The sequence below is a fragment of the Dipodomys spectabilis genome, unplaced genomic scaffold, assembly GCF_019054845.1.
Source record: "Dipodomys spectabilis isolate Male_0828 unplaced genomic scaffold, ASM1905484v1 ptg000006l, whole genome shotgun sequence".
Taxonomy (NCBI): Eukaryota; Metazoa; Chordata; class Mammalia; order Rodentia; family Heteromyidae; genus Dipodomys; species Dipodomys spectabilis.
Genome location: NW_024870683.1, coordinates 11,197,219 through 11,315,086, shown reverse-complemented (window position 1 = coordinate 11,315,086; position 117,868 = coordinate 11,197,219). Strand labels below are relative to the sequence as shown.

The window sequence follows — 117,868 nt, the reverse complement described above, 5'->3', positions numbered from 1 at the left end:
TTGACCCCTCTGTGTTAAGGCTGAGGGCTGGCAGTTTTGACCATTTTCTCTCTGGTCCTGAGAAATAGTCCCAGAGATGTGGCTCTGCTTCTCACACTGTGCTCAGCACCGTCATGCCCTCAGGCCTCTGGAGGTCCAACTGTCCCAGCCTTCCGCTCTGGACACAGCCTTCATAGAGAGATGATCAGACTTCTGCCTTTTGCTCATCACACCTTGGGTGCTGCTTCAATCCTGATGTTGCCAAATTCTCCCAATTTGGCCCAGACTCTTCTCCCTCTATCATTCCCTCTTCCAAAACAAGAATGTTAGGCCCAAGCCCAGTCCAAGTGGGAAAATGTTTTTTGGCACAGACACCCCCATCCCCCACCCCCTGCACCTTCCAAATATACCTGTTTCTGTAGCACTCTGCATGTGGACACTTGCCTGGAAACTTATTGCTTTCTATGGTTCTTCTCCATCCAGCTGCCTTCTCTCAGGCAGAAGGTGACTTCTCTTCTTGTCAATCAGGAAGAGTCATTTGTGGTCAAAACAAATTGAGGGTTTTCAATCAGATACCACTACCCCTTCCTCTGTCTCAAATTTCCCCATAATCACATGTTCTGAAAAAGCACAAAGACACAGATGTGGCATGCATGCCTATGTGGCCTCTTCGTTGGAGGCATGAATAAATTTAATTATGCACATACACACAAATTCACATTCATATTCAAAACAAACATCTAAATTACACCATCTCCATTTGTTGGTAGAATTCAACAGAAGCACAGGAGAACTTCAAGGAAATAAAACAACTCAACTTGAACAGCTAAAAAATAAGCAAGGATAGATAACTAGTAGGATGAAGTGTGACACTCTCACATACAAACTCACTGACCCCAAAGCAGAGTCTCCACTGGTATTTCTGAGACCCTTACAAAACTGATAATCAATTATGAAAGTTCAAGAAATTCCTCCAAAGCAGAGACAGTAAGGGATAAACTCTTTATCCCTAGAGTGTTTCAAGTTAGATATTCACAATAAATGTTTGAGTGAAACAATACTTACAAAATATTCAAAAATACTTTTTAAAATGTCCTGAAGTAGCACAAACATTTGGAGAAATCAGAGAAGGTGAAAGAGTCTGGAAACATCTCACATTTAGTGAAGTAAAGACAAGTCAGAAGTAGAGTGTTTTTGTACTCTTTGCTAAATAGCTTTTGTTAAAAAACGTTCTATGCTTATATACTGGTAAGATTGTATTCTGCTAGAATAGAACCTAACAACAAATTATATTTGTATAAGGGAGGTTGAGGATGGAATGGGCAAATGGGTAAAGTGGTGGATAGTAAACATTACAAGGGCACAGATACAACCAACAGTTCCTTATCTAGGAATGTCAAAGGACAGCCAGTTCTCCTCCTCGCTCATCTAAGTCAGGCAAGCCCCAGCTTTGAATAAACAAACCTTTTCCCTTTAACCCAGGAAGGACAAAGGACCCCCATCTCCATCTAAGTTGTACTCTGATCACAAGAGCCTCTAAAAATGGGCTTTTAAAGGATCCTAACTGCTTCCTGATAGTCTTCTGAGGAGGACAAGTGTCTTATCTTTACCTGGAATACACAAGAAGATGATAGATGAGCCTCAAGCATGCTCAAAATTCTCTGCCCTTTTCTGCGTCTCCTCTACCTCCAGCCACTCTTTAAGCCAAAGCTAGAGGCCCCAGCCTCTATTCTCTTGAGTGCTGGGGGAGGGAGGGCCAGAATGTTAAAGGGTATCTAGTAAGGACACAGTGATAGGAGATTAAATGTGATTTTACTAAGCAAGAACAGGCTGTTTATGCTGAGATTCTGACTTCATCTCTGGCTTCTATCACTAATTTGCTGTCACCCTTCTTTGGACTAGTTTCTCTATTTTGAGAAAGTATGAAAGGAGATGTGGGAAGTATATAGAGACTGAGTGAAAGCTACTTTCTAAAATCTGGTTTGCTCCCCTCATCATTGCTTTCTGGAACATTGCTTTCTGAGACATCAGAGTAGTTAAGATTTCTTTTGAGGGGGCACGGGAGGTGGTTCAAGAGAAAAATTTGAATCTATAGAGTTGAATGAATGAATGAATGGCTGTCATAGCAGACAAGGGCAAGAGACAAATGCCATCATTGACACTGTCACATCATCTTCAGCTCTCAGCCTCTTTTTCTTGTCAGCCTTGAACTCAGAGCCTAGATGCTGTCCCTGAGCTCTTTTTGTTCAAGGCTAGCACTCTACCACTTTGAGCCACAACTTTACTTCTGGTTTTCTACTAGTTTATCGGAGATCAGAGTCTCAGGGATTTTCCTGCCCAGACTGATGTGAAGGGTGATCCTCTGATCTCAGCCTCCTAAGTAGCTAGTATGTAGTATTACAGGCGTGAGCCACCAGCACCCACCAGAAAGGGGATTTCTTTTGCCAGATACTCAAGCAAAAATCCCAAGGCACAGATTTTAGTTGGCCCAGCCAGAACCAGTTTCCTGTCCTTTGGTTCAGGGCTTTTCACAGAGAAGCTAGTACCTAAGTAGTACAATTCTTTGTTATAGGACACCATGTTGGGTGCTGTTGATATTAAGCACTCCTAGCCACTAAATGCCCAAAGTACTCATTATGACAACGAGATTGTTAGGTTTTTAAAAAGAGGTAGCTGAGTAAGAACTGCAGCAGCACGCACGTGGTATTCAGGTAAGGGGTAGGTTTATTCAGTAGACCTGCTGGGACCAGGCAAGGTTGGCACTCCACGTGGCTGGGAAAGAGAGAGGAAAGAGCTAGAGCAGAGAGAGAGCAGAGAGAGCTAGAAAAGAAGAGCCAGAGCAAGAGAGCTAGAAAAGAAGAGCCAGAGAGAGAGAGAGAGAGAGAGAGAGAAAAGAACAGCAAGAGGGATAGAGAGTTAGAAATGAACAGAGAGAGAGAGAGAGAGAGAGTCTGGGCCTGGGCTAGCCCTTATCTAGGGTATGGGCGGGGAAAGGTGTGGCCACATCAAATTCAGATGTGACCTCAGCGGATGCAGATGTGACCTCTTCCAGGTGTCTCAGTTGCCTAGGTAACGCAGGTACTGGGTGGAGACTTTGCTGCGAGGAGGGTGGAGTCTGCTAGCCATCCAGGAGCGGACCTTACAAAGATCATTATGACAATAAGAACCACAAAAATGAATATTATCACTCCTCCTTTCCCCCCTCCCCCCCCCCCCCACCATTTCTAATGAGAGGAGAGCAGGGTTGCAGTGCTGTCTTATGTTGAGAACCAGAGTCTTATAACAACTGCTGAAGCCAGGCCCTGGGTACTGGGACTCTACGATTGGCTAAATTTCAAGTGTCTGTTTTCTCTTAGGTAAAGTCAGGCTGTTTGACAACCCACTAGACCAATAAGACACCAGAGGCTGAGGAGGAGTCAACAAAAGTTGTCTCTAAAGGAACTACCACAAGGTTCCTCTTACCAGAAGGGAAGTCCCTCAGAGGAAGTTCACAGCTTCTGGGAAAACTGAGTGCTCCAAGAGGAAAGGAGTCTCACACACATACCACCAATCACCTTCTATGCCCCCAAACTGCATCCTAATCCCAGGATACAATTCAAAACTAACCCTTCCTGTGTCACTAAAAGGTCCTTGATCCCACCTTTTATTTTATTTTATTTTAGTGCATGTGTATGTGTGTGTGAGTGCCAGTAATGGGGTTTGAAATCAGGGCCTGAGCGCTATTCCTTAGCTTTTTCATTCAAGGCTGGCGCTCTACCACTTGAGCTACAGATCTACTTCTGGCTTTTTGGTGATTCATTAGAGGTAAGAGTCTCCTGCCTAGGCTGGCTTTGAACCAGGGATCCTTAGATCTCAGTCTCCTGAATAGCTAGGATTACAGGTATGAGACACTGGTGCTCTGTCCTGCTTCCTTTATAATTCTTTTACATGCTCCCTGGTCTACAATCTGCAGCAGAATCAAAGGCCTCTGTTTCTGCATTGCTCAGTCCTGGATCTCAGCTCAAAACCAAGAGAGCCAGAAGGTAAGATACAAGGACTCCAAATATGCAAGACAAATAAGCCCATCAGAACTAGGCCATGTGGCATTTCCAGGAAAGAGGTGAGAGGCCCAGAGCCTTGATCATCTTTGGTTTCTGAGACAAAACGAAAAAGAAAAAGATTGTTTTTGAAGAACTACAGCATCTGTATGGTTCCAGAGTCAAGATAAGCCATGTAGACAGACTCTGAGAAATATCTCACCATACTCAAAAGCAAAGGTGAGGATGCATTTTAAGGAAGGATTTCAGAGAGTCTGAGCAGTGGATGGATCCTCTTCAGGCTGGGCAGCCCATGCTAGCATCCCCAACTCTGGCCCCAGCTCTCACTCTTCCCCAAAGCACAGCTCTTGTCTTTTCCCTCAGGCCTCAGAATATAACCTCAGCCCCTCCCTCATTTGTAGTGAAGATTGTTGAGGTAGTTAGGTACTTTCCAAAGGAATTTGACTGTGAAGCTAAGGGTGGTAGAAGAAAACATTGCCAAAAGTCCACCAACTTCATTGCATGGGTAGGCGAGCTTCTGGAAAGTTCTCCTCTGCACCCACGGTTAGGGTTCCATTTACAGAAGACTTTGTCATTGATTGATTGATTGATCGATTGATTGATTACTGGTACTGGGGCTTGTACCCAGACCTGGGTGCTATTCCTTAGCTTTTTTTTGCTCAAGGCTAGTGCTCTACTAACTTGAATCACAGCTCCACTTCCAGCTTTTTGATGGTTAATTGGTGACAAGAGTCTCACAGACTTGCCTGGCTTGTCTTTGAACTAAGATCCTCCCATCTCAGCCTCCTAAGTAGCAAGAATTACAGGTGTGAGCTACTGACACTCAGCTTTCATGTTATTTTTAAAGTGAGTCTTTGTCTCCCAATTCCAACAACAACAAAAAAGCTAGTGTGGAACTAAACTTCCTGGACGCACTGCTTTTTCTCTCTTGGTCCTTAAGAGCAGAGAGGGTTGGGAAAACACAAATGTCCCCTGGAAGGACAAGACTGAATAAAGCATAAGATAAGCTTTCTCTCAACATTTCCTTCCTCTAATATTTGTAGATTTCTTCCTCCCAATCTTTCTATGTCTCTCTGTCTCTGTCTCTCTCTGTCTCTCTGTCTCTGTCTCTTGTCTCCCTCTCCCCTTCCCGCCCTCCCCCCCCCACTCATAGGGAGCTCACATTTAGTGAAGGAGATGACTACATGCAATGATTACTTTTTAAGAAGCAGAGTTTTGTAATAACGGCTGAAGCCAGGCCCAAGGTCTTGGGACACAGTGATTGGCTAAATTTATCCCCTAGCCTTCTTGTTATAATGTTTCATCACAGAAAATCATTCTCACCCTCATATACCAAGTCATTAAAGTTTTTTTGTTTAAAAGAGCACATTTAATTGTGTCAGGGAGTTTAAATTTAAATATTCTCTCCAAAGGTAGTCTAGGACACTCCTTCCTTTTTCTTGGCGTCTTCTTTCCTTCTGTCCATTCCAAATAAAGCATATCTAATTGGTTTGACTTTCCAATTTGCCCACTACCCACAACTCCAATACAAAAGCCCTGGGAGTCTGGCAGGTGAATGGAGACCAGGGTCTTGGCAGGCTACCATAGAGCAACAGAATGGAAGACTGTCTTTGTGGTAGCTACTTGTCGTAGGACAAGTGCAGTCAGTCATCTAGGTCCTTGGGCTACTCTTTCCTCTGCCCATCCTCAAGAACTACATGGTATGTTCTTTGGCTTACACCTCTCCCTTTAACAATCAAAGGCTCACCTGCCCTTTCTCAGCATGGAAATGCTGATGACTCACAAATCTGTTTCCCTAGGAAACAGCCTCCTAAATGCCCAAGATATCCTAATATGTAAACCGCTCCTGCATGGAGGAGGGGGTGGAAGACTGAATTTGAGAAGAATCTGTGGTCACCAATAAAGCTCTCTTGAGGGTGGCAAAACCATAGCTTTCATAAATGAGTTATTGATGATGTCACTTAGAAATTGCTGTGTTTTGTTTGTTTGCCTTTGGTCTCCTCTTCTTCCCCAGCAATTTTAGGTCTGCGGTGTGTGTTGGGTAGACAGGGACTAGCCATTTTGTGTCACAGGTCAGATTGAGTATGTATTTGTAAGAGTCTCAGGCCCATGAAAAGAAATTGGTTGGATTCCAACCAATTCTCCTCCTCTCTTGCCTTGCCAGACACACACACACACACACACACACACACACACACACACATACACACACACACACTCACACACACACACTGTAGTCAGGGAATTACATGTACTAGTTGGTCTAGGTCTAGGGTTACTGCCCACCCTTGAGTTAATCATGGTAGCAAGTGAGTTGGGATTATGATCATTGGTTTAGGCTATCCATGGGCCATAATCATAGACTATTTCTACTTTGGGGAAGAGGGAATAGAAGGTAGATAACTGAACAACCAACAACCCTGCAAGGGATGAGTTCATATGATAAAGACAGAATCCAGAGTAGTGTTAGGTTTGAGAGAGAGAAAGAAAGAAATTTAGGGCTGAGGGAAGAGCCTTCCACAGTAATGGCAACCTTTTATTTCCGAATTTAATTGCTTGTAAGATCAGATGTATTTGCTAATGCAAGTGGAAAGATACAGGACTGGCTAGTTATTTTAGTGTGCTCAGCCACTAAGGATGCAAGGTACACACATAGACATAGTGATTGTTGTGTATAACACAACATAGAATAAGCCATGGATTCTTACTCAATACACTCACAGACATCATCACAATTAAGGTATTACACAATTTGAGATCATAAGAAATACTCTGAGGCAACTCTTTCTGGCTAATGACCTGATCTGAGTCATTTTATTTCTTGAAGGCATTTATTCTTCAGCTACATTATAATGATATATTTGTGCACATGAGTACATGTATATGCATATATGTATGTACATATACATTTGCATGTACATATGCATGTATATACACATGTGTCTAATATATACACATATGCATATACAATAGATCTGTTATGAGAATCAACTAGTATGCATAATGTATGAGAAAATGCCTGACAAACTGTGAAAGACTGCAAAAAATGTGAAATAATATTATCACTTTGGATATCTTTGCAATTAAACATCTATTTCTTCTGTAAAACTGCTATCCCACACAGTTTTGTGCTCAAGTGGCAGTCTGAAGACAGCAGGTTGTAAGCGACTGTAAATTATTCCCCATCTAACATATTTTGTGTCTAGCACAGTGAGGGATAGGAATTAAGACATGGGCAATTGCTGAATCACTTGTATGCCTCAGAACAAACATTTGCTGCTTAAGAGATCAAGGGGTGGATCAACTAGTGGGACGAGGACCTTGAACTAATGGCAGGGCAGGAGAGGACAATGTTTTGCCTTCCCTCAGGACTCTTAGTCCAGTTAGCCAACCCTTAGTGCCATGATCACTGAGGCCTGGTGGGTGCTGCTCTCCTTAGGAGCTTCTCTTCCTCAGGAGTGCTTGGCAGGTTGGCTCTTTATCCCCTAGCCCTACCCCCAGCCTCTTTGGGTCTTGTTGTTTTTCCAATAGTTTCACATTTTCCTCTAGGCTAGCCTGAACTTTGATCCTCCTATTTATGTTTCACTCATAGCTGGAATAACAAATGTGTGACATCACAAGCAATTTTTATTGGTTCAGATAGAGTCTTGTAAACTTCATTTTTTTCCCAGCTAAGGGTAGGTCTCAGCACAGATACAAGTCCCTTCCCTGCTACCTATCAACCAAAGTAGAAGACACATATAGAACCTTCTCTCTGATGCCAAAGAGGTTAAAGTTCTTTCAAGATCAATAGTCCCTGTCCTTGCTCCTTTGTTGAATGATAACTGATGCCAGTGCAGAAATCCAGCCTGGTTTCCTAGTTTCCAGCCATCTCCATGTGAGGAGAATGCTACCTCCTCAAGTCTGAAGGCTTGTTCTTAAGAATAAGGCAAGAATTGGTCATTAAGATTGAAGAGCCCAGCTAGACACAGGTTCAGGCCTGTAATCCCAGCTCGTTGAGATGCTGAGTATCAATGTACAAGACCAACTCAGACAAAAAAGGTATCAAGACCTCATGTAGATACTAATGAAAAAGCTGGGCATGGTGCCACATACTTCTCCCAGCTATGCTGGGCATGCAAGTAGCAAGGCCATTTAAGCAAAAAAAAAAAAAAAAGTGCATGAGGCACTACCTGAAAAATAATTAAAGAGAAAAAGGGAGTGGGGTGTAGTGAGAGTACAAGGTTACAAGGCCCTGGGTTCAAAATCCATACCTCCCCACATAAGAACAAACAAAAATAACCTGAGGATTCTGGGCTCACGGACCCCAAAGACACACCAACTCCTGAAAGTAGGCTCTGCAGTCTTCCTTGGGGACAGAATAAGTCCCAGAGATTGGGGAGGCTAATACTCAGGTTGAAATCAGGTAGCTTCTCAGTCCCAAGTCCCACATGAATAGATGGCACACTCAAATAAAGCAGTTTGATATGAGCTTCATAAAAGGATTGTTGATTATGGGATGGCGGGGCATGAAGGAACCCCAAGGGAGAATGTCGATCCCCAAAGGGCTCATCAAAGTACTAGCATAGGCAGATGCTGCTCCTATCCTCTGACTGAATGGGTAAGAGGAGGGAGGGCTCCTGGGATCTGCAGGGAGCAAACCTCTTGGCAGGAATGTGATTTTCTTTCTTTTTGTTCCTATTCTTGTTATCTTTATATCTGGAATTTGAACTCAGGGCCTGGTAGCTGGCTTTTACTTTTCTTCACTCAAAGGCCCTACCACTTCAGCCAGAGCTCTACTTCTGTACTTCTGGCTTTGTGGGGGATGGTTAATTGAAAATAAGGGTCTTGTGAACTTTTTTTTTTGCCTTGTCTGGCTTTGAATCAGGATCCTTAGAGCTCAGCTTCCTGAGTTGGGATTACAATATATCTGAGCTGGGATTACAATGGTATGCCATCAGTGCCTGGCAGAGCTGTGGTTTTTAATGGAGGAATACAGCCACCCTTTGGATCCCCACAGAGAAGAAATTAGGCAATATATGCTCAGAGTTCACTCCACTCCCACCTATCTCCAGGCTTTGGCTGAACTTACCTGAAAGCTGAAGAGCAAAGGAACATTCTGTGATATTCCACATGCATCAGGTGGAGGGCATGGAACTAGGAGGATGTAAAGAAGCAGATGCTCCCAGTCTCATGGCGATCAGGGAGAATGGCAGGAGCTAGATGTGAGCAGCACAGCACAACAGGCAAGATAGGAAACCCAGAAAGTACCAGAGATGGTTAAAAAGTCCACTGGTCACTAGGTGGAAAATGAACTAGAAAACTTGTGGGTAGGGATGGGAGGGAAAAACTGGGAGTGAGCAAGGTGAGCTCGTCCAAAAACGAATATACCCTTTACCTGACTTATGTAACTGTAACCACTCTGTACATCACCTTTATAATAAGAAAACATCGGGCTTCAGAAATTCAGAAAGCAAGAAAGCTGGTGGAAGCAAGAGCCCTCTGAACAACAACCTGACTTCATGGCTGAATTCCAATGTCCTGTGTCTAAAGCAGGGCAAAGTCACAACCTTATAGAAATACTTTTGGCAAATAAGAATAAACTTCATAGCTGGGTGTGGTGGCACATGCCCAGTAGCACTCAAGAGGCTGGGGCAGTAGGATCACCAGTTCAAGGCCAGCCTAGACTATATAGCAAGTTGAAGGGAAGCCTGGACTATAGAATGAGACCCTATGTAAAATAAAACAGCCTGTTCCCGTAAGGCCAGGCACCATGGTTCATCTCTGTCACCCTAGATATTCAGGATGTTGAGACTAAGAGGATCACAGTTCCAGGCCATGCTTGTCCCCCTTCTTCCCAGAAATAAAACTCACGAGACCCCCATCTGAACCCATAAAACCTGGGTGTTGTGATATACACTTGTTAGCTCTATGGAAAGTATAAATAGGAATATTGCAGTCCAGACTGGCTCAGGAAAAAAATGAAACTGTATTGGAAAAATGACAAAAGCAAAAGGGTTGGGGACATGGTTTAAGCAATAGAGTACCTGCAAGAACAAGGCCCTGAGTCAAACCCTATACCACCAACAAACAAAACAAAACAAAAAACAATAATCTCCCCCTCCCTGCACCAAAAACAAACAAAAAAAACAAAAAAACCCACATTGATTTAGTACCAGTTTCACTTACAGTACTAGGCTGAAATTTCCCATCAACTGGTTGCTAGGACATTCAGAAGTAGATTTCCATTCTCGATTTTATTAAGCATCATTGGGTGACTTGATGGGCAAGATCTTGTGCAGGGAATTGAAAGACCTCCGTCTTCACTCTGCCTCTTGCTCATCAGGTTCTTGAAGTTACTCTGTGCCCCTGTACAGGCTTTAACTTCTTTCTGTGGAGTGTAAGAGGCTTGCCATGGGCTTAAGGTCCTTTATGATCTTGCTATGCTGAGACTCTAATAAACATGATGATCAAAACAAGTCATGACATTTTAGCTCAGCTGATTTGGCAGTCCGTACAGGTCCATTGGGTACAGAACTATAGTGTTTCTTTGAAACCTCTTTTTAACATCACTCTATTTCTTCGATGCAGCCAAAGAATCAAGAGAAAGTCATTGTTTTCCAGTGCTCATGCCCATGCAAACAAATTCAAGTGTACTTCTACAAAAAAAGATTGTCTACCACACTTCCTATTTATCTGGCTTTGGAGAGTTGGACGGAGGAGAGCTAACGAGGGTGTGACTCTGAAATGAGTCACCACCTGGAAAAGCTTCCTTCAGAGCCCAGCAAGCCACCACGGGGCCTACACTGCTCACTTTGCACCTGCTTAGTACCTTTCTCTGCAAAGGTAGCCATTGGTGCTTCATTTCTCAGTGCAACTACTGTCTACCAGTTTTTTTTCTTGTTTAAGTTGGGACAGACAATAAAGCCAAGCCTTTGAATGTTTTCTTATTCCTGGGTGCTGGCCCTTAAATCTGACTTGCTGGGAGAGGGATGTTTACCTGGCCAGTTTCTTTCTCTCTTCTTAAAGAGTCCCCTCCCCCCAGACCCCTTCCTCTTTGGTAGAGATCTGGTCCTCTGATCCTGCCTAGAAGACATGCAGTTGACAGCCAAGATTCCTGATGCCAGCCACAGAGAGGCTGACAGGACCCCTGTCTGTCTACCTCCTGTCTGTAGATATGGTGAACAGTAAAGCTAGAGCTCAGAGAACACAGAGCATGTGTGCCATACTACAAGTGTGGGGCTTTCTCCCCAGCAGGAAACAAGCAGTTAATCCAGCAGCTGGAACCAGTTGGGTGTCCTCTAATTCAATTAAGTTCTGATGTGGTTGATGTGCAGATAGCATCAGACTGCCACAGGATGATGGTTCACCTCAGAGGCCAGTCCTAAGTCCTAAGTTGCGATCTACGTGCTCTGTTTGGTGGACTATAAAGCAAAGTTCCCACAACGGCCTCTTTAGAGTCGATTAATTTGCTACAGTAGCTCACAGAGCTCAGGGTCTCTGGTTATGATAAAGGATGTTACAACAAAGGATGCAGATGGAGAGATGCCTACTGAGGTGAGGTGTGGGGGAGCGGGGCACAGAGCGCCATGTTCTCTCTGGGGATGCCCCAAATAATAAAATAAAATGTTTAATTATGTAAGCAACCTTCAGAGGCTTCTTCGAGCAACCAGACATGAAATCTAACGTTAGCCTCCAAGAATCTAGGGGCCTACCCTGCAGCTGTGTGTGACCTCTCCTCCTGGGCTTTCCTTCATTTACTCTTGCTGAAGCCTCAGCAAAGTGCCTTCCCTTTAATCACACTGAGCTACCTTGACTCTTAAAGCCCTTACATTTGTGTTTCTTCTTCCTGTCACATTCTTCCCCAGGTTTCTGTCAGCCTGACTTACTTCTAGCCATTGTTAAGATGTAGCAAGTTGTTCCACAGAGCCAGGTGCTAGTAGTTCACATCTGTAATCCTAGCTATTCATGAGGCTGAGGTCTGAGAATCAAGGTTCAAAGCCAGCCAGGGCAGATGAATCTAGGAGACCCTTATCTCCAATTAACTAGAGCTTGAGGCCCATATTTCAAGGCCCAGTATTAGTATGTGAATGTGTGTATACACAGACACACACACATACACACAGACACACACACAGACACACACACACACACACACACTTTTTCTGCTATCCAGGAATCCCAATTAAAGCCCATTGGTGAAACAAAGGAGCTATAAGATACCATTTTCTCCAGAGAGCTGCCCGTCATGATACCCCACCCCTTCCCAAGGCTTATTAAAGAATGTCAGACCCACCTTTTCTATCTATGGGATGACTTACAACCGGAGAATCATCTGCTTGTGGGGACTGCAGCGTTTGTGGTAAGAAGTGACTCTCCCCTAAGCCCAGTATGGGGAAAATTCCAATGGGGACTGGTATGCTGTTCCCAAGTTGAATACTTGTTCACTTACAGTGGGTGAAATACTCAGATTGTCTTATTTTTGTATCAGCTTTGGTAATTACATTTTGATAGTATAGTTCTTTTTATAGTATAGCTTTCATAGTATCCATTATACCTATTTCTTAAAATTCAAACTCATTGATTGTATATAGAATCTTTTATATTTTAAAGTGTCTTTTAAAAATTTTGTTATAATTTTGTATAAGTGTTTTTTTTCCTATTTCTTCCCCACAGGTGTTTGCTTGGCGGACTTGACAGAGATCTCCTTCAGCTTCGGAGTCCTGGGGTTTGAACTTAAGGCCTCTTAGTGCTGTGCTAGAACAGTACCACTGAGCAAGCCATGCCTCTACCCTATTCTTACTGGTTATTTTTGAGATAGGGTCTCGTTCCCAGGGCTGCACATTAGCCACAAACCACTAACGTTTGCCTTCTCATCACTGCTAGAATAACACACACAACACTGTTTCTGGCTCGTCGCTGTAAGATGAAGTTTCACAGTCTTTTCTGTCTGGGCTAGGCTGGGCTGGTACTATGATCCTTCTAATTTCAGCCTCCCATGTAGCTTAGGATGACAGGCTCAAGCCACTTACGTGTTGAGAAAGGACTTTCTCTAACTTTTCTGCCTAGACTGGCTTCAAACTCTGATCTTTAAGTTCTCAGCCTCCCAAGTAGCTCCGGTTACAGGCATGAGTCACCAGCATGTGACTCTGGAACTTTCCACTTAATATTTTTGGATCAGGGATGATCATGAAAATGGTGGAAAGGAAAATCAAAAAAGGAGGAATTACTGCCTCCTGGGGCCTTGATGATAAGAGGAGGAGAGTAAGGCTGAACTGCTGAGGAGATCATAGCAGATGCCTCCTGGGTTGACCTCAGCTCCCTGAGCCATGTTTGTGCTGATCACTTCTCACTTCCTGCTGCAAAGGGCTGAACCTCAAGACCCAATGACACTCATTAGGTTTTTTTCACATCAGGAAATAGAAGAACAGAGGAGAAAATACTGCCCTAGGCAGCTTTCAAACACTCCAGCCTCTGTCCCATCAGGGGACAGCCACTGGTTCTTGATTGATCTGACAATTTGAAATTTTGAGACTGCTGGACCTCCTCAGCTGACTTACTGGGGCCTGTTGCTAGTTATTGATGTTCATGAACATGAAAGTCTACACAGTCAGGATCAGTAACTCTTCTGAGAGCGATCAGCAATGTGGGGTTGCTTATGAGTGTTCTCAGCTTCTTCCCCAGTTTATTTTGGCCTCTAGTCCTTCCTGCACACCATGCATCATAACACATTGCTGCGGTTGTGGGGTGCCAGTCTCACTAGGTTCAAACGTCCCAGAATCCCTCAAGGTTTAGTTCCCCCCCTTTAATGTTCTTGGATGATAATGGTAATGTATTTGTACAAAGGGATTTCAATTCTAGAAATCGGTTATGAGTACAATGCATCTTGTCAATGTCACATCTTAACAAAACAGTTTTTCTTCTTCCTCTTCTTACTGGTTGTTTTCTTCTTCCTCTGTGCCTCTCAGTAACATTTGAGGAAGCTGTCATCTGTAATTGTTATCTTGAAATCAAACCTCTGTGGCTTCCTCTTAGACTGAGCCAGACAAACAGGGTCTGAGTTGATTAGTTGATAGACCTCTAGTTTCTGATTCCCAGCATTCACATCTCTTTACCTGAGATCTTTTCTAGCTATCTGAGCCCACTCTACTTGTGCATGGCAGGCTGAAATCTGAGATAGTGCCCCATCCTCTTCTGCTTTCCAGTGACTGAGAGGAGTTTCTGAAACATGGCAAGAACAAGTCTGAGCGTGAAGCCAGCCCTAAGGTGTCATGAGATTGAAGACAGAGGGACAGATACACCTACGATAGCACAGAATGCCATTTATTTGGAACTGTGGTCCTGGACAGCAGCATGGCCATTTGTGTTTCTGAAATGGATATTTATGGGCTAGGACAAAATGACTGTAGAATGGCTGGATTGTACTTGGTTTATCTTAAGATCATATGGAAGGGTCAGGAACACCCTGGAGCCACGATACAGTTGTAAAGCTCCACATCTAACTCTAGTGGTATTGTACATTGTAGTGTGCTGGGAAGCTCAGAGATGCCAGGCTCTGTTGGTCCCAAAGTTCTTAAGAAAAAAGTGTGTTGTACCTTCTCTGTCTGACTTCCTGAGAGTTCCTGGGGTCGTCTCTCATTTTGACTGCTTGTAGAAGAATTCCCATCTAAAGGGAAACCCAAAACTCAGAGTGTAGAGAGCTTTTTGGAAAGGACTTTTTCTTGGTGTAGAAAATGAACAGGAAGAGAGAAGCTGGAGCCCAAGAGATCAACAGGAAGGTACACGCAATTGTGCTATGGGGCTGGGGCAGGGGGTGGGAGGGTGGGGGGCAGTTGAGGGAGGTTGGGGTTAGGGTTGTATTTGGGGTTGGGTTAGGGTTAGGGTTGGGATTGAGTTTGTGAGTTAGGGTTGGGGTTGGGGATTAGAGTTAAGGTCGGGGTTTGGGGTGGGGTAAAAATTAGGATTAGGATTAGAGTTGAGATTGAGAAGTACCAGCATGCCATTTCCTTCAATGCAAATGAATACAGTAAAGCAAGTGATCACTGAAGTATTTTTTTAAAAAATATTTGACATTTAAAAGCCAAAGTGGTCATCATAAAAATATCTCAAGTTTGCTGAACATTTTCTTATGGCTTCTTATTAATGCCACTCAGTTTTTTGCTTAATAAAACAGCCTGGCAGAGAGGATTTTGAATATAGCCAGAATAAAAGAATGACAAATTTTTGAGGTGATAAATATGCCAATCACCTTACTCTGATCACTATACATTGTATCCTTCTATTGGAATAGCATTCCAATCCCACAAACATATAGAATTACTACGTGCCAATTAAAAATATATCAGTAGGTGTAGGAGTCTAAAGCAAGAGAATCATGAGTTTCAGGGCAGTCTGGGCTACATAGTGAGATCCTCTCTCAAAAAGCATATATCAAATATGTTTAATGAATAAGTAGATAAATGATTCTTGAGTCCCTGCCTGGATGGGTGCCATCTACTGATAGAAGGAGCAAGTCTAAGAGAGTAAGGTAGGCAATTTCCTCCTACCAGCATATCAGATATGCAGGCACTCTGGCACCTTCTTAGAATTCAGGGCACTGGAATGGCTTACGCAGGGGAATAATGCATCTATTCAGAAGTCACTGTGGCATATGCTCCTGTCAATTAGAAAGAATCTAGTCCTAATGTAGGGCCTGAGTCTTGGAACCCCTACTGAGCCAATGATAATAACATTTTAGTTGTTGGATTATGCAGAATGATCATGCAGAGGAGCCGAATAGCCAGGGTATTTGGGATTTGGGACAGAGAATATTCACTTATAACAACAAGAGCTATGCCAATGAGTAAACATTGAGTCATAGCCTGGGCTTGGAAATGGGCAGAGAAAGAAGGCAGACTAGAAGACATCATCTGCCAAGGCTGGAGGAGGAACTCTCTGGTTCCTCATGGGAGACATACAGGAAAGCCAAGGATAGTGAACACTGGTAAGACACTCACTTAGGGCCAGAGCCTCACTACAATACTACCAATGAGTTCACTCAGTGGAGGGTCATTTCTATTGATGAGGCCATTGAGACACAGAGAAGGATTGGGGTGTAAGGATTATTTTTAGTAACTTGGATATTTGCAGTAATTTCCTATAATTATACAGCTAAAAAGTAGCAGAGCCAAAATTGAAACCTACAAATTGAAATTCTAGACTTGAATTCCTTCTATACTGCCACTTGAATTATTGAAGCACAAGGTTGAAGGCCAAAAGAGGAAATTTTTATTAGAGAGTTTCAAAGAGACTCAGTAGCACCCTGGTGACCCTGGAAGTAATTAAGAAAGCCTGTTTCCTGTGAGGTTAGGTGACATGGCCACACATCATATAGTTGTCCCTGCCAGAGTTTCTAAGGGTTGGGAAAGAACAAGAAATGTATATGAGATTTGCCATGGTCTGTGGTATTGAATGGACGTGGTAGATTTGAAATTGAAACATGACCCTGGTTAAAAAATAAATTATTCAACAAACATTTCAGTAGGACAAATGGAAAAAAGAAAGATCTGCTTGGCTGTTTTCAAACATGAATCTCTTATCTTCTTTAAATCTTCTCAAGGTACCCTATCACTTGTAAGGTAAAGTCTAACTACCTTAAACCAGAATTCAAGGCCAGTGTGATCTCACCCCTGCCTTTAATTCTATCTCTCACATTCAACCTGTTCCAGTAGCTGGATGTGGTAGAATCTGTTATTGTTGTTGTTATTATTGGCAGTAGTAATAGTAGTAGTAGCAGTAGTAGTAGTAGTAGTAGAAGGAGTCTTCTCAACCTTCTTTGCTCCTGATTTCTGGTTATTTCAAATCTCTGTGTATGGTGGGTGGAGCAATTACTTCCACTGCACTGGAGGAGCAGCCAATCAACATGCAACTTGTCCTGGGCATACAACACAAGTGGGACTAATTGGAGTCCTTTCCAGGAACTGATGTAATCTCAGAGTGAGGAGCAAGTCTCCTCTTTCCTCTGCAGCCACTCTCAGGGTGATGAGGTAATACAGGGTGATATAATCCTGGTGCTCTCTGCAGTTACCCCTGTCACATGAAGCATGAAGAAATCTTGTCCTCAGAGGGAAGGAGTATCTTTTGGATCAAAGCAGAAGCAAGCAAGCAAGGCAGACTCTGTCTTTCTCTCTGTCTCTCTTCCTCTCTCTCACACATACACTGACCACATTGCCACATTCAGTCTCTGTAACCTTTGTGCTTCTGATTGTATCAGCTGGTGTTTGTTTTGTTTGGTTGTTTTTTTTTGGCTTTGAGTTGTGTTTCTCTTATTGACTAATACAAAGAATCATAACTAATGCTCAGTTGTTGTAGGCTGCTGATAGTTTGTAGAATTCTACCTATAGCCCCTGACAAGTTGAAGTGACTGCACAAGCCACAGAGACCAGAGGATACAAAAAAAACCTGAGGGTGGGGAATTGCTGTGGTCAATTTTCCTCATTTTCTTGGTTCTACTTCAGGACATACTATGTGACACATCAAGGTTGGGAGGAGGATTCTACAGAATTTCTCCTTCATGCTCTGCCACCATAGTTTCTTAGATCCTTTGCCTCTCTCAACCCTAGTCTTGCTCCTGCATGGGTCTGGCCCCTAACATGTGTTGGTAAGTCATTCCTGTCCTCTGGTTCCATACATAGCTGGACTCAGAGCAAGTAGCCAAAAGACCTTTGGCACTATGAAGATTAGCCACTTGTGGTAGAAATTTCCCCTCCTGTATTATTCCTGAGAGCACGAGTTAGCTTCCTGGTCTTAAGGCATATTCAATGTTTACAGACAAGGGGGTAAACTGAAGGGTTGAATCTCCTTCTGCCATCATATTTCAGTTGGGTAGCAAGATTCAGAATATGAAAAGAGATAGGCAGGTCCAGGGGAGTGGGGGATGTCACACATGCATCAGCCATTACGAAGGACCAGCACAGACCTAGAGATCAAGGCTTTCCTTCAGTGGGGCAGTGGACTTTGCCATGTGACAAGAGGTTAGATGGAGGCCAATGTTCAGGGAAGGGTCTTGATTGCGATACTTCTTCCAGTGCAGGAAGACTGAGAGGCAAGGGAAGGATCTTCAATTCCCTTTCCTAGGGTTAACAAAAGATATTCTTCTCCTGTCTGCCCTCTTCCCAAAGTCCAAACCTATTCTGTTCCATAGGCCCAGGAATAGGTGGCATTTGTACTTCCTAACATTGGGAGCCTCCTGTCTTCATCCTCCAGTGATTCCTCTCCATGCCAGGCACCCCCACTCTGTAACTTGTGGCTGAGCTGGTCCCCAACCATCCATCTCTGGGACTTTCCAGCTATAGCTGTCTTTATTCCATGACTCATAAAGAAGATCCTTGCTGTTCTTCCATTCGTGAAGCTCCTAAATATGGATTCTAGGCTGCTTTTTTCCCCCCATTTCCTACTTCAAGGACTGTGAGGAAAAATTTACCTTTCCAAGTGTCTTGGGCCCACCCAGTTGAATGGGAGAAATGCATCTCAGCATGTATCTGGCTAGTGACCACGTTTCTCCTGAGTCAAACCAGAACCAAAGTCAAACACTTGGCACTGGGCAGGAATGAAAAGGCAGCCTTGCACAGTGGTTCCTGGGAAAGATCTTAGGATCTGGGGTGAGATGGAGCCTGAGTCTGAAACCATCCCTGTTACTCACCAGCTTTGAGAGCTGATCCAAGTAAGTACCTAAACCTCCATTTGAGGGCTTCCTTTGAACAGTGGAGATTTTCCACTTTGCTGAGTTATTATAAAAAGCAAACAAGTGGTTCAAAGCCAGCCCAGGCAGGAAAGTCCATAAAACTCATATATACAATCAACTATCAGAAAAGCCAGACGTGAAGCTGTGGCTCACATGGGACAGTGCTAGTCGTAAGCAAAACAAATGTTCGGGGACATGGTTCAAGCTCAGGAGTGGCACATAAAAAAAATAGGAAATGAGGCCTCTAATTAGTCTGATTTTAGTAAGTGAAGCTGACACTGTGCTTTCTCCTGACTCCTTGAGAGGCAGGCAGACATGCCCAATGTCATGCATTGAGCCAGTGGCAGATGCACAATGAATCCTGCCTTTTTCTCTGGGGCTCTTCTGTCCCTCCCCTGTCTCACCACACCAAGTAGGAGATGACAAGAGCAGAGAGCACAATGGGAAAAGCTTCAGTGCTCAGATCATTGCCTGAGGATAAGCACTAGAGGCAGGGGATGGAATTAGCAGATGCACCCCAGGTCACTTCCACATCAGTGACAAAGAAGAAAGGAACCAGCGAGAAAAAGGCAACCAGAAGAAAGCGCCTGGAAAAGATGTTTTTATGTTCACTTACACGGACAAAAGATCAAAGTACACAGCAGGATGATGACACTTCTTTTTTTCTCAGAAAACTCATTCCTACCAACCTACTTGTTTCAGTTGCAGTTGTAATTCAAGACGTGTCAAATGGCAATCAAAAAATTGGGTGGAGGATGGGGAGCTGGGCTACCAAGGGAAAGAGTAGTCATTATGTTGCTCTGTCTCTTCTAGTTTCAGATAATTTAGAGTTTCAACTTTTCCAGCAAGTCAGAGTTATATAAACATATGCCACACTAAAATATGATTGGGTAAAAATAATCAAACTCTTACAGCATGCTGGCAATAATATTTAAGAGGGAGGTAAGAAACATATTAAAGTCTGATGCTATAAGAAAATACACATAAGGAGCATTTAAGCATTCTGTTTCTTGGTAGGAACAGCAGTTGCAAATGATAAATGTGTGGAAATAAAGTGTTTGATTTGCACATAACTTAGAAAAGGGATAATGGCCAGGCCTTTATTCCTAGCTATTCAGTTGGCTGAGATCTGGTAATTCAAAGCCAGTTCAGACAGGAAAGGTAGTCCACAAGACTCTTATCTCCAATTAACCACCAAAAAAGCTGCAAGTTGCAGCTGTGGCTCAAGTGCTATAGTGCTATCCTTGAGCAAAAAAAAACAACCAAACAAACAAACAAATAAAAAACAACTGCTCAGACCCTGAGTTTAAGCCCCAGGACCAGAAAAAAAGAAAGAAAAGAAAAGAGATAATGTCTCTAAACATTCACTGTAAGAAAACATGAAGGACATCTTACACTCAACAGCCATGGTTAGAAGGGGGAATCACTTTTTGAAGTGATGCAATAAGAAAGGTGATATTTTCTGTTTTGACCATAGCTTTCACCTGTGTTGGGATGTGTTCAGCCAGCACCAGCTTCCTGGAGAATCTAGCACCAATATGTAGATCAGATATGCCTTTGATCTGAGTCCTTTATGTCTTTCATTTTGAGTGTACTGAGGTATGTTTTCTTTGGTTGCTTTTATGATGAATGAGTAATTCTTTTTAAAAAATACTGTAATATTTACAACATTTAAACAACATTTTAGATTTCAGTGTCAACTCTTCACATAAGAAAAAAATGGAAAACTTTTTTTTAAAGACATGGGAAGGTTGTTACTTCCTAGCGTCAGTCATCAAACTGTTTTCAATACACAGAACGATTAGCTTATTAGCACAGCTGTATGCCCTCTGGTCCAGAATCTTCCCCGAGCTTAGTGATGAGGCCAGTCCTGTGACTGCCATGTCTGCAGTTCGCCATGCTTCACAGTATTTATCCTCAAGACGGACACCGTGTGTGTTGGAGCCATGCCAAACCACCTTCTGGGGCCTAGAAAGTAATTTTGCCATGTTATATTTTAAATGACACTTCCTTGTGGTATATCTTGGTAATCGACTGGCATTAAGCAAATCGCATTAAGCTCCACCTCCCTCCAAAGACTCACGCCAGATCCCCTGTTTGTCCTCACAGCTCTTTTCAGCCTTGTATGAATAGACTGTATTCCAGCCATACGCAGTTGGCAGGCATTTCCCAATCACACCTCTGCTTTCATGGCTCTGACGCTTTGCTGCTGAGATCCCTTCATCTAGAGTGGTCTCTAGTTTACTTTCAGACCAGTGGCTCATTGTCTTTCAAATCCCATTAGATGCCTCCTTTTACACAAAGCCACCTCTGATTCGTATTTAAGTAAAAATGAAGGTATAATTTGTGTACCTGTTATCTTCCTTGGTTTTTTTCTTTTCCATTTTTCAATAATCATATACTGTCTAGAATCATAGTCTGTGTCTATCTGTCCCTGTAGATTGGGAATGCATTAAGGGTAGGCCACCCATTTATTACTGTGCCCACCCAGTCTGGCACTGGACCGATGATAAAGAGGACCCTGGGGAATAGGTGTGCTAAGTTATTCTATTCTAAAAAGCACATGTCATTTTCAAAGATTTCAAGTGCAACTCTCAGGGTAGAGTTATGGGATCAACAAGTTGTACCATTTACCACTTATTAAATGCTCACTACAAATGCTATACACTTCTACAAATATTCATTTTATCTGCATGGCGATCCTATGGTGCAGATATGTTGTCTTGGTCATTTGATAGACAAGGTAATTGAAGCTCAGAGAATGGAGGTACCTTGCCCAATATTGTTTTCTGGCTCTAAGTCCAGGGCTTTCCCTGGGCCCTCATTTGTCTCACTGTGGCTCTCTGATGGTTATATCCTCAAGGGGAGACTGATAAGACACCTCACCATTAGGCTTCCTAAAACCATCATGCTATAGAAGTGGATCACCACGCTCACTTACCAAGAAGGATCTGTCATCACATCTCGGCCATCAAAGGAGTATATTGGAATGTGTGTATTGAACTGACCTCCATTGCCAGAAAAAATGGAGTCCCAATTGTTAAAAAGTACTTGGCCCTGTAAAGACAAATGCTACATTAGACTACAAATGGACTAGCTTATCCCTCAGTCTTCATACTGCCACTTCTTACTGAAGTCCCCAGCCCCAAGTCCAGAGTCATGATGAAATGGAACTTGAGAAATGTAAATCTATATATTCATTACCATACATACATAGATTGATTTTTGTAGTCAGTCCTTCTGATTTTACTCTCTTCTTTCTTAAGGCGGTATCTTTTATTCTATGTAGGTAGAAGACTCCTCCCATGAAGAGTCTACTTAAATTCTTTTTTTATTATTATTATTAAAATATTATTCACATATACTAAGCTTTAAATTTGTACCATTGTGCATGGTACAGCGGTGAAAGTTCTTTTCCAGAACAGAAGAGCCTGGTCTCTTGTAGAGACCAGAAAGAATACCAGCTCACCAAGCTAGCAGGTGAGGGTGCTAGAACCATGCCTGGGAGAGCAGGCGGAGGGTGCTGGCGATGGAGTCAGGATGGGACTTACCAGTCTTCATGCTCAACACTGTATCGTTAGGTTTACAGGGACCGAAGGGGCCTGATACACTATTGCAATCTAGTTGGTTGCCAGGACACAGGACATGTATGACTACCAACCAAGCTGTCCCTCCGTGGCCTCAATCAGAGGCCATGGATTGTGTAGGATCCTTGGGTTATGCCACGGAATTGGCCATTTCCATGTTATAACCTACTCTAGTACCAGCAAAAGAGGCAGAGAAAGGTCTGGCAGGCAGGGATAGCTTAGCTCTTAGAAAGCACCAAGCCAGGATTAAAGTGAAGACCCTCTGCTCTGGGACCATTACTGTCTGTTTTGTTGAGGGCTACTGAGCTAAAGCCATCTGGAAAATACCCTTGGCAAAACCAAGAGCCCTAGACACAGGAGTCAAAGAAATAAGTGCAAGTTTGTAGTGACTTCTAACAAACGGCTCTTCCTCTGAGTCTCAGTTTTCTCATCTGACAAACTGAGAAAAGAATAGTTCTCATTTTTATCAGAAATAACTCCTCAGCTAATAGATATAGTGCTTGATAATAAACAAAGAGCTTGATAAATGAAAGCAGTGGTTATTATCCCCTGCCTGCTCCAAGAGCCATCGAAGCGGAAAGGTCTCTATAAATAGGAGGAAACTGCGGACCAGAGAGGGAAAGTTACCTGCCCAAAGTCACATAGCCAATGAGGAAAAGAGCTGGGCTTGCACCATGGTCAAGGTCATGGAATGGCAAATACTGTAGTTCTTGTGGGACGGTCACATGAAGAAGGCAGTGGGAGGAGGACATGTCTTTACCTTGAGGTTCACTATTGGAAGGCTGTATCTCTCTGCCTTCCTTACCACTGTGGACAGATCTTGCAAGTGGGAAGATAAGAATGCTCGGAAGGTGGACATCAGTCCTGCAGCCCTGGCCTGCTTGAAGCACAGAAAATCCGCTCGGATATCCCCAGAATATGGCATGTTCAGAGCAACCAGGTGCAGCTGAAAAGAGAGAGAGGAAAGACAGCACAGTCAACATTAAAGGTGCTCTCCAACACCGTGACCATGTCATATCCCCAAGGAGACCCCAGCCTTTGGAATGGAAGGCATGGTGTAGGCAGGCTCAGTTCACCTTCACCTGACCCTGCAGCTGACCATCCTTCATAGGGATGGTCACCTGCCCATCTCAGCTCTCTGAACAGCCCATGGGGTGTGAGTATCTTCCTTGGGTGACAAAATAAAGCACTTTAGAATACTGAATCTGACCTATAGATGCAGGAGCTCTGGGTTCACCCCTGGTTCAGTCTCCAACACGAATTTTGGCTGCTTTTATCCCTGGATCCCAGAGCTTCCCCAAGCTATTGCTGACTCTCCTTTCTTCCCTCTCCCAGCCCCACATAAGAGGCCAGGGGGAAAAGGGAATTAAAATGGAGAAAGATATGGCACTTAGTACTAAGATTGCTTGGGTAGAACCTTCTCGCTCCACATTCCTACCCCCTTGTTGAACAACCACACTGCAAAGCCTGTTCCCTCACACACAAGATCTCTCCAAACCCAGTGCTCTTCTATGGCTCTGTCTCCTAGTCCTTTCTTCCGTGTCTCTGGAATATAGTTCCTAACCAAGGAACGCTCATGCCTTTGTCCCTGGGTTTCAATCTCAGCACCAGGGAGGGAAGCCATGCAGGTATGGATCAGGGCCCAAGTCAGCAGAGAAGAAAAACGCTTTTTCATTTTTGTTTGTTTTCTTGTTCGGTTTTGAAGTGCTGAGTTTGACCTGTCAGGGTCTCTCCATGCTAGACAAGCTCTCTACCACCGAGCTATACCTCCAGCCTAAGAAAGCATTTTTAAATATCTTCAGCCAAAGGACCTGCAATAAGTCCCGCATGGGGGACAGGAGGTGGTTGGTGTTTCTCTCCCTGCTTCTGTGCTATCTCTCAGATCAGAACAGAGACTGCATGTCCCACTTTGTTGGTCTGCTTCCTCTTTTCAGGCTTCAGCCAGTTGGCCACAGCTGGCCATGAGGTGCCATGTCTACTATACACACTGCCCTTTCACTTGCACATTTGGTCCACTCACCCCCTTTTTCCCTTCCACTTTGCATAGGACAGCTTCTAAGGCCTGCTTCCACTCAGTTTACTCTGCCCTGGTTCTGTCTTTAGCACCATACTAGATGGGGGTCCTGGTCAAGAAGCTCCCAGCCACCTACTCTACCTCCAATGGTGATGAAGTTTCTAATAGGTCTTCTAGTGCCAGCATGGGACATTGTATGTCCCCAGTCACCAGGATGGGAAGGGATCTGTGTGCTACCCACTTTCAGCACAACCACTTGTAGGCCATTAACTTCAATCTCCCTCCACATATACCTTGGCTCTCAGATGTCTTCAAATCTGACTACATTGCCCCAATTGCCTTTTACCTTCTCAAGCATCTGAATCACTGCTCCCCTTAGATAAGGGCCTACAGTCTGATCAGTTCTGGCCAGTAGGATTCTGGGGCCTCATCTGAGGCCACTTACACAGGCTTGACAGCATGAGGTTCCCCAAGAATATCTGAGAATGGTTCAGGGTCAGTGAAGTCACCCCCTTATCACACTCCAATTATACTCTCCATCGCTCTTTCTCCAAGGAGACACATAGAGAAATATCTGGGATAATTGCTATTTCTGAACAGTAAAATTAGGGGCTGGTGTTTCCTGTGTCTCTACTAACTGGCCCATTTTGGTAATGAATAGATATTATTTTAATGAAGACAATCATGTTATAATAATCAACATGTTAAAGTGGCCATTGTGTGGGTAGTTGGAGTTTTGGTAGAGTTACACCTTTTTCCCCCCTTCATTCTTTATAGGCACTGTCAAAATTTACTAGTATGTATTACTATGTATTTATTTTCTTTAAGTAGTTTTACAAAGGATTTCAATTCAACACACACATATAACTCAGAATTTGTAAAATACTACCCTATGAATCCATTAACTACTTGCCATAAATTTGTATGTGTGTATATGTGTATGTGTTTGTGTGTTTTTCTGTCTGTCTGTCCTGTTGGTGTGTGTGTGTGTGTGTGTGTGTGTGTGTGTGTGTGTGTATCTCTGTGCCAGTTCTGGGCTTGAACTCATTGCCTGGATGTTGTCCCCGAGCTTTTGTGCCCGAAGCCAGCATCTTAACACTTGAGCTACAGCTCCCCTTCCAGATTTTTGTTGGTTAATTGAAGATAAGAGTCTCACACACTTCTCTGCCTGGGATGACTTCAAACTGCAATCCTCAGAGCTCAGCCTCCTGAGTAGCTAGGGTTAGGCCTGAGCCACCGGTATCCAGAACTTTCATTTTGAAAGGCACCTATACCAACCTCTCATTTACTCTTCAATTGACTCTGATGTTGTTGGCTACTGAAATGCTTTGCTCTAGCTTCTAAATTTGAAAGGCACATTTTAGTTCTTTTTCTGGGCCTCCTGGCAGCCTTCACACTCTTGTCTAGTAACTTGCTTAGCATGCTTTTTTCCTCTCAAGCCTCTGAATTTCCTTCTCTTTCTTCCATTAAACAAAACCATTAAGGTTTTGCTCCCCATAGTCTAATTCTTTTTCACTGTATATATTCTTTTTTCAGAGACCCTACCTACCATCCTCATCAATTGCTATTGTTCTGCTGAGGACTCCTGAGTTAATGTCTCTAGACCAGGTTCCACAGCAGGTTTAGCCCTTCATAGCCTACTCCCTCACAGTTGTCTCTACTTGGGTGGCTGAGAGGCACTTCAGATTCACCATACCCCAAGGAAGGTCCTCCTTGGAGACAGCAGCCTTCTAGGTTTTATGTTTCTGGCATCTGTCAAGCCCAGGTCTGTTCTTTGAAAAGTGCCGCTGTTAAAAGAGTAGTCTTAGGCTTTCAACCTCAGCTTCTAGCTGCTCTGGATTGGACTGCATTGACAATGTATGATTGCCTCAAGATATACCACAGAGACTGTCTTTGCTAAGAATCTGAATTGAGTCAGGTGGTTTGGGCTCTAAAGTCATAAGGCCACAGAGAGTTGGAGTCAGAATGAATGCCTGGGCAACACAAGCGGATGGGGTCTTTGTCTGTCTGTTGGGGTGTGCTGGAGGGGGGACAGAAAGTGAGACTTGGAGAGTCTGAGGTGCCGGGAACGTAGACTAAAAGTCAGGAAAGAGACCCCAGGTCTGTGTTTCTGCTTCTGTGGTTGAGTTCCACAGAGTTTCCATAGTGATTTGGACACGATCTTTATTTAGGCTAGCAGAGGGATAGTGTGAGAGTTGTTAGGCTCAACAATGCTAAGTGGTTCTTAGGAAGGAACCCAGGAGCCCTTGGTCACCCAAGTAGAAATCTGGACATTACTCCTCATCTCTCATCCTCATAGCCACATCTGGGTCTCTCTTGCCTCCTCCTTATCTCTCCAGTTACCTCCACATAGTCACTGCTGTGACCCTAGTTCAGACAACTCAGGAGCCACCTAACTGGTGTTTGGGCTCCTGTTTCTGGCTTCTTTAACTCACTTTCAGTGACCATTGTCATCTGAAGTGATTTCCCCCTTTCAGCCCCTCAGCAGCATCTCAGTGCTTACAGGAATAGGTCAAAGATCTTATGTTGGTTTACAGATCTTTGATGACTAGACCTTGCCTCTGCCAATCTCTGCATCCAAAGCTTTCTCCTTCTCTACCTTAAATTGGACTCCCCTGGCCAGGCTGTAATTCTTGGAATGGCAGGAATGTACAGTGCTTCCCCTTGCCTCCCTCTGGTCCATCTTTTCTGTGCCTAGAATTCCTATTCTTTCTTCACTTGGCTCACTCCTGAACCCAGCTGTCCTTTAGCTTTTAGTTTAGGGATCATCTCTCCAGGCAGACTTCCTTGACTTCTTCATAACCCCAGCATCTTGGGTTTGCCTTACCCTAATGCTTTTGGCCCTGTCTTACAATGGTTCATGTTTTATTTGACTCTCTCACTAGCATGTGAACACCTTGACAGTAGGACTAGGCACTAAGCACAGGGTCTAGCACATGGAGGCACACATTTAGTGTTTGCAGAAGAATTACATGAATTGTACTTACAGCAGGTCTCTCATAATTGCCACTTATAGGGCTCACAGGAGGCGGGAGGTGATATGGCTGTGAGACAAAAGAGAAGGAGAAACCTTGTGACTAGGCATCAGTCTGGAATTCATTTGGTCTTGTCTTTAACTGTGACTCTCCAACTGTCAGGGTTCCATGGCCATTCTCAGGAAAGGAGGGGATGTTCTTAAAAACCTTTGAAAAAGTCTTGAGCTGAAGAGCGGAAGATCATGCTTCACTGCTGACATGTTCACTTAATAGAGCAGGTAACCTCTGGGATGCCTCGCTTCTGCCATTTGCAAAAGGAAGGGGACAGTAGGACAGTAGCAGTAGGCCCAAAGACGGACCATGTCAGTTGCCTGAGTTTATTTGCTTGTTTATGCTAGTACAGTACTGGGCCTTGAACTCAAGGCTCTAGCTCTCGCTCAGTCTTTTCACTCATGGCTGGCATTCTAGCACTGAGTTTACTCTTCTACTTCTGGCATTTTGCTAGGCTAAGATTCCCAGATTTGTCTGCTCTGGCTAGCTTTGAACCATAATCCTTAGATCTCAATATCCAGCAAGTTGCTGTGTTTTTACAAGGTAGGGGATGTAAAAAAAGAAAGGGTTCTCCCAGAATGCTTGCGCTGATTGATGATTTCACAAGTAGGAAAACTGAGGCTGGGTGTCAGAGGAATTGGGAAGCACTGACAAGAGGAAGGTACCAGAGCCATGGCAGGGAAACTACTCACATTGCTGGAAAGCGCAGGTGGTGGGAGGCTATTGACAGGAACGCGGATCAGCTCTCCTAGCTGTGAAAAAGGAATAAATTGAAGATACGGCAGCAAAATGGCAGGTCCCCGAGCAGGTGATGATTTTTTCCCAAGGTGATTTGGGTATTCATTCAAAAAGTTTGAAAATCACCTGTAACTTTTTCCAACCATCTCGGACACGAACAAAAACCTCAGAGCTGTCCCTCAGGTAGATGAATGTTCCTTCTATGACCAGATGTGCTGTCTGTAGCATATCATCCATGTTGGCAAATGCTGAGATCTGTAAGAGCATTTTAAATCTGCATTTATCAGCGGAACTTTGAACAACCAGCCCCCTTTCATAAAGCCAAGTAGGAGCCAGACTCTCAGATGCTTACTGAGACCTATAACTTCACTAATAACAGAAGAGCGTTGCTTTGAAACATCACAAATGGATTAAAACGCAAAAGAGAAGGGTCTGCGAGTACAAAGAAAACAACAGAGCTACCTTCGTTGGGTTTTTGGTTTTAGCAAAATCACTCGTGACGTTTGCCTCCTCCCTATTTATTTATGTTGCTGGATGGCATTAACATTGGAAAAATGGTGTCATGTTGCTCCTTAACAAGTTTTAAACTTAACAAGTTTTTCTTTAGGGGTAAGAAATGCAAGCATAGCTGGGTATGGTGAAACATGCCTATAATCCCAGCACTCAGGAGGAGGTAGAGGCAGAAAGTTGACCAGTTTGAGGCTAGCATAGGCTACACAGTGAGACTCTGTCTAAAAAAAGAAAAAGAAAGAAAAGAAAAAGAGGCCTAGAAAGCAAAACAAACAAAAGAAATGCCAACAAGTAGACAATTATACTTACATCTCCATTTTTGCAATATAGGTACAATGTAAAATATAATTAGATACATGATAGAAAAAAGTAGGGCCTACTTTCTCTGTCTCCAAAATTGCAAAAGATTATAAAATCCAGAAAAAAAATCACAGAGTATGCCTAGGAATCCTGACATACTTGTGAGGTGCTTGTTCATTTCTGTGCATTATAATAAACTCACACTACACTCTGCTTCAATGAGCTATGGAACGGCAGGTACTCAAGAGATGTCCCTTGGCACAATAGAGAAAGAAGAATGATCCAAAGTAAATCTGACTGGCCAGTCCAAACACCCACCCTGGTACTCTACATCCTTGTGCTTATTGTTTTCATAAAATATTACTGGTTCTTGCTAGAACATAGTTAATGATAGATTCAAACTTTATATCAATTATTTCATTTTCTTTTTACTTAGAGTCAAACTTTAATATCAATTATTTTGTTTTCTTTTTATTTAGCCATGTGAATGGATGACAAATTACCTTCTACTGTTGATGGGAGTTGTAGACTCCTACTTCCAAAACAAAGAGATGCTAGCCCTTAAACATTCTAGCCTCTGTTTTCTGTAAATCCATCCAAAATGGAATGATACATTAACTACATTGATAAAATACTGACCAAGTTTCTGGGTCCAGGAAGCCCTGGTTCTCCTGGAGGGCCGGGTGGGCCTGGAAGGGCCACAGCTAAAAAAAAAAGCAGAAAAGAGAAGTTATACAGCATGCTCCTTTAAAACAAATGAAACAAAACAAAACCTAACCTCTTCAGTGTCTGCTGACCTCTGAGAGGAGAGGAACGCTCACATCGTAGCCAGCCCACCCCAGGGATGCAGGCCATCCCAACCCTGCCCCTGCATCCTTGGGACTCTGAACCAAGTCTGGGAGATGCAGGGCATCCTATTCCTGGACCACGCATGAGATTAAAGGCCACTTTGATTGGCTCTCTCAAGTCTTTTTCAGCTTTAAAGTAAATACATCCCTTTCATTATTATTTGTAAAAGCCAGTTTAAGTTGCATTTTCTGTCACTTGCATCTAAAAATATCCTGACGCACACAACTTACTTCACCCAGGAGACAGCATGTGACCACTGAACAGAGGAAGAGAGGAAGAGGGCTCAGAAAGAGGAAGAAATGGGACAGACGGTGGGGGTGGAGTGAGTTGTACAATGACAGAGGCCCTGGCTTTGGAGTCAGGAGATAGAACCACCAAAGTGCCTGATTTGTCAATCCTCAGCTGTTCAATCTTGAGGAGACAGAAAAATTTCAAGTTCTATCAATCTGTGTTAGACATAAATAGGTATTTCCTTCTTCAGGACTTTTTCATGAGCCTTCCTGCTCTGGCTGGCTTCAAACTGTCATCCACAGGTCTCAGCTTCCTGAGTAGTTAGGATTATCAGTGCAAGCCGCCACTAGAACCTGGCTGCTCTCAGCTTTTTAAGAATCACTGTGTCCAGTATTGGGTTGGAATGGTAGAGTACAAGACAAACAAACAAGGCAATCAAGGATGCAAGACCCTGAGCTCTAAGCCCAGTGTTTAAAAACAAATAGGACCCAAAACCAAAAAGTAGAAGCAACTCAAAGGTCCATAAACAGATTATCCATACAATAACATAATATTTGGTCATAAAAAGGAGTACAGAATACACTACAACATGAATAAATCTTAGAGTCACTATGAAAAGAAAAAGAAGCCAGACACAAAAGGTCATGTGTTGTCTGGTTCCATTTTTATTCCAATTTTATGTTCAAAATAGGCAAGATCTTAGGGGAGAGGTGGGGAGAAGTAACTGCTAATTGACACAAAATTTCTTTTTGGTGTGATAAAATGGTCTAGAATTAGACAGTGGTGATGTCTGCCTGACCCTGTGAATATTACTGAGTTGTGTGCTTTAAATAGGTGAATTTTATGATGTGTGAATTATATCTCAATTTAATAAAAAAAAAAGAAAAAGAAAAGAAAGATGGCCCCATCCAGAAAATAGCCCTCTGTTACACCATATGGTTTTTATATGCTACTCAGGACTGAGCCCAAGCATTGAGGTGACATGAATGATGGCACCCTTCCTAGTACCAACCTGAGCCCAGGATAGCTGGAGGTCCTGGTGGCCCAGGAGGTCCAGGTGGCCCAGGGGCACCAGGTCTTCCAAAGCCAGGTGGTCCGGGAAGGCCAGGAGTCCCTGGGGGTCCTTGGGGCCCAACAACAGCCTCTCCTTTCTGACCCTGTGAAGGCAAGCAGGCAATAACAAAAGAATCATTAATGGCTAGAAGTCTTGCCTGGTCCTGTATGAGGACATACATAAGAAGTGAGTGAGTTCTAGCTGCTGTTGTCATTGTTCACAGTTTTGAGCACAATCTCAGGTTTTGTAGGCCCTCCAATGCATTAGCTAAGCCATTACGTAGTTAGACGAGAGTCATAAGAGCCATGGACTCCAAAAGGCTCTAGGAGATCAAGAGTCTATTCTTGGTACATCACAGATGAAGGGTGCTTCCACAGGGGAAAGGTTGTGTCCCCAAATCATAACACAAGTTAGGGGCACAATGAGAAGTAGGAGCCTAGTTGTACCCTTATAGGGAGCTCTGAGATCAACTTAGCTCTGGTCCATGAGATCAATAATGTCTTGGTTATGGTCTTGTTGGAGACCTTTTCTCTCATGGCCTGGAAAACCTCCCTCCTCCTTAGAAAATTATGTCTGTCAAAGAGCTTCCTCTTCAGTTAAAAATTCAGAAGAGAAGCTGGGTGTGGGTGGCTCATGCATGTAATCCTCGCTACTAAGAGATCTGAAGATCATGGTTCAAAGCCAGCCTAGGCAGGAAAGTGAGTGAGACTCTTATCTCCAATAAAACTACTTAGAAAAAGCTGGAAATGGCGCTGTGGCTAAAGTGGTAGAGAGCTATCCTTGAACACAAAGAGGCCTAGGGACAGCATGTAGGCCATGAGTTCAAGCTCCAGGACTGGCAAAAGAAAAAAAAAAAGGAAAATTCAGCAGAGCTCAGTGCCAGTGACCAAAGCCTATAATCCTAGCTACACAGGAGGCTAACATCTCACAAATGAGGTCCAAAGCCAGTCCTGGCAGGAAAGTCTATGAAACTCATATCTCTAATTAACCAGCAAAAGAAAAAACAAAAGCCAGAAGTGGAGCTGTGGTAGAGTGTTAGCCTTGAGCAAAAAATGTTCAGGGATAGCACCCAGGCTTGAGTTCAAGCCCCATGACCAACACCAAAAAAAATCAGAAGATCCAGCTGGCTTTTCTAGAAATATCACCTACATCTTCCATTCTGTCTTAATTGTAGCATTTTGCATTGAAGCAAATTTCCCACAATGCACAGAAATAAGGCAATGTGATTAGTACTTAAAGTTAACTACTTACAGCCTGGGCAAACTCCTTTCCATCCATGGGACTCAGCCAACTTTCCCAAATATCAACAAGAAGTAGAGAGAGTGGGCCCAGCCCTATTCCTGCCACCAGCCTGTACTATACCTTGACCCTAGGCTCTCTGCATGTCTAGTCGGACTGAGGACCTTAGGGAATGTCATGATGAGTCCTTGGGGAAAATGACCTAGAGAGGTCATTACTTACAATCAAACCTGGGTTTCCTGGCAGGCCTGGAGGCCCAGATACAAAGAAGTTGCCATTAGGATCACCTCTGATCCCCCTGTCTCCATTCTCCTCCTGGAAGAGAGAAAACATAAAAGTATTTCAGGAGGACTGTGGATGAAGTCTCTCCAACATAAGCCCAAGAAATTGGATGCACAGGCTCCTCTAGTTTGAATGTGTATCTCAAATTCCCTATGTAGGAAACTTAATTCCCCAAATCATATATGAAAGGCATTTGGAGGTGAGATCTTTGGGAGGTAGTTAGGTAGTGAGAGCTCTGGATTAATGGCTCTGGAATTATTCATGGATTAATGATGGGATTACTAGGGAATGGTTTTGCTCTAAGAGGAGCTGTTTCTGGCCTCCTTCTGCCTCATTGTGTGACATCTCACATTACTAAGAACTCTGCCGAGTCACCGTCAACAAGAAGGCCATCACCAGATGTGGTCCCTGATATCTCAGCTCCAGAACTGTGAGCTGAATAAACTTCTATGCTTCGTGAATTACTTCACGTACAGTATAGCAATGGGAAATGGACTGAGATAATTGATCAAACGTTCAGGAGAGAATACTTACCCTCATGCTGTTCAGAAAATGTCTCAAGTAAGTTGGATCCACTGGAGGACCTGAAGAAGAAATGTTTCATAAAATTCACAATCGTAATTTCAGGAGTCACAAAACAAAAATCGAAAAGCTGGTAGCCAGGGTTAATTCCTAGTAGAAGTGGCCCTGTGTTGGCTTAGTTGGGCTTGACACTAGATTTGGTGGTACCCATAGTCCTAGTCCAGGCCCAGCAACCCATACCTTAGACAAAGTCCTTGGTCCTCTTTGGACCTCATTTTGCATATAAAACATGAACAATTCATTGGAAGTTCTGGTCTCCCTTGATACTGTTCCAAGTCCATGATTAGGTCTTGCTGGCATTTAGAGTAGCTTGTGGTCAGAATCGTGGAGTTAGTCTCATCATGACTAATCAGTCAAATCACAACTCTGCAGCCTTTTCAGGACTAAAAATCAAAGGCAAAACTTAGATAAAGAGCTAGAATACCTGGAGGTCCTTGGGCTCCTTGGTCCCCTTTCTCTCCCTTTGAGCCAGGAATGCCCCAGGATCCTTTTTCTCCTTTAACACCTGCCACCAAACACATGTACACGTAAGAAAAAAAATTATTGGAAAGCATCTCATTTTATATAAAACTTTTCTGAGACAACTGAACCCCTTTAGCAAAGTTGACTCAAATAAAACTCTCAGCGGGTCTAAAATCCTTTACTAAAAGATGGGGAGGCCAGAGGTTGAAGCATCAGACCCATCTCCTGACCTTGAACATCTGGATGCATCTGGAGAGACAGACACAGCTCACAGAAACACAGGGAGCTGTGGTAGAGAGCCCAGTAGGGTGCCATGCAGCCCAGCAGGGGTTGCTGTGAACTCTCCCTGAGACACTTCTATTAATATAGACTGAGGCTCAACACCAGCTCTCAAATCTGTCTCTTCCAGTCTCAGGTTACCTAGGCCTGTGCAATCTGGTGGGGTGAGGAGCAGAGGACTCTCCCAGGAGCTGGCTACACAGGTCCCTGAGGGTGCTGAGCCATCTACCCCAATTATAAAGCTGGTAGATGGAACATCAACTACAGCCACACCTTGCCCTCCCTCAGAAACAGCAACAAGCACCACTCAGGTGGAACTGTTTCCTGCCCCACCCTCTCCACTACTCTGAATGGGGAAGTAGTACAAGGGCGCCTCTGGAGAGTGGCATTTGAGAAGGGATGGGATGAACTTCTTCCCCTCCAATGTGTGGCATAGGCAGGAGATCTCTGAATTCTTGATCTCCAAGATCAAGATCAATCAACCTCCCAAATGTAGAGATTTGGGTTTAGGTTTCCCTAGCATTGGGGAAGGATGTGAATGAGACTCAGAAGTATGATGGCTTCTGCTAGGGGAGCAGGGAGCTGTAAACACATCTTTTCAGACTCCATTCCTGCTGGGGGATCTGTCTGAGACTCAAGGCCTGGCCAGCTGAGCTATGGACTTGACTTCTATGGCATGCATAGACCCTCCTGAGACCATAGATATGGTCTCAGATCTTGCTATGTAACTAACGCTGGTTACCTCCTGCTTCAGCCTCCTGAGTTCTAAGATTATAGGTACACCATTACATCCAGTCTATCCTGCCCCATTCTCCCTTCAGGTCTGGGGATGGAGCCCAAGGCCTCACCCATGCTAGGTAAGCACTGGACTTCTGAGCTCCATTCCCTGCCCGGGTAAGCACTGGACCTCTGAGCTCCATTCCCTGCCCGGGGGTTGTGCATTTCTAACAAGCTCCCAGAAGCACTGATGCTGCTGGCTAACTCAACACTCAGGCCTGGAGCTCATGTGTTCTTACAGCTCTTCCTTGTCTTCCCTATTAGTATACTGTACTCTGATTGATTTCCATAGTTACTTTCATGTAACAGAGTTTAAGAGCCAAGGAGGCAGGAACAGCCTGGCATCATGTGTCTGGCATCAGTGAAGGCCTTGTAAACAGGTTAACAACAGAGTGAACACACAAAGTGTTTGCTGATGTCATGAGATGGGTATGGCCAAGATGTTCAGAACTGACAGATGTGTGACCAACTCATGGCCAAGACATAGCCTGGGCTCAGTTGCACTGCTCCTAGCAGAACCCTCAGTCCTTCCTTCCCCCTCCCCACGGGCCCAGCACTAGACACATAAACACTATCTTCTTCACAGACATGAAGTCAGGAAGGTTTCACAGAATGACTCAGCAAAGAAAGGAGCATGTACCATGGAAGGTGACGAGCTCTGGGTCCCCAGGATGAGTGGCATCCACCTGGAAAGAGAAAGGCCAGGTCAGTCCTGCCCTGACATTTGAGCACAGAGGTGGTCGCATTCTCTTAGCCCTCAACGAACAGACTTCCCAGGCCTCCAGTAGGAATGCCCATCCAATAGCTATCCCTGGGGTAGACAGAATACAGACCTACTGACCCAAGAAAAGGGCAAGTCCGGGGCTTTTAGCCCATAAAATTGTGGCAGTGCTGGTTTGGTTAGTGCTAAGCATTTTGGAGCTCCTTACTTATCAGTTGGGATTGATTGACACATGGGTGAGGCCTACCAGTCCTGAAGCTGGGCTAGCTGTCAGCATTGCTATTGTGTATAATAAAAGGATAGGTGCTAATAGTACTGATGACTGGCAGTCATCAGATGGGAGGGGCTATTCTGCACTCCTCATTAATTTCAGTGGGTCTCTTGAGTCCCTGCTATTTTTTTTTTATAATATTCCTTACCAGGTCTTTCCCTTACCTGATGACACAAGTGCCACCTGCTACTTGGCATTTAATAGTCTACCATCACCTTTTTTCCCCAGGTGACACAAAGTGAACTTAGTCAGTACTCTCTGTATATGAGTGGGGGCTGCAGCTGCACGGGGGTCCCCAAGAGAAGATGGCAGGTAGGCTCAAGGGAATTTTCCAAGGCGGGTGGGTAGGGAGAGAAAAACAACCCACATTTATTTCTAAGTTGAGTAAACAGGTTGCAGTGATTCTAAGTTCCTGCACTGCAGAGGTAAGCTGTTGTAGTGTCAGATGGGCTGAAATTAGAAGGTGCTTGTGAAATGCTGGATGTGTTTGAAATGCCCACTTGGAGAGCTGGTCCCAGTTTCCATGGCATCCAGCCAGGCAACATGAAATTAAAACACTCACCAAAAGTCCTCTGAGCCTATCTTTGGCCATGACCCCCCAAAAGCTATGGCTAACTGCAAAGGGCCAAGCATAGGTCACGCAATTGTAGATTGCAGTCACATTTTCTGAAACTCTACAGTGCTAGGTGCTGTCTCAGGCTTGATCCATCTGAAACCTGGAATCATGTAAGTTTGGAATGGGCTTCTGGCACTCAGACAGTGGGTCCCAGGGCCAGCCCACTGCCTAGCAGGCTGTATTCTCTCCTTCCACCTAAGGAGGCCCTGCAAAGACTTCTCAGGAGGGTCTCCCGGTTACCCACACTGCAGACTTCTCTTTGGGCCATTGGTATAAACACACAGGCCCACAGGCCCTTTCTTATACTGGTGGATCCTTTGCCTTTCAGACAAGAGCTTCTGCCTCAAAGGTCAGACAGAGACAGATGGCAAGGTAAAGCGTTCAGCCAAATGGTATCATTTCTGAACCCCCTGAGCCCAGCCTCATCATGTCATCCAATGAGGATCCTACTACGAAGTGCATTTCTGAATTGTCATTTGCAAACTCCAGAGAGCAGAGACCACACCTTCTAGTTTACTGTGTTGCCAGGGCCTAGCCGAGTACTTGGCATTGGGTTAAGTGCTCAACAAATATTTGTTAAATAAATGAATGAGTGTGCATGCTTCCATGACTCAGGTCGGTGCATGGGGGTAGGCAGTGGCTACAGGTTGACATTGTTTCTTTTTCCATCTGTGTTCTTTCGGTCTCTATTTGGTCTGAGTTTATGCTCCTCTAGCAGGAGTCTAAGATGGTCACACTCACAAAACCCACTGCTGTATTGATCATATTAAAAGAACCCAGCAGGAACACCTGAGCTGACCCAGCGTTCTCCAGCACCATGGTCTGCTCTCTGGGAGCTTGTAGTCACCTCAAGGAGACTGCATGTGGGTGATGGCAGCGGCTCAAGAGGACATCCAGGGATAGGAAGGGCCCAAGGCAGAGTCTGGTCTTTTCCTGAGTTGCTATCTATTCAAAGCTTGCTTTTTAAGGCACAGATTTGGGACTGTGTGTTACTTACAGGCGTTTTGCAGTGCGGCCGGGCAGGTACTGGGAAAACAGCCTGTGGGGAGCAGAATGTAAGAGGTGAAGCTGCCAGGAACCCCCAGCTCCAGCTCAGGTCAGCCCAATGACCCCCTCCCAAGATCTACACCCTTCCCCATCCCAACTTACACCTTTGATGTTAACCACTGCTCCAGGAGGTCCAGGGGGCCCTGGAGGGCCAGGGGGACCCGGTGGGCCCTGAAGGGAGATAAGAAAAACCATAGCTGGGTTTGGGGGAGGGGGTTAGGGTGGGAAGACAGAGACAGCTACTGGGAACTTCCTCCAAGCTCTGGGCACATAGCAACGAAAGGAAGGCTCTCTGAAGCTTTAACCCGGGAGGGGAGGGGAAGGGGCCGGAGGGAGGCCAATCTTGATCCCAGTGCACATCTACATCTCTGGCCTCAGAAATGAAAAACTTAAAAGTTTTAGAAATGTAAAACTTAGATAGAAGTCATTTTCAAAGCCAAGTCAGCCTGGCCTTAACCTCACAGAACTTTTTTTTTTGGGGGGGGGTGCCAATCCTGGGGCTTAAACTTAGGGTCTAGGTCTTAGCTTTTTTTCCCCCTAAAGTTTGGTGTTGTACGCCTTGAGCCACAGTTCTATTTCTGATTAATTAGAGTAAAAGTCTCACAGACTTTCCTGCCTGGGCTGGCTTTGAATTGCAATCCTCAGATCTCAGCCTCCTGTGTAGCTAGGATCACAGGCATGAGCCACTGGCTCCAGCACCATGCAGTTTTCCCCCTCTCTTACAGCAGGAGAGCCAAGGCTGGTATGCACAAGCTCTTTATGAAGGTATCCACTGACCATCCAGTGGCTAGATACACGTGAGCCAGGCCTAATGCTTTAGGACAACAGTATTTCTGAATTTCTGGATGTGCAAAGTGAAGACAGTGCATTGCATACAGAAGCAGTAGTGGTTTAAATAATTTTTAAAAATGCTTAAGAGCTAGAAGGCCTTCAGTGGTGACTTTCACTCCTATAGGCCCTGGGTTGGGCAGTGTCAAACAAGAAGGACCCCACAGAGTATCTCCTGGACAGCTAGTCATCACCAGAAGTACTTGAGTCCTGGACAAGCAAGTAGCACAATGTCTGGTCCACAGTAGTTGCTCAATTAACACCAGATTCCTTTTTCTTGGATCCTAGACCCTGCAGATGGCCCTGGCATTTGCTGTCTTGTCAGGTCTTCCTGAGTAGCTGACTGACCACCTTCAAGGTTCACTCACAGGCACTGATGGATCCCTAGTGACCAGCCATTCCTGAGACTGTGCAGTAGGGAAGGATAAGATACTCCTCTTGAGCCCTGGATTTGGAACTGCATCTCCAGGGCACACCCAGACCCCTTCTCCAGCCCTGTATCTGAGGTTTGCAGTATGAGGCTGACACTTGCTATGTTGCTGTAGGTACTCAGGACGCTCGTGGGGGCCAGCAGGGTGCCAGGCTCAATACCAGGATGGTGGTGGCAGAAGAAAACAAGCCCTGCACTTGCAGTCTGCAAACCCTACTCACTGAGCCTATCCCTCCCTGGTCTGGACTCCCCACCCTGGGCTCTGCCCCTCCAGTGACACAGGACAGGGCAGTGGTTGTTGTACTCACAGGGCTGATGACTCCTCTATCTCCTTTAGCACCTTTAAGGCCATTCAGTCCTGGGCGGCCCTGAAACCCACAGGAGACACTTTAGTAAGACCCTGCCCGCAGGCCCACCTGGCCTGGTGTCCCCTTATATCCAGTCTGCAGAGCACTGATACTCACGGGTCTTCCTGGGAGGCCAAATTCTCCTTTGTGTCCTGGTGGTCCTTTGGGACCCTAGAGGCAAAACAGACACCAGACTAGAAAACAACCCAAACTCAAGGTCCAGGGGAACAGGATGTTTGGCCTGCTTTTGTGGGCCACCCGTCTGTCTTCTTATCTCCTGACTCTTTTTCAGCTAGAAGCACTCCTCAGAGCACCCTACTTTTCTGTAGGCTCCCTCTATTCCAGACTCTGGATCCAACTCCTTATATGACAAACTAAGGGGCAAGTGGTCAACAGTTCAGGGGCTCAGCTCCCAGGTATCCATGTACCTGGGCTGGCTCAACACACGGGGCAAAGCCCCATGTCATATATCACAGTGTTCTCCACATCCTCCGTTCTGAATAATGCAGCCAGCTGTATGATAACCAAGATAGGGTTCCTATCCTTAAGTGTCCGGAGGATCAGTCCTGTCCTGGCACCCTCATGCTCTAGCAAGGCCCCAGGCCCCTGGGTCCTAGTCAGTTTTCAATTACTCAATCTCTACCTTCTTGAGCCACTGCCCTGTTCCACGCTCCTGTCTTTGGTGTCTGGATATAGATGACTTAGCCTACAAAGCCAATGAGTTACAATGATGTACCTCTTTCCAGAATACCCACTATCTCTATGGTTGGATCTGCCCCATCTCCTAAAGAAATGCCAGGTGTAAGCCTGAGGCTCTCCAAGTCCCTTCTTCTTATAACAGAATTACCCATGGCAAAGAAGGGCCGCACTGGAACAGGATCTGTACATAAAATTCCCAGACAAACTCCAGGAAAGGGAAACAAGAAGGTTTTTCTTTGTCACTCTTTTTGTTTTATATTCTTTTTGTCTTGTTTGTTTATCTGACTTTGGAATGATATGGGGGGGGCAAAGCAGAAATGGAGAGATGAAGGGTAAACAAATGCAGCAGTGGTACTCACTGGACACTGTGGAAAATAAACTATACAACTTGTGGGTGGGGATGAGAGGGAAAAATGGGGAGAGAACAGGGAAGGGGAGACATTGTCCAAAAGGAAATGTACTCATTACCTGACTTATGTAACTGTAACCCCTCTGTACATCACCTTTATAATAACAATAAACAATTGCTTAAAATTCACAGACATTATTCTTAGGGAAGGAAAATCCAAGATAAAAGGAGTAACAGGGTACACGCTACTTGGTTGGTAAGCTCTAGCTCAACATTAGACAGTTCCAAATGTTCACCTGCAAAGGGAGCATGTAGACATCCAGATTGTCTGGGTTGGGGCTCAAGGATATGCATTTCTTTCTTTCCTTCTTTTCTTATTTCTTTCTTTTGAATTTACTTTATGGTTATTATAAAGGTGCTATACAGTGGGGTTAAATTTACATGTATCAAGTAATGTGTACATTTCGTTTCATACAGTTCTCGCCCATTGCCTCCCTCCCATATCCACCCATGAGTTACATAGTTTACTTTCAGTCACTTTTCACCCTTTTTCCTTGAGTTATGTGCCTCCCCCAGACCCTCCCACAGAAATGCACGTAAATATACTGTACATAAGGTAAAGAATACAGAATCATCAGAACAAGAAAAACAAAATTAAAAAAAAATCTTTTGTTTCCATATCTTTGGAGTTCATTTCAGTATTATACTATTATACTATTTTAAAGATGAAGAGGCACTTAGGCTTTGCATCCTTGTTTCTCTCCTAAGACTAGCCTCTTTTGGTCTAGAATCCTGTGCAATTTGGCATATTCCAGTGCATTTTAGATCTAGCTTCCACATATCAGAAAGAACATGTGCCATTTGTCTCTCTGATCATGGCTTACTTCACTTAACATGATTTGTTCTAGTTCCACCCATTTCCCTGCAAAATGACATTAGTTTATTCTTTCTAATGGCTGTGTAAAATTACATTGTATATAAGTACATTTGTGGGGCATCTGGGTTGTTCCCATATCTTGGCTATTGTGAATAGTGAACAGCAATTGACGTGGTCCATGATGCTCAGCTAGTGCTCTGCCACTCTGAGCCCCAGCACCACATCTAGGATCTGCATTTCTAACAAGCTCTCTAGTGATGTGGGTGATGATGGTCCATGGATTTGGAGCCACTACAAAGGAGCTGTATGCTATGCTGGTCACTAAGTCAACAGCTAGCCCCATATGGCATCTTTATGCAAATTAAAAGGTGCCCTACTATGTTTGGCAAGCTGTGTTCAGGCTGGCCTTCTGCGGGATAACTGCCATGGCCATCTGCAGCCACCTGCTGGCCCCCATGGCTGTTAGTATTTCCCACAGTATTAGAGGTTAATCATTTAGGAATGAGGCCTTTAACTTCTTAGCTACCTCACCCCAGGGTGTCCATTCTGTCTGACTGCAGAGACCAAAGGCCTCTGCAGGTCTTTTGAAGGATGTACCTTTGAGATTATAGGCTATTTCACCAAGGACCTATGGTTTACAACCAGTTGATTCTCCTTCCTCAGCCCTGGGGGTTGAAGGAGGGCATCCAGTTTCAACCAAACAGACCACTTAGACCATTCTGTATTCCACAATGTTTCAGGAACCAAGGGCATTTTGTTTCTTGGAAGGCACTCAGCTATGAGAAGGGGAAGAATCTGGACAGGCTGGCCTCTGTCTCCCCATCCTTGCAATTTGATGTGGCAGTAGACAGATTATTTCATATTTTGGGCCTCAATCGCCTAGTCTATAAACAAGTGCTCTGATGTTCACATCTGAGAGTCAGGAGGATGAAAGGATGCTTGTGAAGTCTCACACAGTATCTGCTTCATAGTGATGTTCTACCTGAACTTCTGTCACTTGGGAAAAAGAATATATGACAGAGAAGTTTAGGGTTCATCATGAGAGAAAGAATACTTAGGAAAATGTTCCAGAAATCCACATGTGTTCTAGAATTCTAGAACAGCAAGGCCAGAAGAGCCTATGGTACTGTCTAGTTCTGGATCCATTCCTTCAAGGTGTAGATGGGTGCACAGACATCCCCACAGAGGAAGGCAGTCTCAAAGCCTCATTGCAGGTGAGCAGCAGATCAAGGACCCGAAGCCACAAGCCAGGAGAGGGTTTTGTAGAGTTTCCTTTGAGGGCATCGCTGCAGTTGGCAGCCTTCAGCATGAAAGTAGGATGCTATTGCCTCTAGGGCTCAACCCCATCCAAACCCCTCTCTACCAGACACATAGATTCACTGCATGTCTGAGGCCCCAGGAACCTGAGTGCTGGCCAGGGAAATGTGCTAGAAGTGTTCATTATCCCCCCCTCCCAACTTCAGCCCCCAGCAGGAAGATACCAGTGACCTTCAACTCACAAGATAGCCAGTCACCGTATGGATGCCTGTGGGTCCCTGAGTCACTGCTTGGAGGGGAGAGGCCCAAAATCAAATAGCCACAGAGGACTGGACAAAAGTGAGAATGCAGCTGCTGTGGGGTACAACTACTAGATATTTTTCTTCCTTTTTTATTTGGAGACAGGGTCTCTATAGTCCTGATTGGTCTCAAACTTTCAGTCCTCCTGCCCTAGATGCCTGAGTGCTAGAATGACATATGTGTACCACCATGCCTGCTAACCCTTGAGACTTTAATGTAAATACAGTTTGTCTACCCTTCCCTAACACACACACACACACACACACACACACACACACACACACACACACTCTTTGTGTTTTCACAATTAATTAGAACAAAGCCCCAAGTCTAACAAAGCCCCAACTATGATAAATGTTCCAAACTCCAATTCACACCCAGTAACGTGACGCTCTGACTTACCATTTGTCCTGGGGCTCCATGCATTCCAGGTTCACCCTAAAACAGGAAGGTATGTTTTTATAAATAATTCAGAAGAAACAAATCTGGAAAGCCAAGTACATGTCTGGCTTCAAGGCCCAGTGACATAATTACCTTTTGCCCCTTCACTCCTTCCAAAGGAATGTCCCCAGTCAAGATAGCACCAGGCTCTCCCTTCTCACCCTGCAATGCAGAAAACCTTTTGATGAAATCAGATTTCCTACTCTTATCTCACCAATATGACCTTGCCATCCTTCTGCCACGCTTGCTCATTGTCATCCTGCCTACATGGTGTTCCTCTAGCCCCACTGCTCCAGCACGACCTTCTGCTAGAGTTCTGCAATAGCTGCTGCATAATGAAATCTCCCCTCCAGGTACTACTGTCAGAGTTACTGCCCTAAGGCTCAGGTGTGGTCTTTCACACCCACCAGGATTCCTTCCAAGGACAGATCTGTCCCCCCCACTCCCAGCCTTGAGGATCAAGCCCCTGCCTGGTCCTGTCTGCCTCTTGGCACATGACACCCCTCCAGGGACCTCTGGTTGGTTCCTAAGGTATTTGACACCTTGCTTTCCTGTCACCTTGATCTACTATCTGTTCTCCCTCAAGAACACTTCTTCTTGTTAATACACCTGAAAATTGAGGAAGAGATGAAATTATAAATGCTAGAAGTTTCCAGCAACAGAGGAGTCTTATGTCTCTGTGTATGCAACTTTGCCTCCAAACTCCATGTCCCAGTGCAAACATTTTATTTTGTGAGACAAAGTTATCCTGGATGTTGGGAAAGAGGGGATGGGGGATTAGGAGCAAGATATCAGGATTCTGACCCCAATGTTGTCATCAACTGGGCCATTATGATCTCAGGAGACTCCGAATTAGACATACATCCAAAGGATGAGATCAAATGAAGAAACCCTCAATATCCCTCAAAGACATCAGTACTAGCCCCTAGGAGCTAGACTGAACCCTGGGGGCTAACACTGAACCACAGAGAAGCCACCTTTCAATAGTATTAGAAGCAGCTTGGCAAGGCAGGAATGAGCAGAGCAGCCTTCTCTCTCCAACCCTTGAAGCCCACAGCTGATATTTACATCTTACCAATTGATGAAGAAACGCAGTCCTGAACACGCCAGCAGCAAGAAGAAGCAAGCACAAAAGCATTAGAGGCAGAGGAAGCATATTTGCTACAATGGCTGGAGTGGAGCTACATGGGATCTGGTCTAAGTCTTTCAAAGTAGCAAGAGGCAGAGGGGACACTTTAGTCCCTTTAGATCCAACTGACCTAGCCACATAGATATCAGAGCATTTTGTTTGACCAGGTCTTTCCTAAGGCAGAGTTGACTCAACCCCATCCATTCTCTGCAGGTCATGGCAGTGAACGTACCCAAGTTGCCTTCCCCAAGTGTCTAATCATTTGCCCAAAGCATTGAGACTTTTACTCCCTGAAACTTGGGCCATCAGACACTGAAGCCTTTCTTCCCTCTTAGAAGCAGGATGTCATGGTGGAGAGGAAAGAGAATAAGCTAAAGCTCACTCTTCTCAAAGGCACACGTTCCCTCCCCCCCCCCCCCCCAACCATTAGACTCCCTCAGAGCAGTTTTCAAGCACAGCTGGGCACATGCTGTCTGCCATCTCCCCCCCCCCCCCCAATTGTCCTGTCTTATTCCCATGTCCCTAATCTGTACAGGAAACCACAGGTGTCCCTGGGGATCTGTGCCTGAAAGAAGGATGCAAACAAAAGTGGATGGGTGAATAAATGGACCCCTTCCAGGGTCTTTGTGGCCTGTTTATGACAATCACTCACCCCCTCATCTATAAACACCAATTGGGAAGTTAATCCTAAGAGGCCAGTGTGAAAGATACAGAGACCAGCTCTCTGCTATGGAAATTCTCAGGAAGATCTCTGCAGGCTAAGTATTGATTTCAAACATTTGGGACCAAGATGTGCTTAGAATGCTCCCCAAACTATACTTGCTAACGCTGGCCATTTGTTTTATTCATTAGTTCTACACTCTTCCATACAGCATGTATTGGGGTACCATCTGTGTCCTTGTGCTAGAATCAGAGCGATAGAGAAGTCTGTTCCCAGGGAACTCACATTTAAAGGAGGATAGCCAATAGATAGTTAGACAACATGTAGAACGTGAAAGAACAGAGTTCAAGGAGTATTGAGTTACATTTTCTTTCCTGGTTAGGGTGAAATCCTCTTCATCTTCGCCAGGAAGGAGCCCAGAGATCACAGAAGTTAACAGTGGCAGAGTGACAGTGACTGGGCATGAGAGTTTATCTTAGACAGGATAGAGCCATTTTAGAATTTACTGATGGTGATGGTTGCATGCTGGTGTAACTATTAAGTATCACTGAGCTGTATAATTGAAAGACACTACCTTTATGGTATTAAAACCGGTATCTGAAAGAAGCAGAAGTGTAGCAGACATGCCCACTGGAAGTGATTAGAAAGCCAGACACATGAGCTCACGCAGATTCCCAAGACCCTCTCACCTGCTCTCCTTTCAGTCCTGGAAATCCAGGCACACCAGTATCACCTTTTGGTCCTCTAGGGCCCTGGAAAGAATTGTTGGTGGGTATTGTGTTGTTAGCATTCAAATGTTTTAACCAATCAAAAGAAAAAACACATTTTAAAAAAAAAAGAAAGAAAAGAAAAATAGACCATGGGAGGGTGTGTGTGTGTGTGTGTGTGTGTGTGTGTGTGTGTGTGTGTGTGTGTGTGTGTGTGTGTGTGTGTGCATGCTAAGGGTGTGTGTGTGTGTGTGTGTACCTGCTATCCCTTAGCTTTTTTCACTCAAAGCTAATACACTACCACTTGAGCCCCAGCTCCACTTGCAGCTTTTTGGTGGTCAACTGGATGTAAGAGTCACATGGACTTTCTGCCTATGTTGGCTTTCAACCATGATCCACAGATCTCAGCCTCCTGGGTAGTTAGGATTACAGGTGTGGTGAGCTACTGGCACCTGGTCATAATATCTGCTTAAATTTAAGGGGTCCAGAAATGAGAATCTTGGTGTTAAGAATGCAGCGCTGATGCCCCAGGCCTCTTTAAATCTTGGTTTCTCCCAGCTGCTGTAACGGCCTGTTGGCAGATCCTAAGGCTTGGCTTACTTAAGCCATCCTTCAGCTTGCCTTCCCTCACATTCACCTTCCATGACTCCACCCCTCTCTGGCCTCCTATTCCCTGTGAGAAGGGATCCAGCACCAAGCCAGGCTTCACACCTCACCATGCTAGTGTGTGTGTGTGGGGGGGGGGGGGAGGGTCTTCCCTAGACTCCCCTCATCTCTGTATCAGAGCTCATGCCATGCCAACAGGGTGGCCCTCACCTCTGCAGAGCCAGAATCCACATACTCAGCCAGAGGCCACCCCTTCTCAACGCTAGCAGACACTGGAAGTCTGCGCCTATGACTCAAGAGGAGTGGCATGTCAGCTCTCACTGTACAGCCACTGTTCACAAGCCCTGCCTTGTCCTCTAGGTGAAAAATGAGTTATCTACCACAGTAGTGGTGTAGCAATACAGTTCTTTTCTTCTTCTTTTTTTTTAATGGTGTGAGGGATCAAACTCCAGGCCTTGCACAGTCTTCCCCTGTCAAATGGATGGTCCCTTAGTGGGAAGGGTGCCTTCGATTCTGCCTCTTCACCCTTTCCTTACTCTCTGCAGTGGTGCAAGGCTATTCTAAGCTCTTTCAAAACACAGAACCAGGCTAAGCCTAGTGGCACACACCTGTAATCCCGACTACTTGGGAAGATAAAAGCAGGAGGATCATGAGTTCCAGCCTAGCTCAAGCAAAGTAAACTATCTCAAAAACAAATACCAACAAAAGGGCTGGGGGCATAGCTCAAGTGACATAGCACTATCTAGTCCAGCACTACTAATACACACACACACACACACACACACACACACGTGGAGGAAGGTATGTTCTAGAATGTGATGTGGATCTTGGAGCAGCCAAAGTGGAGCTGCTCCTCAGAGGTTAGGCCTCTTCATTTACTCAGCAGGTCATCACATGCCCTATACTGACTTCTATTTTTTTAATGTTGACATGTACCTTTAGTGTCATCCTAGTTTGTGATGTCGCTATATATGATGCCCAGAAAAGTATAACAAAATAGGAAGCCATCACCTGCAGTCTAGCCATCAAGAACACATTATTACATGTTTGATCAATGTAATAGCAGATCCACTGGAGCCTCAGGGTCTTGAAGTGTTACAAGCAGGGTACAGGTCCCATCTTGGCTGCAGGCCTTGGGCTCCAGCAAAAGCAGAAAGTGCTAGACAAAACCAGTGCCGTTCTAGGCAGACACACATTTTCACCACACATAGTGAAAAAGCCCAAGGTAGCCACACAGATGATTCCTTATTCTCTTCCAAGGTTCCCTCCTCTCTCCACGCCACCCGTTTCAACACCACCACCTTTTCCCTCTAGGGACTTGATCTGTGTAGACTTTATCTACTTGAATGCTTGACTCATTCACTTTCATTCTTAGCAAGCTTAGCTCCGGGGTCCAGTGACAAGAGTAAGACCAGACCCTGAAGGAGCTGTTCCTAGATCATTCAGAGGGGGAGGGTAAGTGGAGGTAGGAGCTTGGTGCTACTTACAGGAAATCCTGGCAGCCCAGGCAAACCATCAGGTCCCTGCAACACAGCAAAGACCAAGTCAGTGAGATCCTGCAGCCTCAGGGAACAACTTCCCTCCGGCATCTGTCAAAAGCCTGAGTCTAATTCCATGCCACAGGGCTCATGTTTCACTCTGCAGGGCCGGATGCTGAGGCCTAGGAGGGCAGGGCCTTCACAGAATCAGATAGCCAGTTAATGCCAGAGGCAGAAATTGTACTCAGACACCCAGAGTCCAGCTCTGTTCCCTTAGCCTGAACTCTACACTTTAGTGAAGCTTCCTCCTCCATTAAACCATTTAGTGCTTGAAATCTCTAGGGACAATGATCAGGATAAATAAGTTCTGAGAGTGGGGTCAGGGTGAAACTGGTGGCCAGAGATAGACATGGGTACTTGTTGGTGAGATTTAGCTATTTGCCTTGGAAGAAGTGAGAATCTTAAAGGATCAGCCTGCTTTTTTTTTTTTTTTTTCATTTTGTTGTTGTTGTTTTAGATCTTGCTATGGCGCTCAGGCTGCCCTTGACCTTGAAATTCTTCATCTCAGCCTTCCAAATGGTGAGGTTACAGGTGTAGGCCACCTCACTCAGCTAGGAACAGCATTTTAAAGGACCTGGTACATGGGGAGTTTGTACTTTACTACCCTGGAGGGGTAGTAAATAACTTGCTAATTAAAGGTATATGAGTTCAACAGAATACATTTCTTCATGATGTGTGTGTGTGTGTGTGTGTGTGTGTGTGTGTGTGTGTGTGTGTGTACACATTCATGTGGCAAGAGAAAGAACTAGAAAGAGACTAGTTTCTTGTCACAGGATATATAGGAGAGTGGACGAGCATAGCGTGACAGTGCTGGAATAGTCCCTCACTCCTAGGAGAATCCACCACTGAGTGGGTAAAGGCTTATCCAGACTCAGGGATGAAGAGGCTCTGAAGTCACGAGAACAGGACAACAGCAGGAAGGAAGCAGGGCAGAGAGGAAGGTAAGACACAGTGTTAGTATCAATCCCGGCCATCCCAGGAAATCACTCGGAGGCAGGTATGCACAGGAGAAGGTTTATAATATTTATTAGAGGGGCCATATCTCCCCCAGGAGAGGGAGCAACATGACATCTGCCCCTATCCAGGTGGTTGCTCTGGGGCTACGGGGTCAGGTACTCTGCTTTCGCAGGTAGGTCTGGGTGGAGAGTGGGAGCGGCCAGCTATCCTGGTGGGAACTCTAGGGTAGGGGGGAGCTCAGGTCTGGGTGGAGCTGAGGACCAGAGGCTGGGAGAATACTAGCTCACAGTGATTCAGGAAGACAGGGCCTGAAACTAGTCACACAGAGATGCTTACTCTTTAGTTTTAAACTGCCTGTGTCCTGCTTTAGCATCAGCCTCCCTAACACCCTAAATCTCCAGTGGTCTGGGGAAACATAAAGGCCCTTATGAATTGGCTTTTAGTTGTTAGCTAGTTTGTCTTGGGTTTTGATTGCTGGGATTTTTTGGATTGTTCAGAAGAAATCAGGGAAAGGGATGCAGCACAGAAGACAGTAAGACAACGTATAGACACAGATCTGCACTGAGAGAAACCCAGGTGCAGAGAAGCCTCCAAGATATGAGTGAGAATCTTGGGCAGGTCCATAAGATGTGGGTGGCTGGGAGGTTGGGCCAGTCTCTTAAGGATCTGCCCTGGGGGCCTTGTGTAGTGCACAGTTGTGGAGGCCTCGGGCTAGTCCGAGGTGCAATCAGAGGAGAGAGCCTGGGGCTCAAGCATGAGGTGTGGTAGAGATGGGGCTGGGGCCTCAAGGCTCCTGAGGCTAGAGTGGTTTTCTCTCCCCAGCTCCCAGAACATGAAATAGGGGTTTAAGTATACATGTTCCCTCCCTCTAAGGTCCTGGAGCACCACGGGCCAGCTGTGTGGACCTACACAAGTAATGTGACTTCCTGGTGTGTTCATTTCATCTCTAAAGTGGGCTAGGGAGACTGACGCAAGTCACAGTCCCTCCTTGTGGGACAGTGTCCCCATTAACACAATGACAGGTCCCTCTAGGCTCTTCCTGTTCTGTGAAATGAGATAATGCAGATAAAAGCAGTCCCAAAGTGTTGCAAGTCATCAATTTGTTTGTTCTTAGAATGCTAGGAGTGCACTGACACACTTTTTTTTCTTTTCCTTCCCTCCTTCTTTCTTTCCTTCCTTCCTTCCTTCCTTCCTTCCTTCCTTTCTTCTTTCCTCCTTCCCTCCCTCTCTTCCTCCTTCCTTCCTTTCTTTCTTTCTTTCTTTCTTCCTTCCTTTCTTTCTTTCTTTTTTTGTGCAGATACTAGGGCTTGAACACAGGACCTGGCATTCTTGCTGTGCTTTTTCACTTGAGCCACAGCTCCATTTCTGACTCTTTTTTTAGTGGTTAATTGGTAATAAGAGTCTCGTGGACTTTTCTGCCTGGGCTGGCTTTGAACTGCAGTTCTCAGATCTCAGCCTCCTGAGCAGCTGGGATTACTACAGGTGTGAGCCACCGGTGCCCAACTGTTACACACGTTTCTGATGCACAGGACTGAAAGTTAGGCTGCATTGATTACCACTCTCTGCACAATCCACTCATTATGATAGCAACTCAACAATGCCAAGTTATCTTTCAATTCTGGTTCGATGTACTCTAGTTCTGTGGTTAAGGAGCTGAAAGGATCCCAAACCAACTCAGCATTGCTTCATTAGCGACATCTGGGTGGAGACACTAGGGCAGCTGCAGATACAAACCGGAGGCCCCATGAGCTCAGGAATGTCCGAGAAGTTCATGGATCCATTGGTGATATTGATCAGAGACTAAAAAGAGAAAAGCCAGACAATGAGGACAAAGAATGGCACATTTTTGCCTTGTGTCTGGCAAAGATTTTATTGAAGTCCCCCAACTTGGCACACATTGATCACATCCCAAAGCAAACTGCCAAATGTACCCATTCTACCCACTTCCCATTAGACAAACCAAGCTCTGTCTTGTCACTTTCCTCTTTTAATTGACTTTCAAATTAAGAGAGAGAATGGTTTCTCTCTCTTAAAATTGTAAACGTGTGGGGCTGGGAAGATGGCTCAGTGGTAGAGTGCTTGCCTTGCATGCATGAGGCCCTGGGTTCGATTCCTCAGCACCACATAAGCAAAAAGAAAAAAGCCGGAAGTGGTGCTGTGGCTCAAGTGGTAGAGCGCTAGCCTTGAGCTGAAGAGCTGAGGGACAGCGCCCAGGCCCAGAGTTCAGGCCACATGATTGGACTCCCCCCCCTAAAAAAATTTAAACGTGTGTGTGCGTGTGTGTGTGTGTGTGTGTGTGTGTGTGTGTGTGTGTGTGTGTGTGTGTATCCACTGAGAGCATATAATGAGTGTGTTCATGTGGTTATTTTACATAAATGGCATCAGGCCATATGTACTATTCTTTGCCTTGCTTTTCACTCAAGCACATCATGTGGAGATCTTTTCACATGGATTTTGGAGGGTCTATTTTCAGTTTTAATGAACTGCCAAAGAGAGATCTAAAAGGACTACATGCTTCACACTGAAGCATTAGAGATTACCTATTCCCCCACATCTTATTATATTGGTATTGTGTTCCCACGTGTGTGTGTGTGTGTGTGTGTGTGTGTGTGTGTGTGTGTGTGTGTGTGTGTGTACCAGAACTGGGGCTTGAAATCAGGGTTTGGGTACGTCCCTTAGTTTTTTTTCTTAAGGCTTAGCACACTATTACTTGAGCCACAGTTCCACTTCTGGAGTTTTGCTAGTTGATTGGAGACGAAAAAGTCTCATGGATTTTCCTGCCTTTAAACTACAATCCTTGGATCTCAGCCTCCTGAGAGCAGCTAGGATTACAGGTGGGAGCCACCAGTGCCTGGTCATATTGGTATTTTAAAACAAGAATCTTCTTTTAACTCATCCTTTTCCTAGTTAGTTGAGAGTTTTTGTCTTTTTCTTTTGTACTGGCACGATGCTATGACTTTTTCAAATGTGATGATTTAATATGCAGCAGGCCACAATCAGATCCCATCCCTCAGTCTAGCATCTCCCTAGATTTCCAATATGCCAATTCTCCCCCTGCCCCCATCCCCGCCATGCCTGCTACCCATGGCCAGGCTGCCCCCCACAGCCATAAAAGATGGCCTTTGGGCCAACCTCTTCCTCTTTGTATTTCTCAACTTGTATAGGACCTGGTTGAAGCACATGGAGGTTACTTATCTAGGGGCTCCCTGAGGACCCTCATCAGCTCTTAGGGTCCTAGGCTGCTTTTTTGAATTGACCTCCAAATGCTGCCAAGCAGGGGAGAGGGTTCTGGAGGAGATGTGTGTGACAACAGGGCTGCTAGGATCCAGGCAAACAGGTAAGGCATGCTGGGCAGGTGGAGACAGCCTCTAAGTCTCTGAAGAGGATCACCTCTTCTCCCCCTCAGCAAAGTCAAACCACACAGCCAAACACCAACCTGGATGGTACTTACACTGTGCAGTACCTCGATGCTCCCAGGGGGGCCCCGGGGCCCAGGAGGTCCAACTGTGCTGGTTCCATCCATCCCCCTTTCACCCTGGTTATATCAGTAAGAAAACAAAACTCAATGTCCATGGAAAGTTCGTCCAGGCCAGAAAGTTCTCCCACCAATTGCTATGTCAACCCTGAGTCTTTACCTTGGGTCCCTGGTCTCCTTTCTCTCCTTTGAGACCCTAGCCAAACAAGAAAAGCAAACAGTCATTCTTTCATTTTTCTCCTATTCATTCCACTTCCTCTCTACATATCCTTGCATCTTGCCATCTCTCCCTCAGCTGTCTTACTGCATTTGCTCCAGGAAATAGGAGCAAAGAAGGAGGTACAAATTCCCTTTCTAGAGTCAAGAGGGAAAAACTCTCCAGAAAGAGTCAGAGAAACTTAGGCCTCCTCCCGGCACAAGTGAATGTCCACTGATTTCAGTCTCAAAGCTGTTTGCATCTAGCTAGGGGGAGCTCTGTGTTCAGTCAAGGCAGGGGCTGCACTGCTCCCTCCAGAATGCTCAGCTCTGGGTCCCAGGTGACTAAGAACATGAGAGCTACAAGTGTGCTTCCTATATGATTGTGCCCACAGTGGCCATGGACAGCATCTCCAGGGAATGGATGCTACAGGGTACAGATTGGGGCACCTGTGAGAAGCAAGGGGGTTGCTAGTAAAGTAGCTTGGTGGAACTGAAGAAGAGCTCTGGGAGAGAGGGGGGGAGAGGGAAGGAGGGAGGGAGAGGGAGAGGGAGAGATTGATTTTAAAGTTTTCCCACATAATGTTCATGCAAAAACTCTACATTGATCCCCAGGAAAGAGATTGTAAAGCCTCTCCACTGAACAGCTTGGCTTGAAGGCATTAGAAGTATGAATTATGGAAAGGGAAACAGACAGGATGGCCCCTACAGCTTCCTCATAGGATAGTACAAATAAGTTTCACAAGTCAACCTAAGCTAGGCACTGGTGGGTCACATTTGTAATCTGAGCTACTCAGGAGGCTGAGATCTAAGGATCTTGGTTCAAAGCCAGCCCCAGCAAGAAAACCCAATAAGACTCTTATTGCTAAGTAAACCACCAAAAAGCTGGTGGTGAAACTATGGCTCAAGTGGTAAGAGTACAGGACTTGAGCGGAAAAAAAAAAAAGCTACAAGAAAGCACCCAGGCCCTGAGTTCAAGCTCCCATAGCAGCACACACAAAATAATTGAAAAAGTCAACCTACACTTGAGGCTGTTGGCCCAAAGAGTCTGGGTTCATTCAGTAGCCTGATACTTCCTGAGCCTTCGATATCCTAGAAAAGGAGAAAGAATAACAATTTCAGGTCTGATTGCTGAGTACCTACCTGGACCAGATGTGGCCTTAGGAACTGGGTACACCAAGAGAAATCACACAATCTCTACCTTCACAGCTCAGCATTCAAAGCTAGTCTTTCCAGTGGCCCTTACCACAGAGAGAGGGGTTGGGGAGGAATACCTCAAGTCCTGTTGTACATCCAGGTCCGGGGGGCCCAGGGGGCCCAGGAGGTCCTGGAGGTCCCATGACTCCAGGAGTGCCAGCTTGTCCATTTTTCCCTGGAGGTCCTGGTAAACCTCGGCTTCCAGGGTCACCCTGAGAAGAAGATGGGATGATTACAACTCCTGATGGCTCTTGGAATGAAAAGATCTGCATGCCTGAGTCAGAATATCCCTGTTTGAAGTTACTGATTGGCCTTGTTTAATGCCTAGAAACATCTGTCTTGTGGACAGACACTGCACTTGAACTAAGCCAGTGCTCTCATTTGAATTCGTGGTTAAGGAGGGGGTATACTGTAGGGTAACTGCTCCTGGCCATCCCCAGCTGTCCTGCCTCCCCTGGGCACTTCCTCGGATGTGAATTTCTCCCCGCACTATAACATGTATGTATTCATTTACTCCAGCGCAAAGAAAGGGGAGGGGGAGAGCTATTTTCTTTTACCTTTTCACCAACTGAGCCATTTGGCCCTCTTGCACCCTGAAAAACACAAACAAGGGCCGGTTAGAATATGTGTTTGTAGACACATTCAGAAGAAGGTGGAGAGGTATGGATCCTGAAGTAACAGATTATTGAAATGTGGCTCTTTCTAGCTGGGACTGGGTGGGTACTCCAAGCCAAACACATGGCAGGTGGTGGTCTTCAGGAACAGTCAAGTTGGAAGCTTCAGACATTCGTTCTCAACTGTTAGCTCATCCATTACCTCAAGAGTAAACTAAGGAAGCGGGAGGTGTGCCAGGGGGATGGCCGGATTCTTTCAGAGTGACCTTGCCCACCTTCCATGACAGTGGTCATGGGATATTTTTCTTGTCTCTAAACCAAGGGAAAGAGCATGATGATCAATTCCATGAGATTGGTAAATGCCTAGGAGATTAGTAAAGCACACTTCTGGGTGTGTCGATGAGACATTTCCAGAGAGGATAGGGAAACGCACCTTGAATGTGGGTGACACCATTCAATAGGCTGGGTGCCCAGGATAAGGCAGCCAGTGGGCACAAGCATGCTCTCTCTCCATTTCCCTGCTTCCCTTGCTTTAAGGAAACTCAGTCTTGAGAAACAGAGAAGCCACATTTAAAAGGCCAAATTATGAGTCTTTATTAGGGAGCTGGAGGACTGCTGGTGGATTCTTGTCTCAAAGACCAGCAGCCTGAATGCAGCTAGTGCAAAGCTTATATAGGCCAAAATCACACAAGGTGCGAGGAATTAAATTTAACAAAAGTGTTACACATAAGCAAAGCAAACCAGATGAGGACACTTAAACCTAATAGAAAAGCAAGCCATGCAGGGGAACAACTGTGGGAGAATCAAGGGCTATCTAGGGTAAGCATAGACCCAGTCTGATTATCTCACCTGAAGTGAGTGACTCTGCTCCCTCACATGCTCTTGTTGCTAAGATGCTGCCTCACCACAGGCTCCCAAACAGCAGACCAAACACCCACGGACCCAAACCCCTGAGACTATGAGCCAAAATAAATCTCTCCTCCTTGTAAGCTGTCTGTCTCAGCAACAACAACGAAAAAGTCTAACACACAGGGCCTCAAGAACTTGACATGCACCCCTTATACTTTGAGAGACTTAGAGAAGGGTTGATGGCTAAACACTCCTCTTGGAAAAATCTAAAGACTAAAGCATAACTGCAGTGACCTCCCAAGGAGATAAGAGAGGGGCAAGAACAGGCTGGAGCAGGTTACATGTCCACTCCTAGAAGGAACGACAGTGCGGTTTCCTTGGGGCTGGGGAGGGTTAGACGATGATTCTGCGGGAAGAAACCAGCTATGAGTCCCGCAGAGAGCAGGACAGGTGATCAGGAGTGGTGATCAGCTCAAGGTGACACTACCTTATACTAGGTGACCTCCACAGGCCTCCAGATAGAGAATCACAAATGTGCATGCAAAAGATGGCCAGCCATTGCGTGGACATGCAGAAAGCCCTGTCATGGATTATGATGTATCGCCGCCAAAGACTATGCCTTTCCAAGGCTTCTTCCCACAGCAAACACTTACAGAAAGAAGGTAGGACAGGACTACAGACAGAACAAAGCCCCAAAGGCAGGCTGGCCTCTGGCAGTGGCAGGGTAAAATGGTGTCTGAAGGGTTTCATTCACTTGTCAGGGCCTAATAGAGGGTTCTCAGGTCACAGACAGTGTTAGGGGCTTTATAGTGGGATGGATGGAGGGAAGCCAGAGTCATGAGAAGGTTCTCATAAGAAGATTTTCAGCAGCATGTTTATTGGACTAGAAAGTGGAGAAAGAGCAAGGGAAGGGATGACATTGAAAAGAAATGTTCTCTTTACCTAACTTATGCAACTGCAACCTCTTCCTACATCACTGCTATAACAATTTTAAAAAACTTACAAAAAAGTGGAGGAAGAAGGATGCTTTCTGCTCATCTAGGGTCAGGGAGAAGCCAGGTATGGTGGCACACACCTGTGATCCCAGCATGCAGGAGGCTGAGGCAGGAGGATTGTGAGTTTGAGGCTAGTGTGGGCCTCATAGTGAGACCCTATCTCAAAGTAGCAAAACAAAAAATTGAAAACACAACAAAGAGTCACGATGAGCTTCCCAGAGAGTTTTCAGTAGTCTTTCCTTCTCCATCATTCTAGCATCTACAATTTAGGTTACCCAATCAATCACAGTCTGAAATTATTACAGGGAAAATTCCAGAAAGCAACAACACACAAGTTTTAAGTCGGGAGTTGTTCTGAATAACATAATGAAATCTCATATCCACTCTGCACACACTAGCTGCCTGTTAGTCAATTAGCTGACCAGGTTGTCAGATTAATTATTGTGGCACTACTGTGCTTGTGTGCCAATAACTCTATTTCACATAATAATGGCTCCAAAGTGCCAGAAAAGGAATGCTGGAAATTTTATCACAGTGCATTGTTGTCACTGTTCTATTATATCATGAGTTATGGCTATTCATCTTTTAGTGTGACTTAATTTAGAAACTAAACTTCATCACAGGTATAGATGGGAAAAACACTACAGTGTGTGTCTGATTTAGTACTATCCACGGCTTTAGGCATCCACTGGGGATCTTGGGACATAACCCTTAGAAGAAAGGGAGGCCGCTGTATCGGACCCTAGTCTTGAAGAATAAAAAACAGGAAGGACTCTCAGAGATGCACACCATGTGCAGAGGCCAGGAGGCTGGCAGAAGGCAGCACACCTGGGCACTTCGGCAAGTTTGGAGCTGCTGCAAAGGGGCAGCAGGCCATGTGCAAAGGGGGAAGCTGGGGCCGATCAGGAAGGGCATTAGGGCTTCATCCCAGGGGAAACCACTAAGTAATCTCTCAGTGGCAGGGCGGTGGCTGATGAGTGTTGGGTAAGGGAAGGGCAATAGGGGATGGATAGATTGTGAATAGAGAGATGGGCTACCAATGAGAAGCACAATGCCACAGGGTGGACAAGAAGAGAGGAATATCAGCTTAGGATAGAAAGGCAGGAGGTGCAGGTCCATCTCAGCAACTGCCCAGTGGTAGCAGGAAAGGGAGTGGGAGGAGTGGGGGGGAGGGGGGGTCTAGAGGGACAGTATCTGAGTACAGATTACTGGTTGTACATAGCACTGCTCACCAAAACAGAAACATACCCGAATAGACAGGAAAGATGCTGAACACATTTTGGGGCATCGTGAGACCCATGATGGGGACAGTCAGCAGAGGTGACCAGCAGGGGATAGCAGAGAGTTATTTGCAGAGGAGGCTAGATCAAGTTGGGAAGTCGCAGAAGGTGTCTCTGCTGGTTCCCCACATTGGAAGCTTCCCACTGACCCCTTACCTTCTCTCCTTTCATCCCAGGCTTGCCGGAGTCTCCGTCAGGTCCAGGCTGACCCTCAGGGCCCTGGGAACATCAATGACAATCATCCCACACAGCTCTGTTTAAGAATCACGCACAACCCTTTGCTAGGAAGGGGAGCTGGGTAGGGAGGTGAGCGAGGCTGGTAGGAGCAAGGCTTGGCCCAAGTTGGGTCACTGCTAGCAGTGGCCCTGTGATAGGATCCTTCACTCTTTGGGTCACTGACTCCTCCTCTGGGGAGGTTCCAGGAATAAGACTGGACTAGAGGGTCCTATAGTTTCAGGATCACCTATGAGCCTGTGTTTCTGTGCTGGCCATGTCCAAACTGGAAAGCACTACATCAGATGAGGAAGATTATCCTTTTCCTTATAAACATCAGCCAGCCACTGGATCTACAATCGGTTGCCCCCGCCCCCCACACAATAGAGACAGGGAGAAAACTTCATTTGCTCACCGGGGGCCCAGGTTCACCAGCAGCTCCATCCTCCCCAGGAGAACCAGGAGGGCCCATGACAACATCTGTTCCTGGTTTTCCTGGAATCCCCGGCGAGCCAGGTGGGCCTGGGGGACCAGGAGGACCCTGAGAAACAGACACTGTGTTAGGAGAGGAGGCAGATATACACTGAACATTTGGTTTCTGTGTTCTCTCCATTCTGTGACAACCCGTGAAGGGCTGGTGTTCCCACCTAGCAGAGGGGGAAGATGAGGCTCAGAGAAAATGTCACGCAAGGACTTTCACTCCTAGCTGGTAAGTACAAGAGCTGGGAGTCCAATCTAGGACTTTTCAAGCACATTATGCCATGTTTTCTCCCAAAGGGTGATATAAAGACTTGGAAAATAATTATATTAAGTGAAATAATCTAGACCCAGAGAAATACAGGTTGCGTGGTTTCCCTCATTTGTAGCTAGATTGTGCCTATAAATCTACAAGGAAATACACTGGGTGGTACGCAAGCATTTATAAACCAATTAACTGAAGTAGAATAGACTCTATGCAGAGTGCAAATAGTATAAATCTTTAGAAAGACTAAGTCAAAGCCCAACAAAATAAATACCAAGAAATGGGTACTTGCAAGAGAGGAGGATGGGGCCAAGGGTGGGGAGGGGTGAAACAATGAACTAGGGAAGGGAAGTGAATGCAAGAATTTATTGTTTATATCACAAAATTGAGAAGAATAAGAGAAGGGGTGGGTAGAAGGGGGAAAATGTTGAAGGGATGACCCAGATCAAGATGTATTGTATACATATACTGCTTTGCTAAATGGAAAAAAAAAGTTAAACACATAACCTAAAAAACTGAAAAATAGAATGAGGGAAGGGGTGGAGAGGGAGGGGTGAGTGAGAGAAGGAAACAGGGATCTTTGTTTTATTTTGCTTGTTTGTTGGTTGTTGTTTTATGCCAGTACTGGGGCTTGAATTCAAGACCTTGAATTCTTGCTTAGTGTTTGTGCATGTGTGTGTGTGTGTGTGTGTGTGGTTTGTGTGTGGTTTGTGTGTGTGTATCTGTGTGTTTGTTTAAGGCTGACACTACTATTTGAACCACACCTCCACTTTAGGCTTTTTTGCTGGTTAACTGGAGACAGTAGTCTCTTGGGTTTATCTACTTTGGTTGTCTTTGAACCTTAATCCTTGGATCTCAGCCTCCTGAATGGCTAGGATTACCAACTTGAACCACCAGTACAGACTAACTTTAGCCTTTTGCTGGGTGGGCCAAGCTCACCTGCCTAGATAATTCACTGGGTTCTTTTTCTTTTTCTTTTTTTTGTCATTTGTGGGGCTTGAACTATGGGCCTGGGCGCTGTCCCTCAGCTCTTAGGCTCAAGGTAAGTGCCCTACTGCTTGAGCCACAGAGCCACTTCTGGTTTTCTGGTGGTTTATTGGAGATAAGAGTCTTAGAGACTTTCCTTCCCCGGGCTGGTTTGAATCTCGATCCTTAGATCTCAGCCTCCTGAGTAGCTACAGGTGTGAGCCACCAGTGCCCGGCTTTCCACGGGGTTCTTATTCCACTCATCCAGAGCCCAGAGCCCTTCCAGGCCTGGTCACAGGGGTGGGAAGAGGAGGCCAGCTAAATAGAGCTTCTAGCTGGGGTCATGGGGAAAGGGCTGGAGATGAGGTCAGGCCGGGGATGGGGAGGTGGACAGAGCAACAGGGGCAGCTAGAGGAAGGGGCCCCTCCCCTGGAGCAATCTCAGGAGGGGCTGATGGAACTTGGCCTTGGGCTGGGAGCCAAGGATGGAGAAAGAACCGCTGGGAAGGGTAGAGAGGGAGAATGTGGTATCAAGGTAGGAAATGCTATATAGCAGAGAAAAGGCCAGAGGTTTCTTTAATAAACAAGTAAAGGTCAGTGGGCCAAGTGGAGTGGAGACGAGAGGGTTCTGAGTTCAAATTCAGACTCTGATTCACCAAAACCAAGTCAAAATTGCTCAGAGTGAAAGTTTTGAACACATACAAGAGCAAAAGAGAAAGAGAGAATAAAAGGAAGCCCGTGGTCTTAGCAGCAACAGTCTGCCGTGCTGGCCCATTCACCCCCAACCCCTGACCCTGGTCATTTAGAATATAGTCAGACGCCACATGACCACATGACCCCACCCTTCATACTCACCCTTAACAGGTCCTCACTGCCCACCAGGTCCCCAGAGCCTGAGCCAGTGTCCAGTCCCCAGCCCAGGCCCGAGCCCTCAGAACCCAAGCCTGGCACCTGCAGAGAAGGAATCACCACTGAGATTCCACAGCCAACGCAGACAGGTCACGGGGCATACCCATATTTCAGAGCCCAATGCCTGCTGCCGCCAGCTCCCTTCTGGCCGTTTCTCCTGCTATCCATCCCACAGATGGCCAGTTCTCAGCCTTTTCAACCCCCCTTTCCTCCTTCCAGGCCTAGTTGTGCCATCTCCTCCATGAAGAAACAACTCATATTCATCTCCTCCTCCTGTGCTCCCACCAGCTTCTGGACTCTGACTAAGTCTCACGTTGGTGCTGACTTGAAGCTAACTTCAAGTACAGGGGTATCTGGGGGCCCTTCTGGGCAGACCTAATCCCAAGATCACAGTCTGTCCTGAGGCCAGCACAAGAGCTGACACTTGTTCATCTCTTCAGATATCCAAAGATGTAAAGGACATTTTCAAAACACTTTTCTGGAACTAAATTCCTAAAGTTATGTGCAGGATGCCACCTTGCATGCATATTCATTCCTCCCTTCCTCTCCCTCTTGTCTCAACTCTCTACCCTCCCTTTCAAAGAGATTTAAAAAAAAAACCTCTATCATGAGGCTGAAGTATAGCTCCATAGAAGAACACTTGCTTAACATGCAGGAGAACCTGGGTTCAACTCAGCCTCAAAAACAAAACAAAACAAAAACGGGGTGCGGGGGGAGGGACCTATTCACAGAAATGGAAGGACAATGGGTAAACAAATGCAACAATGGTACTCACTAGATACTATGTTGAAAATGAATACAACTTGTGGGTGGAGATAGGAGGGGAAAACTGGGAGAGCAAAGGAAGGGGTGACATGGTCCAAAAAGAAATGTATTTACCTGACTTATGTAACTGTAACTCCTCCTTACATCACCTTTATAATAACAGTCAAAACATTTTTAATAACTATTGTAAAAGTTATCAGGTTTCCAAACCATAGAAGCAATAGTTTGGAAAAATGGCTTTCAAAATGCATTAAGACCAGTGACTCATGCCTGTAATCCTAACTAATCAGGAGGCTATAATCTGAGGATCATGGTTCAAAGCTAGCCCAGATGGGAAAGTCTCTGAGACTCTTATTTCCAGTTAACCAACAAAAGAGTTGGAAGTAGAGCTGTAGCTCAAATGGTAGAATGCCAGCTTTGAACAAAAAAGTTGAAGGAGAGCTTCCAGCTTCTGACTAGCACACACACACACACACACACACATGCACGTGCATGCACACAAACGTGCACACACAACACATTAAGAACTTACCAACTTCTCAGAGTTCCACCATGTTAACAACTGCTAACATTTGGGAAGGGGAGCAAATTTTCTTCTAGGGTTTTCACATGTGTATGTTTATAAAAAAGTCAAGACTACACAACATACTCAAGTTTGGAACTAGCTTCTTTTACAACACATAATATGGCAAGTTAAATACTAATAAGAGTAAGTTAATAGCTGCATAATGTTGCATTATTTGAATATGCCTTAATTTAATAAATCTCTGCCTTAATTTAATAAATCTCCTATTGTTGGCTAATTAAATCATGCTCAATTTTTCTCTATTATGGACAATATTAAGATTAACATCCTTGTGAACAAAACTTTTTTTTACATATCACACTTCATTAGGATGGAGTTCTAGAACAAAAACTTTCTGGTTACAGTTTTATGATGGTTAATTTATTAAAATGCAGTTTTGTAATTGTTATGTATGTGGATAGTTTCCCAGAAGCACTAAACCCCCCAGCCCCCTACAGCCCTAGCTGGCTCCACCAGGCCAACTTTAAAAAGTAGAAAACACAAGGATACAAGGGTGGCTGGTTCAGTGCAGTGTCACTAACAGACCAATGGCAACCAGAAAAAAAGAAGGTAGGAGACAGAAATGAAAAGACAGTGGAAAGCTAGGCATTGGTGGTTCATGTTTGTAATCCTAGCTACTCAGGAGGCTGAGATCTGAGGATCAGCATTTGAAGCCAGCCCGGGAGGGAAAGTCCATAAATTTATGACTCTTATCTCCATTAAGCTACCAAAGAAGCCAGAAGTGGAGCTGTGGCTTAAGTGGTAGAGTACTTGCCTGGAATACAAAAGATTAGGGACCATTCCTAAGAACCGCCCCCTGCCCCCCAAAAACAAAACAAAACGAAACAAAACAGAGAGGCTGGACCCCAAGAGGGGAGCATCCTGAAGCCCCCCCTTGCTTCCTTGCTTCTCATGGATGGTCTTTTAGGTACACTGTGGTCTTACAGATGAAAACAAGGGTGAGGAAGTTCAAGTATAAGGGCTGCACAGGCAGCAGTCCGGAAATAACACAACCCAGGCTCTCAGTAGACAGGGCCTCTCCCTCCCCAGTCCCCTTCCTTGCCCAGAGTGGAGATGGTCACCTCCTACCAGAAGATGGCAGTGTGAATGGGATCAGATCATTATGCCAATGCCACATAGATGACTTATTTCCTATCCCTGAGACTGAATTCCTCTGAGACAGGAAGGACTCCATATATATATGTCTCTCTGTAAGGATCTGGACTGAGGGCCCAGAGGCACCACGTGGATACACTGACTGAGTGAAGGGGAAGTCTGCAGATATGAAGCAATATGGTGACTGCTGGGCCACTGGAAGAGACCCTTGGACAAGGGACACTCAAGATTCCCAGTGGGTTCTCTCTATCTCCCCTGCAGCCCTTCTGTTCTGCGTCAGCCAGGAGCCCTGCAGTGAATGAGCCCTGACTGTCACAGTGTTCACACCCAGAGGTTGCTTGGGAAATTGAGGCACTTGGCCTGGTCCTCCAATGGGAGGCTTTCCTCACAACTATATTCATTCGCCATTGATGAGTGACTTCATCCCCTGGGTTCATCCTTTTCCTTTTCCTTTTCTTTTTTTTTTTTTTTTTTTGTGGTCCTCGGGCTTGAACTTTGGGCCTGCGCACTATCTCTGAGTCTCTTTGTGCTCAAGGCGAGCACTCTACCACTTGAGCCACAGCGCCACTCCCAGCTTTTTCTGAGTTTATTGGAGATCAGAGTCTCATGGACTTTTCTGCCCAGGCTGGCTTTGAACCCTGATCCTCAGATCTCAACCTCCTGAGTGGCTAGGTGCCACTGATACCCAGCTTTGGGTTTCCTTTTTCTAAAAGACAAAGGTGAATGTTCTTAAGTGGTGATAACCTCCAGAGTGTGCAACAGCAGGATGCAAACAGCCTGTGACCTGCTCCACACCCTTCTACTCTACAGACAGGCTTAGAGAAGCCAAGGTCTCTAAGCCAAGGTTTGGTCAAGATTAAAGAGCAGCAGCTCAGGATCCTGGAACCTTGCTACAGGCTTTAGGGGTCCCCATAGATGCTCCCATATCCTTCCGTTCTTGCTGTGTCTAACTTGTGGTCAGAGTGGCATCCTTCCAATTGCTGCCTGACAGGAAGATCTCACTTGAATGAAAAAGGGCAACTTGGAGCAGGCACCAGTGGCTCAGGCCTATAATCATAGGCACTCAGGAAGCCAGAGGCTTGAGGTTTGAGGTCAGCTCAGGAAGAAAAGTCTGAGGATCCATTTGAAGCTAGCTTGGGCTGGAAAGTTTGTGAGACTCTTATCTCCACCAAACAGCCAAAGAAACCAGAAGTGGAGTTGTGGCTTCATTTCCAAACTAACCACCAAAAATTGAGACTAAAAGGCATGGCTCAAGTGATAGAGTGCCAGCCATGAACAAGTAATACAGGCAAATGAGAGGCCCTGAGTTCAAATCTCAGGACTGAGAAAGAGAGAGAAATGAAAGAGAGAAAGAAAAAGGTAGTTTGTGATCTGAAGCTAGGCTCTCTTATTTTTACTCCTTTTATTTTTATTTTTTTGCCAGTCCTGAGCTTGAACTCAGGGTCTGAGTTTCTTTTGCTTAAGGCTAGCACTCTACCATAGCTCAACTTCTAGAGATTTTTGGTGGTTTATAGTTTAGTGGAGATAAAAGTCTCACAGACTTTCCTGCCTGGGCTGGCTTTGAACTGCAATCCTCAGATCTCAGCCTCCTGAGTAGCTAGATAATTTTCACCTTTTCCTTTTCCTTCCCCAATTTCAGTCTCCTCCAGTGTCCCCAGGTTGAAGGCTCTCATGTGTCCACCTCTACGAAGGCCAGGCGCTAGCCGTTCTCACCCCTGTGAACCTGCCAGTCACGACTTTATACTTCCAGGCCACTCACCATAGTGACTTGTCTCTCAGGAGCCACCGTGGGAGTGGGGAGCAGTGGCCCAGGGGGGGACATGCCACCTGACCCCTCCTCCTCAATCTTCTCTGTGGAAGCTGTAGCCATGTCTCCATCAACAGGTGCCTGAAAAGGAGACCCATGAAGGAGCCATGAGGCCGCGGGAGCTGTGGGATGTGACATTTCTGTGGTACCAACCTAGTGTCAAAACACTTTTTTGTGCTGGTCCTGGGGCTTGAACTCTGGGCCTAGGTGCTATCCTTGAGCTTTTTTTTTTTTTTTCTCCTGACTATTGCTTTACCACTAGAACCACAACTTCACTTCTGGCTTTTTGGTGATTAATTAAAGAGTCTCACAGATTTTCTTCTCTAAGGGAGCTTCAAACTGCCATCTTCAGATCTCAGCCTCTTGAGTAGCTAGCAAACTGCCATCTTCAGATCTCAGCCTCTTGAGTAGCTAGGATTACAGGTGTGAGCTACCAGTATCTGGCTCAAAACCCTTTTTACCCAGCACCACCCCCAGCACATTTGAGAAGTACAATCTGAAACCTGTAGAAATCCATCTGCTCTGGGCTCTGCTCCTAGACACCCCTCCCCTACCACCTTTGGGTCACTCATCTCTCAGAAAGTTCTTAGACAAAGCTGAGAGGCAGTAGGTTGGGACAACACCCATTGTCCGATCCGCTTCTGTCATGCTTCATTCCCAGCTGACACCTTGCAATCAAGGCTTGTGGCGCCTCTGAGGAGGCCAATACTTGCTCTGCTCCCAGGGTGCTGACCCCTCTCTCCCCTGAGCCACAGAGGGTGCTATCTGACACTTACAGAGGTGATTGTTTGTCCAGGGGTGGGTGGGAGTGTGAAGGCAGTCGGGCCATCCGTGGGGTCCCCACTAGCTTCTTCTTCCTCCACGGTGCTGAGTGGTACTTCTGGTGAGGTTGCAGCTGTTGTTAAACCTACCTCACCACCTGGAACCTGGAATAAAACAAGCATAAGGAATGGTGCCACTGAAGCTGGGCATGCCCGTGACCACAGGGACACACAGGGGCCACCAGCTAGCAGGCAGCTCCTTCGTTTCCTTCCCTTTGCTCACTGAAAGATAACTATGCCTTCACACACAGACCGCTGGGGCTCTGGGTCAGAATGCACTTCTCAGGGTACCCCCAGCCCACGTCCAGAGGCTCTGCGGGGCACGGCTCTGCCTGGAGCTTATCAGGTCATAGTTGGCATACTTCTTGTAGTGGAGGGATTACAATCTCTACAGGTAACCCTTATAGCTCGTCCTAGTAAGTTCTAGTTTCTATTCATTTAAGACTTGGTAGAACTGGAACATGAGCCTTAGTTTCACACCCTGTTACAATTGCTTTGTCTTTAAAGAAGAAAAGGGAGAGTTAGGTACGGTGACACACACCTGTAATTCCAGTACTCAGGCAAACCAGGAGTTTGAGGCCAGTCTGAATCACAGAGTAAGAGTCTATTTTTAGAAAGTAAAGTATACTCTTCGGAGAGGAACAAAGGACACATGCCTATGTGCACCTGAGCATATAAAATAATATTTATTGAAACCAGGAAATGGAAACAAGAGGTTTTTTCCTTTGTTGCTGTTTTGTTTCCATTTATTTTTGTCCTGTTTGTTCATCTATCTGTCTTTGAGAGAGAAGGAGGGAGCACAGAAATGGAAGGACAATGGGTGAGTCAGTGCAGCAGAGGCACTCCCTACACGCGAGGTTGAAAATGAACTGTGCAACTTGTGGGTCGGGATGGGAGGGAAAACCTGGGAGAGAGCAAGGGAAGGGGAAACATGGTCCAAAAAGAAATGTGCTCTTATGACTTATGTTAGCTGTAACCCTCTGTACATCACCTTTATGATAACAATAAAAAAAGTTTTTTAAAGCAAAACAAAACAAATAGCAAACCCCCAAAGCCTAGTTAGTTCTGTGAAATCATTCATGTAACTGCCAACCGCCAGGAGGTGACTGGTGATGGGTAATGAGTGTCCTCCTCCTGTCCTGTCCCATCCCTGTGCAGACGCTAGAAGAGAGCTGGGACACTGCCTGTCCACGTAACACAGACTGGAGAGATGTGTGTGGATGAACCAGAAGGCAGGGCTGTGGATCTGGCAGGGCCAGGCCATGCTCCACTAATCCATCCTGCAAGGCATTTGGTGTCTGCTACTTGCCAGAACATGGTTCTGAAAGCCCCGTCCTTACTGAGAACTCATACTCTGCTAGGGAGCCAACTAGTGACCAAGTTCATGGTAAGTTACAATGATGACAAGGCCTTCCAAGGACAAGGATGCGGCGCCTTCACACCCAAGATGACGCCTTCCTGAGGAAGTAGCACTTGAGCTCACTCTGAAGGCTAGGAAAGAATGGAGGGGAGGGGAGCAGGGGAGGCTCTGTGCATGGCAAGACTTCAGACAAGAGGGGAAGAGGCCTTCTCAGGGATGGAAAGGTCCAAACGGAAGCCTGAAGTACCAGGACAGGAGAGAGATGGGGTCAGCAAGGCTGGCCAGCCAGAGAATCCTGGTGGGCTAGGATTCTCTGTGGGGGGTGAGGGGGGTGAGGGGCACCTGGGTCTGCAGAGTAGGGTGATAGGAAAATCCCAAGCAGAGGGCTGACACCCAGACAGGCTTTTTCTACCAGTATTATGAAGGGAGGGTGGGGCCAAGGGGAGCAGGGTAGATGAATAAGGGTGGAAAGCTGGGAAGAAAACAGTCAAGCATGCATTGTACGCACCTCACAAAATTAGTAAGAAAAATAAAGGGAGGGGTTGGCTGAAGGGAGGTGAAGATGTTGACGGGATGGCACAGATCAAGATACACTGTACACACAAACTGCTCTGTGAAATGGCCAAAACATTCAATACATGTCTAAAAATGGAAGAAAAATGAGGAGGGGGGGGTGTTGAGAGGAGTGGAGGAGAATGATGAGTGATATTGATCAAGATGCACTGTATTCATAGGCTGCTTTGTTGAAGGACAACTCCTTTGTGTAACTATTTACAGATAATAAAAATATTTGAGAAAGAAAGAGAGAGAGAGAGAAAGAAAGAAAGAAAGAAAGGAAGGAAGGAAGGAAGGAAGGAAAGAAGGTAGGTCAACAGGACTTGATACCTGATGAGATGTAATGGGGCATAAGGAAGAGGAAAGAGAATTCTGCATCGGGCAGCTAGAGTTCTCTCATTCATATGAGGTGGGACCCAGGTGGGGATGTGTTAGTTTGAGCATACAGAGTGGCCCAGCTCTCTGAGGTGCGTGTATCCAGATGCATGGCTGAGAAGGCTGGGCACACGCTCTTTCTGCTAGGCACCACTCCTCCCGAACAGCTCATTACAACTCCAACATCTCTTCCCTTCACACACAGGATACCACCCAGCACCTCCCACTTGCCCCAAGTGAGCATGTGTCTCCAGCTGCCCCTCCCCAGGCAGGCAGCCTCCTCTGGCTTTGCTGAGTGTGAGCCTCACACTCTGTGAAGGCTCCACTTGGTGCATCCTGCTTCTTACCAGAGTGGTCTCTTCCTCAGGGCTCGGGGTGATCATGGACAGAGCCAGCCCTCTAGTAGGCATGCTGCCAGCCTCTGCTTCCCCTGCAGTGCTGATGGATGCCTCGGTCCCACCTGCTGCTGTTGTTGCTACACCTTCTTCACTCTCTGGAACCTGAAGAGAAAGACACCCCTGCAGTCCACGTCAGCAGAATGTGACCCTGAGCCACTGGGCTGAGGCAGGAGGGAGCCAGACCAGCCAGGCCCCTTTAATACTTGTATCCTGTCGATCCTGTAGCCTCAATGCACATCCAAGATCAGCGCTCTAAGCAGCATCGGTGCAGAACCTGGGCCCTTGCAAATCCTCATCCACGTCCCTTCCCGCCACCCTCAGCTGTCCCTTCCAACCTCCAATCTCAGCACAACACTCCTCAGTGTGGAGCACACCCCGCCCCCGCCCCGCCCATGCGTGCACTCTAGAGCTTTCTGCTCTCTGTAACCTGGTGCCACCCGACTGTCAGCTGTTCCACATCCCCAAACTGCTCTCTCCGATGTCACCCAGTCACCAGGACTCTGGGCAGGATTGGACATGATCAACCACACCCCAGAACCCCTAAGAGCCACAGCTCACCTAACCCCAATACAGAATCCAATCCTTCCCCTGAATCTGGCTGACCGCCCCCCCCCCCCCCATTCCTCTCTCTCAGAAGTCAAGGGGATCTTTCTAGAGTTTTAGTCACAGTACAATCTCTTCTTTGTTTCCTGCCCTTCAGTGGCCCTTCCCCTCTGCTGGCTCGTCTTGGTCCTCTCAGTAGGGCACCAAAGTCCTCAATCATCTCAGAAGTTTCTCCTGTCCCAGGTCCCCAACCCCAGGCTCACAGCTGACCCTGTGGTGTAGTGTACATCTTTATTCCTTGTGATATCTCCAGGCCTTTGCTCTTGTTCTCCTTCTGGAATCTTCACCCACTTCCACCTGCCCTAGCTACTCTAGTCAACCCAGGTGTACTTTCCATTGCCTTGACCCCCAAGGCTTTGGAGCCCATACTGGGGCTTGAACTCAAGCCTGGGTGCTGTCCCTTCAATTGCTTTGCTCTTAAGCCATGGCTCTACTTCCATCATTTTGTTAGTTAAGTGGAGATAAGAGCCTTGCAGGCTTTCCTGCCTGGGTTGGCTTTAAACTGTAATCTTCTCATCATAGCTAGGATTACAGGTGTGTGCCATTGACTCATAGTGCTCCCAGACATAGAAAGTGGCTTCCACCCTTGTCCTTCTAACAGTGGTTCATGTCTTTCAGAACTAAGTCTATCCACCAGTTCCAAATGAAGTATGTGGCAAATGTCTGCAGAACAAGCAATCTATGTCTCAGCCAGTCGCTCGGTGCCCATACACTCAGCCCCAAAGTGCTGTAGAAGATGAGGAAGGCCAGTGTCCTCTTCCACCAGGTGATTCATGCCTGGTGCAGGTAAAACGGAGCATGTACTGAGCTACTCACTGGACTGGCCACTTCTCCTGGGTTCTGGGTGGACATGGCCAGGATCAGTCTCCCAGTGGGCACATTGCTAACCTCTGCTGCTTGGGCGTGGGTGACAGACACCATAGCTTCCTTTTCTGTAGTGGCTGTTGATCCCTGGAAAGAAAAGACCCAGTCACTCAGCCATTGGTCCTTTGCCTGTGACGGGAGCGCATTGGACATCTCCCTAGCAGCCTGCATGTCCATAGCTTCTTCAAGTACACCACGTCTGTGATGTCACCGCAGTTCTACACTAGTCTCTGGCCACAGAATCCAGGATTTAGAGAGAGACAGCAGTAGAGAAGCCTATTTGCTGTGTCTCATTCTGGTAATTGCCTCCACCCCGTCCCTAGCCAGCCCACTCCAGCTCTGTGCATTCTGTCTGGATGGAGGGACCTCCTGCACCCTCTCTCCAAATCCCAGCCATGCATATGGACAGTGACTTTACTCTCCATAGTGCTTTGAAGATGTGCAGACAGCACTTGTCTGCCTCTGCTAACCCCAACATGCCTGCTTCTTCTTTGTGACTCAGCAATGCACAAGCACAAGCAGGTTCTCCAAAGGTTACACAGCAAACAGGAGACTGGGAATAGAGAAGCTTTGGCAACCATGTTTATTTCTGTCTTCTTATTTTAATTATTTAATAAAAACAATAGTTCCTAAGTCAGGTGCTAGTGGCTCATACCTAGCTACTCGGGAGGCCGAGATCAGGAGGACTGTGGTTCAAAGCCAGCCCAATAGAAAAGTCTGCATCTCCCCAGAAAGGCACAAAGTGTCATCCCAGCTACATCAGGGTAGAAAGACTCTATCTCAAAAATAAACAGCACGAACTAGAGGCATAACTCAGAGTGTCTGTCTAGCAAATGCAAGGCTCCAAGCTCAAATTCCTATGCTACAAAAAATAAATATCTCCTTTAGATGCTAAATACATGACACTAATCAAAGGAGGGCAGATCTCCTTATTGCAGGACTTCTCAGAGCCTATACAAAGGTGTAGAAGGAAACGTTTTCAGCCTTAACTGATTTCAGAACCCTTTTTCATAATAACCTGTCAAGTACACGTAGACTTACTGTCCACCAAAATAGAAGGTGATATCTCAGGATAGTAAATGAGACTCCCAGTGACTCAAGGTTAGCACAGCTCCAAAAGGCAAGTAGAATTCTACAAGCACTGGTAACTTCCACATGTTGAAGGACATGGCCCTTAGCTGCTTAGAGGCCAGCTAAGACACAGGTCACTGGCTGTGGTCCACCTCCTGCCTCTGGGCACTATAGAGATTCACAGGATTCACTGTGGCTGGAGTGCTTGGCGAGGAAGAATTCTTTTGTGGAGAATCTCCAATGTGTGTGGCTTTCCAACTCCCTGCCTACCACTACACACCATCTGGTGAACTGCTATGAATCCATTGGGGATTTAGGAGACACAAGGACCGCCCTATAATTCTCCTCACAGGAAGAACAAAGGCAGACGCTGGAGCATGCAGGTCCCAAGGGGAGAGAGAGGATTGGGATGAGACCAGTCTGAAGTTGTTTAACTGAGAATCCACAAGCTCTAACCCCTCCAAGGGGCACTGGCTAAGTCCATCTTGAAGTGGACTTAGCCCAGAGGCGCACATGCGTGCGCGCACGCATGCGTGTGCGCACACACACACACACACACACACACACACACACACACACACACACAAAGGGTCTGCAACTGTCTACATATGTGAAGCACTACGGGGCGGGGGGGGGGGGGGGATTGAACTCAGGCTTGCCAGGCTGGCTCTCTACCGCTTGAGTATTCTTCCTTTCACTTCTTTATGTTGGTTATTTCCAACATAGAGTTTTGCTTTATATTCGGCCAGCCTGGTCTGTTATGCTACTTGCCTTCCCCATGTCACAGGGAATGACAGGTGCTCGCCACTGTACCCAGCCTTTGTGCTGGTTGAGGTGGAGTCTCACAAACTTTTACACCTGGGCTGGCCTCAAACTGTGAGGTTCTACACAATAGCACAGACACACCTGCAGTTAAAGGTTCTCTCTTGAAGATAGAACCCAGTGGCTGAGGGGGCTGTGGTCTATCACCAAGACAGAGTCACTGTCGGTAAGGTTCAGCTAAAACCTCAGGTTGTCTATGGTGCCCAATGAAAGTCACCATCAAGTTGGAAACAAGTCCACATGGACTCACCAAATGAAATTTATCATACACTCACCTGCTCCTCAGTGGCATCAAGGAAGGCCCCACTCCCTGAGCCCATGTCAGGAATAGGGTCACCATCCACAGGGTGAACCCCCTCTAGTGTGTCATTCAGGATCTCCCCAGACCCTAGAGGAAGACAGCATTCTGAAATTAGTAACTACATTTCACAGCCTTGGAGAAGAATGAAGTCTCTCTTCATCTACACACTTGGAGAGATGTCTGTACTACTGTAACGCAGGAGTGGAGGGGAAAAACCAAGCTGTAGAACAACATGGCAAAGTTATAGATAGTCCTGGTGGTTTCCATCCTGGGCTTTGGCACTTCCTCCCTGGCTAGAACCCTGCTTTCCACTTCCTGGGATAGTAACCATGCTATGGGCAAGTTGTTTAGCCTGCACCTAATGCTCTGCCTTTACAAATGGGAGATCACTTCCTAACTCCTAGGATTGTTTTGAGGATTATTAATCAGGAGGATTTGTTTGTTCAAGAAAACTATAAATGAAATCCTTGGCAGACAGTAAGCAAGTAATAGATATTTGTTGTCATTGTGGCTCTGTATTTGTAAAACAAGAAAAAAGTGCATGTGAGTGTATATGTTTTATCATTGTTATATACACATACTCAATAACATGTGCATTAGCACATAACAATTATTTACATGTATATATGTACGTTTGTGTGTTTATACATTTATATATCCACTTGGCCAAACCACACTGGTTCATACTGGTTTCTTCCAGATGATAGGCGTGGAAAAAGAGAAAATTATTATCTTGTTGTTCCTCCAACTGCATAGTGATTAAATTGCTACCACATGCATGAATTCCTTTTGCAATTAAGAAAATGAAGTCCTAAAGCAAGGAAGAAGGAAAGGCATTAACCATGATGGCTGGGCCCCAAGTCAAGTGTGTCCACACAGACTCCCCTGCTAGGATGATTACTGGTCCTCCCTACAAGGACCCCACACACCACCGGGCTGCTGGTGGACCTGGTCAGGATTTGATGCCACATTTTCTCAGCTTCCTCACTAGCATCTCACAGCAGAGATCCTGCTCTGATCAGCACTTTAACACATTATATTACTATTATCATTATTTTTTTCTTTCTTTTCTTTTTTTTGGTCAGTCATGGGGCTTGAACTCTGGGCCTGGGCGCTCTCCCTCAGCTCTTCAGCTCAAGGCAAGTGCTCTACTGCTTGAGCCACAGCGCCACTTCCAGTTTTCTGAGTGGTTTAATGGAGATAAGAGTCTCATGGACTTTCTCGCCTGGACTGGCTTTGAACTGTGATTCTCAGATCTCAACCTCCTGAGTAGCTAGGATTACAGGCATGAGCCATCGGCACCTGGCTTATTTTCTTTTCTTAATTCCATTCTGCAGGAGAATATGGTCCCACAGAGTGTAGTGGCTGGGAGGGGCACTGTATCCAGGTCAGATCCTCCCCCTACCCCCATTACACTCAAACACATCCACCCTATGGACAAGACTATCAGCGCATGCTCATATCTTTTAAACTGTGACCACTGGAGCTGAGAAGGTGGCTCAGTGGTAGAGCGCTTGCTTGCCTTGCATGCATGAAGCCCTGGGTTCGATTCCTCAGCACCACATAAGCAGAAAAAAAAGCTGGAAGTAGCACTGTGGCTCAAGTGGTAGAGCGCTAGCCTTGGGCTGAAGAGCCTGAGGGACAGTGCCCAGGCCCAGAGTTCAGGCCCCACTACTGGACCCCCCAAAAAAACAGAAAACTGTGACCACCAGGGGGTGCTGAGAAAACAGCTGTAAGTCCCTGCCCTGAATCCTGACCCTCTGGGTAGATGCTCCCTGGGAAAAGGTATAGAACAAATATTGTCCTAGCTAGGACAAAGGAGTACAGGCTCTTTCCTTCCCACCATCTGGATTGTTTGCACAACACAAAGTAAAGGAAGGTTTCAGCTAGCTCCAGGGTTTCCCTCTGGCCATTTGTCCACTGGGTAGAGAGGAAGGTTCACCCCCAAGTACAGAGGAGCTGTGCTAGGGTCTGAGTCCCAGCTCTCATTCAGATCTTGCTCCCTCCCACTAGTGAAGCCCTCAACCCAGCCCCACAGCTCTGCTGCTCCTTGCCTTTCATTTTAAGATCCCAAGTCCACCTAAGAGAAGAGTATCAGCTATTCATAAACCATGGCCAGGACCACTGGGCTTTTGCTAATGGTTCTCTGCACAGACAGGACAGCAGGCAGAGGTCAGAGCCCAGAGTTGTCACGGACCTGCTGGGTGACTAGAGCGGTCCCTGTCCGTTTCTGGCCATCAGCTATCTGACCTGATCCTCTAAGGATCAGAATGAGTGGGGGATTCTGGTGTCATACCAAGCCTTGGGCTGCATGCTGTGGGCATGTCATTTACTCTTTCCAAGGGCCCGGTTTTCTGCCTAGAAAATAGTGGCTGACAACTAGGAGAGTTGCTGTTGAGATTGTATTCAATTAACAATTATGATTCTTACATACTTCTCCATAAAACCCCAGGAGAAGTGGAATCTGGAAGTTAAAAGTTCAGGGATGGTGGGGGGAGGGGGGCGGGGAGGGGAGGATGGGAAGGGATGGGAAGGGGAAACAAAGGAGGAGGCTACAATGCTTGATAAGAAATGTACTCATTATCTTGACCATGTAATTGTAACCCCTCTATACAGTATTTTCACAATAAGAATAAAATAAAAGCAAAAAAAAATCTCAGGTATGTGAGATCCAGTGCCATTTATAGGCTATGTAGTATTGGCTGGGTTACTTTCTTCTCTGTGATTTTAGTTCATCCTATTAGATGAGCACCATTATAATTTCTTTCTTAACCAGGTGCCTGTGGCTCATGCCTGTAATCCTTGCTACTCAGGACGCTGAGATCTGGAGATCACACACGCGCATGCATGCGTGCACAACACACACACACACACACACACACACACACACACACACACACACACCTCTTCTTTCTTGGAGGATGGAAGAAAGGTGAGAAATGATGTTTGATGTGACCCGATGACCTGGCCCAGCTGGACACACAGTAGTCATTATGAAAAGCACCACTTGCCTTGCTCAGGGATGCTGTGTGGAGTGATGACGCTCATGTTGGTTTCTGGGGTCCCCTCTGGCATGGGTTCACCAGAAAGCTCCGTGTCCTCAAAGGGAAAGGAAGTTGGAGGTATGTTTAGGGGTTCAACATTTGCTTCTTCAGGCTGGAGAGAAATAAGACCCCCCACACACACAGAAAAGATTTACTTCACAGGGAAAAAAAAAACCCAAAGATAATTTAGTTACAAAGTCCTGAATAAGCTCAGAACACCAAGCCCACTCAGTGGCTGGGGCTTCATAAGCAAAGGAGAGCTGAATACTCCTTATTCATTTTTCACCTTTGGAAATGTATTACTGGCCCCACTTTCCCCACAAAGGACGTAGCTAAGGTTCAGTGTAGAGAAATAACCTGCCTAGCACAGCTTTGCTGCTGGATAGACAGACAGATAGCTGGGCTTCGAGTGAGGTTCGACTGCAAGAACTGAACCCTTAAGTCCCAAAAGCTGGGCTCCTATGCTCCCCCCTGCTGGTGGGCAGAGGTTCCATGAAGTTCTGACATGAAGGAAGTAACTTTCAGGTATGAGGATACAGAACTGATGCTCGGCTCCCAGCTCTGGAATCTTGGCAGCTGAACACAGCAGATTTGTTTCTTATTCACCTCACAAGCCATCCATTCCAGCTCCTACCCCTATCACCTTGTGCTCAGAAAATGATGAGGTCTTTTGAATGCTGACAAGCTCGTTGTTAACACAAATTTGTGGACCTCACTGCAGACCTACCGGATGACTGGGTAAGTAGTCTAAACAAGCATCTTTATTAAAGACTCCCAATTGCTCTGTACATTACCTTTATAATAACAAAAAAAATTTTAAGACTCCCTTCCTATCTGGGCACTGGTAGCTTATACCTATAATTCTTGCTACTCAGGAGGCAGAGATCTGAGGATCAAGGTTTGAAGCCAGACTAGGCATCAAAGTCTGTGATACTCTTATCTCCAACTAACCACCAGAAGGCTGTAGATCAAATGGTAGACCACCAGCCTTGAGTAAAAAAGTTAAGTGACAGTGCTCAGGCCCTGAGTTCAAGGCCCAGTACTGGCACCAAAAATAAAAATAGAAAGATTTCCCTTCCCGCCCCTTCACACTTAGTCATAAGCAGTGTGGATCCCCAGAGTTGAGAAACAGGGGATGTGAATGCTAACTAAGCATAAGATAGAATGTTCCAGAAATGCAAAGATATGTCAGAAAAGATTCCGCAAGATAGACAGGAATGAAGTAACAGAGGCCCTCACCCTAAATGGGGAGAAGAGCAAGGAAGGGCTGACCCTGCAGGCAATCCCTGGTTCAGTCTGTTGCTTATGCTCACATGTTGGAAGTTGGCAGGCTGGGAAAGGCGGAGCATGAGGAAGTGAGATTTAGTCCAAGGAAGAAGCCAGACAGAGGAGGGAGGGAACTGTCTGACACCAAGAGGGATGTGCTCCATCCGGGGGGGTGGCTGCAGAAAGAACCTGCCTTAAAAAAACCACAGAATTCTTTGAGGAAGTGATAAAGTGGAAGTCCCCAGCTCAGGATGATGTGACAGAGAGCATGCTGGTCCAGGAGCCCAAGATTTGGCTCTACCACCTACAGGTTATGAGGCCTGGTCAGGCTCTCACTGCTCTATGTAGATCAGATTCCAGAATATCTTTCAAGCCCAGCATTTGGCAGTGCAGGAATCACACCTCAGGAGGAGGGGCTCAGACAGAAGAGATGCTGAGGATCAGGACAGACATGAGGGTCAGGACAGCAGCTCCAGAACTGCCAGGCCTAGCCCCCTGGCCCTGCAAGCAAGAGTCCTCTCAATGACAGAGGGCAGCCACGGGGTTTGACATACCCACCTGCCCCAGCTGTCAGCCAACCAAGAAGCAGGTTGCAGAAGGGGGTGCCAAGAAGAATAAGGTATCAGTCAGGTGGCAGTGGCTCACACCTGTAATTTTAGCTATGCAGAAGGCTGAGATCTAAGGATCGTGGTTGGAAGCCAGCCAGGGCGGGAAAGTCTATGAGACTCTTACCTCCAATAAAACTACCAAAAAAAAATAAACAAACAAGCAAACCAGAAGTGGAGGTGTAACTCAAGCAGTAGAGTGCTAGCCTGGAGGAAAAGAAGTCCAGAAACAGTGCCTAAGCCCTAGTTCAAGCCCTAAGGACTAGTACCAAAAACAAAACAAAGAATAAGATACCAACACTATACTTACACCTCCCCTCTCCTAATCTTCATAAGATGAATGCTCAGTGGTAAACAGCATAAACACCCACCCAGGGCTGCCACGTGCCACAAACTATCGAGTAGCTCATAGCCAGTTCATCTAACCCTTGGCACTTGCCACCGAAAGGAAGCAGAGAGGAGGCCACAATGTGAACAGGTGATCACTTGTTGAAGACCAACAGCTAGCAAGCCACAGAGTTGGGCCTCATACCTGGTGACACTCTGATCTGCAAAAACTCCTTTTAAAACCAGCTAGAAAAGGGCTGGGAAGGTGGCTCAGTGGTAGAGTGCTTGCTTTGCATGCATGAGGCCCTGGGTTCGATTCCTCAGCACCACATAAGCAAAAAGAAAAAAGCCGTAAGTGGCGCTATGGCTCAAGTGGTAGAGCGCTAGCCTTGAGCTGAAGAGCTGAGGGACAGCACCCAGGCCCAGAGTTCAGGCCCCACGACCAGACCCAAAAACAAAACAAAACAAAAAAAAAACCAGCTAGAAAAGTAAAATTGGGGAAAAACTAAAATTGCCGGAGAAACGACCACAGGCAGCCATTCACCAGCCACACGTTCCTCCTCACTTCTCCAGATCCTCAGCGCCCTCTGCGATGATGTGGTCTCACATCTGGCCCAGCATCGACAGCGCCTTGTTCTTGGAGAGGACCCAGGCTGGGAAGCCAGCCCAGCTGGGCTTCAGTCTTGACCATGGCCGCTGACTCTGACAGCGTCACCTGACCCTCCGGGGTGCCCACTTCCACATCTGTAAGTGCTCTACACCCATCACTGTGACTATCTCAGACTTTCAAACCCTACTGCCCTTTCCTGTCCCTCTCTGAGGACACCCTGGGTCCTTGGCCTCCCTCTCGACTATAGGCTGGTACACTGGGAAGTAACCTCAGGCTCAAAATCTCAAGGATAACCCTCAGACCCACTGGGAGCAGCAGGAGACCTGCACTCCAGCCCAGCCCATCTAGGAGTCCTGGGCCTGTCTCTTCCCCTCCCTGGACCTCAGTCTTCCCATCCTACCAAGGGCAGGTTTCTGTATCTTTCTATATAGGGAGAAAGGTGATCTCAAAGTCCTTCAAGTACCAGCAGACAGTGGTCTTCTCATGCGGCACCCACATCCCTCTTGTTCAAGGTCTATACTTTTTCCCTCCTTATGCCCATCTCCCTGCTGTCTCCCATCAGAGATGACTTCCCATGAAATACGGGCTCCTTGCTGACCCCACAGGTAGACTCAGAACTGTTGGAGCCATTCCTCTTCCTCACCACAGAGCACATTCCCAAGAGGAGGAAGAAGCCTGAGCACCAGGAGGAAGGGTACTTTCCCCACAGGGTCAGGGAGGACTCCACAGCCAAGGTAATAATAGCCTCATTTAGGCCCCTTCCCTCACCCCCATGCTGCCTCCTCAAACTCTCAGGACAACCTGATCTATAGGCTTGTTACTTTCACACCGTTCTGCTGAAGAGAACAGCCACAGAACTGGAGAGCAGCAGAGCACAACCGCTGCCTATGGACAGCTTCCATGGCCATACGCACAGGGTGGCCCTGAGCAACAGGCATGCCAGCTCACCTGGGGGATTTGAAAAATGCCCACTTGGCCAGTACCCTCCTGGCCTTCCCCAGAGAAGGTTACAGACACCCCCGGCTGGGTCCTGGACACATCTCTGGAAAAGCTAACCCACTTACAAGGCAGCAACCCCATACTCACCGGAGCTTGAGTGTAGGTGATGGCCTCTAGGATCTCAGCCACTGTGTCCATCTCCTGAGATCCACTGGCCTCTCCTGATGCCTGTGGTGAGATAAACCATGCCCCACACCGGGTAGACGAGCGGGTTACACAGGAGCACAATACACATGGCTTCCCACAGAGGAACCACGTGCATGCAGGTATGCCTGTGTGCCTTCATGCAAGTGTGGGTATGCACATGTGCCTAAATTAGGTGTGCAAGAAACATGTGCAAACATATGTAGATACACGTGTGCATATATGCCCACATGCATGTCCTTGTGGGCATGTGTGTACATATGTGGGCATGCATGGGCATTGTATATACACATACACATGTGTGTGTAAGTGTACATGTGCAAACTTGCAAGTGAAAACGGAGATGTGTGTATAAGCATCACTACGGACAATCATGCATGTGTTCATGTGTGAGCATGAGTGCAAACATGTGTGTGCCATGTACATGTGTGTGCGCATATAAACGTGCACGTGTATGTCTGTATTAGAGACATCAGCACTAAGGAGACAAGTGCAAAGTGTGTGTGATTGGCTATTTGCTTTCTTTCCTTCTGCATTATAATGCTTACAGCTCCTGCAATATCACCTTCCATTTTGTCCAAGTTTCCTTCACTCCCTATCCATACAAGGCTGTTACTGGAACTCCACCTTCAGAACCATTGCACCCAAACTATGGCTTTCTGTTTGCCATGATTAGCCTCCCAAGGTCACTGAGGCACCTGAGTGCTGGGACTTTATTCTAGATTAGCCTTCGCTCTGGGACTCCAGGGTTGTTTCTTCTCCCACACTAACACTGGCAGAAATGAATGCATGACCCCCATAGCTTCTCTTCCCCAGCTCCCTATGAATGTCACAGGCTCAGAATCAAATCCCCATGTCCTACCTGTGAGGGGCCTTCCGGTAAATGTTTTCTTTATTATTTTTACACCTAATTAACAAGATCACCTTATGATTTGTTTAGAGGTTGACATCACCCCAAGAGAAGGAGCAACACAAATCCTCCGGAAACACCGCCCTGTGCTTGTGGCGGGCTTTGGCACCATGCCCCCTGTCTGCCTGGCAGGCTCTGCAGACAGCGCCCTCTCTGACTGGCTTCCCGCTGTCCCTTCTTCCTCCACTGCTCCTCAGACCTACTGAGCAGACTCTGATCCCTGCCCTGCACACACACACACACACACACACACACACACACACACACACACACACACACACACACACACACACACACACACACACACCCCTTGCCTTCTGACATTAATCTGTCACTGCATGGGGTCTGTGAATATCCCTCTATCTCCAGCCTCTCCCCAGGGCTGTCACCAGCCCTCGGGGAACCCCAAAGAAGGGAAGGACAAAAGAAAGGAAGGGGTCATTCTTTTCTCCCTGCCCCCATGTCTCCCCTCACTGAGGAACTGAGTCACTTGCCAGGCATAAAACCAACCTAAATTTAGGTTCATTTTTATAGGAATTGGCACTCAGAATATCTTAGCATTTTTAGCTCCGATTTTAGAATCCTGGCACCCTTCTTGGCAGCAAAGTTGGAAATCAGGCCATTGGTTGCCACAGACCCAGGAGAACCTGACGCCTTATAAGTCACACAACCCCCATACCAAAGATGGCAGCAGGAGTCTCCTTAAAAAGCAAACTAAGCCCCAAAATAGGACTCGAGGCAGCACTGGCCAAGAGGAGAGATTTTGGAGACTGCAGGATGCTGAAGATGAAGAATTATGGGGTGCCTAGCCTTCCCTGGCTGATCCCTGGGGGGATTAACAGGGCCGCTGTGGGGTGGGGAACTCACTGATGACTCATGGGCTTCACACAACTCCTCTGGTGTCCTGGGGTCGGTGTAGATGATGAGCTGTTGTATGGAGCCCTGGGAAAAGCAAAGTGGTCACAAGTCACTAATTACACATCCACAGCACCAACACCAGTGGAAAATGTGTTTGGTTAGAAGAGAAGAAACGGATGGGTGAGACTACCCTGCCCCAGGTGCTGATGGGAAAGACAAATCACCCACAGGCCCATGTGACTGAGAGCCCTGGCCTTGGTCCCATATAATACAAGTTCCATAGCCAGGGAAGTTCTTGCAGAGCACGGTGCTCGGAGCATAGACTGCCATAACTGCCTCCTAACTGTCCCAGGGCCCTCATGTGTCAGCACGGGCTGAAGTGCATGTGGCCCTCTCCCAGAAAGTGTCTTTCCTCATAGTGCAAAGCTTCCTGGCTGCCACCATTGTCCCCACTTCTGCCCCACCAGCACCCCCACTGGCAGCAAAGTAAGCATGTATGACTGACTCCCCCTAGCCGCCAACACCTCAACATTCTCCAGGTTTGGCAGTGCTCAACCAATAAGCCAAACTCAGGCCCACAGCAGCTGGATGTTAGGTTCCAGACTTCAGGTTCTTTCTAGCATAGCAAGCATTCCTTTTTGAGCATATAAGAATAAAAGCAGGCTGAGGTCAATGGCTCAGGCCTATAATCTCAGTTACTTGGGAGACTGAGAATTGGAGGATCGCAGTTCAAGGCCAGCCTGAGCAGAAAAGTCCACTGAGACTCTATCTCAATGGAAGAAGCTGGACATGGTGGTATACATTTGTTATACCACCTATAGTACAAAGTGAAAAATAAGAAGATAATAGTCCAGGCACATATCCAGGTAGGAAGCAAGACTCTACTTCAAAAATAACCAGTGCAAGAAAGGGCTGGAAATGTCACTTAGCCTTAAAGTACCTGCTTAGCGAGTGCAGTGTCCTGAGATCAAATCCTAGTACCACAATAAATAGGAACAAAAATAGTTTCCTGATCTATGGAGAGGGGATTTGAACTCACAGTGAATCTTTCCAGTCCCGTGGCACCTGCATTGCCCACGAAGACCCCTGCACTGGGCTCGAAAGTCAGAGACTGAGAGGACCGCTGGAAAAGCACATGACTGTGCTCTTCACAGTCCATGAGGAGGGTCACTTCCTCATCCTGGACAATCAGGGAAAAGCGGTTCCACTTGCTGGTCATCACGGGCACCGAGAACGCGGCCGCCTCTTGAGACACATGGGAGCCAGGCTCTGTGTAGTACAGGATGATCCGCTGGCGGCCATCTTCCACACCTGAGAGCCGCAGGCCCAGGTAGATGACCTTCTGGAAGGCATCAGTGATGGCAAAGAGCACACCGCCTTGGGCACTGCTGGGCTTCACCGCCGCGCTGATGGCAAAGTCCCTGAAGAAGGTGGGTGGGATGAGGGTCCTGGCTGGACGGCCCACATTGGCACCGGGCCCAAAGCTGTAGGCTGGGAAGCCACCATAGCCAGTGACAAAGGACACAGAGGAGGGGAGTGGGACACCAATGAGCTCTGTAAGGTCCAGGTGGCCCTGGGAGGGCAGCTCTGCAGGAGAGAGAAAGATGTTACTTCAGACAGACATCCCACCATGCTGGAACGCAATCTTACATTTCTTGACACTCCCTCATATGAAATGTGAAATGGGGTTTGGACTCAGGGTATGGGCACTGTCCCTGAGCTTTTGTGCTCAAGGTTAGTGCTCTACCACTTGAACCACAACTCCACCTCTGGCTTTTTGTGGTTAATTGGAGATTAAGAGTCTCGCAGACTTTCCTGGCCCAGCTGACTTAGAAATGGGATCCTCAGATCTCAGCCTCCTGAGTAGCTAGGATTATAAGCATGAGCCACCGGCATCCAGCTGCTTCTAGGATTTTTTAAAAACCAAAGTTGCATAAGTAACTTATAAAGTATTGTACAAAAGTATTCATGCTAGCATTATTTAAAATTTACCTAAATGTCTATCTTTGAGATCTGTTAAATAAATACAACATATGATATACTCATATAATAAAGTATAGTGTGGCCTTTCAAAACAAAATATGATTCCTTATGGGGTGAGGTGAAGCAATCAATAAGATATAGTAAATAAAAGGTATAGGTATAGAAGAAATAGCTATCAGTTGGAAATAAAATATACCTTAGTATATTCAAATATACAGTTATAGGTTATATAACAATGTTCTGGTCAATGATGAGCTGCATAGACATGTTGGTCCCTAAGATTGTTGCTGTCTTAATTGAAGTATGCTCTATAATGCTCCCATAATGACAAAATTGATGGACATAATTCTTAGAATTCACCCCTCATGAATGACTGTACATCAATGAATATATTAGAATATCTCTAGGAGGATATACAGGAAACCAGAGCTCAAGAATGTCTGCAAGCTAGGCACCGGTTGCTCATGCCTGTAATCCTAGCTACTCAGGAGGCTGAGATCTGAGGATCACGGTTCAAAGCCAGCCCAGACAAGAATGTCCATGAGACTCTTATCTCCAATAAACCACCAGAAAACCTCAAGTGGCGCTGTGGCTCAAGTGGCAGAGCACTTACCTTGAGCTAAAGAGCTAAGGGACAGTACCCAGGCCCAGAGTTCAAGCACCATGACAAAAGCAAGCAAGCAAGAGAAAGAAAGAAAGAAAGAGAGAGAGAGAGGGAGAAAGAAAGAAAGAAAGAGAAAGAGAGAAAGAAAGAAAAAAAAGTAAGCAGGTACTGGTGGCTCACGCCTATAATCCTAGCTACTCAGGAGGCTGAGATCTGAGAATCACAGTTCAAAGCTAGCCTGGACAGAAAAGTTCATGAGATTCTTATCTCCAATTAACCACCAGAAAACCAGAAGTGGAGCTGTGGCTCAAAGTGGTAGAGCACTAACCTTGAACAAAAGAGCTCAAGGACAGAGCCCAGGCCCTGAGTTCAAGCCCCAGGACTGACCAAAAAAAGAAAAATGTCTTCAAGGAAGGGGATAGAGACTAGGATAGGAGATTTTTTTTTCATGAGACCCTTTCATGCTTTTCTAATATTTTACCATACACACAGTATATAAAAGAAGGACATTTACACAGTTTAAGACATTAACTCCTGTATTCACATTTAGGAGTTTAAAAACCTGTTCTTGCTTTTTCTGTACTCAGAAATATTACATCTGTACAGAGAAAGAAGTGGGGGGGGGGGGACTATCGCATTGAGCTATTTCTTTTCATGCTCTAAAGATAAAAGCAACTTCAAACCAAGCTCACTCTACTTTTTCCTCCTTCTACCTCAATCAGTAAATAGCTTTTTCTCCAAATCCCCTCTCCTACAGAGGGGAGAGGAGCCCCTTTTGGGAGGGATATTGCGGGTTTAGAAGAGTCCCTGCTCTTGGCTCTGACTCTGCGTAGCATGCACAGCTTCATTCATTTCCCAGGAGTGTCAGGCCCCATCATCGTGGGAGCTCCTTGAGCATCAGAACTGGGTCCCACCTGCCTGGTCTCCCAGCACTCTGGCCTTGGACTTCAGAAGTTGGTCAGGAGCTATTCAGTGGCCAAACCAAATTCCCAGGAGTAACTAGTAATTCTGCAGCAGAAAGGGCTAGCGCTTGTAACTAGTAACTAGTAATTCTGCAGCAGAAGGGCTCCATTGGCTTGTTTCTAAGTGATATCCTGGTGGGGGTAGGGGGGTGGGGGAGGGGGGGGGAGGGCCTCAGAGTCAGGTGGGGGATTCTGAGGTCATAGGGGCTGAGAAGGTCCCACTCAGAAGGAGTTTTAAAACAATCTCATATCTTTCCGGGGCCAATACATTGTGGTTTGCTATAAATCAGGCTGCTATAAGGTAGAGGTTTTGTTTGTTTGTTTGTTCGTTTGTTTGTTTGTTGGTCGTGGGGCCTGAAGTCTGGGCCTGGGTGCTGTCCCTCAGCTCTTCAGCTCAAGGCTAGCACTCTACCACTTGAGCGATAGTACCACATCCAGCTTTTTTCTGCTTATGTGGTGCTGAGGAATCGAACCCAGGGCCTCATGCATGCAAGGCAAGAACTCTACCACTGAGACACCTCCCCAGCCCTAAGGTAGCATTTTGAAGGAAATTCTATCCTAAGGGACTGTTTTTGGGGGAAAAAATCATCATATCTATCTGCCTTATTTCACAGACAAGAAAACCTGATCAGGAGAAAGAGATCCAAAACTAGACAACCTATCCGGGAAGCAGTAAATAAAGCAGTAGAGCCAGGGTGGACAGAGATGTAATCACGAGTGTCCAGACCTAGCATCCTCCCACACCCCTGGCTAGCTGGCCCTTGTAGGCACTGGTACCTGGACAAAAGAGAGGCAGGCCACAGTGGAGGATGGCCTTGGCTCTGGTGGAGCTGTGTTCCGGTCCAGCCTCTGCCCTTTTCCAAACGCACAGCCTTTGAGCAGGTGAGGTGGGAAGTGCCGGTGCCTGGCACACTTTAGTGATTGAATTTAAAGGTATAATATATATAGGATCTTTCTAAGCAACCTCACCCTGTCGCTCAGGCCTCAAACACGCCAGGGAGGACAAGTGTGCAGGCACTGGGCCACCAGCCTTGTTTCCACTGGCTCAGTCACGGGGAGAACCAGGCCACAAATACAGAGGAAGCCCCAGTCAGCCGGCTCTCAGCAATGCCCCTCCCTCTGAATGCATTGTTCCATAGCATGGTGTGGCCGGAGAGACCCTGGCCTGGAGTGACCCATGCTCAGAGCCTGCTGGCTCATTTTTTCACTTGGCCTCCAGCAGAAAGGCCACCTGCTCAGGCCGCCACCAGGGAGAGGAGAACTCAGGAGCCAAGAGAAACAGGCCCAGCAACTGGGTCCATGAGCTTTGTCCTGGGATAGCTCTGTGCTGGGACAAAAGGGAAAGGCGGAGCTCACAGCTAGTGGGGAGACAGCTGGACATCCCAGAGGGCTGAGACTTGTGGGGGGTGGGGGGGGAGGAGGAAGGGGGCGGGAGGGGGGGCGGGAGTCAGTGCTCGCCGGGACTGCCATGGAACGCTCCATCTCAGGATCTCAGAGGGGTCCACACTCATCTGAGTATACTATTTCTATCTCAGAGACCAGCTGTGTGCTTTGAATACAATATATCTAAAATGTTTCCCAGGTTTCACAGGGGGCAGAATGAGTAGTAGTCTGCTATGTCTCTATTTTTTTTTAAATCTAGCTATTTCTCCACACAATTGTCATACTGGAAAGGTCCAAGTATCCTGGATGAGTTCAAACTTCATACACCAACAGCTCTGTGTACCATTCCTTCTACTCAAGGAACTACTTCCCATGACACAAGGCCTAGCAGCACTGTCTTCTCTTCCATGAAGTCTTTCCAGACTACTTTATCCATTAGCCCAGACACCTTCCTTTCTGCCTTTGGCTCTGACTCGATACAGCCTATATAGCTTCACAGGGGCAGCAAACTCACCATCCTTGGGAACTTTATGAGAGTTGATGCTGGGTCCCACCCTCCTTGTGGTCCCAACACCCTGGCCCCCATCCTCAGTAGGTGCTCAGGTCCTGCTTGCTAGCTGAACTAAATTCCAGGCTTGGAGTCTGAGGCCTGGTGAGGCACAGTGCTACAGCCCACATTGACCCTCCTCCCTGCATGCTTGTTCATCCCTTGTTCATCCTTTCCCATCTCTCGGGAAGCCCACCTGGCTTTAGGCAAGGGCAGGTCCATAGAAAGGAAGGTGGGGCAGGTAGAAGGAGGCAGGAACTCTCAAGTTCAGTCCTAGCTTTGCCCCTGATTCTGTCTGGGCTCCTGGAAACACTGAGCCCTTTCCCTGTCTGCACAGGGCTAGACAAAAGAGACTCCAGGATATTCATCCACTGTGACACGTCGCTGCTTTTGGATACTTCCTGGGAGTGGATCTCACCTCAGTCTTTCACATCATTTTCAATGAGGATTTTTTTCAACATTTCGAATTCATGAATTCGATCACATGTCAAGCCCTCATACCAGGCCATGAGTCATGCTGAATGTATGGAACTGAACCCTGAATGTGTGTCAAGAAGCTCACTGTTGCTGCCTACTCAGGAAGCTGAGATCTGAAGAACCACAGTTCAAAACCAGCCCAGGCAAGAAGGTCCATCAGACTCTTATCTCCAATCTATTACCAAACAGCCAGAAGTGGAGCTGTGGCTCAAGTAGTGGAGCACTAGTCTGGAACAAAGACAAAAAAAGTTCAGGGGCAGTACCCAGGCCCTGAATTCAAGCCTCAGGACTGGTATGAAGAAGAAAGAAGAAAGAAGGAGGAGGGAGAAGAGAAGAAACAGCAGCTCACTGTCTACGTGGCTGTTAGACGTCATCCCTTCATCTGCCTCACAAGTTCCAGAGCCTTTCATAGCTCCCCAGTGCCTTCAGCATCAAGGCAAAACTCCATTGACTATACCTCTGCTTCATCTCCCCAGTCCCTCACCTTGCCTGTCTTTGTGTTCACTCATGGGACTTCCTCTCCATCCTCTCCCAGATCAGTCTTTAAAAACTTCCTCAATCCACCCCAACACACAGGAGCCCCACTCCTTCCCGATAAACAGGGCATCCTCCCTTCTTAGGCCCTGAGCAACGTGGCAAGAAGGAGGGGCAGAGGGAGACAGCTCGGCCACGCTGTCCTGGACCGCCTCTTTGATTCAGACTCTAAGGCAAGATTTCAAGGTGGCTCCTCCCCAGAGTCCAGAGAGGAGAGACATCAGACAGTTTAGAGATGAACCAGGCAAAGGAAAATATGAGCTGTCACAGCAGGGTGCCACTTTTCTCCCAAGGGTCCACAGCCAGCTCCCATGGAAACCAGGACAGAATGCCAGTACTGAAGAAACAAACAGGGCAGGGCTCAGGCTTTTCCTTCCAGAGGTGGCAGCAAGGGTGGGGCCAGAGAAAGTAAAGGATGGAAACCTTCCTCCCTCCTCCTCCTCCTCCTCTCCCTCCTCCTCCTCCTCCTCCTCCTCCTCATCATCATCATCATCTTCTTCTTCTTCCTTCTCCTCCTCCTCCTCCTCCTCTTCCTCCTTCTCCTCCTCCTCCTCCTTCTCTTCCTCCTCCTCCTCCTCCTCCTCTTCTTTTCCTCCTCAGGGATGCCTGGTGCCTCTCCTTTCCCCACTGGGCCTTGGTTTCCCCTTTGGGACAATGGGCTGTGGGGTCCTGGAGCAGCCCTGTGAATTGGACTTGGCTGTCGAGCCTTGCTCCCCCAGGGAACTGAATCTGGCCTTGCAAAACTCCCTCACACAGATGATCTTCTAGGCCCAGTGCCACCGGCTGGTACTGGTCAGCAGTTAAGATCCCAAGAGGCTACGGAGAGTGCCTCTGGCTCCAGGTTGATGCTGGCTATGGAGAAATCCCAGGAGAATTGAGAAAGAAATGGGAAAATTGTAGTGGACGTGCCACCACCGGGTACAGCAGTGGCCCCTAGTGGCCTCATGGGGACCTGTGCCTCCTTCCCACCAGAGCTGAGGGGCCTGGCTAGTGCCTGAGGCAGAGAGAGACCAGGACCCTAACAACAGAGCCATGGGCAAAGATCTGTAAGGACCCAAGAGGTCTGAGGTCATACAATGAGCCACAGCTAGACCAAGCCTAGAACCCAGACACCTGGCTCCACTGTTCATCCCTACACCTGGGAGGCCAAAGGTGACCCTCCCTATGTCTCTCCCATTCCCACCCATGCCTAGAAAGACCAACAGCACCCTTTAATCTGCTCCACACTGTGTCCAGGGCCCAGGATCCAGAGGAGCCTATGGGGGCTATAGCTTGGGGCTGGAGCCACAAGCCAAGGATGTAGAGAAGATGGGATGACTATTCGAACCCCAACCGGCCTCTCTGGCTTGGAATTCCCTGTACTTAGCCCCAGGAAGTTAAGTGCTCACCAAAGCACTCAGCTGCCCAAGTGCTGGGGGAGTTCCACAGGACCCCAGTGTCCTTCCTCCTTGCCCCCTTCCCAGGCCATTCTTTCTGAGCACAGAACTTCCTGTACCTTCTCTGGCCTGTTCTTTGCTTCTCTTCAGGATACCCCTCCCCAGAGGTACCCCGAGTACTCATGTGTGCCAACATCAGATTTCCTATGGGTGTCTCTCTCACCTCCCTGGAGAAACGGGAAGCTGGGAGTTCAAATAGCACCAGACTCTACAGAAAGAATGTCACGTGCCCAATGGATATCATGGAAGGATATCTATTTCTGCCGGGCTAGAGAGCTCACACCACTCACCCAGTGACCTTGATCATGGCAGTCTTTGGGGGTTCTTCCTCATGTTGAATGGAACCATATCTCCCTGTGACGCTCTGATCTCTGGAGACCACACAAGTTGGCTACCACATCGGCACTATGACTTATTAGATGTCCCACAAGGTGCTGTTCAGGGCTAGCCTATGAGGCAGACTCCGTGGCCAACTCAGCATAAAGTCTTAGCTATCCCCTTGCTTCTCCAGGTCTAATCTGCTACAACATCTACAAGAACAGAATCAGGAACTACATGTTTCCCCAAGGCCTTAGCTCAATCTGAGGGCATCCAATCCCTCATCCTCTACATCTGTGTCCAGGTTTCCTAGCCACCCTTGACTGCCACTTCCGTTAGGCCACAGCCTTCAGGCCTGGAAGAACTGTCTCCTACAGGGACCAGGACAAACCCAGCCCTCCCCTCAGACTTCCTGGTCTCTGGACAGCACACCTTGGCCAGGGCCATTGAACACCTTACCCAGGGAAATGTTACAGCTCTGCCTGTGAGGAAACAATCTCACTCAGGCTGGAGGCTCCAGGGGTCTGGGGCCTTACCTGACTCCCTTCCTGAAGCCATGAACAGCCCACTTCATGCCACCCAGCCTCCGTCTACACCCAGCAAAGAGCAAGAGGTTCTTAGAAAAACCGACCACCCAAAGCATTTCTTAGAAGAAGAACTGTTTCCCTGCCAAGGACAAAATCCTGAACCAACTTAGAAAGGAGACCTGGCTGAGCAACAATCAAAGACCCCATTTTTCTGAATTACAGAAGAGCATTTTTCTACATGTAAACTTAGAACGCCTCCTTCCCCTTTCCGGTTTTCATATATAGCAAAGGAATTTCCATGTTCAATGAAGTTACTGTGTAAGCACTCCCTCAAGCTCACTCTCTCTTCTCCCACTTTTACTCTCTCGAGTTCTCTCTTAGTTTTCTCTATAGTTCTCTCTTCTCTGTGTCTCTCTCTCTCTCTCTTTCCCTCCTTCTCTGTCTCTGTCTCTCTCTTTCTATCTCTCCTTTCCTCTCTCCCCCTCTAAGAAACCAGTGATTAGAAGGGAGGCAGCACTGGAATGCACGGGACAAAGTCCCTACCTGTCTAGCACCCTGTCTAGTTTCCAAAGCACAGAGCCTCCTCTCACCTGTTCTACCAGAAGGGAAGCAAGACATGGAACATACTCTCCTTTAGCAGAGGAGACAATCAAGCCCCAGAAAGAGGACCCAAAGCCCCACTTAGATTCCTAGCCCAGCCACTGGCATTGAGCCTACTTTCTCATGGCTCTCCTTGGTCACTGCCCCTACCCCTCCACCTGGACCCTTCCATGTCCTCTCACAGGATGCCAAGGGGGCTCCCTGGGTGTGGACTGTGCCAGCTCATCTCTCAGTGCTCAGCGCAGGGCCCTGGCAAAGGTGATCTGTGACTGCCTCAAATGATAAGACACAACACTGCCTCTGGCACTTCTCAAAGTTAGGCACGCCTGACTCTATGAGGTAGATGATCCGCGAATCCCCAGATCCCAGGTTAGACAGGTAAGGCCTGGAGAAGTGAGACTAAGGTTCCGAGGCCTTGAGGTAAATGCATGACTGGAGCTGGGATTCCCACAGGAGTGGCAGGATGGTGTGGTAGAAAGGGCCCTAGCCATATATCACACCTGCGCCTCCTGCCTGGCTCCTTGGAAGCAGACTCTTCTAGCATATAGCCTGGTTGGGTCTGACACCCTTGCTCCAGTTGACAGCCACAGGTAAGAGTTGGCTGGCTGTACTTTTGGCATCAGACTGATCTGGATTGAGTAATCAGTCTGTTCCTACCTGGCTGGGTGACCTTAGACAGACTGCTTTGCCTCTCTGGGCTGGAAACTGTGCCTTGGGACAGCCAGTGACCCAGGATCACGGGACCATCACGAGGAGCGTGGCCAGGATTGGGTCTGGCACAATCCAGCACTTGGTACAGTGGGAGTCCTAGCAAACTTGGCCAGGGGCTAACATGGGGCGGGGCACTCCTGACTCCCCATACACAGACGCCCAGTTCAGCCTCACAAACACCAGCCATCTGGGAACCATTACATACATCCTAATTGGATCAATCAGGCCAGAGAGAAGAGCACTGTGGGGTTCTTCCTGCAGAGAATGGGGTATAACCCTCTTGTTCTGTGACCTGAGACTGTCTGCTAGCACCCCTCACACTCCTGCACACACACACACACACACACACACACACATGCACACACACACCTGTGCACACATATACTAGCCCCTCAGTCCTGGCAGAGATCAACCTCAGTACAAGAGCTGGATCTTAAGTGTCAGGAAGTGTCTTGCTGCTTTGCCACCATGACAGCCCTTTAGCCTTCCCTTTACCCCACTGTTCCAGGCCCTGTGGACGCCATCAACCCAGAGAGCACACGGATGAGGCAGCACAGGGAAGACCAGCAGGTGTGGGCAGGTGTGAGCCTCCATGGGCGACAGGGAGGAGATTGCTATCAACGGTTCTCATGGGGTCGGCCTTTCCTTTTCCATTTAAGGAACAAAGACTCTTTGAGAGGGAGAAGGGCCTGGAAGCCTGAGGATGACATCAACTACAGTGAGTCACTTCACAGCCCGGCCCTGCCTGCCAGGCAGCTCTGGAGGGCTTAGCTCCCGGCTCTGCCAGATAACAGCATGGTAAAAGTACCTGTAGGAGCCAGGAAGGAAGCAGGCAGAGGTCTGTGGGGACCTCCAGGCTCAGCATCTGAAGGGGGCACAGACCCTTTGCTTGATGTAGACATTGGGACCTAGGGTTTGCATGACCAATGTCAGGACAGGGATAGGAAAGGAGGGCACAGGGAAAGCCAATGCGGGGAGAAGCCAGCCTCTCCGTGGTCTAAGACATACATGCAACACACAGATTTACACGCGTGTCCATATTCACAGACGTACAATCACACAGACTCCTCATAAATGCATGGTACACTCTCCAATGTTCATACCAATCCCACACTCTCACGTGCAGATTCACACCTTTACTCACACAAACCAATCAACACACTCACACAACACAGCCACCTGGGACCGTGTGGTCACCATGCATGAAGCCTGCCAGACTGCTCTCTCAAAACATGATGCCAGCAAGAGCAAATAAATAAATACAAACATCAGACATCTGGCACTTTCCCTGAGCCTGGTATAGGTAGGTGCTCAGTAAATGCCTCTTTCATAAGTGTGCAAATGAGAACACAATACAGTCACATGTTCTGAGCCTGTACTCTGTCCTGGGCAAGTTCCCTCATATAGCAGGAGGAAATGGAGGCACGGAGGAGTTAAATAATTTTCCCAGCTTTTAGATCCTAGAACTGATGATCTTAAACACTCAGGTATCCAATGCAAAGCACAGAGCCTTCCTCTGCATGAATGTCACTTGAACCTGTGGCTGCCCCCTCCAGGAGGTATGCCTTGATGGGGCCGGCCTCCAGACCCTTTGGCCTCTCTATTCCATGGCTTTGACTATATGCATCACCATCATCCATCTCTCCTCCCATTGCCTGGTGCCAGGGAGGAGCTGAGCTCCACGGACCTCAAGAGGCAGCCTCTCTCTTCTGGGCTGCTGCTTCTGATGAGATCTGAGAGGATGGGAGACTCTAGTCCTGCAGTCACTGAGTGGCCACTATTCTTACCCTGACTGACAAAGTTTTGTTTTTGTTTTTGTTTTTTTTTTTCCAGAACTTGATGACAGGTCTTTGAGCTACCTGGGATTATAGAGAATGATTCAGTCAGCTCTGGATCCAAACCCTGTTTCCACCTTTGAAAGCTGTGCACCTTTGACGAAGATACTAAGCTTCCCTGAACTTCCAGTTCTGTATCTGTAACAGAGGAATAGCACCACCTGCTTCAGGGTAGAATTCTGAGAATGACCTAAGACACTTCGACCAGCAAACAGAGGGTCTGGCAGAAGCATACATTGACTAAACCAGAGCAGACACTGTTACCATTGCCATAAATTACTTTAGCTTTCTTTTTTTTTTCTCTCCCTGCAAGTACTGTCTAGAATTACTATGAAAGGTGGCTCTGAACTACCTTTTCTCCTCCGGGCCTCAGTTTTCTTAACTACCAAGGGGGTAACAGAACTTCTTCCCTAGGTGGCAGTGACAGGGACTCAAGCCCCGCAGCCCGGGGCTAGGGCTGGGGCTAGGCGGGGTGTTCTTATGACTTGTGATAGTTGAGCATGCTGACCTGCCACTCAGCCTGGACATGGATTGTCTTGAGTAACACAAGGCTGAGCAGCAGAGCTGGAGCCTGGGAATCAGCATCCATCCCCCCACCTCCTCCAGTGTCTCTCAGACAAGAAGCCAAGTACCTGACACCTTGGCAGCACAACTCAATAGTAACAGCCCTAGAGTAGACTCAATGGTGACCCCAGAAAGAAATGTCTGCATCCTCATTGCCAGAGGCTGTAAATATTTCCTTATTTGGAAAGTCTCTGCAGATAGAAACAAAACATTTTAAAGAGATTCTCCTCATAAGACATGCCCAGGGCTTTGACAGAGGAGAGGAGAAGACACACGATCCCAGAGGCACAGATTGAAGTGATGTAGCCACCAGAAGTGGGGAGAGGCAAGGGCTGCTGTCTCCCCTCGAGCCCAGGAGGAGGAATGGTCCCTGCAACACCTTGATTTCTGATCTCTAGCCCAAGAATAAAGTCCTACTGTTTTAAGCCCCTTGGTGCATGGCCTTTTGTTATAGCAGTCCCTGCAAACTCATGCATTTCCTGAATGCTCTATAGGAGCCATCTGGGTTGGGTCATTCAATACTCACAATAGCCTAGTGAGGAAGGTGTTACAGTGATCTGTGATGAGGAGATGGAAGTGTAGAGGATTTGGTCACACACTTAGAAAGTGGCAGAAGTATTGTCTGGGCCCTGACAGCTTGGGTTCAAACCCCACAGCCCATCTGCTTAATCATGGCGCTAGTGGGTCTCAGAAGTCAGGGCTTGGAACAGCAGCAGCAGCAGCAGCAGCAGCAGCAGCACCAGCACCAGCACCAGCAACAGCATCCACTCACCTTAATACATTGAGAACTCTGGGGTGGGACCCCATGCCATGTTTAACAGGATCTGACACACAGTTGAGTTTATGGCCCACTCTACTGCTGAGGCTATGGTGTATCTGATCCCCAATCATGGGGAAGCACAGAGCAGGAGATAGGAGCAGGAGGCCAGCAATGAAGCATTCCTGGAAAGGACCAGAGACCCAGGCACAAGGACGCAAGGGTAGACCTCCAGCCACTGCTACCAGGAAACAAGTCCAGGGAAGTCCAGAAATCCAAATGGAAGCTGGAAGTGACTTCCTAGCCAGGCTGATGGGAGACTGAGGCCCCAGGTGACAAGATCCCATGGATAGGGAACAGCAGTGCCTGGGGCTTTGTGGCCCCCATCGAGGGGAAGCAGGCAGCCTATAGGAAGCCTGTCCAAGGCCATCCCTGGAAGTAAATGGGAGGCAGAAAGGTTGGGAGCTGTAGCTGGTAGGCCTGGGCATGTTGGAGAAGGGGTCTGTGGCTGGAAGATGTTTATGGATCCTCTTGTGCCAACCCCAAGGAAGGTCCACACAGAGCAGAGAAGTCTTTCATCTTCTGGAAGGGCCTGCAGGATCTATTTTCTTGGCTCTCTCCAATCTGAAGAATTCAGTGGAGACCACTCCACAGGATTTCTTCCCATCCACAAGGGAGTTACACCAGCTCCCCAAGGAATAACTCCACCCCCCTAATTCCCAGGTTACACAGAAAGCCGTGATTTCTCACTGTTCTCTGAATCTCTGAACATTTGCCTGAATTTCCCACTGGCCTGCAAGCCCTATTGTACACAGGTAGCCTGTTCTGTTACACATCTCCAACACCCATCTTTATCCCACCTCCTGAACATGAATGGGGCCTTGCCCAGGGATTGCTGAAAGTAGAGCTTTCAATGAATGAATGAATGCACATGTGAGTAAATGAATGAGCTTAACGGGTTCTGTATAAGACTGAGTGCATGCCCATCTGATACAACCTGTTTACTATCATCCATCATAAAGAACTGCCATGACTCCAGTTTCTGCGGAGGTAGAGGCAGGAGGAACATAGTCTGAGGCCAGACCAAGGAAAAAGTAAGAAGCTATCTTAAAAATAAGCCCTGTATGGTGGTTCATGCCTGTCAACCTACCTATTCAAAAGGTGGAGGAAGGAGGATCAGGTTATGATCCTATCCACTTTTGCCAGCCTGAAAAAGTGAAAGATCCCATGTGAAAAATACATCAAAAGAAGAAAGACTGGGGACATGATAGAACACCTGCCTAGAAAGTTCAACACCCTGTGTTCAATCCTTGGCCCTGCAAAATACATTTTTAAAAACGAGTTCTCATGAGGACTAATCACTGTCCTTGTAATCCCACCAGAACCATTCAGCTTAATGTGGACTTCACACTTGTCACGGCATATATCCATTAATATAATATTGGCAGCCACAGAGAGCTCTGGATTGACTCTTCAGAGGGATAACCCCACCCTGCTGACAGAGCACGAGAGATTAGAATTTGCAACCTTCTGCAAAATGGCTGCCCTTGGCTCTTATCCACCTCTAAGTGGGGAGAGCATCGCTAAGGCATACTGGATTCTCAGACTTCAGACAGAATTCCAGCCGCCTCCACCTTCCTCTCCTTGAAATAAGGGCCTGGGAGGGGCATGTAAATAACAGATGCTTCCTTGCTCTGTGACAGACTGTTGCAGTCTGAGGTTTGGCTGGAGGCCCCAGTGAGGCTGCTCATGGCCCATCTGGGTATTAAAGCATCATGCAGAACCAGTAGGCAAGATCAGCTGGGTTGGGCAGTGGTCCAGCACTTACAAGCAAAATAGTGAGATCCCTGGGTTTCCCTCCCACAGGAGGGCCCCACCTCCATGGGGGATGGGCAGTGGGAGGGGCATGGAGTGATAGGAGGGGCTTGAGAAAGTATTGTGCTTCTAGAGCTTTCTCTCTGAGTCTCACTAACTCCCCCTATTAAAAAAAAAAAAAGCACTTCCTGGGGCATTTTTTTTCAACTTCTCTAGCATAGTTGATGCTGCTGATCAAGATATATGTAAAATGCTGTTGGCCACAGCTGACTCATGACAATCCTAACTGTCATGATTCTAATCCCTGGGGACACAGCCACAGGGGACACTGTACCTCAGAAGAGGCAGAAGTGGACCTCCCCATCATTCACTCCGTTCTGGCCCAAGCCAGGCCCTGCCCACAACCAACATATGTGATGCGACCTTATCAGGACTTGGTCTAGGCTGGACTCTGGGACAGAAAGAGGACCAAGAATTTGCTCCCCAACTAGTTCGCAGACTAGTAGAGAGGATCGGATGTTGAAACACTGACAGTCTAAATGCAGGCAGCTTGAGCTTGAAGCTATGAAGAAAAGACAGACAAATATCTGAGAGCTCCAGGTTCTGGGAAGAGTTTGCAGAAAGCCACAGGTAGGAAAGCTAGGGACACATGGAGTCCAGAAATGGGAGAAATGGCATCTTTAAAGAACTGCCATCCTTACAGCAGAAATTATGGGTCCAGATAACTGGGGATTAAAATGCAACACTCAACTGGGCACTGGTGGTTCACATTTGTAATCCTGTAATCTCAGGAGGCTGAGAGCTAAGGATCATTGTTCAAAGCCAGCCTGGGCAGAAAAGCCTATGAGAGACTTTGGTTTTCCTTTTTTTGTTGTTGTTGCTGTTGCTTTTTGGTTGGTTGTGGGGCTTGAACTCTGGACTTGGGGCGCTGTCCCTGTGCTCTTCAGCTCAAGGCAAGCGCTCTACCACTTGAGCCACAGAGCCACTTCCCTATGAGAGACTTTAATCTCCAATTAACCACCAAAAAGCTATACATGGAGCTGTATTTCAAGTGGTAGAGTACCATCCTTGAGCGAAAAAACCAAGTGAGACTATAAGGCCTAGAGTTCAGGTCCAAGTACAGGGAAGAAGGGAAAAGGGAGAAGGTAGAAGGGAGAAAGGAGAAGGGAAAGGAAAGAAAAGCAACACTAGCCACAGGCTGAGCTCTGAGATATGCACCTCCATGCATGAAAGCATTTCAGCTCAGGGGTGTCTGTGGTACCCTAGTTTTTTTCAGATGAATACACTGGCCACACCCACGCATGACCCTTATGACCTTGAAGATAGAGGCCACTGACTGGCTGGTGATTGGGACAGCTGGGACTACCCACTTGATTGGGAGACATGCACGTCTGGCCCAGGAGACTAGGTTGCAGGTGACAGGTAGAATGGCGCCTTAGAGGGCTTCTGAGGAAGGATCCAGCTGACCATTTTAGGAGGAATAATTCCTTCTCCCCTAGCTGCCACCCTGGCTGCCACCCTGGCAGTCAGGCCCCTTCCCTTCCCTTGCCAAGAAGACGGTAGGACTGGGCGACCTGGAATGTGGAGTGCAGGCGGGAGTTTGGCAGCTGCTGGCGACTCCCTTGCCTGCAGTCTCTCAGCCCTTGGCATGTAGGCCCTGGGCAAAATCAAGCTGCCTGGGAACCGCCCGAGGCATCCCCACAGATGCACTTGTGTGAATCCAGGCAAGGCAAGCAGAGGCGGGAGCAGAATGAGCTCATGGCTTCGGCAGGCACTGTGAAATCGCGCCTACGCTGACCAAGATGGAGGAAGAATTGGGGGTCACTGTCAGAGCCGAGAACCTCAGAAAACACCAGGTCCAATGGGCCCAAGATGAGAAAACAGAGGCTCCTACAGCATGTGGTACTACCAAGAACCCAGGCCACACCCACACATGACCCTCATGATCTTGAAGGTCATCTACCTGGGCCTGTGGCAGTCACGTATGGGAGAGAGCCTCACAAAGGAGGTACCAATGGCTAGAAGAAGTGCATCTTGAAGCTGTATCAGGAGCCTGCACTCCACACATTGCTGTTGAGTAGGAAAAATAAACAACCTATAAAAAAAAATCTTTCTTACAGTTCTTATCAAACACTCTACATCCCTCTACAAATTTGCTGGCTTTCATTATGCAAAGAGACCGGCTCTCTGCAGGATGCTGGAGCCCCCATTTGGCTCGGACATGAGATTCGAGTTGAAGGGAACAACCAGAACAGATGGTGACCTGAAGTCATATTTTGAAACAGGCTGACTCTTGTTTAATGTAGATGAAAGTACAGCTTGACGGTCTCCAAATGTTTGCTGGAGGAAGAGCCTGTGGCCTCTAGAATAATAACAGGGAATCTGACCTTTGGGATGAGAGCCCAGGAGACAGTGGGTGGAGGGAGGCGGGGACCTGGGAAGCACCAGAGGAAAACCAGCTTCGCTGCCATGATGCAGGAAACAGGACATGGAAATGGCACAAGAAAGATCTTCCATCAGGTTAAGACTGGGCACATTCTTGTTTTTTATGGGGGGGCAGAGGGGGGTTTGGTAATCCTGAGGCTTGAACTCAGGGCCTGTGGGCCGTCCTGAGCTTCTTTTGCTCAAGGCTAGCAAACTACCACTTGAACCATAGCCAGTGCCTCTTCCAACATTTTTGGCAGTTACTTGGAGGTAAGAGTCTCACGGACTTTCCTAACCAGGCTGGCTTTGAACCACAATCCTCAGATCTCAGCTTCCTGAGTAGCTAGGATTACAGGCATGCACCATCAATGTCCAGCCTTGGGCACATTCTTTACCTCTCTGAGCTTACAGGGACATAGAGTAAGCAATACCAAGCACTGAGCACATCCTATTCATTCATTCATTCATTCACCTGGTCATTCACTCACAAATGAGTGCCCATGTGCCCAGCACTGTAGGTGCTGGAGATGTGAGTGAAGGGGACAGACATGGACTACTTCCATGGATCATCTAGCATTGAGCACTTCCTGGATTGGCAGTGGAGCCTGGAGGGAGTGGGGGTTAGCTACTAAATACTGGTGCTTAACCCCCACCCCAATCACAATCTCTGGGGATGAGCTCTGGGCCTCAGTATTTTATACAGCTCTCTAGCAGGGTGCTGTTCAGTCACAGGAGATCCAGCATCACTGGAGTTGTATGCTAACACTTCCTGCTATTCTTTGCTCCTGCCTCACATGGCCTCCTACCATCCCTCTGCCCAGGTGAGGAAATCCAGGCAATTTCTGAGAGTATGACCCAGGCCACAGAGTTGCTAAGCAACAGTACAGGGATCTAACTCATTGGATGACTTCACAGCTCAGCTTTTGCCATCTTCTGCCAGGCCCATGGAGCAGGAGACAAAACAATCAGGCACCTGTGGTGGAGCCACACTTGGGAATTTCAGAGTGCTGCAAAGCAACCACTGCAGAGTTCTACATCCAGTTCTAGAACCACATAATTTTTTTCCTTCTGCCAGTACTGGGACCTAAACTCAGGGACTTGGCACTGTCCCTTAGATTTTTCACTCAAGGTTGGAGCTCTACCACTTGAATCACAGCTCTCTTCTAGCTGGTTAAGTGGAGATAAGACTCTTGTGGACTTTCCTGCATGGGCTGGCTTCAAACCTCGATCTTCAGATCCCAGCCTCTTAAGTAGCTAGGTTACAGGTATTAGCCACCCACATCTGGCCTAGAACCACATGTTTTAACATGTTCCTCTTCTCTCTGGAGCTCCATCTTCCCATCTGTCATTTGACAAAACCCAAACAGATGATCTCCAAAGTCCAGCATCTTCTTCCCTCAGTGGGTTCCAAAGGAAGTAAGATACTGAGAGTTCTGCAGGTCCCATGAGAAGTGAGGCCCAGCCATGCAAGGTGTGTGAATGATGAACTGTCTTGGCCCACAAGTAGCCACTATGCAGCACAGACCACACTGGGTAGGAGGCTGTTCCCAAAGGGCAATTCTTAGAAATCTTGAACAGGACTGACCAGTCTTCTTCATGCATATGCATGAGCAGCATTTTTCACATTCCACCCCGGCTTCCCATGGCAGAGCAGCCACACACACTAATTCCTGGAGAGGTAGACAGATGGGCTTCTTACAGCCATCACCACCCTCTCCTGTCTATGCATTTATTGGGCACCTGCTGGATGGCAGGCACTGGGGATTCAGAGATGAGTCCCTTTCCTCTAGCACAAGAGGGCAATGACCCCTCTCTCAAGGGAGATGTAGCTCACACCTATAATCCTAGTTACTCCGCAGACAGAAATCCAGAGGATTGCCAGCCTGTATAGCAAAGTCTAAGGGACTCCATCTTTAGCAGAAAGCAGTGTTGAAGGTGTGGCTCAAGTGGTAGAAAACCAGTCATGAGCAAGAAAGTGAGAGCTCAAGGCCTTGAGGTTAAAAATAAACAATAAAGCAAAACAAAACAGAAATCAGATCAAATGCAAATAAATAGTCCCACCACACAAGTTAGTAAGCTGTTAATGGAGAAAATGTTGATGCAATAGTTTGAACACCTTTTCCAATAACCCACAGTTTGGAGGATCTCGAATCTCTATATTCGAGATCATCATCATTACTGAAGCACACCATCATCAGAGACAGGACCCCACCACCCCACACCTGAGGGTCCGAATCTAACCAAAAAGAAACTTGGGAATTCCAAAGAGGAACTTGGAAATCGATTGAAAGCCTCCTTGCTTCAAAGCACTTCGAGTTTCCACTCTATCACTTGTGTGTTTGTTTCTTTTCATAATGTAAAAATGTCCTAAGTTATTCCCTAGTGCTGCCTGGGCTCCTCACCCCAACTGACCAACCGCTGAGTAAAATAGATGCTGCAGGAAATAAACAATGGGGCTCTTTGCAAGAGGGCTGTCACACAGCCAAGAACTGCAAGTGAGCAAGCGAGTGAGGGCTGGAGAGGGAAGCAGGTCTCTAAAGGCCATGGCTCAGGCAAAGGGAAGGGAAGGCACCCTCTCATCCACCAGCCTGGTCATTCAAGCCATCACTCCTCCCAAGTTCTCCACCTGGGTGTCCCCCTGGCAAGAACTTTCTGCATTGTATCTGAGATTGTACAATCTTCACAGAAATCCAGAGCTAGAGAAAGAGAGTGAGAAGAGATCAAATCAGAGCTGGGCCACCCCAAAATGGTACCAATAGGGGCCACTTTACCCAGCCGACTCTGGCTGTGTCTCACTGCTTAGGGGAGGTCTTAGGACCTTTCCTCATTTACTCCTTGCCACCAGACAGCTGGTATGGCCTGCAAGCTCTCTGGGTGGCCTAGGGAGAACTAAGGACTCTTGGCACTGGCTCAAGGCTCTCATTCCAGCCCTGTTCCCCTAATACTTGCCGCAAGTCACGAAACTTCCTCTCTCCAGGTCACTCAGATGCACATCCCTTCTGCCATCACCCGGAAGTAATCTCCTCTCTAGGAGTCAGAACCCACAGTCCTATTCTGTATTCCTAGGGTTGGAGTCGCCCTTCAGCCCTGAGCTGTGAGTACCACATGGCATCCCAGGGACCTCTAGCAGGGCCACACAAGAGAAAATGGCTACATAACAGAGACTCCACTTTCTTCCCAGAGACCCCATCCTTACTCTTCCCTCACATGCTCTGAGTCCTCATTGACTGCTTTTTCAATCCTCTCCTCATCCTGCTCCTTCTATCTGGAACATTCCACTTCTTTGCTAATCTACAAGCCCACCTCCTTTCCTGGCTAAATCTATTCAGCCCTTGGATTTCATCTTAAACAGTACAGATGAGAGTGTCCATAGCTCTCCATATTTTTCTTTGAAACAAGGTCTCACTATATAGCCCAGGCTGGCCTTGAATTTATAGTCCTGCTGTCTCAGCATCCCAAGTGCTAGAATTACAGGTATATACTCCTACACCTGGCACCTACAGTTCTTTACAATACTATTTTTAGGGGGATATACGAGTGTGGGGGCTTGAACTCTGGGCCTCTTGCTCTTGCTTAGCCTTTCACTCAAGGCTGATGCCCTGCCACTTGAGCCATATCTCCATTTCTGGCTTTTTGTGCTGGTTAATGGCAGAGAGGAGTCTCTTAGATTTGTCATCCAGGGCTGACTTCAAACAGAGATCCTCAGATCTCAGCCTCCAACTAGCTAGCATTACACATAAGTCACCAGCATACAGCTTCATACTATTAAGGCCCTTAATGAGTGTGAAGTTTTTGTACAAACCTTTATTTCATGCTGTCATCCACCATTGGATGGATGGTAGGCTCCGTGACAGCAGGAACCAAGCCTGCCTTGCTCATCATTTTGTGCCCAGCAAATCATGCATGGCATCACACACAGTAGGCAGTCACACATGTTTATGAAGTAAAAATGTGTGAACAAATGAGTGAATGAAAAACCCACCAGGTTATCACAGGGAGAAAACCCATTTCTATCATGGTTAAGAATTACAATCGAGCCAGGAGCTCAGGGACAGCGCTTAGGCTCTGAGTTCAAGCCCCACAACAACAACAAAAAATTAAAACCTGTAATTAAGTTGAACAGTGGTGGCACACTCTTAATCCTATCTTCTCAGGAGGATGAGATATGAGGATTGTGGGTTGAAGTCAGCCCGGACAAGAAACTTTGTGAGACTCTTATCTCCAAGTAACTGCCAAAAATGCTGGACATGATGCTGTGGTTCAAGTGGACAATGCCAGCCTTGAGCAAAATAACTAAGGAACAGAACCCAAGCTCTGCACGTGTGCATGCATACACTTACACACACACACACACACACACACACACACACACACCCTGCAATTAACTGTATCCCATCCATTCATCCTGCAAAGTCCTTGTCCAGCTGTTTCACCTTTCGCCATTGGATTATGATTGTGTCTCTTCCTGTACTCCAGAGTCAGATTCTAACCTTCAAAGGTAAATGACATTGTCCTGGTCCCCTTTGCCCTTAATGAGATGGAATTGACAATGAATTCAAACCAGGTATAACACAATGCTGAGAGAGGCTACAGCAGTCTCAGGAACAACTTCAGGAACACTGAGATTGAACCTGGGCACCACAGCCATTACCCTTTATTGAGAGTTCACTCAACGCGGACACTGCACTAAAATCTTGAGGTCATTATTACATTTCATTATTAGAAGAAACCTGAGACATTCTTATCCCTAGCCTTACAGATTAAGAGACAGACCTTAAGAGAATTAGGAAGATAGGCAAGGTAATCAAGGAATACACACAGTGTTCAGAACAAGACCATCTGGGCCTGACCACAGCCCCACCAGCCCCCACAGCTCTCCCTCTGGCCTGGCATTCATCATCTGATGGCTGAAGTGTGCCTTCTCATGCCCTTGTTCTGGGGTCAGGACTGGGATCATTCATTCCTAACAAGCTCTGAATGATGCCAGGCTAATGCAGATGGTTCAGGGCCCACAGCTTAAGGAGCAAGTCTATAAAGAGAAAAGGTGAACGATAAGAAGGAAGTATGCATAGTGAACTCAGAGCCCAGTAAGTGGCTCCTCATGGCTGAACCAGCACAGGGAAAGCTGTGGGAGGAGAAGAGGCCTTGGCTCTAGCCGGAGAATGTGGAACTTACTGTGCTGTAATGGAAAGCGTAGATGGGTTTGAATAAGAGACATGACATGCTAGGACGTGCGCTTGCAAAGAGCAGATGTGCTAAAGGTCAGAGATGGGAGGTCCTTCTAGCAGTGAGAAACTGCAATAATCTATCAGAAAGCTTTGACACTGACCTGACCCCAGGTGGGGTCGGGGTGGAAGGGAGAAATGGCATGCTGACATTGCAGAGGCAGAATTCCTATGTCTAAAACAAAGCGATCATTCTCTTAAGGTACTAAAATGTCTCAGGCACCCTGAGCACTTCAGCAACCATGCAGAGACCACAAAAGCTAGAGGCAGATCTAACCTCAAGCATTACTCCAGTCTCAAACAGAACCACCCATAGAAACGGGCTCAGCCACTACTGCTTCCAATCCAGCCACACCGTCTCTGTGGTGAGCCAAGCCTTTCCCTCCCTTTGCAGATTAAGTATCTATGTTGCAGAGAAGAGAAGAGGCCTGGTCACAGCCAGGCTAGGACCAAAAGATCCCGACTCTGATCCTGCATCTCAGAGCAGAGCAAAGGGAAGGCATGCTTTTGAAACAGGGCACCTGTCCACACTTGAAAATATTAAGCAAACAAAACAATCCTGTTTCTTAAAGAGGAGAAGGAGGGAGAGACCTTGAAATGGAGCCATCTACTGTAGACGGTTTAACCTGGAATAAAATTAGAAAATGTGTCACACGGAAAAACTCTGCAGTAAGAAATGGTTTCCCTTTTTTGCTCCTCTCTCCGACTTTTTTTTTTCTAAAGAATGAGTAATTTGGCATTTTAACGAGACAGAGGGGGCCAGCAGCTGTAGTCTCTGTTTAGGACCAAATATACCCAGTTGTTGGTCAGTGTTTTTGGTCCCAACTTTAATGAATGGGCCATCAGAGAGGGTCAAGGCTCAGAACAAGGGAATTGGAGCTGAGTCCTTCTAAGTTAAGTCATTGCCCTCATTTGTCTTGAAGTTCAGCCAGACTGAACTTAGTTATGCTAGAATGTTCTTGGTAATGGTGATTTTATTTTTATTTTTTAAAATGGCAGTATGGGATTTGAACCCAGGGCTTTGTGCTTGCTAAACAAATACTACTCTACCACTTGAACCATACCCCTAACTTTTTTTTTTTACTCTTTAGGTGTTCTTTAAACAAAAAAAAATAAGGTCTTCTGTCCCTCTCACCTCAATGTCAGCCTCAAATCATGATCCTCCTGAGTTCTGCCTCCAAAGCAGCTAAATGTGTATCTCAGTGAATACTGTTACTATCTATGATTTTAGGTTTCATTTGATCTGATCTCTTCATTTCCTAGATAGGGAAACAGAGTCTTGGGGAGGTACAAAAATATGTCCAAGAAATGTCAAAATAGCTTCTAGGCAAGTCTCCACCACCCCCTCCCTGTCACCACAGCTGCTTCCAGCACATGGGACCCCCTTTAGCTGGCAGAACAGCCCTTAGTGGGGGCTCTGAGGATCACGGATGCCACCCTCAGTAGAACAGTGCTTTCCCTGTCCATAGTCCTGTAGTAAATGACCACAGTGGCTCCCACAGTCCTGTACACTGCTGTTGAGCTGCAACTGAGCTCTGGCATTCACAGGAATGTTGTGAGGTTCAGGGGTATTGAACACACACACACCAACACCCACATGATACAAGCATGTAACACACATGTAGAACACACAGTGACACCTATGTAGACATGTAATGCATCTGTACAACACACTGATGCTCATACATGTACACACTTAATATCGATATATACATAAAATATAGTATAGCATATATTATATACTGATACATAAATAGCTATATATCTTGATAATATATTAGATGATATATTTCTATGTAATATATAACAGCCCAAGCACATAGATACTTTTACATATAATTTATACGTGTAAAACACACACACATATACATAGCTGATGTCTGTTTAAAACATAGAAAGTACCATATAATTACAGTACAAATCTCATTTCTGGTATTTTCTAGGCCCACGTGAAGACCTCTAAACATCAGAGCTCTAGCCTGAGAGCAATGATTCTTGGTTCTAGCTCCGGCTCTACTGCCAACTTGTCTCTGGGATCTTGAGCTAGTCACTTCCTCCCTCTGGGCTTCACAGCACCACGACTGTTCTTGGGGATGGAGAAGCAGGCTACGCCAGTTTCATGGAGAGCTCTGTGTCTGCTGCTGTTGGAGCTGCAGGATTCAGGTTCAGTTAGTCATCAGCCAGGACCTGTGCAGCTGTGCACTGGTGAATGGAATGGTAATCGCCTCCAGTCCTGGAAAAGCGTACCTTAATTGTTTCTCATATTTTACCCTCTGTGTATCTGTTCTATCACAGTGGGTGGCTGCCGGGTGAGACCACCATTGAGACTTTGTCATGGTCCAGAATTCATAATGCTGGGTTTTCACTAAGGTCCCCAAAGCCCCTAGCTTTGAATGATTCATTCATGAATGTATTCAACTGCTCATTGTGTCCTTGTGGTGCCATGTCAGAGTCTGGGGAAACATGGATAAACAAAAAGGGTTCCTGCCCTCAAGGAACCCACAGTGATGTGGGAACCAGAAGTAATGAGGCATGAACTTGTCACCAAGGACAGGCTCCATGTTCATCCAAGTTATAGACACAGATAAGGGAGGTAACTGGCCCCAGGTCATTCAAAGGGAAGTAACAGAGCTGAGATTTGAACCCTTTGCCTCTTGTGGATAGGCACTTTTCCCTCCGTGGGACTTATGCCTCGCACCTTTAAAAAGAAGCCACCAGCCTGGATTCATTCCAGTTCTTACAGTTGAACCAGAAACTTTTAACTCCCACTGGTGGCTGAACCTCACCTTGAGTAAGCAAGAGCACTGGCCTCAGTTCCTGTGCAATCCCCAAGGACCTGAGCTCTCACATTACAAGTAAAAAAAAAAATCTTTCTTTTCTTTCCTGACCACAAGGCACATGTGCAGAATGTGTGGGTGAATGGAGGTGAGGGAAAAGGGATTTCCCAGATCTGAGGAGCCATGCAGATGCTAGTTCTTTTGCTGTTACCACTCTCCTGAGATTAGAAAAGCAGCAGCCCTGGGCAAAGACAGGGAAGACAGGTGTTCTTATGTACAGCACTGCCTTGCCAAAGAATGCAGCAAAAGCCTTGGAAATGGGCAGGCACCAGGCCTGACTTGGTGCTGGGAAATATTTGCAGTAATATTCAAATACAGAGCCATGTAAATACTATCATCACCATAGAGTTTATAATAGTGAACAGTTGAAAGCAGCCTAAAGGTCAAAAAGAGGAATGGTTTAATTATGGGACATCCATACAACAAAACCCTCTTTCAATTACAAAGAATATTAAAGAAGAACATTAATGTTCCAAAGGGAGTGTCTAGTTGATTGTCAGGGGGAAAAACAATCAGCAAAATTACAGCTTACAGAATGAACCATTCATATTCTAATATATGTGCATATTGAAGCATGGAAAATAAACTTGGAAGATAGACTGCCAAAAGTGAACAGGGTTTAGCTCTGATTCATAAGATAATCTGTGATCTTTCTAAATTCCTTTTCTCTCTTTTTTTTTTGTCCTAGGCTTTTATAATAATCATGAATTATGTTCATTAATGTTACTTTAAAAAAATATCTTTTAATGGCTTCTTATATCCTCTGTGTCTGCCATCTTCAATAGACACCCACAGCTTCATTCTGGCAGTACCCAGGCTTGCATGGATTGTATGAGATACTCAAGAGAGACTCCTAGGCCAGAACCACCTGTGGCAAACCAGCCTTCACTACTGCTCTGTGAATCCCACCGCCAACTCTTTGGCCCCACCCCCAATTCCTGAGAGGGCAGGCAGTCAGCAAATGCAGCAGAAAGACAGACAACCACAGCTAAAATAGGCCAGACCACTTTAAAGACTTCAACAGAAGCTCTTTGGGGGAGGAAGCTAATTTCAGAAGCCCTCCTGGTCAGGGTGGGGTGGGGTGCAATGGGAAATTGGCCTCATGTGAATAGCTCAGTGATGGAAAAGCAACTCCTACAGAGCCTAAAGCTGGCTACTTTCTGCAGGCCAGACTCCAGCCAAGCTCCCCCAAACTGGAAGTAGCTCCCCAATGTCTGGGTCAGGGGACCTGGTTCCTTTAAAACAGATGCCTTCGAAACAGCTTTCTTCTCTGTCCTTGTCACCCATGGCAAGTTAACAACCAGGAGTGAGACTGGACTGGCTTAGGTTGAGTTGAGCTGCGTTAAATTGTATTGAGTTGAGCTGGACTGAGTTGAATTGAGTTAGGTTGAGATGAATAGGATTGGATTCAGTTGGGTTAACTCAGGTTGAATTGAGTCCAGTTTGGTTAAGTTGTATTCAGTTGTGTTATGTTGGACTGAGTTAGTTTAAGTTAGGTTGAATTGGGTTCAGTAGGGTTCAGTTGCGTTGGGTTTGGTTGGGCTGGATTGGGTTGAGTTGACTTGAATTGGACTGAGTAAGGATAACTTAGGTTGAATTGAGTTTTGAGTTGGGTTGGTTTAAGTTGTGTTGAGTTGTGTTGGAGTTGAGTTAGGTTGAGTTTGGGTTAAGTTAGGTTGAGTTGGGTTGAGTTAGGCTGAGTTCTGATGGAGACTGCCCTTCACTCAGTAGGTGACCTGAGTCCCATGCCTGTCTCCTTCCTCAGCTATTACCCAGGAAGAGGTCTGACAGTCTTCCAGCCTCTGCTCTGAATATAGACTACTGCTCTCTCTAGTTGGGGTACATTAAAGAAAAAGGAACTGTGGTCTAATGTGACTCTCTAAACACCCTGACACCACTCAACTCCCCTGAGCTGTACTGACAACAACTCAGGCCCCACACACAACCTGGGGCCTCTATGAGTCTGTGCTTATCCATTTCCCATAATGAATGTTAATGATTTGTACTGCTTTAGCATAAGACTGCCCCTCTCTATTTTTACTTTATTTTGTTTTATATTTCCAGTACTTGGGATTAAACCCAAGGCCTCATACTTGCTAGGTGCACACTCAACCATATGAGCAATGTCCCCAAGCCATTTTGTTTGTATAGGTTTTTGAGACAGGGTCTTGCTAACTTTGCCTGGAATATTGCCTCTTTTTTTAGAAGTCTCACTTACCCTTTACTACTAGTATACTCCTAGTGTCCAATCATTATCATGAGGAGATTATCTGATAAACCATTTCTATGGAAGAACACAGGGCTTATAAGAAGAGACTGGGGTGACTACCTTTACCAGACTTCAAAACATATCACAAAACAAAAATTACCAAAATTACATGGAACCAAGCACCTATACACATACATGTACCTATGTACAGGAACAAGAAAGCAATTTGTAGTATAGAAACTACAAAACTAAATGTATATCAGTAAGAAAAAAACGTATACTCGCACATAACCATGATGAGCCACACAATAAGGTGGCACTAACTCACATACTAATGAGTACTTTGAGGAATTCTGGGTCCCACCTGGGAATATATTTCACAAGAAGATAGTTGAAGGGAAAACAAGTAAGTCATGCCTTATCAGCCCTTTAATCAAAATCAGTTACTTAAAGTAAGGCAACCATAGGTGCCCTGGGAGACTTGTGCAACAGACGTTTATCTTCTGCAACAGCAGGAATTCTGGTGACATTGTAATGTCACCAGGGAGAGGTAGGATGATGCCATTCATCAGCTCCATCTTGGGTGGGAGAGGGACCCAAGGGTTGCGGGATAACACATGTCAAGATAATGAGAGAGGGTGGGCCGCTGCCCTTGGGGCATGATGGGTGTTGGGTGAAAAGAGCTTGGAGAAAACTGTGTTGCAATTGTCTGTGGCTTCGCCATTCAGCTTGTGAACTATGAGCCCCTTGGGCAAATGTGAGTCCAGCTCCTTCCTGTCCCACACCAGCGTACAGCCTTGCAGAATCAGTGGTTCATCTACCTTTGTGAAACTAAACTATGTGGAGTAATTAAACCTTGAGCTAGGTAACCCTATTCATTTCCTAATGTTTTAAACCAGAAGGAATAGAGACATGAATGAATCTTGCCTCTTTGCATAAACACTGAGGTTTAGAAAGGGAAAGTGAGCCTATCTCACTTCACAGCAGAATCAGTGATGAAACCCTGGTTTCTCCAAGTTTGATTTGGGTTGGGGGTGGGGGCAGGAGGGTAGATGCTAGGAAGCTCACCAAGATGCACCCTTCACAGATGCAGTATCCACAATGTACCCTATGCCTGTGCTCCACACTTATCACAAGGGGCATAGAAGTACAGATGGACCTTGCTCTTCTAGCTGGAACTCAGGACCCATTTCCCCTGGGAAACAGCGCCCTCTGGGGTGGGTAGCTGGTGGGCTGAAGAGGTGTTGGCCTATACTAGTAGGCCCATCCCACATGGAGCCCAGATACCCTGTGAAAGTACATGATTTGGAGTTTGGGTTGTTTTCTTTGTTTTTGTTTTTGTTTTTCTGGTCTGGGGCTCAAACTCTGAGGCTGGGCGCTTTCCCTGAGCTCCTTTTGCTCAAGGGTAGCACCCGAGCCACAGCTTCAATTCCCACTTTTTCTGCGATTAATTGGAGGTAAGAGTCTCATAACTTTCCCACCCAGGCTAGGTTTGAACTGCAATCCTTAGATCTCAGTCTCCTGAGTAGCTAGGATTACTGATGCGAGCTATTGGCACCCAGTCATGCTTTTGTTTTTACAAATGGCTTCAATGAGGTAAGTATGCATTGGATGACATTCAACATTGATGAGAACAGTTAAATAAGTTTCGATGGGGTTATAAGTTGCATGGTTACCACCTCAGCCGACTTTTAGAACAGTTTCCAGAAAGTTCTCATGCCCATTTGCATGACTCCCTGCTTCTGTCCTTGACCTGGGAAGTCTTCCCATACTTGTGATAATCTATCCGTGGGATAATATAGCCCATGGCTTGTTGTAATAGGCTCTCTGCATGTCTGGCCTCTTTCAGCTAGCTTAGTGCATTTAAGGCTTATCTATATTGTAGAAGAACTCTGTGCCTCAAGTCATTGTTTGCTGCTGAATAGCATCTCATGGAAAGGATATACCTTGCGTTCGGCATTGATGGACTGTTTGCTTTCATCTTGGCACATTCTGAATAATGCTGCTATGAACATTCACATACAGGTTGGGTGTAGGCATAGGCTTTTCTTTCTCATGGGTAGATATTTAGGAGTAAAATCACAAGGTGGTAGGATAAGTATGTCTCACTTTTTAAGAAATTGCCAAACTGGTAAAAAACAAAACAAAACACAAGAATGGCTAGGTGTAGTGGCTCATACCTGAGATTCTAGCTACTCAGGAGGCACAAATTGGGTTTAAGGCCAGACCCCCACCTCTACCCCCCCAAACTGTGACTCCCATCTTGATGAACAAGTTGGGCATGGTGGCTTGTTCTGTCACCCTAACTATGCAAGAGGCATAAATAGGAGATAGTAATCTGAGGCTGGGCCTCGGCAAAAAGCACAAGTCTGTATCCAAGAAAATTAAGCAAAAGAGCTGGAGGTGTGGTTCAAATGGTACAAATCCCAGTATGAGGGGGAGGAGGGGGGACCACACCTCCATAGCAGCCCACATACAAACCCACTTTCAGAAACCACCTGCTTATGGGTTTAGCACGGGTGGCCTCTGGGAGAAAGTCTTGGAATCAATGGACACATAAAGGTATCCTGGGTCTACTTAGGAACAATTGTGTGGCTTTAGGCAAATTCTGTGCCTCTCTGAGGCTCCTCTGTAAGATAAAGTCAAACTCCAGCTTCCCATCGACGCTGGGAGGTGGCTGCAGTGACTTGGTGGAGGCTGAGTGTTTTGTAGACTACACCAGGCCACAAAGAGAGGTGGGGAGCGGGGAGCTGGCTCCTGCTACAATTGTGCAATTGTGACCCTCCAGTCATGGGACTCATTACAGACTGCGGGGCCTGTAACGCCTTCTCTACCTCTGAAGCTGGTTAATAGCATGGTTATTAGCAAGAGTGCTAGAGTTCAGACTACCCAGTTCAAATCCTCCCTTAGACACTTAGCAGGCTTGGCTTAACATCCAGTCTGTTCATCTGAAGATCAGACCAAATAGCAATTCTCAATGCTAGGCTCTGAGCTCTGCAAGGATTCGATGAATGAATACACAGTGTTTTATGGGAGTTAGCCATATTAAACTGCATGCAGAAGGTGGGTAGTTCATATTACAGGAGCTCGCTTCTGGTCTCAAAGGGGCCCTTGAATGTTGTCAGTTGTAAACAGCCCTCCTATGTGTGTGGGGGGGAGGGGGCTTCTGGCCCCCAGCTTTATATAGGTTGGAGCAGGACTTCCTCTGTGCTTGAAACAATAGCCCTGACCTGACTTCAGGGGACCAAGTTATGGACCTAGGAGAAGAAAGAAGCAAGAAGAAGAAAGAAAGAAGAAGAGAAGAAGGAAGTTTCCTTTCCAGAAACTTAGAAAGTGGTCAGTATGGCAGGAAAGTTCTCCAAAGACCACAGAGCCCAAAGCTGCCCTCAGCGGCTGAGCTGGCAGTGCCCTATGTCACATGGGAAATTGCAGCATTCTGACAAGGCCTATGATGCCGAGAAGCCAAAACTGTGTTCCAACTGGCCTTTGATCTCCAAGAAATGCCAATCTGATGCCTTAGCAGGAAAAGCAATCATAGCACTTGGGGCTCACGCCCTAGGAGACCATTCTGAAGCTGCCCTGGGCTTCTTCTGGTGCACAAGGAGTTTACTGAGGCCACACACAGAGCCCCCAGCTTCCTTCAGGGGGCCAGTCTTCCCACTCCCTTATTCTACTTCAGACTGAACACATCATCTAAAACCACACAACATCAGAGGAGACTTATCAGGCAGACAGCCTGGCCCGGCTGCTAAGGTGTCTAGAGAAATGACTGAACAAGAACAGGAGCCTGGAGTCCTGGGTTCAAATCTTGACTTTCCAACGAGCCTTTCTCAACTTCAGCTTTGGAAAACTCTTGCTTTGTTTCCCAACACTCAGGTTACAACACAGATCACAGGATCATTTTGTGCCTAGTTAGCAAGTGCCAGCATATTATTTCTAATTCTTCCTTTAATGCTCCGTGTCCCTAGGATGTAAAGTGGCTTAAAGACTCCCAGTGCTCAGATGAATAAACTGAGGTGGAGAGGTGAAATCCATTTCCAAGCTCGTCCCGTGGAGACATCTATGCAGGCCACCTGACCCTAACCAACACCTGTGTAACTCAAGCTCCACGTGGGTGTGCAAACATGTGCAAGCATGCCTGCACACCATTCCTGGGGCTAGAGGCACTGTTTCTTAGCTTTTGGTTGTTGTTGTTCAAGGCTAGTGCTCTACCACTAAATACTATACTCCACTTCCAGCTTTTGGTTGTTAATTGGTGATAAGAGTCTGAAGGACTTTTCTGCCCCAGCTGACTTCAAATCCTGATTCTCAAAGCTCAGCCTCTTCAGTAGCTAGGATGATCAAATTCTATCATTTCAATCTCAGCTGAGTCCTGATATGGAAACTGAGAGCCAGAAAACAAAATGAACCGTCTGTCTAGCTTGGAGCCCAATGCTCTTTCCAGCCATGGCTCAGGGGGAATGGGACCACCTTAGGTAACTCAGAGCTAAGGTGAGCAAGCGTGAGATCCATTCTATTATTTCTTCGCAGCCAAGGCCCAAGGTATCCCTCCTGGTGGACAGGCTTCCCACGTGGGTACCGGGATGCATTCGCCCTGCCTCGCCTGTGCCAGCGCCCCGCACACCTGAGCGCCGCACACCTGGGCGCCGCGCGCTTAGGCTGTCGCCTCTAGCCCGGTCACTGAGCTTCCCGAGTCTCTCTGTGCGCAAGATTAGAGTAGCTGCACCCAGTTCGGCCACCCCAGATACCCAGATCGCACTCTTCCACCCCGGCTGCCCCAGGACCCTGGTTCCTGGCCAGGACGGCACACCGCAGGGAGGCACGAGGGCAGGACCGCCCGAGAGCGCACCGAGCGGCCGGGACTCCCTTTTATGTCCAGGAATGAGCCGAAAGCGCGCTGCCGCTGCGCCCGTCCTGCATCCCCACCCCCACCCCCATCCCCGGGCTCGGGGGCCCGCGAGTGGCACCCTCGGACCGGATCGCCTACCTGCCGAGGCGCGTGTCCGGGTGAGAGTGGACAGGAGCGCGGAGACGGAGAGCAGCGGCCACAGTAGGCGCCAGCACTGCGCGTTCCTCCTGCAAGAAGTGGTGGAGAGAAGGTTGAGACGGCGGCGGCGCGGGCGGGCGGAGGGGCGGAGGGCGCCGCGACGCGGGTCCTACCTGGGTGCCATCGTGAGGATCTGCAGAGCCCCCCGCCGAGGGCGCGCGGCGGGCCCAGCAAAAGCTCCGGCTCCGCGCCGGACTCGGGGCGCCGCGCTCGCCCTTCCCGCCGGAACAAAGGCGGCTCTGGGCGGTGTGGAGGCAGAGGCAGCGGCAGCGGCAAAGATCCCAGTTCCAGACCCGTGCCCGGAGTCGCCCGCGCCCTGAAACCCGACTCCGCCGCGCCCTGCGCTCCTCCACGCGCGGCGGCGGCGGCGGCGGCGGTTGCAGCGGGAGCCCTCAACGCGCGGGGATCCCCGCCAAGCCGGCCACCTCCCCACGCCCCTTTCCCTCCACCCGGCCTTGTGCTCCACCCTAGACCTCCTTATGTAACCTACGAGGAAAGCCCCGCATCCGCGCGCTCGGGGTGAGCTGTGCACGCCTCCCCCCCGGCCCCACCCAGCCCTCCAGTCTGTCCTGGTGGACAGATCACTCCCCTCTCCTCTCCACAACCACAGTGATTCCCTTACATGATGGAGGAGACCGAAGCTCAGGGATGGAGCGAAGGCCGCACAGCTGGACTCATCTCCGGGCTGCTGTACCTAAGGCAGTTGGATACCCAGGAGTGGATGCGTTTGGGGAAACCTAAATGCTACCCTGAACTAAGGCTTTAAAAAAAACCCTGGTGTGCTCCGAAGTTTTGCCATGGATGCAACCCTCAGAAACCAGATCCAGTCACCTCTAGCCTGTCCCCCATTTTAATGATGGGTAGGTACCTGGGACCAGAGAGGGCATAAAGCGCATCATCTACCCAGGGACTTCGGCTGTCAAGAGACCAGACTTTTAATTAGAGAAAGAGAGAGCACGGGAAAGGTCTCCGGATGATGCTGACATGGGATAAACTCAGCTGGTCATTGTAAAGTCACCTACACAGGTGAGCTACCTACCCACAGCCAGGAGACAGACCCTTAGCAAGAAGCAGCTGAGAAGGCAGGAGGTCAAGGTGAGCCTGGACTCTGGGGGACTCGCTGTCTGGACTGAATCCTAGCTCTGCTATTTATTTCAGAGCATGAGACAGGAGCAAATCTGCAAAGTGGGGATGAGGAAGCATCCTTCCTCCCAGCTGGGTGGCAAGAGTATACAGGTTAGTGAAATGGAAGGCATTTCCTGGAGTGTCTGGCAAGGTGGATGTTGGTGATGAGCTGTACCATCAGCTGGAGTCTGGAGAGGGTAGCAGGGAAGAGTGGAGCAGGACCCTTAGGTGAAGCTCTTAGGCAGTGAGGCAGCATGGTCCCCGTGGAGCGCTAACTTAAGCCTACCAACACATTCTAACAACACTGATCACTTTGGCCTCCTAAGAATGTAAATTCTCTTCCACTCACATAACTTTTGCATATTAATCACTAAATGGAGAGAATTATCTTTCTTAAGTTCGGTATTTCTGTATTGGTTAGCACAGCAGCAAGGAATGGAGTTGATTTTCCTTTGAACCATGTTTTTTTACATCACTTAGAAAAAGCCACCTTAGCTATTGTAACAGGACCTTAGAACGCGCTTTTGCTGAAAAGCAAGGATTTCTCACTTAGACCTACAAGGAAAGAAAAACAAGAGGAACATCTGCCATCCCTGCCTTCGTTTTACAGCTGCCTCCTTCACCTTACAACTTTGGGCCCAATTCTGTCTGAACTCTGCACATGGGCCTGTTAATCATCCAAGGAGTGTCTAAAAACCATTGCTGCCTAAACTATCTTCTCCTCCCCACCCCTCCCCCCACTCAAGGTTGAAGGCAGGAAGATAAAGAGTGCCATGGGCTTTAACTGTGTCCCATTCCATACCTTCTCAAGCTTCTAGTCATTGTCCTAAACTCGCAGTCACCTAGGTTTCTGGGAATAACAGGACTGGCAGATAAACATCTTAAGACAAAGTCAAATCTACCCACTAAGCAGCAAAGACTTTCTTATTGTCAGAAGGCCCTGCCCCACCCATTCTGAGAAAATGATCCACCAGGTTACCATTGAACCAGGACTGATAAAGTCTGCATCTAATCTGGAAACTCCAGGCAGTAATGCAAAGATGGCTTTGGGCTCACTGAACCCCTTTACCTGTTTTTCCCATGAGACTGCTTTGAATAAATCTCCTTTCTCTGCCCTCACGACTTGTCTCTCACTGGTATATTGGGCCTGGGGGGTCTAGCCTAGTCTCTTGGGATGTTCAAAGTCCCAGGCTCCCAGTGACATTATGACTATCCAGTAGTTCTCTTCTTTTTGACAAAACCAGAGACTGTGAACTGGTGGTCATAAGCTCAGTGTGGCCCACATTGCCAAGTATCAACCTCCAGATTAAATTAGTTCATGATTTCTCATGACAAGGGAATTGTGTATAAAAACCCAGCTTTTTACCAGTACAACTATGTTTATTGCAGCATTATTTACAATAGCTAAGATATGGAACCAACCCAGATGCCCCTCAGTAGATGAATGGATCAAGAAAATGTGGTATATATACACAATGGAATTCTATGCCTCCATCAGAAAGAATGACATTGCCCCATTTGTTAGGAAATGGAAAGGCTTGGACAAAATTATATTAAGTGAAGTAAGCCAGGCCCAAAGAAACATAGGTTCCATGGTTTCCCTTATTTGCAATAACTAGTATACGTCTGAGTCAAGCAGAAAAGGTCAGATAAGTTGATGTTAGGGAAATGAACCCTAAGATATGTATTCAAATGTTTTTTTCTTTCATGCGATTGTTTCTAACACATTTATAAGATTATTCTTTGTTGCTTTGTATGTCCCTCCCCCACAGTATAACCCCTGCTTTCACTGTATTTGATGTTGGTATAATTTGTGGAGGGGAAGGAAAAAAACAAGTCGTTTAAATAGGGATACAGGTGGACCCATTGCAACAATGAGACATACAAGTCATTATGTTGAAAACGAACTTTACAACTTTGGTGCAGGGGAGGGGGGGACTGGGGGCTGGGGAAGGATGGGAAGGGGAAACAAAGGAGGAGGCTACAGCTACAATGCTTGATAAGAAATGTACTCATTATCTTTCCCATGTAATTGTAACCCCTCTGTACAGTATTTTCACAATTAAAAAAAAAAAAGAAATGTACTCATTATCTTGCCCATGTAATTGTAACTCCTCTTTACGATATTCTCACAATAAAAAAATAAATAAATAAACCCAGCTTTTTAGCTTCTCTTAAAATTTTAGGAAAACTTGGTGACACTGGACCAGAGAAATGCCTTCTATATCTGTAGAATCTTCCCACCAAGCTGGAGGAAGGGCGCCTCCTCGTCCCCATGTTACACACTTGCCCGGGTTTCATGGAGTGAATAAGTAGCCAAGCTAGGGTTCATTCCATGTGCTGGCACTTCTTGTCATTGAAGAGGGAATTGAGTCCATAAAGACAGTACTTCCAGTTTGCCATAGTTCCCACCATTCTCTATTATTCAACACCAAGCCTAAGAGCAAGTCCTATTTAGCACCACACTTTGCTCTGCCTTTGCTTCTAAGAAAGACAAAAATGGAATCGATTGAGATCTCACAAGCCTCTTTAAAAAAAGAGATATATAATGCCAATGGCTTATGCCTGCAATCCTACTCAAGAGGCTGAAATCTGAGGATTGCAGTTCAAAGTCACCCCAGGCAGAAAAGTCCCTGTGAGATTCTTATCTCCAATTAATCACCAGAAAACCAGAAAGGTGCTATGGCTCAAAGTGGTAAATTGCTAGCCTCGGGTAAAAGAACACAGGGACAGTGCCCAGGCCTTGAGTTCAACCTTCACAATCTCTACCACCACCAACAAAAAAGCCATGTTTAAGGAAAGGTGAACATGTTTCTCCATGTTTGGCATACAAATGAAGTACGCCTGCATTGAAAACGAAGATGCCAATATTATGAACTATACCTGGCTCACCTCCATCACTTATATTTACTTGAAGGATGAAGGCTTAGCTGAATTTTAATTGGTGGGCTTGGCTGTGGTCCATTTTATTAGTCCAGTGTACATATGGGTAAGGCAGCAGATAATTTAATGACTCTTGAAGGAAGTTCTGTATGTACATTTCATATATATACATATTACATATAGATGTATATGCATGTATATATGTACATGTGTACATACATGTACTATGTATATATACACTCAGATATGTACATGTATACATATATATATATATATATATATATATATATATATATATATATATATATATATGCTGGCTATCTAATACTTCACTGGTATAAAGATAAAAGTCCCCAAAGCTCATTTCTCTCCTTCTAATAAGGAGAAATAGATGCAAGTTAGTATTATTGGTTTTGTACCTACATCACATAGGTAACCAGACCATGTTCACAGAAAAGAAGGGCCCTCATTTGGAAAATTAGCTTAGAAGTAGTAATTCGGACATCAGATTGGTGGAAGACAGGGAAGGACTCAGGCCTGTGAGCTGGGGGTGGGGGATGGTACCCGCTGTGAGTGTGCAAGGGATGGGGCAGGAAGCCAAGCAAGGCATTCTACCTCCTGCCAGAGTTGTGGGGGCTTAAGCGATTTCCTTCCATTCAATGTGAAGTTGTAGAAATAGCCAAGAGGAAGCCTCATGTCATACTCAAGCTAGTCTAAATTGTTTACCGTGGTTAAGTACACTCTGCAAGACTGAGACGTGTGGAGACTAGGGATTTAATGTCCCCATTCTTCCAGGACCTGGCTAAATTAATTGGCTGTTTCATTTTCCTATAATCTGTCCAAACATCCCAGAAGACTGTATTCCAAAACTGTCTCCAGACTGACTCTGGCAGCTGGAAGGGGCACAGGAATCTGTGAGAAGCATCCCAAACTTGGTTCAGAAAAGAAGTTTCCAGCAGTCAGTACATGTGATTCTGCACTTGTGTTTCTTCAGGACATGGGAATAACAAATACTTC

The 117,868-nt window shown here is 46.7% G+C and overlaps 1 protein-coding gene across 2 annotated transcripts; it reads right to left on the bottom strand.

The window, feature by feature from the left end:
- Window positions 1–19,992: 19,992 nt before the first annotated feature.
- On the bottom strand, window positions 19,993–113,172 carry Col15a1 (collagen type XV alpha 1 chain). Of its 2 annotated transcripts, XM_042698125.1 has the most exons (40): window positions 112,957–113,172; window positions 112,784–112,872; window positions 81,088–81,635; window positions 80,058–80,132; window positions 78,224–78,304; window positions 74,297–74,441; window positions 71,260–71,372; window positions 69,044–69,178; window positions 67,574–67,726; window positions 64,892–65,041; window positions 64,068–64,196; window positions 59,809–59,904; window positions 57,662–57,787; window positions 57,190–57,252; window positions 53,853–53,888; window positions 53,373–53,507; window positions 53,122–53,190; window positions 52,064–52,099; window positions 51,880–51,963; window positions 50,163–50,228; window positions 47,421–47,456; window positions 45,310–45,372; window positions 42,924–42,992; window positions 42,792–42,827; window positions 39,025–39,078; window positions 38,869–38,928; window positions 37,405–37,473; window positions 37,253–37,294; window positions 35,288–35,333; window positions 33,554–33,634; window positions 33,082–33,131; window positions 32,488–32,580; window positions 30,985–31,129; window positions 29,532–29,596; window positions 28,209–28,337; window positions 28,037–28,096; window positions 27,306–27,362; window positions 23,065–23,250; window positions 21,659–21,774; window positions 19,993–20,685 (listed from the first exon to the last, which is right to left on the bottom strand). In XM_042698125.1, the coding sequence occupies exons 1-40, from the start codon at window positions 112,965–112,967 to the stop codon at window positions 20,472–20,474; spliced, it is 4,011 nt and encodes a 1,336-aa protein (XP_042554059.1). In that variant the 5' UTR covers window positions 112,968–113,172; the 3' UTR covers window positions 19,993–20,471. The 2 variants fall into 2 exon arrangements, with proteins under 2 accessions (XP_042554059.1, XP_042554065.1); XM_042698131.1 differs by lacking the exon at window positions 50,163–50,228.
- Window positions 113,173–117,868: the final 4,696 nt, after the last annotated feature.

Excerpts from the sequence above, each read along its gene's own strand:
- Col15a1 (XM_042698125.1), bottom strand. Across the intron at positions 28,097-28,208 it reads ATGGTTGGAAAAAGTTACAG|CTAGGAGAGCTGATCCGCGT; the intron begins GTGATTTTCAAA and ends CCTTTTTCACAG. Across the intron at positions 27,363-28,036 it reads CACCTGCGCTTTCCAGCAAT|CCATATCACCTCCCGCCTCC; the intron begins GTGAGTAGTTTC and ends TTTGTCTCACAG.